Source organism: Ostrinia furnacalis, unplaced genomic scaffold (assembly GCF_004193835.3).
Source record: "Ostrinia furnacalis isolate ACB-3 unplaced genomic scaffold, ASM419383v2 OfSCF1396, whole genome shotgun sequence".
NCBI lineage: Eukaryota > Metazoa > Arthropoda > Insecta > Lepidoptera > Crambidae > Ostrinia > Ostrinia furnacalis.
Window position 1 is genome coordinate 97,732 of NW_021131635.1, and position 144,179 is coordinate 241,910.

The window sequence follows — 144,179 nt, forward strand, 5'->3', positions numbered from 1 at the left end:
TCGTGCTCCTGCAGTGGAGACTAAATGACCTGATGATGATGGTGAAGGTGATGAAACTTTTAAGGAATCTATTACTAAGACTCTTCAATTTTGGTCCTATCAACTGTATACTTGCAAAAATATACATTGGCTCTACATTGTTATTGGAATTTAAAATATTACATGAGAAAAATGTGGGAAATACCTACCTACATAAAATATCTAATATTCAATAAAAAATACTACAACAAAGCAAAAGTACTAAACAAGAGCAATCCTAGGTGACGAACTAGGAAATACCAACATGTTGAAGAATTAATAACATTATTATGCAATTGTATTGTTTTCAAAATATCACACCGTTCAACTATAAACTTTTCAATAATGGAGGGAAAAGGGTATTCCGCCATTTTGAAAGCATTCATTTGTACCAAAGAGGCGAGACTGAGCAGTTCTCTTTTCAAAATGAATTGGAATTTTACATCTTTATTTATTTTCTTTTCTGTGAGTGTCTGTGCGGCCAGTTACCATGAGCAGTATAGAGGTTGGTCAAATAGTTTTTATTATAATTTTATTAATCCTTTAATTGACGGGTTCACCCAATGTCTAGTAGCTCAGATTGTTAAGAGCAGTTGCCTGGCAAGCGAAAGGTCGTGGGTTCGATTCCCATCTTAGGCAATTCGATTTTTTAAAGTAATTTTACAAAATCATTTTGTTGAATATATTTGTATTTTAATTTTTTTAGTGCCCAAAACATGCACGGACAAGTGGGAGTCGTACGTATTTAATGACATAGAATATGTGGTTCAGAATTTGCCTGTAAATTGGGAAAACGCCAAAATCCTCTGTCGGTAAGTTTTAAGTTTTAACTACAAAATTCTATAAGATTTTTTTAAACAAAGGCGACAATAACCGGCTCCAATGTCTAGTGGTAAGACCACCTGCTTCATACGCAGAGGTCCCGGGTTCGATTCCCAGTGTGGGCAGATTTTTCTGTTGGGTTTGGTTGGTGGTAGGGCTTGTTCTAAGTCCGCCTGACTACCACCATCTTACCGTCTGTCGCCATAACAACAATGTTAACAGCATTGTTATGTTCCGGCAGTTAGAGCTAAGATAGCCAGTTCCTCCGTGGTTGAGGATTCCGGGTGAAGCTCGCTTCCACCTTCGGCCTGATCATCACTTACCATCAGGTGAGATACAGGCCAAGAGCTTCCTCGTTGTGGATAAAAAAATACCCCAACGGTGAAGGTGTCGGACTGGCGGACTCGAAATCCAAGGAACGCTGGTTCGAATCCCGCTGCCGCTGGACTATAGAACCCAGTCGAGCTAACTGCGCATCTCGCTGAATGCGACTCTCCCTCGCACTCACCCGCACACCTCCCCGCGCTCGCCCGTCCGTACCAGAGCGGCGATGTGACGTCACGGCTGCCTGGTGCGCAGTTTACTTGATTGGGTTGTAGTCACTAATGTCAGACAACAAACTTTTTTCAGAGGTCACCACAATGGGTCCCTTGCAGTATTAGACACAAAGGAAAAAGCTGAATTCTTGGCTGAAGCTCTCTCTGAGTCCCAGCTTTGTAAGTATGATAGACTGATGCCCGTTTTCACCATCAATCCCTAATTTTTAAGTGACCCCTATGAACATAAAATGCCTGTTATGTGTTACCATTGGGGTCACTTAAAAATTAGGGATTGATGGTGAAAATAAGCATGAAGAGAGCACTACCATGCAATGTAAAAATAAAACCTAACCTTACATTGGTAACTATAGTTTAAACAACAATGTATAAACAACTGAGTTTATTCCGACATCTTCTCAACACTTAAAATAGAGAGACACGTCGGGTCTCAATCACAACGCGACATTTAAAATGAGTTACATTATGTACTACTCCCGGCTTGACGTTTCGGCTGCTATTCTGCAAGCATGGTCACAAGCAGACAGGCTCTCTGCTGTCTCTCTATTTTAGTTGAAATGGAACGGAAATGATTAAAGTCTTATATTCTCAACACTTACCATAATATTGGTCTCGCTCCGGGACAATGTGGTCCTGTGCTGAGAAGAAGCAGCGCAAGACATTAAAAAAAATCATTAAAACTCATTTATTTCTGTAAATAGGCTTAAAAAAGCACTTTTACACGTCCCAGTATTAACCCTACCACTGCTTCAGGACAATAAATGGGCCAGTGCTGAGAAGAAGCAGCGCAAGAAACTCAGTCACTATTGTCAGCCTCTTTTTCAAAGGTTTACATGCTTTAAAATGTACAAAGTTATAAATATTTATGCGAGCTAGGCAGTACCGTATCCCAAACATTTTTATCTTTTAAATAATCATCGACTTTATAGTAGCCCTTTTTAATTAAGGTACTTTTAATATGTGCTTTGAATTTATGAATGGGTAGTTCTTCTACAACAGTTTGTGGTAATTTATTAAAGAATTTAATATTCATGGTTTTCTCATGGTCAGCTATAGAGTCAGTATGGGTGGGCGCCCGGAGGGGCTCCGCTGACGACCCGGCGGGCTACCGCTGGGGACAAGGCCTGGAGTTGAGAAGGACAGCTGCTGATGTCTACTCGGAGGCTGGCTTGGATGATCACTACCCTGTGGTATGTCGGAACTTATTTATTAATTAATTTATATCGATATAGACACATGAACCAGACGTAATGTAAACAGGCTTCTCCATGAATCGAAGATCTTGTGAAGGTTGTTGAAAGCACATGGATGCGGGTGTAGTTGATGATAGCCACTAGCGAGTGACAGGACCTTACTCTACAGTAGCGCCAACTATGTATCATAATGTGGGTTTCGTAAAAAGGCGACTAAGGGTTACTGGCCAGATGGGGAATTAAGGCTATCGTTTTGTCATCGCATATGGGTTTCGTTTGATGAGTGACAAGAATTTGCTCTTAACTGGCGCCAACTAATGAAGGCAAACAATATTCCCTCATTAGAGAATCATGCTCCTGCAGAGGGGGCTGAAATCAAAAATCAAAATCAAATTTTTTTTCTTTATTTGTTTAGACTAATTAAATTAGTACTTGCAAATCGTCAAATGCTCTTAAGGAGCCTATACATGTCTCATTCTTTTTTTGCCCTACCAGTGCTTCGAGACAAACATTTGGCAGGTGCTGAGAAGAAGCGCCGCAACAAACTCAGTCACCACTGTCTGCCGGTTTAAAAATATAAATATATATACCTAATATAAATGACTATAAGATACTATGCTTCATCACTGGTTGAGTTGTTATAGACGGTTAAGCTCTAGATATCTAGAGTTGCAGCTGTGGGAGTAGTCCCTGTAACTCAGAAGTGTTTGCTTCTCCACCAGTGGCTGAACCGCACCAGGGTCCCGGTACCATAGAGTGGTGCGGACTGCGTGGCCCGTCTTCGTGGACTTGCCCTGCCAGATACTGAGGCTTCGCACTCCTTATGTGCCTCTCACTGGTTCACATTCGTTCGTTTCAGCCAAGGCGTCTGCTAGACAAAGCCTATTCCAAAGATTTCCACAACAGCCGGTCCTGCGCTGACCGCGTCCAGGTTCTTCCCGCAATCTTCGCAGATCTATGCCAAGCAATGTTCTTGAATGAGGGCTATCGTTTTAGCGCTCACCAGTTGGCGCCACTGTAGAGTAAGGTCCTGTCACTTGCTAGTCGCGAAGACAGTGGCGCCAACTTGTGAGCGCTAAAGTGGTAGGAAGACTATCGCATTTGCACTCATCAAGATGGCGCCACTGTAGAGTAAGGTCCTGTCAATCGCCAGGGGTGCCAACTGTTAAGTATAAAAACGATAGCCCTCATTGACCGAGACAGACTGTCACGTCTCGTCTCAATGTTCTCGACCGAGACAGAGACTTAGTCAAGAAACTGTCGCATCTCTTGTCTTGGTGTGAACTATCGTCTTCAAGCTTTCCACTCCTTGCTCTGGCCAACGTGGGGAATAGACCAAATCGTCCATTTGCCTCTGGTCAATAAGAGCATGGTCCTGTAGTGGGAACTAGATGACCTGATGATAATGATGATTTAGAAGCCTCCGTTCCTCCACCAGTGGCTGAACCGCACCAGGGTCCCGGTACCAGAGGGTGGCGCGGACTGCGTGGCGCTGGAACGTGCGCGCCACGACCGGCCCGTCTTCGTGGACTTGCCCTGCCAGATACTGAGGCCCTTCGCTTGCGAGAGAGGTACGTGAGGATGCATGGAGTTTCCTCCCACTTATGGAGGTCTTTTTATTGGGTATGCCTCGTCCTCAGGGCCGGATTAACCATCTCGGGGCCCCTAGGCACAGCTCGTTTTGGGCCCCCTTTTTTTTGTCGCGGAGGAAGTGCTTTGCGCACCGTCACCACTGCCGGGGGACAGGGTGGTGTGTGGGACTCCCGGCGCCCTAAAAAGGACGGGGTATACCCACTAAAACCTCCGCGGCGTTCCGTCGTAGCCCGAGTGGGGGTGTCGCGAGTATCCGGCCGTAGCCTTAGACTTCCGCGACACCACGCTACAGCGACAGCTCGCCTACACGGCGGACCCTACACGCCCCACTTGTGGGGGTCCGACGGGAATGCCCGAAACGCCAAGCCGTTCCCGTCAGACGAAGGTGACAAGGGTGCCCCCGCACCCCCGGCCTGCTGGCCGCCACCTGGGGGCAGAGTAGAACGGTCGTACAACCGCCTCCTCCGGCCCCTTCTCCGTCTGCGGAGCGATGGGGCGAGAAGATCGTTCTCCCGCTCGCGCTACGCTGCCTCCTTCTGAAGGATGATCTCTTCGCAAAAGGAGGCGACCACCTTCCAGCATCCTTCACTTCCCAGCATGGCGTTGACCAGGCTCGGAAGCGAAAGATCCCGGCCCACGACCGCAGTGAGGACACGGCGCTGCTCCTCCCAGCCTGTGCAGACCGCGAGGGTGTGCACCGTGTCATCCGCCGCTCCACATTTGTGGCACACGGGCATTTCTTCCCGCCCGATTCTTTGCAGGTACGAACCGAAGCAGCCATGCCCGGTCAGCACCTGCGCCAGACGGAACGTGAGGACCCCGTGCGGTCGTTCCAACCATTGGTCCAGAACAGGACCAATGGCGGCCAAAATGCGCGCGAGTCATGTCTTCGTGACGGCGCCGCATCGCTCCGGGGCCGGGCGTGCATCCAGTGATAGATGACAGACAAGACCCCAGCTTCTAGCTCCCAAGGTGGAGTACCAGTGAGGACGCACGCCGCAGCGTGCCCTACCGTGCGGTAGGTCCTTGCGACCCTCTGCGCTATGGCCCGCTGGGGACTGCGCAGAAAGGCAGCATTCTACCTCTTGTTGAGTGCGTCCGCCCAGACTGGGGCGCCATACAGCGCCATGCTCCTCAGAACGCCGGCATAAAATCGACGACATCTCGTTTGTGGCCCTCCCAAATTCGGGAGGAGCCAACTCAGTGCGCTGGCTGCCTTGAGGAGGCGTGGCGCTAGCCCGTTGAAGTGCGGGCTAAAATGCCACCTCCCGTCAAGCGTGAGGCCCAGATATTTCATTTGAGAAAGAAAGAAAGAAAAAATATTTATTTGGTACTAAATGATACACATTGACATTAAAAAGTAAAATAATACAATTGTTGTACCAAATTGGTCTCTGCTCAGTATGAGGCCATAACGTACTCGGGAGCACGTTACGGCCACTGGTATTCTGCAGAAACCATGAGAGAGGGGCACTTGGCCCACAGCGAATGTTACAACTCACAACATATTAAAATAAAGAAAGGAGAATAAGTAGGTGGGTACATTATTTGTGCTATTTTGCGCTATGGAGCATCTTATAATGAATATAATGTATAGTAATAATAATAAATATGAGAGAAAAGATATAATTATGTGTTTATAATCATTTAAATATTTATACTATATACGTTTAGGTAGGTACTTTAGATATCCTTTTGTATAGATAAAAGATGTAACTTTAACTTTACCTTGAAGGCTCTGACTGTGTTACTATTACGAATTGGTGGAGGAATGTTGTTCCAACATTTTGTTGCTAAGTACCTGAAGCTGCCACGAAAAGCAGCAGTCTTGTAAGGAGGACATATCAATCGATCTGTAATACGTGATTGGCGTTGCGTGAATTTCAATTTGTTAAACAAGTAGGGAGGACTTTCATAATTTATTACTCCAAAAAGAAGACTCGCGAAATGCATTACTCGTCGTGACTCCATGTTAAGAAGGTCACTTCTATTTAAATATGGCGTCACGTGTGCTCTGCGAGGGATCGAGAAACAATATCTAGCACAGGAGTTCTGGACGCGTTGAACAAGCTTCTTAGTCCGTCCTAGCAGGCAACCACCGATAACTGTATCCGCGTAATTTAATTTTGATAATATCAGAGTTTCACATAGGCGTACTCTCAATCCTTCACTCAAAAACTGTCTGACCTGATATAATACCTTCAAGCGATAATAACATTGTTTTACCGTATTAAGCACATGTGATTCAAAATGTAAATTACCGTCTATTTGCACACCTAGGTTTCGGGCTTCACTCACTTGTTCAATTTTGCTATTTTGTAGTTTAATTTCAGGGTTGTAAGATTCGATCATTTTAGTTTGTAATTTCGTACCTACAATAATAAATTTAGTTTTAGCCGGGTTCAAAACAAGGCCGTTTGAATCTGACCATCTTGCTATTCGTTCCAAGTCCTTATTAATGCGGTTTATGGATGAAACTGTTTCAGCGGGCTTAAATGTTAGGTAGATTTGCATATCATCAGCAAACAGGTGATGTTTACAGTCTATAACACAACTTGGCAAGTCGGCAGTATAAAGAATAAAAAGTATCGGTCCCAGGATAGAACCTTGCGGTACACCTTGGTGAACCATAGAATTAGCCGAGAGTGTTTTTGTACCATTAGGTAAACAGACCTCTACCCTCTGCGAGCGACCCAATATTTTATTATTATTACTATACATTATATTCATTATAAGATGCTCCATCCATATCAGAATTAATTGCATTCACTAGAACAAAGAATTCTTTACATTATGTTTTAATTGCTTCGACATTGTTACTGAGATCGTAGCCACAAAAAGGCATTGTTGTCAACAATGGGAATGTAAATAGGAGAGGTAGGTATGGCTGTTTGATTTGTAGCCCCGAGCGCTGTGCGAGCAACTTTTTAATTTGACGGCGAAAATTCTGGTGTTACTTGAATCAGGCGCTGTGTTTGACGCGTCCTTAATTTGTGTGTTCTGAGAAAACACGATTGTCAGTGACGTTCAGAATATATGGGAGTAATGCTTCTCTCGAAATCTGCTCGTGATGCCTGAAGGACCCAATAAAGGAAATAATTTGGAAAAAGTTGGGCAATTGGAGCAATAAGGAAAAGGAGGCGCACAATGGCCGGGTCGGCTAATTTGTATTCGCCGGCGCGTGGTGGCGGTAATGAGTCGGCGGGGACGTATCGGCGAGCGTGAGGCGCGCGCGCGGGCAGTGCGTGGCGGCGCTGCCGGAGCTCCAGCAGACAAGGGTCGGCCAGGGCCGCTGGATATGTTGATGTACGATATAAAGTTGATTTTCGAAATAAGGACTATTTTGCAGAAACAACTTTGTCATCATTATAACTAGACAAAAATTACTAGGACGCAGTTTCCGATTCGTTTAGGTCTTAGACAACGTAGGTAAACAAATTGTGTAACTACTCGAATTTGCCGATGTTGCCTTTTATGAAATTTGAAACAATGAAATCGGAAGACGCTGAATGCTCTTAAGTCAAATAATTAAGGCTCACAGGAGATAAATGTCAGCAGGGCTAATGGCTGGCGCCGGAATCGAATCGGCACAATCGTCGCGATTTATGGAGCAGCGATTACTCCCGCCGTAACTCAGGATCGACTCCACGCTGGCTCTGAAACGACTGACACTGAGCCTTTTACTCATAAGCCGTTTTAAACAGCATTTCGTGACAATTTGTTAACTATGATCATATTTATGTTTTTCATTTAATATTATGTACTAAACCACCTAAACGTTGATGAGTATTTCAATTGAGCCGTGCTTCGCCCTGTAAGTAATACAATACCTACATTTACAATGGACTGTGCATAAATGGAATTAGCTAGCGAAGAGGTAATTAAATCACTGAAGTCACTGAAGCTACGACGAATTGACCTAATTTGCGATAAATTCAGTTTGTGCGGGTGGGACACGGACACGGGACGCACTGACGCGTAATTAATGTTTTACTAATTCCCACTTCTATTGTTAAAACTTAATTATTTCGCAGCTTGCTCCTGAACAGGGCATGTCAAAGTAATCTAAAGTTTATGTCCAAATTTCAAGCAACGAGAAAATTAAAGATTTATTAAGAAAAGGAAGATCGAAACAATTCAAAGGGCCGTATTTATTATTCAGAATTAAATTATAGCTACAATTTGATGGCGCGGTGAATCGCTAAATCTCACTCGGGTCGGATTCTAAAAGTTGCTCTAATCTTTTCGCCTTCCGGCCTCCTCAATTTTAGTTAAATAAACTCTCGAAACAATATTACTCGTAGTAACCTGTTTGGTTATTCGATCATTGAACATAAGTAGCATTCAACATAGTGAATAATAGTTATTTATATTAATAGTTATCAATTACTTACCAAAATACAGCTACCTGCTACTACCTGCCACAGTTGCCAAAGCCGCACATCTGACGCGTTCGTTGGTTAAGTACACAGTTTTGTTTGCACAGTTCACTGATTTCCTACTATAGTTGATTGTTAAATTCTCACTACTACGAGATTTGGAAACAGACAAACACTTTAAAAAAAGGTAAGAACGTATTTACCTTCCCGACGTTGCAACTCAGTTGCACGAGACGAGTCATGGTCGCGGGCTGACTAAAGAGATGCGGCGTCGTCCGCTCGGACGCGATTAATTTTCTTCACCCACCCGCTTTTGCAAAATATTTTTCGTCCGTGGTACAGTCAGTCCGACAACTACACACAGTGACCGAGTTTCTTTGAGACGGCCTATTTTTATTTACACTTAGTCATCATCGGATTCCACACTGACGATCGGTTGATTTTTTAAATTTCAATCACTTTACGTATCAACCTAGAATTTAGCAAAATTATGCAATATTAAAGTTATAAAATAATAGTAATTTCTGACAATTATTTATGACAGTTCTTTTTATATATTTTTTTTCTTTTTCTCCGTTTCGTTCAGGATCTGACATTTGCGAAACGATCAAAAAAAAAATTTTTTTTTTTTCGATTTTGTTATTTTTTGGGGCTACCTCCACCACATCGAATTACAAATGATCGAAAATCTAAATATCGAACACGTTTCATCGAACGATCAAAATATCGAACGATTAAAATTATTGTTACTTAACTATTTAATTACATAATAAGGTATAAAACCTGTGTAATTAAAATAAAATAAAATAAATAAATAAAAATATCGAAAGTCAATATAGAAGTTTTAATTAAATGTCATATGATTAATGTAAATATAATTATTCATATAGGTATATACCCAATATACTGAACTGTCCTATCTGTGACGTTTGACAACGGGGCGCCACCGTCAATGTCGAATCGATGATTCCGATTTTTGCCATGTTGGAAACTATAAAGTTGAACGATGGTGGCGCCCCTCTGTCAATGAGTTTGGTGGGACAGTTCAGAGGGTCTAGACAAAGTGCAAATTATAATCGCAAACCAGTCGAAAAGTGGTCGAAATGCCCCATTTTTGTATGGAGTTTTGACGGATTCGATTTTCGATTAGATCAAAAAGTGCGTTTTGTCTAGGGGGGCTGTTTGGGTCATTTAAACATATTTTCTTATTTCCCACTTAAGGGTAGGTACCATAGTCAACAAGGAACCCTTACCTCCATATTCATAATATACTATGCAACATAAGATCAACTTTCGATATTTTAATCATTCGATATTTTGATCGTTCGATGAAACGTGTTCGATATTTTGATTTTCGATCATTTGTTATTCGATATGGTGGAGGTAACCCAATTTTTTGGGTTTGTATCGATTTGCCGATTGATCGATTTATAAACGACTAGCTTTTTCCCGCGGCTTCACCCGCGTGAAATTTAGTTTGTCACAGATCGTCATAAATTATATACCTTTACGTTATTCTGGTTAGTACTTCTTAGTTTCATCAAAATCCGTTCAGTAGTTTTTGCGTGAAAGAGAAACAAACATGTTCACATCCAGAGATCCATACAAACTTTCGCATTTATAATATCAGTAGGAAGTAGGATAATCGGTTATCACTTGCCTCTTTTTATTAATTGTTAACATTGAAACATAACCAGAAATTGAAAGAAAACTGCTAAAGATAACACCTCACCTTCCCGCCAATAATATTATTTATTGTTTTATAGCCCTATGTAGTGAGGAGATTTTACTAAAAATGATAACCCCATTTATAAAACGTTCATCTAGAGCCAAATTCCTTGACTACTGAAAATGTCATTTAAGTGCAATCAAAATATGTCGAGCAATCGAAGCGTTGACAATTTTGATTTTGATTTATGTTTATAAGTAGGTAGGGTAGGGTAAAAGTGATACAGTAGATACCTACTGTATCACTTTTGTAAAAAAAAATCAAGTTATCCTAATATATTGTGTACTAGCTTTCCGCCCGCGGCTTCGCCCGCGTGGAATTTTGTCTGTCACAGAAAAACTTTATCGCGCGCGTCCCTGTTTCAAAAACCGGGATAAAAACTATCCTATGTTCTTTCCCGGGACTCAAACTATCTCTATGCCAAATTTCATCAAAATCGGTTGCGAGGTTTAAGCGGGAAAGCGTAACAGACAGACAGACAGACAGACAGACAGACAGACACACAGACAGACACACAGACAGACAGACAGACAGACAGACAGAGTTACTTTCGCATTTATAATATTAGTTGGGATTGAGGATTTTCTATCTTGTTGAATTTATTAATTTAAGTACTTACCTCCTAGAAATTTTATCCCAACTAATATTATAAATGCGAAAGTAACTCTGTCTGTCTGTCTGTCTGTCTGTCTGTCTTTATTTATTATTTAATTTATTTATTAACGTGTAGGTGTAATGAAAGTAAACGCAAACTTGTCTTCATTGTAGTTTTACGAGGGTCGTAATTTAAATCCCAAGTCATTATTTTCACCACAAGCCCGTCGAAGTTTGTGAGTGACAAAATGATTCTCATGTTATATTATTTAATTCAACTTAGCCTGCCACTTTGGTAAATGTTGATAGCTTTAAAGCTACTTACCTACCCGAGCAGGTTCTCGGTAAAACAAAACAGTAGACCAGATTCCTGGGAAACACTGCAATGGGCCCGGGCGCACTGCGGTCCGTGGTGTCGCGTGTGGAGCGATGTGGTGGCGGCATCCAGCATCTACTCAGGTACTAAGAGTTTTTCAGAGACGTTGTGCCATTTGTTACATGATAAACTAAATTTAAAAAATGCCACTGCCCTGGAGGCAGAGTAGGTAATAGAAGGATTACAACTGTCTACAGCATTTTTGCGCACGGGTTATGTATAGCTTATTTTTATTGCTTTAATACCTAGAAATAAGAATAACAACAAAAAATTGTTCTGAATTTGCTTTTATGTGTAAAAAATAGAAAAATTCATATCAATGAATGTATGAAAAATGAACATAGAGATGATTTAATTTGTTGCATAATATTTTTTTCTTTCTTTCTTTCATTCTCTCTAATTATTAAAACATCCATTTAAGATTTATTCTCACAAGAAAATTTAAAATAGAGTCCAAATATTTATTAAAAATGAAAAGTTCTAATTTCCTGTCATGTTCCATAGAAGATTTTTCTCATAAAAATCTAACCCTATCCTGCTTTCAGTTTACTGGCCTTGGTAACGTCGTCTCTCAAATCCCACTATATTTTGATGAAAGCGTGCCCTTGCGAACTTGCGAATAAGCCCCCATAAATATCTATAAATATATCCCAATGAGAATGTGACGTGTATCTTTAGAGACATTCTACTATGAAGATGGAAAATTCAAATCGCTATAACTCTTTAAAAAGCAAATATTTTCGATTTGTAATCGCACATTTTTATATAAATTTGCTTATATAATCAGAATAATATAATAAGTAAAATCCATGCGCAAAAAAAATATTTTTTTTGTTGACCGGTGTTATCAATTTAATCTAAATATGACTTTCTAACCCCCTTAGGCCCAGTTTTTTGATTCGTAGTTAAAATAAACAATAGTCAAAATTGACAGATGTCAAATGACAAGTGGTTAAATATCGGAAAAAATGTTTTTCGAACAATGGTTAGCTTGACTTTTAGTACATTTTTTAACTATTTGTTTACATTTTGTTAATATTTAACCATTAGTAGCAAAATTTAACAATTCGTTATTTTAACTATGAATCAAAAAACTGGGCCTTAGTCAAATAAAGCAGCCAGACTAATATTTTAATAAAACAGTATCATTACAATATGAGCGTAGTTAGAATAGGCCACTTCCAGTCCCGCGCGGTTAACTCTGTGTTTTTGTGTGCCGATGTTTTGTCGAACGGCGTGCTGGCTGGCGAATGGCGATACTTTTTACGGAGTACCCCACCCTTCCTGATCCGTAGTACGTAGTACACCTAGTTCACCTGAGTAGACTACAGGCACTTGTTAAGTTGAAAATTTATTATATGACCCTTACCATATTATACACTGCTGTACCACATGAGAATTAATATTTTTTCAAGTTATCGGCTTAGTTATATTCTGTTGTTGTTATTTTAGTTTAATTATCATGTGTCTATCCACAACTGTGAATAATTGTAATTCTTGTGAGAAATAAAGATCTTAAACAATAAATGTTATTATAATATTAATGCACACTAATATTTGTATTGTGTGGGGATCGAACCCGTTTATAGTTTGTATCTATTTACCTATTAGTATGACAGAAATTTGACGGTTATTTTCTTATTACCAATCTAGTCATCACGAACAATTGTTTTAGTGCACTCATTGCAAGTGTAAATAAAATCATATTATCTTCTAGGTCATTTAGTCTCCACTGCGAGAGGAAGACCCTCTCCAATTTACCATAGACAAATTGAGGATTTGGCCAATAGGTACTCCTCCCCACGCTGGCCAAACGGGTTGGGGAGGCAAATAAAATCACACTATGAAAACGCAGTAGTTTAATAAATAGGACTAGTTCAGTCAGACGGGGACAACACGTGCTTACGAGCTAGGACGAGTATGTACATGCGCTCACAGCGCCTGCTGCCGCGGCTGCGCGCCCGCCGCGAAGTATCTGCAACACGCCGCGCGTTACTGCCGGCCGTCTGCGCTGGCCGCTTGTGTGCTAACCACTGGGCTTGCAGGAGACATTGGCAAACCTCGCAAAAGTGTCACGTATAATATTAATGAAGTTTCACCCTATGTAGCGCTAAGACAAATAATGATATTGTCAGAATAATGCTTTTCGTGGTTAGTACACAAACGATATTTAGGCTACTCCTAAAGCGGGTACATCCGCGTCAGCGGGCATGCGGAGCGGAGGATGCGCAGATATTCATAAATGCTCAGCTTTATAAAGTTTCAATGCATCGAGAATGAATCAGGATATTGAACTGGCGCTGTCCAATCTGTTAAACCAACAATGCTCCAAATCGCTGCCATTGTCTTTCGGGATCAGGGACGCGAGCATGCAAGCTGGGACCCATTATCCACCATTCAGGTTTGTTATTACGTTAGGTTTGTTATAAAACTGGCAGAGTCGCCTTGAAGAATATTTTAGAATCAACGTGGATACAACGTGAATTATTTATTTTTTTATCCACAACGGGGAAGCTCTTGGTTTGTAGATTTGAAATTGTAGATTGTGTCTAAGACTCCCCTGGTCCAAAAAAACTAACTTTAAAATAAACTACTTTATGTACGAGTGTATAGTTTCGATCAAAATTATTTTATGAGAAACTATTCTTGCAACCCGTAAAACAGTAATAAAAGCTAGTTTTAAAAAACCTAGAAGTAACAGTGGTGGATAAAAGGTCGGAGGTCTTCCAGGCCGGCAGCCGCCCGCTACGAAGCTCGAAGCCATGCTGGTGGGGAGCGTCGGGATCTAGTTCCGGGACTCTAGTATATTACCGAAACTAGTGTTCCTTCTGTATTTATCCTCTTAGAAACGGTGGCTTTATCAAAAACAGAAAAATCTTGTTTACATTTCCATCAAGTTTTGAAATTCTATCTTATTAAAATACAACACCTGAAACATAATTATTTGAAACAAATTGTAGACCGATTAAGAAAATGAGTTCATGACTCATTTCCTTAGGAAAATCTGAAAGTTCACTTACAACTTACAAAATTATAAATTTAGTTGCACCTAATAGGTATTAAATTACTGAAAATATATTTTTTGTATTCATCATACTACAAACAAAACATGTATTCGTGAAAAAACTAAAATAAAACCAACTTAACACAGATTTTATGATGGCATTAAAACAATTCTAAAATAGGGTAGAAGAACCGGTTTTGGCTATCTTTGCACCTTTTTTGGCCACTCTTTATTTTCATAATATTAAATTTCTTTTACTGCTATTCCACACGTTAGGTACATTAGGATCTACAAAAATAATATTGGACAGACCCTATCGGGCATACTAAAAGTTACAGGGAAGAAGGACACACATTTTAATTAGTAATGTAAATCATTAAGAAATAATAATAATTTGAATTATCTTAATATTAGTTTTCAGTTTTATCGAGAATTTTTGATACTCACAATCAACCTTAAGCCTAAGCGCAGAGCACCGACTTTTAGTTGGCCGATAGTTGTATCGATTTCCAATTTGTATGAAGAATCGGCCGATACCAAATCGATGTAGTGTGCGCACATCCATACGTGTTCACATACTGATCAACAGCCCGACTCAACTATCGGCCGACGAAAAATCGGTGGTCTGCGCCTAGGTTATGTGGCCAAAAATAGAACAGCGGCCACAAACAGGGTCTCTACCCTAATACTCTCACTAGCTGGTGACATCTTTATTTATTTATTTGATCACCAACAAGGTTACATTGATTCGTACATATTCGTATATCTTTCGGGTGATTTTGGTGGTGTGGTGTACTGTACCTGACAGTGGGCCCGGACGCGTGTCGCGCGTGGTCCCGGCGCCGGCGCCCGCGCGCCGCCCGCGCGCCCCGCTCGCCCCGCGCGCCCCGCGCCTCGCCCCGCGCCTCCCCCCGCGCGCCCCCGCGGCTGCCCGCGCCCGCGCTGTACGACGTGTCGTCCGCGCTCGACTCCATCGCCGGGAGCGTGTCTGTAGCAACCACTCTTTGATAATGGTCTTGAACAAACCAACATTCTTAAAACAATATTAAATTAAGAGGCCTAAGATGCGCGCCGTGATAACTTTTATCGACGTCAAAATGTATGGGCAAAATCGATAAAATGGCGTGATAACCGCTTATCGCGGCGCGCATCTTAGGCCTACTGGTTACATTTTTAGCTATCTATATTGTTGGATTCAAGAATGAAAAACTAAGTAAATTGAACATTTAAAAAAAATCATAAAACTGTGAGCGATTGGAATGTAAAATAAAAAGTTCAATTAAAAATTAGAAATAATTTAGGGGAGTTTAAAATTGACCAAAATTAGATAATTAATATTATTGCACCAAAAAAAAATTTTTATTCCGGTTACTGCTTCACTATGAGTATCAAATTGAAATGTTGAGGTGCGCAAGTACGGCGGTGTTACCCGAGAGGTGCGCGGCGGGCAGGCGGTAGAGCTCGGCGGCGCACGCGGCGCACGGCGAGCCGCTCGACTCTGAGTCGCTGTCGCGCGCGCGCCCGTACTCTGCGTGATACGGAAATAATATTACTTATTTTATTATTATTACTGCAAAATATAAATGTCAATTTTTTTAGGTTTTACAGATTTCATCATTCTACCAGAAGAATTTAACTTATATTACATAGATAATATTTTAGTTATTACTATACATGTACGTACTTTCGGCAACAGTGTTAACTGCCCATTGCCAGTCATATCATCTCGTTCTATCGCAAATAAACACCATTTGATTAGAGCGAAAGCACAAACGGAAATGGATAGTTAACAGTGTGGCCGTGTGTACATACTTAGTTATTCTTGACCATTGTGCTCATTTTTTTATTAGTTTAAAGATACCTCTGCTAGTAATCATTTATTTAGCATTGTCTAGACAAAATACCCGAGTCATAAAGTAAAATAAAACACAAAGACATCTTTATGAATAAAATTATGTAGTTATTGTCCATTGTGTTTTACGCCGGGCCGTTTGTTTGCGAGCATATTTATTTTATTACGACGGCCACCCGTCTTCGAGCCACAGTTTGACGAGAACAGCACCTTAGGAATTACTATTATTTTCTTCCTCTTTAACCAAACCCTTCTTCCTTCTTCGTATTTTCAATTGGTTTTCACGCAAAAACTAGGCTAAGTACCTAATCATACTCGTAATACTTTGTCTTCTTTTCATTAATGATATCATAAATTTGATTTTTATTTTTACGGAAATTGCATCAGGCTATTAGGTAGTTAATAAAACCCGTAAAATAGTATGTAGGCGTGGAAACATTTCAGTCATTTGAACAGCGAGTTGTGCTGGCTCTTCTCTCCCAGCTAGCAGCGCTCCTCGCGCCTCCGCGCCACAATTAACGGAGCTCGTAAACCGAAGAGCTCAAAACAACCCGCCCTTTATCATACCGTCATGCCGGAGCCGGCTTCAATTACACGCTCAAAAATGATGCTTGTTAAAACGGTAACCTTCTGACAAACTTTTTTAAGTTTTCAAATTAGGTTTTCTTGTTTTTCAAAAGTTTATTAAATAACTGACTCGAATAAGGTTAATTTCAGGACTGTTTAATTAAATCATCGATCAGTATTTATAAAGTGCTGGTAAAAAACCATTTACCCTCTTACTAATAAAAATAACATGCTCGTTGAACAGTTGAATTAGGTATGGAAATGTCACTTTAAAACAGTGTTCAACAAGTGTGTAGCTTTTTATTAGTAAGGGGGTTAATAACCAATAATCTCTTATTAGGTCAGCCGCGGGCGCGTTTGAATTCTTATGCACAGCCAGTCGTCAGAACGTGTATGCATACCTACATGGATATTAACCAACGGCGAGATTTACAGAGTGAACTAAGCCTGGGCTATTAAAAGTTTTACACTAAGAAGAATATTTTAACTAAGCAATGGCAACAATTTGGTACAAGATAAAAGCAAGGTCACCTTGAAAGAGGTCAACGTCCCTCTTTCTAGAAGAAACTAAAAAATTTCTAGCAGTCCTTTTTTGAGAAAACAAAGTTTAAATAAAACAGAATTTAAAAGGCTTGACGATGGTCTGAAAAAAGTTTTATAAATAGTTTATATCGCGGCTCAATCAAATTAAAAAAGCGAAATTGTTCATGAATATGAAATTAAGTCTTGCAACAAGGTATAGGTTTGGTCAGGTGCTCTAAAAATTATCTGAGTAGCATCGGCCATTATTACTCAGCACTACATAATAATATACATAAAATACTTCTAAGCAACCGGTGTCTTCGAAATCATCTTATTCTTATTGCTTAGAGTCGATGCTTGGTTGATGGAGATCAGTGTGGATAGTTCGTTTCACGGTGTCGTGCAAGTCCCGTAGTGGGCCGTAAACTGTGCAAAACAAATGTTTATTGAGCCGGACTGTTTGATATGGGTCAGTTAAGATAAAGCGATGGACAGGATTAAATTACCTACGAGTGCCTCTACAAAATGGCCAGAACATGAAAATTTAAATTTTAATGTAGTATTCATTCTGAAAATATTGACTTGACTGGGGCTCGATTAGGTTATAAAATCAAACATTTTTAGCACAAGCTAAAGTGCCAAAATACTAGTCAAAATTGAATAAAATTATATTTTTTATTTGATTAAAAAAAAAGTATTTTTAAGCAAATGAGCAAGCAAGGTGGACCGACGAATCATAAAGGTGGCAGGGAAGCGCTGGATGCAGGCCGCTACACGGAAAACATTGGGGGAGGCCTATGTTCACCAGTAGACGTCGTATGGTTTGAAATGATGATGATGATGGTGATTATAAAATAACTTTGTGTCTTACATATTATGCGTATTTTCACAAGCTTAGCATTAATTTAAATAATTCAGTAGCGTGTTTTGTAATGCCGTCTCAGCAGGTGAAAATTTCAATATGCAGGGATGTTTTAATACAGCGTGTAGCTACGAGGTATTGTTTGGAGACGCCCGTAGCACTCTCGTAGTCCCGCGGGCTACGGCGCGTGCTACATTTTTCTTGCTTTGCTACGAACATTTGGGGAATTTATGCCTCGCTACGAAGTGTATTAAATGAGATTGTATGTACATACCGGGTTTGTGTTAGTAGGAGTTATTTAATGTTGCAATGTTTGTTACACGGCTTCAGATTGTTTTTGATTTTATATGAACATTGAAAAAAAATTAAAAGTCGAACTTTTACACTTTAACTTCTCAATTATACATTACTTTCATCAAGTAGAGTTGTATGTTAAAACAATTAATCTGTTTGTAATGTCTAGATCAACTAAGTGTTACATTGTATACTTAAAATACAAACTGCAATTGAATCACTAGACAGCGAAGCAGTACTCGAGCAGACATTCAAGCTATAAGCGTCCAGCGGCTTACAGGCGGCTTAGCGTAAGGCGGTGGAGGACGAGTCTCCGATTTATAGAGCAGTCATCATTTGTTACGGCGTCCGAGCGGGCCGAAGTCGCGACGTAATTGAACGGAGGACCTGCCCCCCTCCCCCCGGAGCGGCCTCTCACAATGGAGACTGCACACAGCGGAAATTGCAAACTCGCTCAATGGAACCAGAGATAATGCCTCTAGAATGAACTATTATTATTTTATGGCGTTTTTAATATCCTGAACTCTATTCGCTCGCAGTTATGACGGGCGTTAATGCACTTTGAGGAGGTTATAACATAGTTATAATTTTATGTCGAGTAAATACTGAAATTACTGTCTAAGTACTCGTTATTTTAGTAGTGTCTCCCGCTGAAAATAAGCAGCTAGAGGTTATAATCCTCAAGGAAATTTAGAAAACATTAATAGACGATGTTTAAATGGGTAAAAGAAAATATTTATTTAATCTTTCGGAAATTAAATTCGAAATAAAATCTGCAACTTGTACTGTTAATACATTATTCAGTTTTTTCTAAACGTAGAGTTGTTAAAAATATTGATGACACTTAATGCCCAGTCCAGAATTAGATTTGTACTCGTACAATAAAGTTCTCATCTAATAGCATCCGCTTCCGACGGCGCCTCGACGCGGCCTCAATCAAACTCGCGGATTATGAATTCAAGGCTGAAGCGGAAATTGCAATCTCAGCGCCTGGAGCGGGCGTCGGCGCTCTTTGTTACGCGATATGGACCGACGATGTTTGCAGATAGAATTACTCGACTTCACATTAATACGATTACCTCCAGTTGTTTATTAACACAGTATTTGTTCAGGCGCGAATATCTGTTTGCTAAAGACCTTCTGAGTCAATCTTTGTGCCTTTGATCTATAATGAGTCTCTTTATTTATTTTTGGGACCTTAGCAACCTCCGGTTAAAGTAATGTCCGATTTATTTGTTTTATAACTTAAATAAAATAAAATAAATATGATAGCATTGTAATAAAATCTGCTGCCTTGAAAAATGGAAATTTTAAAAGTTTTCAGGCCATGTTATGTAGATTGCCATTACCCGAATTTAAACAAGTTAATGTATTTGAATTGGTTTGGCATCTACCTTTCTGGTAAGTTTGAGACTAAAAATTCAATAACAGAAATAGATATTTGATGGGAAAACTCAATGGAAAACTGTCCAGTCCTTTGCACTGAATTAATACACTCGGCATCAAATAAATCGCACCTCCCGCGACAAGCACTTATCAAACGTATGCATCCCCACTTCCCACCAACATTGGTACCATTTGAAAGCCTAGTTCTAAACTTCATTTTATTAAAGGAAAGGTTTTTACCCCAAAAATGTGTCTTTACAAGGATCCAGAGTCACTTCTTAAAAAAATATGTAGGTAGTTACGCTATAGCCATTTTTTATGACTATAAAACTGTTAAGTTGGGATTAATCGCTATCCATCTGTTAAAGAGGACACGTGAGATCTTTATTTGGTTTTATAACCATAAAAATTGGTCTAATTGATCCCAGAGGTGAGCCCAAAGTGAGGTCTATTTTCAAGTCACATTTATGGTAGGGTAAACCAGAGAGTGATTGCCCACTGGTAGTGATTGCCCGCTTTAAGAATAATATTGTCAGGTGCTGACTTTGAATCACTCTAGTTAGATTTGAATTTACTAAGTAGATGGCTCCGAGATCAATGTACAGTAGATTTAAAATTTACAATAGGAAACACTAAAAAAAAACAGTTATGGCGGATTTTGTCAAGACGGTTGAAAATGTTACTCAAACAGGTAAAGACTTTAACAATTTTACTAAGGAATTACTTGCTTAGAGGTTAAATTTTTTTTGCAAGTTATTTAATAATCAACTAATGGTGTATAGTCATGATGAAATTATAAGTGTTTTCTCCATTATCAATGAAAATAACTGATAAAATTTGATTTCTAACGGTCATTTTAACGGTGGGTAATCACTGCACGTAAATCTGTATATTTTTAGTTATTGCCCACCATCATTTCAGTTATTGCCATATGTTAATGTATAGTTATTGCCCAGGGCAATTATTATTAGAGTGTTGCCACCATGCAGTAGCAGTGTTTAAGTTGCTCATTGCTAGACTTGTTTTGCAATTTACAGGCATAAATATTGAAATGGCTTTTAATGTTTCATTTTCTGTATGCCAAAGACTCCAAAAGTTCAATATAGCATGGAAAATTTGCAAAAAGCGATCGAAGATGTATCCAACAATTTATCTACAAGATAAATTGCTGAAAAATATGGTTTGACTTGAAAAAATTGATAAAAATTCAATCGCAAATACAATAAATGAAAATCCTACGTTAAATCTACTAGTGAAAATGTTAAATTGTAAGGAAATAGATACAACTTTAGGGAAGAATAACCAACTGCTAATTGAACATTCTGAGCAACCACTTGAACTGATATCAAAGAAGATAAAAAAATAAATACATATAAAATTTACATACAAAATTCAAATTTTTGCGTTTTGAAGTAAATTATTCTGTCTCTACCGATTCTGACTCATCAACATCAGCTCAAGAAATATTTGATAATAATAATATGTTAATAAGGCCAAACGCAATTTATTTTGAAATTTTGAAGACTGTACTACTAGAATTTTAGTTTAATGTTTTGTTTTGTTTATTTAAAGCCTATTTTGTCATTTTAAAATTGATTATTTTGTTTTAAGATACTGGGCAATTACTGTGCTTCGATGTGGGCAATTAGTGTAAGTATTGGGCAATGACTGTACTTTTTGGAGGATTTTAAATTTATTTCAATATTTTCTAAGTTACGTAAGTTTTAACTAAAAACTGTTAATATTCTGTTTAATAGTTTATTGAGTTATAAGAAAAAAGTCATAAATGGTCGATAATTAAAATACTTTCTTTAATTTTTCATCTCAATGTGTTTGAAATCTTTAAGTGGGCAATAGCTATACGGTTTACCCTATATGTTAATCATTTATTTAGAAATGAAATGTATTTTTCTTTAAGGATATTTATTGGGCTTTCAAATAACACCAATATTGTTGGGGTACCATAATTGTGTCAGAAGAAAATCTTTAAAGTTCGCGTCGCGGAAGGTGCGGTTTATTTGATGTTGAGTGTATTTTGAAATATCAAAATGTAGAAATGTTTGAATACTTATTCAATTTAAAAGGAGCTATAGCAGTGAGGGTGTTTTGTGTAGAGACACAATCATTTCGCTTCCGCCTTGTGATTGCAGAATTCCATTTGTAGCGCTTTCCTGGACGTTTCGGAACGCTTGCGAGACTTCACATGAGAGACTTTAGTGAGAGGCAGGGGTTGACCCCTTGACTTGCTTGTTGTGTTAAGTCAAAACAGTATCGACTTAAATTTTAATTTGACAATAACATTAATTCGTAGTAAATAATAGTTTGAATCTAACAATTGTAGAAACTAGTAGGTACTACTATGTTATTGAAGGTTAATTTTTTTTCCTATCTACAACGAGGAAGCTCTTTTATCATCATTATAAAATGACATTATCATCCTTTTATCTGAAACTGGATTAACTTTGTAGTAACAGTTTTACCAGCAGCAGAGCTGATGGCCGCTAAGGCAGAAAAGTTCTCGAGTGGCGACCACTGGCTGAAAGACGTAGTGTCTTTTGGAAATCGTTGTGGGATTTCCATCGGGGAGGCCTTTGTCCAGCAGTTGGACGTCGTTCGGCTGAAACGAACGAAGCTGGCTTTAAGAGATACTAGGTAACACGTAACTCACCAGAAGCGTGCGCGAGCAGGTTGGGTCGCGGCGGCGGCGCGGCCAGGTCCAGCGACTCGGCGCGGCCGAAGGTGCGCAGGTGCAGCGCGCAGCCGCCCTCCGCGCCCCCCGCGCCCCCGCCACCCCCCGCGCCCGCGCCGCCTGCCATGCTGAACGTCGCGTACGGGCTGATCTCGTGCAGCTCGCCTTTGCAAGGGACGGTGCAGTTAAACAATGCACAGAGATATACAGGGTGGAATTTTGTAATGACACCTGGAGCGAAAGTACTCTTATACTGAAGATAGAAAATTTTACTCAAAAAAAACATTCCTTTATTTTTGAAAACAAAGAGAACTGCATTCAAATATTTTTGAAATTTTTTCGAAAATTCACTACCATACCATACAATTTTCTGTAAATAATTAAAATAATTTGAGATTTCGTGGTTTTCCTTTCATTTAATTTATCAAGTTTGTTGGAGAGATTTCATCCATAAACTTGACCCTAACGATCGACACAATAAAAATACAGGGTGTAATTTTTAACTTATTTTAGTTGGTTCGATTACCGGGTGTGGCATGGAAATTTTTGGAAATCTTTGAATGTAGTTCTATTTCTTTCCAAAAAAAATAATGTTTTCTTTGAGTAAAATTTTCTATCTACAGTATTAAGAGTACTTTCCCTCCAGGTGGCATTACAAAATTCCATCCTGTATAATACGAAGACACATAAAATATTAGCTAGCAAAGCATTCGACAGTCTAAAAATTTTGGATGACAGATAGCAGGCAAGCAAGTTTGAAATTCAAAACCTCTGCATGTCCACATAATGCTACTCACTATCGGGCGGCGTGAGTGTCTTTCCGTTCCGTTTCCCGGGTTCCGTAGTGTAGAGCTGAGGATGCGGCGCGCGCGCCTCGTGAAGCGAACATTCGCGCCGAACGCATAATTCGCGGCGCCGCGCCAGCATAAGACCTACTGCCAACCAACCGCATGGTTATGAAGATTTTATGATTATAACAGTAAAGTGCAAATTCTGACAATTTATTCAGCATTGTCATCAACCAGCGCCCAGCCCACACATTTACTAACCCTGTCCTTAATGATTTACCTGCCAGTGATGCTAATAACGCTGCTAGCCCTCCACCGAGCAGTAAGGGAGCAAGACTCAATCGCCACTCGGGGACCACTTCTGCAGCGCCATCGGCCAGTTGACTTCTGGCTTCCACTGGCAGCTCCGTTGGCTCTCCCATCCGTTCTACATAATGAAAATGTAGTATTTGAACAATCTAGGATTCGACAGTAAGTGCACGCTTCATTCTACGAAAAGGCAGCTCACCTCCATTAACAGTGTGCGTGGCAGCCCGGTAAAGCGCCGGAGTGTCGCCGGCGGGTGAACGCGCTACCACGCGTATTTCATACCACGTGCCCGGCTTCAAATTGCTAGCCTGATAAAGAAATATTACTTCCACTACCACAAAAAGTATTATTCAGCGAATCTACAAGCATAACTTTCTATGAAAGTATTAATGCTTAAATATTATTCACTTGCCCCCTTACTAATAAAAAGTTACACAGTTGTTGATCACTGTTTTAAAATGACATTTCCATACTAAACGTCACTTTAAAACACTGATCAACGAGCGTGTAAGTTTTATTAGTAAGGGGGTTGGTCAATAGCTTCTGATGTATGAAGTCAAATCAAACGGCTATCCCACGCAGGATCGACTGTGTAGTTTATTCCCGTTGTCCCCACCAGGCTTGTATCACCACTTTATTTCCGTTGTCTCCACCGGCCGGAGGAGTGGCGACAACTTGATAAATTTTAATTAGATTCTCGTTATTTCCACTGGCGAGGACAAACTAGATGGGAATAACTGTAATAATCTAGCTGTGTGAGTTGAAATAATGCAACTTACCAGTGCGGATTCCCCGTCAGCGACGAGGTCCTGCCAGGGCCCGGGCGCGGGCGCGAAGGGCGCGGTGGCCCGCACGGCCACGGCCCAGGCCGCCACGGGGCAGCGCCCGCCCCACGCCAGCAGGTTCAGCCGCAGCGCCGTGCTGTTGGCCCACACGAACTCCTTGCCCGGCGGCGCCTTCGCCTCTACGCACAATGCCAACTCTCTTGGTGGGCGACATCAGGCTCGTAAGGAGACAATGATGTCATTGTTTACCCTACTACGTAATAAGCACTTGTGGAATCATTTAATTTTGCAATAAGAAGATTTTAATTTGTAATTTTTGTTTGTTCTGAAAATTCTATAGAATTTGACGGCCCGACACTTCTCCGCTCTGTTCCGTTCCGCTCCGCCTTGGTGGAAACCGGATCTGACTCTCGTTTCTACGATAGATATCGCTGTATCAAAATCCATATCATCATCATCATCTCAGCCACAGGACGTCCACTGCTGAACATAGGCCTCCCCCAATGCTTTCTATCATGTTGCTCGGTTGGTAGCGGCCTGCGTCGAGCGCCTTCCTGCTACCTTTATGTCTTTACCAAAAACCATAATAGGTATCTGGGATGATAATATACAAAAACTCATGAAGTTAGCTTTATTATTTAGTATGTAATCTGTAAGTCTAGATATTAGCTATACCACGAAATTTTGTATACCCTCCTGGGGCCTGGCGTCATATATTTATTACATAAAACAAAAAAATATAAATCAACGCTATCTGTTGAAATTTACCAGAACTTTTACGTTAGTTAGTTAGATGGTGCATCTGACCATCATTCTTAGCTGTGATTGGCTAGTGAAGTGACATTTATATTTTTTTATCTTTAATTGAACTAGCGACGGCGCCGCGACCGGGAACAAGTGGTTAGTAATAATGAAATTTTTACTAAAATATAAACGATTTCTATAAGCCTTTGTTATTATTCGTTTTGGGATTTGAACTGTTTTATTATCTGAGTATCACTGATTGTGGAAATACGTATGAAAACTACGAAAACCATGGTGAAATCTGAATGTCATACAGGTATTACATGAGGTCCCAATTACTAGTGTAAACTGACAGAGCCCAGTGTAATACCTGTATGACATTATACATTTTCTATTAAATAGCATACAATCTGATATAATTTTCTTATTTGTTTAGGTAGATATATGCGAATATAACATATTAAAACACTCAAAAATCGATTTTACTGGTAAAGTCGGCCCAGAAGTATTATCAACACCTCAAGTCACTTTGATTTTTTTTATGAAATTAAAATAATTTCATAAGGCACTTAATCAAATTGTTTTTTAATTTTTTTTATTGCTATTGACCTTATCTACATCATTTAATGTTAATACACATTGGTGTGATGCATTTTTTTATCACGAGGATTTTTTAATTTGAGTCATCCAAATGAAATGCAATAAAATTTTGAAATACTATTTAAAAAAAATAGAGATGCAATGTTATTGCCCAAAAATGACATAAAACTTGATAAAGAATCTATCTAGCTACATTTTAACGAAAAGGTACTTAAAAAATATCAATAGTTGCATCCACTGCATAGAAAAAAGTAAGTACAGGCAGAAAAAAAATTAAAAATATAGCAAAAAAATTTTTGGCATCTCAATATATTTCAAAAATCGATTCAAATTCGTTGTAGATAGTCAAGAAACTTAACTAGGAATTACTTTTGTGCAATTTATTACGGGACATCCTGTACATGAAATAAAAAAGTCGTTGACATTGGGAACCGATGTCGTAAATATATGACATTGAGAAAATTGCCGTTTTCCAGATACAATTTTTTATTTTATTTTTTATGATAATTATATCAATTATTAATACTATTTGGATAGTTTTCATATGAATTCACGATAAAAATAATTCCCGGGCCCCAGGAGGATACACATTATAAGATACACTATACAAGAATGCATGGTAAATTCAGTGAACTGCTCCTGAATCGAATGTACCTACTACTGCTATTTCTATTTATTTATATTAACCGGCAGACAGTGGTGACTGAGTTTGTTGCGGCGCTTCTTCTCAGCACTTGTCAAATGTTGGTCTCGAAGCGCTGGTAGGGTAAAAAGATTATGAGACATGTAGAGGCTCCTTAAGAGCAAAATGACGATTTGTAAGAACTATTTATTAGTCTAAAGAAATTTTGACTTTGACTTTGACTTATTCACTCGTAAAACAAGTAGCACACTCACTGTCGCCCCGGGTGCGCGCGAGCAGCGGGCGCGAGTGCGGCGACGCGCCCACGGCGTTGTGCGCGCGGAGCGTGACGCGGTACAGCGCGCCGCACGCCAGCCCGCGCAGCCACAGCGCCGTCTCGCCGCCGCCCACGCGCGCCGCGCGCGCGCCCTGCGTGCTGTCGCCGCCGCGCGTCCACCACACCGTGTAGCCTGGGGACATGGTCTAGTTGTTTTTGTCCACGCAAAGGGTGAAAACTTATACTTTTTTAAGGTTTTTCTATTTCCTTCTCTTTTTTAAAAATGCATAGGCACTACCAAGGCATTTCACTTTTAAGGGATAGCAACCTTGAGTCGGTATCTCCTCGAAGGGATGCGCAATGCTAATAGCAAGTGCGTCCGCAGAAGACTAGCATCTTGACATCCCCTTACGAGCATATCAAGATAAAATTAAATGGTGGTGTAATGGCTAGTAGGTAATTATTTTTTACTAGCTTTCCGCCCGCGGCTTCGCCCGCGTGGAATTTTGTCTGTCACAGAAAAACAATATCGCGCGCGTATTTGCTCATCGTTTAAACCTACCCTGGACTACGACAAACATTTTAAAACCAAAATCAGCTCAATCGGCCCAGCCGTTCTCGAGTTTTAATCAGACTAACGAACATCAATTCATTTTTATTTATATAGATTATTTTCACTGTGTCAATATTAGATTTTTTATTCTTTTTAAAGTAAGTACCTAACAACGCCGTCCCGAGATCAGGCGGCGGGTCCCAGGCCAGGTGCAGCGCGTGCGTGTCGGCGCGCACGAGGCGCGGCGCGGGCGCGGCGGGCGGCGCGCGCACCACCAGCGCGTACTGCGCCGCGTCGCCGCCGCCGCCGCCGCCGCCGCCACGCACCGAGCACGTGAAGTTTGCGTTTGCTTCCGCTTCTAAACGTTTCGAACAGCCATCGTCAGTGAAAATAAAGAAAGAAAGAAAAAAAACATTTATTATGGTTCCAACTTTAAAAAAAACAACCACAAAGTTAGAACCAAAAATGGCCACAAAACAAGACACTCTAATGAGGGCTATCGTTTTAGCGCTCACATCGCATTCGCACTCATCAAGATGGCGCCACTGTAGAGTAAGGTCCTGTCAATCGCCAGGGGTGCCAACTGTTAAGTATAAAAACGATAGTCCTCATTCTATACAATGTCTTATCAATGATGAAGTGATCCAGAAGCTGAAAATATCGTGTATCGTCGATAATAGGATGAGAGATGACTTTAAGGACAAAGCAACCCGAAAACGGATCGTAGCCGTATCAGCTCGAGGCGCTCAGTATTCTATTTATGAAACTCCGTACTGTAACGCACACTTATTCGCACCGTATCCTCACCTCGCCTCGCAGCACAGCTCGCAGCGAATCCCTTTCCGGGTTGATAAGTGTGCTATGAACTTTACGGAGAAAGAGCTATAGTGGCAGTAGACTATGCTTGTAATGATGTCATAATTTATTTATTTTATTGGGCTATCAAGTATCAACATGAGATACAGTATTAAACACAATTATAAAAAAATACAATTAAACCAAAGGTCTCTAGCTAACTGCTTCCACACAAACGATAACCACAGCATGCATAATATTATAATGTAAGCATAATACTATGAAGGTAGTGTCTCACTATGTATGATGAGATCGCCGGCCTCGGTGACGGAGAGCGCGGGCGGCGCGGGCGCGGGCGCCCAGCGGCGGCGCAGCGGCGGCGGGCCCACGGCGGCGCAGCGCAGGCGCACGCGTGCGCCCTGCGGCGCGTACACCACGCGCCCGAACGATGAGATTCGCACTGACACTGGTGCAATGGGTGAAGGTTTTAATGAATTGCTTTCTTTATTATTATCTACTAGCTTTCCGCCCGTGGCTTCGCCCGCATGGAATTTTGTCTGTCACAGAAAAACAATATCGCGCGCGTATTTGCTCACCGTTTAGACCTACCCTGGACTACCACAAACATTTTAAAACCAAAATCAGCTCAATCGGCCCAGCCGTTCTCGAGTTTTAATCAGACTAACGAACATCAATTCATTTTTATTTATATAGAAGATAGATAGATAGATAGATAGATGAGCAAACGGTTTATAAGAAGGTTCAGTTCAGCTCAGCTCAGGAGCATGCTATGCTCGGAGTTTCTGCAGGAGAACCAAAGTGACTGACAAAGCCCGCAGAATTGCTAAAATCAAGTAGCAGTGGACGGGTCACATAGCTTGCAGAGCTGATGGTTGATGGGGCAGAAAAGTTCTCGAGTGGCGACCACGGGCCGGAAGACGTAGTGTCGGCAATCTACCACTAGGTCTGTCGACGATCTGTTGAAAGTTGCGGGACTGGATGCGGGCGGCACAGGACCGGTCGTTCTGGACATCCTTTTGAGAGGCCTTTGTCCAGCACCAGCCAGTATGTTATCCCGAAGTGGTGGTAGGGCAAGCTATATTTGGGACGTGTATAAGTGCCCTAGAAAGGGCCTATGTACTGTTAATTGTGAAAAATCCAAAACGTTAAAATAGCGGTATCGTTATAGCCAATATGCTGCGGTCATAGTGACATTGACGTAATGTCAATGTCACACGTAAATCAAACTTGAGAATAGAGGGACGCGCGGAGACGACCCCGCGCGGTTTTGTGCTAAGTTCAGAGGTGGAATTGTGTAAAGCGATCGTAATCATTTGACAGTTCATAACGTACGATAAAATCAGTTAAACAAAGCGTTTGACAGAATAATCGTACGTTATGAACTGTCAAATGATAACGATTGCTTTACACAATTCCACTTCTGAATTGTATTTAAAAACTATGGCAATATAGTGTGAAAGTTGAGTATTCAGTGTTTTATTTATGAGAATAGATCAACCGGCCTTTAATAGTACTGAATAAACTATTTGAATTCGAATTGTCTGAAACGAACGAACGCTTTTGTCTTTGTCAGTTGTCGAAGTACTCACAGTGCTGCGTGGGCGCGGCGGTGACGGGGCGCGTGGGCGGGCCGGCGCCGGCGGCGGTGCTGGCGCGCACCCAGAACTCGTACACGGTGCGCTCGCGCAGCCCCACCACCTCGCGCCACACCTCCGCCGCCTCGTCGCCCTCGCCCGCCTCCACGCGCTGCGACCACTCGCCGCCTACCCTGTGGCGGTATGAGCTATTTTAAATAGCGTTTCATTGTATTTTTTTAGTTCTCATTGAAAATATAAGATTCATTTTGTGTATTGTACGCTAGATATACAGGGTTGTCTTTTTAAGTATGAATCAAACAAAAAGGACAAATTCTACTGCTCAAATGCAATAATTTTCGTCAAGAGAAGAAAAATAAAAATAAACTTTTCTATACACATTATCATCACTAATCAATTTAATTACTTTTAGTAATTTTATTGGTAAGAGGAGGCCATTTTTCTGAGAATAACGATATTGTTTCTGTAGGGAAGTTATTGCATTTGAGGAGTAGAATCAATCCTTTTTATTTGTTCCATACTTAAAAAGACACCCTATATTTTAAGTGCATTTTTATCACTTTTTATAGGTATCGCCGTCTGAAAAAGCAGGTGTAATTAATAAGTGTGCAGCCTCACTTGCCGAGTTCCCTGGTGTAGAGCGTGTAGTGCGTGAGGCGGCCGGCGCGCAGCGCGGGCGGCAGCCACGACACGCGCACCGCGTCCGCGCTCGCTGCCAGCGCGCGGATCGCCTCCGCGGCGCCCGGCACTGTGCCAAGTAGGGACAGTCAAACCATCTGATCGGGCGTTGACGCCAAGTGCAAGAGGTGGAAAAGCAAAATATGGCTAATGCACAGTCATACAAGTGAACCGACGACCTCATAAAGGTAGCGGAAAGGCGCTGGATGCAGGCCGCTACCAACCGGTCATTGTGGAAATCATTGGGTGAGGCCTATGTTTAGTAGTGGACGTCCTATGGCTAAAATTATGATGATGATGATTATGAATGAAGTGTAATAGTAGTCGCTGGGGTAGAAAAATTGGTCGAGTGGCGACCACGGGCCCAAAGATGTAGTATGGGCATTGGGCAGGCCCCCCATTAGGTGGGCCGACGATGTGGTGAAGGTCGCGGGAGGTGCCTGGATGCGGGTGGCGTAGGACCGGCCGTTATGGAAATCCTTGGAGAAGATCTTTGTCCAGCAATGTACGTCATTTGGCTGAAACGAACGAACGAACGGATAGTTATGGACAAGGCCTAGCTAGATTGTTGCTCTTGAAGAATTTCTTACCTATATGTTTAAACTACTGAGATCATTATGGCTCCTTCCAAAGGTTGCTGTGCCCTAACTGGGTCCATATTGATCTGCTTGAATGGACAGTTTGACACCATTCTCCAATAATTCGAAATCACAACTTTTCTAAAAAGACTGGTCTTAAAAACTTAATTAATTTTAAATTACCTATAAATTACGATTTATGGTCGCATTGTAAATGAAAAAAGTAGTTTATTTGAGTTGACAAAATAGTGACGTCACTTGCTTGTAGTGCCATACAAAATCTATGGGAGATTTTCGTTAAGACAGTTTTAAAAAGTACGTCAATTGATTGGTGGTGTCAACATGTCTATTGTAAGACCTAAATGCTAATGTGGTGAAGCAATGAGGGATTGAGTATTCCTTACCGTCCTCCCTCGTGGAGCAGTAGACGGGCGGCGAGGGCGGGCCGAGGCCGCGGTCGGCGCGCGCGCGCACGCTGACGCTGTAGTTGGTGGCGGCGCGCAGTCCCTGCAGCGTGGCCTCACCCGCCCCACCGCCCGCCCCCGCCCGGGCCACCATGCCGCCCCCGGCGCCGCTCCATGCTAAGCAGTTTTCAACTTTTTTATGTAGAACAAGGAAGGTATTTGACTGCATTCGCACCTAATGTTAAGCGAGATGCTGTCTAGAATAGTACTTAAATGCCCTGTAAGTGATTAATGTGATTATTCACTCTCGCCTTGAAAAGGCTCAGATTATAGTGTTCGGGAAAGACATCAGCAGGAAATGAATTCCAGTCCCTAGCTAATCGCATTCTAGAACATTTATCGAATCGCTTAGTGCGACAATGTAATGATGGTGTGCTAACTTGCGTCTGGTTCCCCGGTGATGGAAGTGGGCTATTGGAATTAGGTCGTGTTCCTCCGCACATTCTCCGAAGTATAGCCTGTAGTGTGTCATTTTTTTTTTGTGGATCATTAAAAAAAGCTTGAGCTTGCACTGAAGCCCATTTACATAGCAGACATTTTCAAAAAAGTTATATTTGTATAAAAGTAAGGTCACTTAAGTATTCCGGGTGGTCTGTCTGTACTCACAGGGCGACAGATGCAGCGGCGCGTAGTGCAGCTCGTAGCCGCGGAGCGAGTGCGCGTGCTGCGCGCCCGGCGGCGCCGCCCAGCGCACGCGCAGCGACCGCGCCGACACCGCCTCGCAGAACACCGACGCTGGCGGCGCTTCGGGCACTGGTTTTGTATAGTAAATCTCTTAGTTTATAGTTCTATGCGTTACTTTGCAGAAAGCCATGGCTTAGTATGAGCGAGCATGTTAGCAAAGATAGTACCAACGGCACCACACAAACCCTTAGGCCGTATAAAGGTCGCACTACAAGTCTTCTCTCAAATCGCGATTAACCAAAACAAAGATATTTAGTAACTTTTGATGCATTTCGACACTCAACAATCAACATGCATCCTCAAATGGCGTAAGAGGCCTCCTTCACGGTGAATGGGCGATGAAGTTGGTTACTAGCCTATTATAAGTTGCGGGAATTAAAAGCAAAATTACATTATTTAATTTAAGCCTTAATCTAGGCTTTATCCTAAACCTACCTCCATCAGCAGTAGTAGCATACACCAAAGGCGACGGAGGCCCAGCCCCCGCTCTGTTGTACGCGCGAAGTGACACTGCGTAACGGGCGAAGGACCGCAGTCCCCCTAATGTCATCTCCGCGCTGCTCCAGCCGGGAGACGTGGCAGACCCGCTGCGCTCGCCGTCCTCGCCCGCCTCCTCCTCGAAGCGGCTCAGCTCGCGCCACGACGCCACATAGCCCAGCAACTCGCCGTTCCAACTGTCTTGAGGTGGCGCCTATGAAGAGCACGTTACACCCGTATTCACAAACGATACTTGCTTAAGTGAAGCAGAAATCGAACGCGCAGCGTTGAATAGAGCTCTGTGATTGGTTCGTGTGTGACCCTGTGCGTCCACGAGCACTGTGAGACCACATAGCAATGTTTGTGAATACGGGCGTTAGTCGATTATGAAAAAAGAAAGTTCCAACAATTGCCTCTTGAACTTTTAATTCAAAATAACTTTTCTGAAAAAAGTTCCGGGGTAAGTCTGAGTAAATAGGAAGCATAACTTACCGACCAAGATAGATGAAGTTCTCCAATATTTGCTGGTCTGACTCTTACATTTTGTGGCGATGCCGATGGCGCTTAAAAAATAAATTATAATGAAGGAATTTCTGTTTTTTCCCGTAACTAACTTAAAAGCTATCCAAAATATTTCAGTAACTTGAAAAAATAGAATTGCCTAATTATACAAACTATAAATTACCTTCTTCTAAAGTAGTAAAAAGTAGAGGATCCGAATGAGGTGACTGTCCCACATGATTAGCAGCTATCAGTCGAAGAGAATATGCTGCAGCTGGCCTTAGGTTTTCCAATCGAGCGCTTAATGTCTTGTAGCCGTCTGGTTCAACCCTGTTATCACCAATCGATAACTCAGAATTATTTTAGTCAACGATATCAAATTATCCTATCGTTTTAAAATTTTACCTTTCATCTCCTAGCGATTCTAAACTTAAATTGGCAGTGGTATGCTTAGCCTCGACTCCTGGTAATGAGTGCAGCGCTGTACACAGTGCGCTGTAGTACACTTCAAGGCCTGGTAAGGATCGCCAAATAAGACGAACCCACCGAGTACCAACACCTCCTAAACGCACTGATTTAGGCGATTCTGGTGGTTCTGGGCAAGAAAGAAAATATTATTAACAATTATGTTCTGAACTTCGTGTCATAGGAGTTTAAGTATCGTGCACTCTTACTTACCCTCAACGTGAAGATACATAAGAATTTCACTTCTTCCATATTGATTCTGTGCGTGGCATCTATAGTCTCCAGAATCAGCTCTTTCTGCAGCTCTGAACTGTAATACCGAACGCAGACCATCTGCTGTTCTAACTTCTGATACCGTCCAGCTGAAATTAAGTGAGGTATTACGCTGATAAATGTTTAAATAAATTGTGGCTGTAACTCTAGCAGCAAACAATATTATAGCAACGAATTTCTTGCCTGTAAGAGTTCAAATCGATACTTATTCCACGATGAGTCCAACGAACAGTTAAGGGAGCATCTCCTAGAGCGTGACAAGTGAGAGATACGCTTTGCCCTCTAACACAAGACACATTGCCAGCAGCTCCGTCGAAGTGCGCTGGTTCTGTATCAAACACAGAAAAAATATTACAACTTACACCACTTGGTACAGCACTTTACCAAAACAAGTCATACCTACCATGAACAGTCAGATTGATATGTTTAACAAGCGGGGGCCCAACTCCATTGTCTGCCAGACATCGGTACAGGCCTTGGTGATCTCGTGCAGCTACATTCGCGGATAGAGTACCGTTGCGCGCACGCACAGCAGTGCTGCTAGTATCTTCGTCTCTCCAGTCCATACTCTCTACAATTTGCCATTGTTCTGATCCATCAGGAGTGAGGGAAATACTATCACCTAAAATTAAAAAAGAGGCAACTCAAAAATTTTATCGCAGCTGTTTGAAATAAATAAGACAAAAACTTACCTATTCTTCTGTACCATGTGACTGTAGGTATTGGGTACCCTTTGGCAGCGCATTCTAAATGTAATGGAGCACCCAGTAACACTGCAGTATCTAACGGTTCTGTCATCCACACTGGCGCCACTGTTGAAATAGGGTTTTATACTAAATTCTGCAGATTTTGCAGTTAGTTTATTTAGTTATGTATTTATATTACCTTTTACACTAAGAGTAGCTGTATAGTTGACGGTAGCCGCGTGATTCGAAACACGACACGTGTAATCTCCGCTATGCCGCGCCGTAAGATCGGAGAACATCAGTAAAGAAAACTCATTCAAACTCTTTTCCTCGATCTGTAAGGATTCGACAGTGAGCAATCGCATTAAACGCTTCATTTTCAGGGTTTCCTTAAACTTATTGAATTACCTGCAAGTTAGAAGGCAGGGGAGCGCCATCTTTCAGCCACGAAAAATACATAGGCTTATCTCCGGATGATACTCCGCATAAAACTTGTACCGCACTCCCCTCGGTTAGTTCAGAAGAAAAGATAAACGGTGATATTTTCGGAGGATCTAAAACATTATTTTGATACATAGAAAAAATACAACGATCCCAAAGAAATGCAAAAAATCATGGATTTGTCTTACTCCGGACTTGTATCTCGATGTCCCGCTTGGCGGCGGCGCCGCCGGGCGCGGCCACGGAGCAGGAGTAGTGGCCGGCGTCGGGCGGCGCGGCGGGCCGCAGGCGCAACTCCGCGCCGCGCGCCGACACGCGGCCCGCGCCGCCCACCGCGCGCCCCGCGCCCCGCGCCCACCACGTGATCGAACTGCAGTCGATTAAGCTCCGTGACTAATATTTCTTTATAGGTAAGCAGAAGGTATTGGCGTGAGAGTTAAATGGATTTTGACGCTTACAATATTGTCTCAACATATACCTAAATTCTTTAGAAATTTCCTTAAATGTAAACAAACACTTCTGCACACAATTACACCATAATCACTTACGTGTTCATAATATCATACACATTATTTCACAAGCCCATGAAACCAACTTTATTCTCACGATTATACAAGTTTGGAATCAATCTTTAAACAAATTATTTTAGCAAAATATGTGGACGATGAAAATTTGTGAGACTTGTCAAATTGACTTGAAGTTTAAAATTATGTGTTATCTCCATGTTGTCTCTGATACATCAGTGTTGTAATCTGTAAGTCATAGACAATAATCGGTAAATTTAATCGATTTTATTTCAATTATTCAATCATTTTTATTACTGAATGCATTTAAATAGATTTAAATAGGGTCTTAATCAACAATGTATTTTTTCTTCATTGAATGTACTACTAATTGTTTAATGCATTGCTTATTAAAGCATTATAAATTCTTTCTATAGGTACGTAAGTACTACAATAATTTCAATTCGCGATTAACGAGAGGTTTTGTCGCCTCACTAGGGCACAGATTAAAAATGTTTTAATGTCAGTTGGCCATATTTGTTTACATATAAATTATAGGGAAATTTCTAAAGAATCCGACTTTACAACTCTGACTTAACTTTTCACAACAGTTTATATTTGAAGATGTAGGCCTCAGTATTCTGCGGATCCATTCGTAGCACTATGATGTTCTACCTCTATTTTTCGTTAGCATTACTTAATGAAAAAGCTACTCGTTAAATATTGGTTGTAACGCGTGACAGATAAAAATCGAATGCTTCAGCCAAGACAAATCAAGTTACACCAGCACTGCACATCTCTCAAGCTTTACTCTTACAGGTATGCTGTTTACGGTCAAGATAAAGCGTGCCACTAGTGAGTACGTGCGTTAGAGGAATCATCCTAGCGAATGCACCTCTATGGACCTGATCGGATATCCGGCGTAGGGGCAGAACACGGTCGCGTTGGCGCCCGCCACCACGCGCACCGGGCCCAGCGCGCGGATCGACGGCGGCCCTGTCACACGAAGCAAATATTCTAATGTCCGTAAAAAACCTTGTGCCCTACGGTTAATATGACCTTGTTTTGGAATTAGAAATGGACATCATTTGGGGCATCCATGAACCGTTCTGGTCAGTATGGTCAATCATAAATAAAAAAGTCAAAAACCAACCAATGAAGGTCAAGTTTCTCCCAGAGGTGGAAGAGATTGAAGTTAAGAACTTTTAGTCGGCTGATAATTGGGCCCGATTCTAAATTGTATGAAGAATCGGCCGATGTTGCACACTTTTATACATAATTCCATACTGATTAACAGCGACCCATCTATCGGCCGACAAAAAGTGGTCTGAGCCTAGGCCAAAGACGTGTCTACACGTGGTGAGACTGACCGTAGATGTTGAGCCGTGCGGAGTGCTCGGCGTGGCCCAGCGCGTTGGCGGCGCGGCACGAGTAGCGGCCGCCGTCCGCCGCCGCCGCCGCGCTGATGTTCAGCACCGACACCACGTCGCCCGTCACCGACGTCTCCTCGCTTATGAAGTACCTTTAACATTCCACGACATTAACGCAAGAGCCATTCAGATCAGGATATATCAGAACCCGATCTTACTAAAAAATACCACCACTTTGCAAGAACATAATTGGGTGGTACAGAGAAGAAGTCAGTCACCGTTATCTATTGCCTGTTTAATTAGGTTAATAATTGGTTAAGTTCATCTCAAACATCAATCCGCTAATCATTATGGGCGAACAGTATCTTAGTTAATCAGCTCAACGTAGGTCCCACCCATGTCATAATCATAACATTCGATAGGCCGGCGCTGGAATCGACATAAAATATGATAATAAAGGGTTAAACACCCTCTACTCGCGCCGCATCCGGGTTAATTGCAGCTATGTGCAACGACTTCAGCTATTAAACTGGCTATTGCATTAAATATTATGAAACATTAGAGAAACTTGTCGTATATTTACTTACAACCCGGTCGAGTAACTGCGCACCTGACTGCCGTGATGTCACATCGACGCTCTGTGCCTCTAGCATGAAAAACTTTCGTCTTCGAATCGTTTGCGTATTCGACAAAATTAGATACTCAACCTTCGAATTATACGATAACGTGACAATTTTAATTCTCAAAATAAGTTTCGTGCACGTTCACAAGGGCGCTGTTGTAGTTTTTATAGATAGATGTAGATTCGAATACGCAAACGATTCGAACTCGAAAGTTTTTCGTGCTAGCCGTAGTGGTACGGCCATGGCCAAGGCGAAAGCGGGGAGGTGCACGGGTGAGTCCGAGGGAGAGTCGCATTTCAGCGAGGTACGTAATTAACTTGACCGGTTTGTATATGGTACCTGTGCTGCGTGCGGTACTGGTCCAGCGGCTGGGCGTCGAGCAGCCAGGTGAAGCGCGGCGGCGGCGCGCCCGACGCGGCGCAACGCAGCGACACCGCGCCGCCCGCGCGCAACGCCTGCTCGATGAACGTGTAGTGTAGCTCCGGCGCCGAGTCTACGGAACACACGTCACAGCTACACCGACGACTCAACACTGGCGTTTCGGTGGATTAAGCGCGACTTATCAAACCAACGATGCAAGTTACTTTCGTTGTGTCGCTGTAGAGCTGTAATGTCACATGGCTCCATTGTCTCGATGTCTGAAAATTAATTAAATGTGACATTCTACGATAAATTAGCAATGACTTTTACACTTCGTCTCTTTCATTTGGTCTTACCTCTACGTAAAAATCAAGAAGCATCACAAAAGTAAGGTTTGGCAGTAAATTGAACGTTGTTGTATTTTAAATTGGTCCAAGTTACCTTCATCAAATAAATAAATTCAAATTTTTATACGAGCTCGGTTTATTACCGATTCATTGTGATCGAGAATAGTCTACAATAAGTCCATTCAATAAAAATATATCATCTGAAAAATATCTTAATATAGCATAAGATGTTAGTCGGCACATGTTTCTAGTAAGCAATAACTAAATATTTTTTCTAAAGTGTTAGGGTAAAGTTCTACAAAGAAACGTTTTCAGCGAATACGTGGGATGTTTGCTCGGGAGTACAGTAGAAAGGACAAAACGATAGCTACGATAATAATGGACCAACATAAGTAATATTCCAACGTTCGTGGAATGACTCTTTTGTTGAAACGCGTCGATAACGTTCCGTTCAGTTTCCCAGAGTGATAAGCTCTCCGTTGATTCAATGCGTTGTCTGTCGGAACACAACAGTCGATGTCCTGAGGTAATTGAACAAGCCTCTCTCAAGCCTGTATCGAGAGGAGCTACGAATATTATCTGCCCATCCTTAGATAGACGACCGTCCATTTTAACCTAAATACGTATTGATCTGTATCTTATAATCTAGTAATATCAGCAAGTAAGTATGTGTGGCGTAAATCTGCTATCGAAACGTATAAATAAAATGTATGTTGCGAAAAAACAGGCGACGTTCATGAAATAATAATTTCCTTGCCTCCGATGCCGTCATGTTGTTTTTTACCGAAACAAAAGTAAGCTCGCCCTGTTTATTTAGGACTCCTATCACATCCAGTGAATAAACAAGCATTTGAGGCAGTCCTTGACGTTTGAAAGGGCGGTGTAAACTAGCGATCATTTGTCTCGGTGACCCTCATAACGACGTTACCTCTAAAACAAACGCGGTAAAAGCCCGCGGATATACGACTCGCTGACAGTTAATAATGCCAGGTGGCGGAGTTACAAACCGGAGGATTTCCGTGCGTGAGCGGGAATCTGTGTGATGCGCCATTGTTTTAGATGAGGCGGCTTTGCAAAATACACATTACGCATTATGAAGCGCAGGGGGTGCCATATATTACCTATGTTGCGGAGTGAACTCAGTTCACCGTTTGCTAGAGTTGGTATTCTGTTTGGCGATGTGAAAAGGAATTTGTACAATAGGTAGATATTTTTAAAATATTTAAAATTTGTATGGACAATTGTTACTTTTTCACACACAAACTACGGAATTTGGTGAAATTTTACAGTATTATTGTTTATACATCACAACGCTATAATTTATAGTGGTCACAGACAAACTGAATTTCACGTGGGCGAAGTTGCGGGCAAAAGCAAGTACAAAATACATCCTTTGAAAATACTAGATATACGATTATGTAGTAGGTATCTGTTTTTCTTATACCAGCAGAGTAAATAAGAGTGCTGAGTTAAGTGGTAAAATAAAACATACTTTCATTAGGTAATGTTTTTTTGTGCGCATTTGTGGTATTTATTAACTGTAAAGTATATAATGTTTTAATATAATGTTTTAATATAATGTTTTAATATAATGTTTTAATGTAATTATGTAAAGTTATAAAATTTAAAAAAACAATGTGGGAAATCGTGTATTTTCCAAGAAAAAATATAGTAAGTAGGTACGTAATTTTGGCTGGAAAATCTCACCTGTTTTGTCTAACCCTTTCTTCGCATATTAATATTATACTCGCTCGTGCTAGGCATATAAGTAGGTACCTATTGATCTATGTATCTACAATTTGACTGCCTTAAAGCTTTATTGTGTCTCGCTTATTAGCAAACGATATGATTTCCCAATTATATCGGCAAATACGAGTGAATTGGACTCGCACAATACGCGTAATTGATTTCAATGCCGATAAAGCTGAGAATTCATAGGGGTTGCCGAACATGCGGTATGATTTACGGGCATTGTGTTAAATTCATTATTAATATCATTCTAACAGAAAATCGGAGCAAATGTCGACAAAATTGTATGTTTCTTGGCCGTTGAATACCTACATTATTGCGCTTAGATGGAATATAAATGAAGTAAGTAGCTAGCAGGAACTTAATAAGTTAAGAACCTTCTGCTCAAATTTTGGTAAAACATTAACGTAATAGACACAAACAAGTCGATATCACGTGAAATGTTATTGCTTATTAGAAACTATCAAATTGATGTGTAAACGAAAACTACACTGAGACTTGTTCTTAAAAAGAATAAGATTCTATGAAAACCCCGCCGCGCTATTGCTGTTAAATTCCGGGCTCTCAAACTCTCTCGGTTTCCGTTAGTCAAGTTGCCTGTATGCTCTGAAACGCTCCGAAATACATCCGAAGAAATCTACGTAGTCTTTTCATTTTCTCACGACATTCTCAAACACAAACTTGAAACGTAAAACTGTCAGAGCTCATTTTCATTGTTCTTCGAAGTAGAAGGTAAGGTTATCCTCTGGATTTTGGCTGGGGTATCGGTTACCTTCGTGGCGTATCTCTGCGGAGCGGCGATCAATCGCCGGCCGCAGCCACCCGTCACTGTCGCGGTCGCGGGATCAGCCTAACGACCCCATTACTAAGAGTATGTCCCGGACCAGTTAGGTTTCAGACCGCGTCTTGACCCGTAGGCATCGATTTGACTATTGTCACATAAAAGATTTATGAAGATCTTTATCGGATGAATAGGTAAGTATTTGTGTGCATGGACTTAACAAGCTAGCTGATACTTTACATCTTATTCTGATACAAATAAAATGATGAGAAAAGGGATGGTTTTCCTTGCCATTTCATTAGTTACTTATGATAATCATATTACAGTATTAAGTAAAATAATTTGTGCATATCAATAAAATGATTAGAATTTGGTGATTGAAATCCTATACATTTACGGTATAGCGAGCAGATTTTCATTAGCAGTGCCCTGACTCAGGGATTGATCCCATTCTGCTTCAACGTAGTTGTTGCCATCAAAGCCTATCCAGTCAAAGGCTTTCGATTGGCCGTTACACACCGGCCGCCGACCTAGATAGTAATCTTCGCACAGTTCATACAGATGCAGTGATTCTGCTCTCTGTTATGCTCGAAATTATGCAGAAGTTTTATGTACCTAACTTTAAATATTATGAAATACTAGCTGTGCCCGCGACTTCGTCCGCGTGGAATAATGACTTTGGGTAGGCACTTTTAATAATTTAGTCTAATTATTTTACAAAGGCCTATGTTCAGCAGTGGACGTCCTATGGATGAAATGATGATGATGATGATGATGATTTTACAAATAGCTTTTGCCCGCGACTTCGTCCGTGTAGAAGTCGAAAAAGTTCTCATAGGATTTTTAAATGGTTTTTTTTAACGTTATTAACTAAATGTTTGAATACTATTTGATCGTTTAAACACAGTGAATGATTCAATTACATATTTTTTTAAATATTATAAACAGTTCTGTAAATGTAATTAAATATTACTAAATTATGACTAATGAAACGTTTCACGGCTTCGCTCTCATGAATGTTAACGACCGTCAAAAGCACGTCGATAGATGGCGGTCACTAATTTAGACTTTGATTTGCTCGTTTAAACACAGTGAATTATTCAATTACATAAAATATCTTTATTGATTAAATTTTAAATATTATGAACAGTTCTGTAAGTGTAATATTTAGTTCCTAATTAGGACTAATGATACGTTTCACGGCTTCGCTCTCATGAATGTTTACGACCGTCAAAAGCACGTCGATAGATGGCGTTTTTAAAGATATTTCTCACCTCTTAACTATTTATTGAAATTTAGTTTGTCACATATCGTCATAAATTGTAGCCTATATGTTAGCCTGGGTTATAAATAATAATACTGTAAAGTTTCAACAAAATCCGTTTATTAGTTTTTGCGTGAAAGAGGAACAAACATCCAGACATCCAGACAAAAAGGTCACAGTGAGCCAACCATAAAATATAGACATATGCTGTTGNGGGCGGCGCGCGGCGCTGTAGTGTCTGCGTGCCGTCTTCCTCCTCCGCCTCCCAACCTTCCTCTAACACCCATCTGCGAACCACACCTAAAGTTTACTTCAGAGATACGCTTCCAAAATATTGGAGTAGCTCGTTTACACTAATCCAGCAATGAATTCACAGCATTTCCAATGTGAAATGGCCAGGCGGGGAAAAAACGTCATTTCTTACACTACATTTTTGCTATACCTTGAACTGCTAGCGGATTTGCAGTTTTCGCATTCGCTTCGATAGTCGTCGGCATCTTCGGTGCCGGGCGCATTCGTTCCTTCGTAGCTGCACACGCATGATGGCTGAAATGAAAATAACAATAATTATTTTTGGACCTATAGAGGGACGTGACTGACCTTATCGTCAGTAAGCATTTTTGGTTGCAGGGGAAGAGCGGTGAGGGAGGTGACTGATCTTGTTAGTTAGAATGAAGCGAATGAAGACTTTGTTCGAGTTAAAGTGGAGCTGTTTTTGGGCGGCGGGACAGTGTGAGAGGTGACTGACCTTGTCGACGGTGTAGTTGCAGAGGAAGAGCAGTGATGGGGTGACTTACTGGCATGGTGGTGGGAGATGCGAGAATGCAGCGGTTTGTGTACGGCGCGGGTGATATGTGAATGGTGACTAACCTTGACCTCAGTTAAGCTTTGTTCGCACTAGTCGAGTGGCGAGTAATAGGCTAGTTTCCTAAAAAATTTTTTTTAGCCCGTCATGTTTCGTTCGTTCGTTTCAGCCAAATGACGTCATGTTTAATATCAAAAATCTCTTCTTATGAACTTTGGCGCGCTTTATCTCTTTAAATGTCCAACCAAACAGCAAAAATTTAGTCGAGTAGGTGAATCCATTTTGTTCCATTTTGATAGGTGAGAAGCTCCCACGGTTTTTGGGCGGCGGGACAGTGTGAGATGTGACTGACCCTGGCATGGGCTAGCATTTGGTCGCAGGGGTGGAGCGTGAGGGAGGTGAGGTGACTGGCCAAATCCTCAGTTAGAAGGGAGCGGTTTGTTGTAAAGTCTGTTAGCTGAGAGTTGATAAAAAAAATTAAATATCAGAGGTTCTAAACTCATTATAAATTGCGGCCCGCTAATTATTTTTGTCGATATAGTTAATGAAAAAGTTGGTAGATTATCATTATTATCTCTTTTAAATTTACGGGAATTATTCCGGTTAGGGCATACGTGGGGATACGGATCAAACACGTCCATGTGTTGGATAAAAAGTATATCATTATTATCAAGTGGCTTATAGTGTATCCCAATGTTGGGCAAAGCCCTACCCACTGTCATACCATTCATTTCGGTCTTATGTAAAATAAATCTATTCCGTTTCACACATTGCGGCCCGCCGGCCGGGGCGCTTGACGACAGCTGCGTGGCTCGTACCATGGTACTCAGTGCGCGTTGTGACAAACGATGCCCGCCATACAGAATGCGATAATTAAGCGACAGTCGCTATTGCAAGACATTTCATAATATTTATCAACTCTCGGCGAACAGACTTTAGAGGTGACTGACCTTATCGACGGTGAGCGGCAGCGTGGCGTGCGGCGGCGGCGCGGGCGCGGCGGGCGCGGTGGCGCGGACTTTTTTGTAGAACTTTTAAAGGGGAAAATCCTATCATACATAATTTATGCGAAACTTTAACCGTTTACGCAGCGTCAGCTCTCAAAAGGAAAAAAAACACTGATTTGAAACATTCTTCATTGGTGCTCCGCTCCTAGTGGTCTTAGCGTGATGATATATAGCCTAAAGCCTTCAGGGATTAACGGACTATCCAACACAAAAAGAATTTTTCAAATTGGTCCAGTAGTTCCTGAGATTAGCGCGTTCAACCAAATAAACAAACTGTGATTAATAAATTGCGCCACTACAAACCGTACCAACAGATGGCGCTGTTACGATCTTACTATGGCAAACTCCATCGCGCATACAATCCTGCATCGCGGTGACGAAGTTTTTTACCCTGCCCAGTATATATAGACAAACCAAGACAGGCAAATTAGATGCACCATAGCTCCTTATGGTGGTTGAGCGTCATATTCCATAACTTCAGCTTTATAATATTAGTATAGATAATAACTTTAAATTTCATATCAATAATGTTGCGATGTTACTGTGTCAGCTTACGTGCAGTGCCCCGGGAACACAGCAAGCCTACCGCTCCAGCGCTATGCGCGGCACAAAGCCGCCATCAATCGCGCTGATGAGCGGCTTAACTTGCGAATCGCTCATTGCGTCGTTATTAATTCCCTCCGTTGACCTGAGGTCCCGATAAATCTGCGTAATGTATGGGCGAATAAACCCCCGTAAGCACTCCCGAGGCGGCCACTGTGACAGTATGTGTATATCAATTTACAGTTCTAGGGTATATAACGAAATATCCGCTTGTTTCCAACCAGTCACATCGAAACGAGTAACACTGTTACTTGTAGGGACATTTAAACAATTGCTTACCTATCTTCTTATCGTGCTGGCGGATTTTACTAACTTCATTATTAGGCAATTCCTATCACGTACCTACTTAATACATTCGCAAACCACTTAAAGTCGCGTAATTTTACTGACTCACTGATTCTCGTCTCCGCGCGAAGTTCATCCACCGCTTTTGTCAGTTCAAAGTTCGTGATTGATGATCGAATTATAAGTTAACTCCATGGGATAGTCATTTGCGTATAATCGCACGAACATAAACTTGTAAATTAACGTTACTAACCAGTTTACCTAGATAATGAGTACACATTGTTATCAGTAACATACTCTATAATAATTATTATAATTTTACTAGTATGCGATGCCCACTTTTGCCTAATATTGTTAAAGATTGATTTCATTCATCAAAATGAACATCATATTTCTAAAAAATAAAGGTTTTAATCCTACTATAAATCTTGAATTACAATAATAACGTATATTAATGATACCTCCTACTTTAAATCTGTATTTAGACCAAAAAGTTTCAAACAAACACTATACACACATTATGAAAAGCACTTATTATAAATGGTATTTAGATAGCATAAATCTTCTCTCTCAGAGTTATTTGGTAGACAAATAATAATTTGTAGAGCTAAGAATATTACAAAGTCAAATCGCAGCGCACACATGCGGCCCGGCTCTGAGTTGTTCCGCTCGCTTTTCAATTCCAGTTTTAGCTCAGATATACCAAAGTAAAAGTAAATTGTAAAAAAGAAGCGTGTTTTTGCTTATATTTTGCTTACGAATCGAACACGATAAATGCTTTGGTTTACTAAGTGAAAAACTTAACTACATAGTGAAAATATCTGACCCCTTAGACAACTGACGATCAAATTGATTACAATCCTCAATAATACAATATTAGCATTATTCACAATTACCCATTATTATAATAATATTCTTTTTTACATGAAAAGGAAAAGTATGACACTACAGAAACACATTTTATTAAAAGCAGTAGCTTATCAACAAGTTGAAGACTTCTTACAATATCATCTTCTTTAAAATATCTCTTGTCCCATTAATGACAATATGACCTTAAGCGAATTGTTAACATTACTATTTCGTCTATCTAAAATATAGCGAAGTTCCATCACCGCCTTTGTGTTTAAATGAGCATAGCAATTTAAACGTTCCATGAAAGTAATAGTTCAGAGTCAATACTGTTAAAGTGGTTTAATAATTAATTAACTTAAAGGAAACTTAGAAAATATGTTCTTTAATTAAAGTATTGCGCGAAATGATTTTGTACATCTTATGGAGACTTTTTAATGAGACAGTCCCTTAATAGCTTGTTTGCAAAATAAGGTGTTTACAAATATTTTTCGGTATGAAATGAAAAATGTCATGTTAGGTACTATAATAAAGTTGTCATCCAAACTATTCAGGTATCTAAATCTGAAATAGAGCCCTAACAACGTGTCCAAGTACGTCGTTCAATAGATGTGCATCCGCGCTCGGATCGGATACCCTTTGTGCTCGGGCGGAGTGCACTTGTATCTCTTTGAGAGGCCGATCTCTGCATTCCTCGAAACTGACCAATATACTCCTTGTCAGTGGTAATACCATTACCCCTCTCTTGTGTTATGGTTCATCGAATAAGTCTGATGATATAGTCATAAATATTGCTCAGCCTAAAATAGAGCATGTGAATGTTGGCGACATTGATACTATTCATTTAATTTTACATTGACATTTTCTTAATTATTTGACATTTATATTATTGAATCCTGTAATTTTTGCACGTCTGCGAGCAGACTAAACACATGATCCTATTTTAATATTTTCACCCTGTATTACTGTGTTTTTAGCAAATAAACGTTTTGAATTTGAATTTGTTAAATTGTATTGATCTTTCGCTAGCCAGTTTACGTATAAAAACACAGAGAAAAAGTTGGTTGGAAAACTCTATCACTACGTCGTTTTTAATCTTGCGTAATTTTTCTCCGAAAGATTTCTCATCTGTTACGATCCCGTGCCAACAAAAGCGTTGCAGTGTAAAAAGTAAACAATATATCTTCAGTCCCAACCGACATTTGTCAGCGACGCTCGGCTCGGTATCCGACAATAGGATGGCCCGACGAATGCCTCTGCTGATTGATTCCGACCGAGCCGCGACGACACTACATTGAGATTGATTGTCCCGCCTCCCCATTTCCCATCTCCCTACTTCCCCGGCTCCCATGACATGACCATCTTATACCCCTTTCGTAATATCAGTTTCGCGCTATAAAAAGCCGCTTAAATGTTTCAGATGATTGATTCATTGATTTTTCGGTAGGAGTCGTCTATTGTAAATAGGCACAGAAAACTTAGTTCGGATTGAAAATTATTTTGTCTAATTTACTTACGACGTTACTATCTTTGTCTCTAATTAATATTATACCTACTGCACAAAGACTCAGGTTATAAACAGAATTACGCTGTTCATGAGCTTTCATTATTTCTTGAGTGAAATGTGTGACATACGCTTTTCAAATACAATAAGTATTCCGTGTGCGCCGTATCGTGTACTAAATCTAATAAAACCCCAGAAAACGTCATGAAATCCATTCCACGTTTTAGCACAGATAACGAAGTAAAGCTTGTTAAGTTACGTTTTACAGCAAATAATTTATTTTATGAAAGGAAAAAAATAGTAATAGCTTTCCCAGGGCCTTCCAATTAGCAGAAAGATCATTTTGCACCCTTCTAAAGTTCTCTTTTCGATAGAAAAATTATACACCTATTAATAAGTTGATAACATAAAATATATTCGAATTAAGTTAAAATTAAAAAAATATTTGAAATCCAATAAGTCTGTGACACCAGAAAATATACAAATCTTTTTCATTTCATATCACTCCGTAAGCTTTGTAGCACCAAAATAAATGCAGATGTTAGTGCGCTCATGTATTTGTGTACATAAAATTCAGCAAAATCGAATTGTAGAATGTTTGTTTTACACAATTTAAGTTCTAGGGGCTTTCTACCTGGGTTTTGGCAGGTGGAACCAGCAGCATAAGTTCATACAAGAAGTGAAACGAGTGAGTTTGGGTAATGAGCCCTTATCCTTTATTTCACTGTGGCTCTACGTTGTCGGGACACGCGCGGATGTCGTTTCGCATAATAGACTCGCTCGCTCGCGCGCGGCCGCGCAATGCTCTGGTGCTCGAAGGAGCCTTAACTTGTCAGGTGAAGAGCAATAGCGGGTGTAGATAATGGACGTGGTCATAATAAACGTGTAGTTTTGAAGAAACAAATTAATAGTAAGTAGAGAGCTGAAATAATGTTTTTAGATGATTATACCAACTTGGAGATCTAGCGCGTACTTTCGAACGTTAAATAAGTTGAAAAACATTCACAGAATCTAGGGCCTACTCTACTTACCTAGATGAAAATGTCAGATTTTTTGTAAGGTAAAAATTACGTTAGATCGAAAAAAACTAGTTGTATTTTGACTGGCCTTTAAGTAACAACTCCACGTCCCCTAGAGAATTTCCAACTCTAACAGTACTTGTATACTTACCTTAATGGAATGAACCCAATTTAGAATTTCGTCTCCAAATGGTATCCCTGACGAGTAACTTTTCGCGTAAAAATTGAATTGTAACATTTTCTTGACATCTCGTAGCAGAGTTTTTGGCTGACACTGTGTAGGTTTGTCGTCAACAGGAAGATGTACGATAAAATTTAAAAGTAGCTCCTCGCCATTTCCGCGCTGCCGAGTGTAGCTCTGAAGTAGCTCGCTGCATATCTCCTGCGGTACACTAGAGCAGTGTTTCTTAACCTGTGGTCCGCTGACCCCTGGAGGTTCACGAGCATATGTATGGGGGTCTGCAACCTTATCTTTGGACCAATAACAATCTACGAGTATATCTATACTAATATGATAAATGCGAAAGTAACTCTGACTGTATGTCTCGCTTTCACGCCTAAACCACTGAACTGATTTTGATGAAATTTGGCATCGATATAGTTTGAGTCCCGGGAAAGGACATAGGATAGTTTTTATCCCGGTTTTTAAAACAGGGACACCGCGTTAAAGTTTTTCTGCGACAGACAAAATTCCACGCGGGCGGAAAGCTCTTAAATAAATGCCACCATTGCTGTTGTTTTTATTAAGGAGTCCTTAATTGTGCTTGATTTCCTACGGGGTCCGTGGACAAAAAAGGTTAAAAAACGCTATATTAAAGGGTGTGACTGACCTCCCAGCAGCAGCTCGGCTTCGGCGTGCGCGTTGTCGCGGCCGCGGCGCGCCACGCACTGGTACAGGCCGCGGTGCGCGCGCGCCACGCCGCGCAGGGCCAGCTCGGCGCCCGCGCCCGCCGCCGCGCCGTCGTGCAGCCACGACAGGCTGGCGCCGGCGTCGCTCGCGTTGCAGCGCAGTGTCACCGTGCTGCCGCTGTCCGCGACCTGTTGGTCAATGTGGAACGGCTTATGGTCTAATACCACCAGCTCGCGCTAAGCGTTTCGATGACTCTTTTATAATGCGAACAACTAGGGACTGGAATTCGTTGCCTGCTGCTGTCTTTCCCGAAAACTATAATCCGGGCCTTTTCAAGGAAAGAGTGAATAGGCACTTACAGGGCAGATATGGGATGCAGTCTAGGATGGTCCTAGACTGCATCCCACTTAACATCAGATGCGATTGTGGTCAATAACCTGCCTTGTTTTGCATTAAAAAAAATACAGCGACAAATAAACTTCTGATATCTGAGGATCATAATATGGAGACAGCGATAAGTGACTTAGTAGCTTTTTGGAAACTTGATGTCAGTACATGAGATGATTGTAAGAGTTGATTAGCCTAATGCTTCAACCACACCAACGCGTGCAGATCGCCATCGCCGGCGCGATCATAGGCGAATGACAGGTCGCACGTAGTAGTATTCTTCTACAGACAGCCCTACGTAGCTGAGAGTTGCTAAAACATTTCATACAGAATTTTTGTATTTGTGCGCAGACCCCTTGGGATGACCAAACTAACAAAGGATATGAAATTCAGGAGTACTATTTCACGGAATAAATGAAATTAAAAATAAAATATGCATGAGCAGTTTCATGGTCTCTAGCAGGTACTTTGTCTTGTGTAATTCATAATATTTTTCAGTAATTAACATGGTTCAAATTAAATTGATGTCACATTAACTGCTGCTGTATACTTACTGAGCTTCACTTTGCGGGCTGCTTTATTTGACTGACCAAAAAACGTACCACCTACTTGCTTACATAGAGACTTAACTGACATAGAAACTACAAACTACAACCTTGTTTAGGTCCTAACGAATATTAGCCCTTTCGGACCCGCGCTTAAACTAGAAAGAAATTTGTAATTTTGGACATGAATTTTAGGTAATTTGGGGCCGTAGATTACGAATCTGCTATAATTTTCCAGATTTTCCGCCGCCATCTTGGAAAATTCATATACCAACAATTGTATCAAACTGGGCCCTTCACTTCCTACGTACAATTGTGAGGGTCAAAATTGTAAGGGTTTTGGGAATTTTATCAATGGCATGTATTCCGAAAAACGTATTTATAACCAGTAAGGAATAAACAGGTTTAATTTTTATACCAGTATTTGCCATTTAATATTGATTTGTGGGCAAAACCATCTGTTCCATGAGCTCAACAGTAAACATAGCGCTCGAAATAATTCCTATGGAGTTTTAATATCTCCTGGATCATGAACAGCATCTCCTGGAAGATGTTGACGATTGAAGAGCTTCGTCTGATATGCCGCTTGCATACTCAGAGGTATGTATCGTCATGAATGTCTGAGCCTTTATCAGAAGAAGAGGAGTAGTTCATCTGAAGTAGTCTAAACTAGCTTTTGTCGTTGTCACCGCTCTCATCCCTAGATGCATTGAGCATCTCTGCGATAGTAGCGTCGTTTAAAATCGGAAACATGGTATGGAAACCATGAAAAATTAATAATTATGAGAAACTTAAAATACGCATAAGGTATTGTAGGGCCCACGTCGATACAATTGTGTCAGTAAAGTTCGTTAAGCTGCTACGCCAAAGCCTTTGCTTACAAGTAGTCACTGTTATCACAAAAATATGCTATTTTTAACAATTTGTCCAATCATTAACTTGTATATTACTACAATTACAAAATAAAACCATAGTAGGTACTTTCTTTCGCCAAGTCGGGGAGCGCAATCAGTCATGAACTGTACAGGTTGTAACCTGCTCACCAACTGCGCTTCGGACAAAATTTGCACGGGAGGTGAAAGAACACATCCCGCACAATCGTACGATACTCAGCCCATCCACTTCCGATGTAAAACTAATGAGATATTCTCGATTTTGTAACCCGCACAATTGTATTGGAGCGGTCCGAAAGGGTTAGTAAGAAATAAAATAGTGGACTGTATAAAAATAGGTTGCTGTAATTCTCGCCAGCCTAATTACAATAAATTATGAGAGTACGTGGTATTCGTGCGACGACGGTGGTGTCCAAAGGCGAGTGTCTGAGCCGAGCGCAGCCGATGATGACGCTGTCGGCCCGAGGTGACGTTAGTCATTGTACGCCGCCCGCACGTCTCCTCCCGCGCGTTGTTGGGTTCCCAACAACCTTCTAACTGTAAACACTCACCACTAACTCCGGCGTAACAGTAACAGAGAGCGTGTCCTTGACTTCGATCCTCATCTGCGCCGTGGCGTCCCCGTACACGTTGTAGGCCTTGCAGAGCCACGCGCCGGCCGCGCGCGGCGTCGCCCGCGGGAAGCACAGCGCCGCGCCGCCCGCCCACGCCCACAGCGCCGCCGACGGCTCCACCGGCTGCAGCCGCCCGCCGCTCTCGCGGTACCAACTGACACAACCAAACAAGATTGGTCAATGAGGCAAGCAACACCATTAATACTACTTTTGTTTCGTCCGTGGTGCATATCTTTTCGTAAAGGTTATTAAAACCTTTGTTTGTCACCTGTCATCCGCTTTGCAATGGAGGGAAGTCGAATCTTAATTTCGAACTCCTCCTATGTTCTTCTGATTAAATTCGTTGCGGGTCCAATGACAGTTTAACTTTCGCCCGAGACAAACTTGACCTTCATGGGTTGGGTTTTTATGGCGGTCAAGCTGTAGATCCTGACTACACAGGAGTTGCAGTGGTGGGAATAGTCCCGTACTTTATAGAAAAATCACATTAAAGAGCAGCTTAAGGAACCACACGTGCATAAACTAAAATAGCATAAAAATTTAAAATGTCTCTTCTAAAAGAAGTTTCAAACTGAAGTTATGATAATACACACGTGTAATGCGGCGGTGGGTGCTCCGTGGTGACGCAGGGTATGCAAAAGTCGGCACCAGCTGGCACGGAGATCTCGCTCGGTGTTGCCACTAGTCTCGGCGCCGAGTTGGAAGGCCCGGCTGCAACCGAATGCGTTTTTTAACTTACGAAATATTAATTTAAGCTAAACAAGTAAACATTAACATGTCTCTAGTGCTAGTCTTTAGGGTTCAAAACAAAAATGTATTTTTTGTAATAGACAATACTGTATAGTGCTAAGTCTTGCTGTGTCTAATAAAGTATGAGCGAGTGTCAAATTCATCAAAATGATCGAATTTCCCAATAAACTAACCATCACGAGGTTCCAGTGTGCTCACGTCAGGTGCAATCCATCACTCTTCATCCTCCGCCGTTATGGAACTCGTGACAGGGAATTTGGGAGCGAAAGTGTTCCGTTTGTGTTTGTGTTGAGATAAATTATGAGAGACAACTTACATAAACACCGCTCTCAGTCACTTTAATGGGACTTAAGTGACAGGGATGATTTTACATAAAATCACTTAGATGGATCTAAAATGTATTATGTAGGTGTGTAAAATGTTTTTGAAAAATAATAAATATACCCTCGTAAATGGTCATGAATATTTTACTCGTAAATAACACAAGCTTCAAATCCCAGTAGGTACAGATAATTCTAGAAATAGAAAATGTTTTTAGGTGAATTATTAATACTATGAGGTGTGTTACCCAGAATTTATATCTTTGTCAAATTATGCTAGCTTATGTAACCAATTCCATGTAATGCGTAGCTAAAGGTCACGAGTAATAATTTCGGGTAAGTGTATGAAAAAGCGGTTTTCAGCTGAAGTCTATTGTTTCAGTACAGGGAATCGAATAAACAAAGTAAAACCACGGTAATACTATCATACAGTATTGTAACTTCATATAAACGGACGAAACGAGAGCTTTCCTTCGAAATTCAAATCTCGGTATGCGCTCGACATGCAAAAGTCGGGGGTGTCGCGAATGTGCCACAGTAATAAATGGACGATGTGTTGTTTATAAAACAGTAAGCGCTCTTTTTTTATAAAAATAATTACAAGTACCTATTTATACAGGGTGTTAGGTAAATGGGTTTATAAGCCGACACTAGCCCATGTTCATGTGTATGGTGAAGACAGTGCAGTGATTTCATCACTTTTTTTTTTATTTTCATATAAAATAAAATTTATATGAAAATTTAAATTATTAAAAATATGATGATATCAATTTTCTGACTTCACTATACCATTTATATGCACAGTCATGTTAACATGGGCTAGTGTCGGCTTATAAACCCATTTATCTAACACCCTGTATAATAATAATCAAGCATTTTGTACGCCTCAGTTGAGACGACATTTTACGGTCGTAAATTTATAAGATTTGTTACTAAATCTTAACACAAATACATTTTTTAATTAAATCTACTAATCACAAAACAGCATGCATTTTTGTCCTATTTCATTCACAAAGTATTTTGTTTGTCAAAATAAAATAAAAATTACAATCACAAAATACATTCACATAACTAGATAAAAATTCTAAGTAGGCAGATGTAATGAAAATAGGGTCTGCGGATGGGCAGCCCTATCGCATGTTGTCATACAGTGACGTACCGCGCGGCTATTGACATTTATTTCAAAAATATGGCCGAGTTGGAATACTGTATAGATAGTATTACCGTGGTAAAACAGTACTGAAAAATAAAACCTTTATCAAAAAACACTTTCATTAGAATTTGCTACCAACCGGGCGATGTGGAGATCTTTGGGCAAGGCCTATTTATTTATTTATTTATTTTATTTATATGGCATACCAACAACATATATATGTTCAGCAGTGGACGTACTGTGGCTATAATGATGAGGATTGCAATCATTTGTATTCAAAGTGAATTAATTGATAAACTAAATCAGATATTAAGCTCAAAATAAGGGTAGCTATATTAAATACAAATTCAATCATATAAATGAAATGAGGAACGTAACAAACTTAGGTTTATCACTTTATCTACAATAGCGTACTCAAGCTCAAAGTTGCTTAGCGTGCTATACCTACTCGGTGTTTGGTTACGAGATCGAAACAGAAATGAGGAGATCCGTAAATGAACTAAAGTCCCTGACATAGCCTGACAGATTAGCAAGCTTTATTGGCAATGGTCAAGGCACATAGTACGCAGAACTGACGGCCGATGGGGCAGCAAGGTTTTGGGGTGGAGGCCACGTACCGGAGAACGCATTGTGACGACATCGTAAAGGTAGCAGGAAGGCGCTGGACGGAGGCCGCTACCAACCGGGCAACATGGAAAGCATTGTGGGAGGCATTTGTTCAGCAGTGGACGTCCTATGGCTGAGACGATGATGATAATGAGTGTACTCACTGGTGACGGCCAGATGCGCGGGCCGCGAGCGCTTGGTGTGCTTGGTGAGCGCGTGGCGCGCCAGGCAGCTGTAGGCGCCCGCGTCCGCCGCCGACACGTCGCGGATCAGCAGCGTGTTGCCGGCCACTAGGTACCGACCATCTACGCAACAACCGAATAACATGAACAAAACCCGCTTTACCTTAAGCTACACCTGACAGTGAAAAACTAAATTCATTAGCCGCCGGCATAAAAAGTGCATACACGAGTAAAGTCGGTGTCTTGAGGGAGATTATAACGAGTTCTTATCCAGCCATTCATCAGAGTCCAGGAGAAATACGGCGCGAATGAGATATGGCCCTAATTAATATTGCTCCCCGAGATATAAATATGGCACGGCAGAAGCCCTTGTTAGACCACTCGGCTTTAATTAAGAGTTTACGGTTTCCCCGCTACTTGATATTTTAAATTCGCAACGTGTCGTGACCCGGCGAGTTCACTTTCATAAAACAAAAGACGGTATTAATCTTGAGAAGTTTTTGCATTACGTTCCAACTTTTACACGCAAACTTTTCTTAGTGGCTCTAAACTAGAACACTTAAGTTATGTAGATACAGAAATGTCCAACCTGCAATTCAATACTACTCGTACTCATATAATTTGAGTTTGAAGGAATCTCCCTCTATACGAACCACATTCAACTAGACAACAAACTACTTGTACCTATTATTATTATTTAATTTACTGACTTATGTAAGTACGTACTTATTTTTTAAGAGATAAAGTTGTTTGTTGTGTGATTATTCGTCTGTTTATTCGTATACAGGTTTTTGACTGTAAAACATAGTAAGACTTTCCCTGTAAGAGACTTCTGAAAAATACAAGTAAGAGTATAAGTAAGTATGTCGTGCTCGTATGTCTTCAACTGTGAGCAAAACAATTATTTGTATTCAACACCTCCATTAAATTACGTTTAAGTACCATAATGCCAAAGCGTAGCTATCATTCAGCTGAAAAAACACGAAAAACAATCTAAGCGCAAGCGGCTGATATCAGGAAGCCAATAAATTAATTAATTAAGAGCGCTATCGGAGTGAGTTACGGGAGGCGCCGGACACGCGGGCGGATGATAGATTTATTATTCCTCTCTGTTCCCTCTTCGCTCGCAGTGTTTTTCCTCCGAGTGCGGTGCGATAATCCCTTGAAACTATCCGGGTAAGAACTTCCCGCGAGTGAATACTAAATAATTAGGTTCAAGTTACTTCCTTGAGTCTGGGAGAAATGAGATTGTATTTTATTTATGATCGTATTCTTAAAATTGAATACAAGATTATACGGAAAATTTCGATAAACAAGTAACACTTATATAAAACTGCTCTGTGAAAGTTGGAATGACACATTATTTTCCTCCACTTTTACTCACGACACTGAAAAGTCACAATAAGTATGCAAAAACCTGCCATTTTGTTTGCCGATTGAACCAATTGTGATGGGATCAATGTGAATGCGACTGTTTATATGGGATTGTTTATTAGACAAAACACAGTAGGTCGCGCGTCACGACTGACGCACATCTTATTAGTATATAAGCAGTTAATAATTAATAAACTACGCTCTTGATTATCGCACACGCATCCAGCTGTTTCATTTGTCGTCTCCCTGCTCAGGAACCAAATTGGTGACCCCGACGTGATTCTCCGTGATTGCACATTTCAATCGGCCTTCCACAAGCGGTTATCACCGATTGAAATTTCAAGAGGCATATAGTCACGGAAATCGTAATTTTGGGAGAACAACAGCCGGTGAACATACAAGAGACAATGTATCAGCAACAGTGCGCACCCTCGCCAGCGGACAGAGCTGCACCTCCACCACCGAGTGAAGTATCAACCATCAGAGTTACCTCAAGCATACCCGATTTTTGGCGGGATCAACCTCGGTTGTGGTTTGCACAGTTTGACGCAATATTGGAACCACAGAAACAAGGTGACGAAACCAGATACAATCTTGTAATTGCAAAGCTGGGCAAAGAAGAAATACAAGAAGACAGCGATAACAACACCCTTCGGCCTATTTGAATTTACAAGGATGACGTTCGGACTTCGTAATGCCAGCCAAACGTTCCAAAGATTCATGGATATGGTATTAAAAGGACTGGATGTTTTCGTTTTCGTCGACGATATCTTATTACCATCATGCAGCGAGAACCAGAATAAGATCCTGTTGAGACAAGTTCTAGAGAGACTTGACAAATACGGTATCGCACTAAATGTAAACAAATGCAGTGTACGCTGACGCTACACCATCTCTTTTTTTGCACTTGAAGTGGAACTTGCTGAAACGGTCTTATAGGATCCATACCTGGCGTGGGCTGGTGCGTGTCGATGACGCGGTCGCCGCGGTACCACACGGCCGGCGCCACGAGCTCCGCGACGCCGGGTGAGCCGCACGTGAGTGCCGCGATCCCGCCCAGCGCCGCCGCCGGCGCCGACAGAACTGCGTCCCAGCCCGTATCTGACACTATTATTGAAAAACAAAATAATCACATAACTAAACTTCTTCTACAACTTAAATAAACCATTTTTTGTAAGTTGGAAGATTCGAAAATTTACATTTTTTGTAAACTTGCAAGACTCTACATGCACTTTTGAAATGTTGCATCACACAGGAAGCGTATTGATTCCTAAAGGCTGAAGCTACATTTAATATTTATGACAACTAGGTAAATATTTGATACTAGCTTTCCGCCCGCGGCTTCGCCCGCGTGGAATTTTGTCTGTCACAGAAAAACTTTATCGCGCGCGTCCCTGTTTCAAAAACCGGGATAAAAACTATCCTATGTTCTTTCCCGGGACTCAAACTATCTCTATGCCAAATTTCATCAAAATCGGTTGCGAGGTTTAAGCGGGAAAGCGTAACAGACAGACAGACAGACAGACAGACAGACAGAGTTACTTTCGCATTTATAATATTAGTTGGGATTTGCTACAAGAGCTGCCCGCTGTGCATCCTAACACTTGTAAATAATTCTCTCATTTTTGTGGTAAAATCAAAATCTAAACGTGTAGAGTCGCACTAAATCCAAGGCAATAAATTACCAGCTTTTAAAGATAAAATGTTACGAAACTCGTACCAATCATTAACTAGGGTTCGGTTCATTAACTGAGTGTAACTCTGATCGAGAGCAAGTCATCGAGCTCAAATCGGATAAGGACCCAACTAGTGAGGTAACTAGTTGCTCCGAGTTCGATTTATTGGCCGACTTGGCCGCGAGTTTGCGCTCTGAATATCCCAACAAGTAATTTGTTTCGTTCGGGAAGCAATTTTGGAGATGCGGTTACTCAAATTTAAATTGAATCCCAAAAATAGGTTTGTGGGGCAAGCGGAATATGATGCATTGTGAGTGCGATGTATGTCGCTGAAGTTTCTGTGGAACAATATGGTATTGCTCTAGGTTTGCTTTTTATTATCTTTATTTCCTGAAAAACCAAATCTTACATTTGACTCTGGTTCGCCTAAAATTAAATGGCCTGATGATTATGATGGTAGCTGATGAACTAAAGAATTTCTTGATTTGGGTGAAATTGGTGATTATTGGTTGAATCCTTGTAGGTTCGTGCTTAAAATACGAATAATATTCATTAATATTGCGGATTTTACAACACTATTATACAGTTAGTGAATCCAAACATTGTTATAATCGTGGCTTATCATATTATATACAAAGAAGTAAAAATAGCTCGCAGCAGTGAACCAGGAAGACATGAGAGGACACGGCGACTGCGATCATTTGCGGCAACACGGCCTCGGGCGATTACACGCAGGATCTCTCCCGAAGCTTCTTGGCGAGTTTTATTACATTATTAATAAAAATAAGGATAATTGGTATTACATTACATAGACTAAGAACACTTTAGCTGAACAACGAAACACAAAAAGTTGTGTGATACGATAGAACTTTACTCGTACCTTAGTCAGGTCAATTTCGGGACATTAAGGTAGAATATGGAATGGGGGAACCTTTAAAATGTAGTTCGATTATACAAAAATGGTGAAAGATGAGAATACAATAAATTATTTGCATTTCTCTTAACAAATAAAAATTTATAGTTATTTGCCTCGTCAATCAATAAAATAAACATGCTTTTTGACACTCTTATCATTATTTAGAGCTACTAAAGTAAATGAATGAACAAGTAGAAATATTGTTCCGCAATCAATTTCGGAGAGTGGCTAGAACGTGAGATTTATTAACCTCTACCTACAGGGTTATTTGTAAAACATCCGCAACCTCGCAGGACTAAGAAAGCAGAAAGCTAAGATCAATATTACAATATCATTTTGTTCTACGAGTTTTAAATAGGTAGATCGATTTACGTAAAATGATTTTGAAGTTTTTAAAAAAAACTTATTATAAATACCTGACTGTAACATGACGTTATCCAGTTTAAAAGCCTATGATACCTGGCTGTAGCATTACGTAGCCAATCTAAAAGCTATGATACCTGGCTGCAGCGTGACGTCCCGGGACAGCGCGACGCCGTGCGCGTTGGCGGCGCGGCAACGCAGCGTGCTTGCCGCGTGGAAAGCGCTTGATGGCAGCACCTCCAGCGTGCCGTTCGGGTACACCCGCCTGGGCAAATGAATTCTTTGTCAAAATAGTAACATCATCCATATTTAAAAGGTCTGGGTGGTGCTTAAAGGGCCCATTGCGAGATAGCGTTACCTGGGTAACCACTAAGCTAATGAAAATAACCGGGTTACTATAAATAAAAGTTAGCAAGATGAATATCTCGCTTGACATTACTCCAGCTCTAGCTAAAATCAAATTAATTTAAATAAATCCGTTTATGTAGATTACATTGGTAAAAGCGTAAGTTAACTGAACTAATAATATTTATTGAAATCTGTACTGATTATAATTACGTTAATAGCAACAGGTTTGATTGATAACAAAATTAAATTTCAAAATTAAAATTCTTATATTGTAGCAGTGTTCTCAAGGGAGACGCTGTTTTACCTTACATACAGCAAATGTACAGTCGATAGCACGTCAAGCTTGCTGTAAGTGTCGTCAAATTGCTTGAAGTAAACGGTTTTGGCGGTTTTGGTTAGTCAGTCACAAGTCAAGTTTTCGGCTACTAATGCAGGAGTGTAGCCGATGTGTTTGACACAAATATGTGGTCGCAAACTTGCGGTGTATTTCATGTTCTTACACTCATTTGTTTGGGCTCGCGGCGCTGCAGGCACGGTGCGGCTCCCAAGCGATGTATCACAACAATGTGCTATGAATACTGTCGGGGCAGGAGACGAGAAAATAAATATGTGTTCCTACACGACTTAAATTAAAAACATTCATGTTTTAAATAAACTAATTTTATAATAGTATAATTTTAACCGAATTACTCATTTCCCTACAGACCAATCTTTACAGAATACCTAGAAAGCTTCTATCGAGAAAGCTATTGCTGTAATCTCAAAGAGCTTTCTCGTAGCTATTTCAAAGCTCTGACAAATGCACTTAGTTCTTTGTGCAGCAATTTTTCAGGCTGAGCAGCAAAGTGTTTTTGTCACGGAGAGCGAAATGTAACGAGACTCATTATTGTGAAAAATGCCCGTTGCTAGTTTTTTTCAAATTACTTTAATTTTATAAAAAGTGTTAATTTAAGTCTATTTAAAGATAGTAATGAGATAATTTTCAAGGAAAATCTGCTGTACGGTAACGTGGCCTAATTTAAATGAACGTTGTATAATCTTATAATAATAACACGTAAATGTTAGCACATTTCTATATAAATTTGTACAGAGTCTAATATTGTTGATTAATATTTCGGAAACGTAAAACCGTGATTGACGGTAGGACATGAAGTTTAATTCAGGTTTCTTTATTACAGCATAAATTAAAATTACAAAGTATCAGCAATTACAATGGCGAGACAAAGGAAGGATGAAATTTCATTCTTCGCAATATCCAAAGGAGACTCCTAATGATAGCAGTTTGTCTCAGGAACAATTACTGCAGGCAAATTATGATCGCCCTCATTGGACTTAATTATTACTTTTTTCTTGCAAAAAATGGCCTCATTAATTTTACTCCTCTGTGCTTAAAATAACCTATTGAGGTGTTATCATTTCATTTGCCATTAGGGTGACAGCTAATGATGTGATATTTAAGTATCGTTATTATGCTCAGTTTCGCACTGGTATAATTGTAATGACCGAAAAAGATACATAATCCATATTATAGACATTACAAGTGGGACGTGAATAAAAAAATAGTTTTATGGTACTATACAGTATAGTGTTAGTTTTCATCTAATTTTGTAGTGTTATATCACCGACCTCCGGGGGAGGACACTGGGGTCGGTGGGGTACAAGAGTAGCCATAAAACGCAGAGTACATGACGCAGGTAACTGCGTACATTCATTGTAACCGCACACAATGGTAGTACTCGTACAACAGAGAGAATATTTAGTTGCGTGGCGAGTATGTAGTTTGTCCGTTTGTTGCCCGCGCAACAAGTCAGCGGGCGCCGGCCTCCAATCTAGATTTCTCGTGATCCGCTTTGTTTCGTATTTACAAAGCCTATAAATTGGAAACGCCGAACTAGGTCGCTGGTAAAACTTACTATTTCATGGGAGCATAGGAAGACTTTTTACATAACAATTTTGTTTGTGTTTTCTTTCAATAATGTAATCACAAGAACATCTTTTGCAGCGAAAAATGTGCTTAAGAAAGCTATGGTCAAAGTAATACATATCCTGTGCAGACTATAAACTTTTGTATCCATTGCTTGTCAACACAGAGCTTTGAAATTGAGTGTGGTTGAAAGTTTATCTTCTCTGTATGAAATAGGTTCTGACTTCAACGTCAGAACCTGTTCAAATCAAATTATAATGTGCGTAAGTATCTATGTACAAGTGACGTATGAAGATAAACGAACCTACCTTTAATTATTATGAGTGGCTCTCCACCCAACGCGGCGTATAATAGCGCCCCTTCTTGCCTCAAAAGCCATTGGTTCACATAAGAAAAAACACGATTTGTAAAAGGATCTGACCTGAGTCCAGGCCTATCGTCCAGCGGCGTCCCATCGTCGCCCAGCCAGGCGACGCTGGGCGGGGGCTCGCCGGCGGCCGCGCAGCGCAGGCGCACGCCGCCCGCCGCCGCGAAGCGCACCAGCGCCGGCGGCTCCTCCGTGAAGGCCGGGCCCTGCCGCCGCGCCGCCCGGCTCGCGCCGTCCGAGCCCGCTGCAACACATGCTTGCTTGGACCACACAACACCACATACTTTATGAAACAATAGTAGGGAGTATCTGTGACAGCCAGTAGTTACTTTAATGCACAGAATACCAGCGTTATACTCTAGGTCTTGACCTAGGGCATAGCACATGCTGAGTGGCTACCATTTTTGGTTCAAATTTAACTAGGTACCTACTTAGTAATTATATTGTTGTAAGTAGTCTAAGGATGTTTGGACTAAATAAAAATATTTTTCTTTCTTTTTTCTTCTTCTTTAATTTAAGATCATCCGTTTACGTTTCTCTAAAAAAAATGTGATAACTAATAAACGATGGAACACTTTTATTCTGTCCTGTTGAATAAAACAGCACGTCATGCTAACTGAACTGTAGAGTGAAATTTGCTAATACAGCGTGTTGATTTCCTCATGTTACAATATTATGAAGCTCGCTATAAATCTGAGCTATTTCAATTTTGCAAAAATCCCGACAGTAAGATGTTATCCTTCTGTAAGCCTTAAAAGAAAATTAGAAAGACTTTTATTTTGTCCTTCGCCTTTTCTCGAGCTCCTGAATTTTTTCATTTTCTCCCCGACGGTGAGTTTATCTGCGTTAACTCGATAGCTAAAGACAAAAAACAACAAAAGTTTTTCGGTTTCATTAAGGTTCATTTTGGTAAAAATCCCGAATGTGTCCCGCGGGGACTTAAAATAAGTTAACTGCGCGGATTCTTTTCACAAACAGAGACTAACTTTAAGCCACTTAAAACTCTAACAAAACAAGTTGAGTTTTAAAATCGTTTGACCTAAAAAAAGGAGTCGAGCGTCGGAGTTGGAAACTTGCGTCGACGATTCTGCGAATCGTCCTCAAATGTGTAATTCTGTTAAGTTTGTTGGCAGTTGTTTGGCAGAATTAGTTCTGTTTCACTTTTACAATAGAGTGTGGTGTGCCACAGTAGGGAGGCGAGTGGTAGAAGTGCCAGTTCTAATTATTTCTTAGTATTCGTTGAGCGCACTTAACACGTTTTGTCATGTCGTATACGAAATTTCTATTGTGTCCTTCCCGAGAAATTTGTTGAGCGTCGAGACGAGGGACGGAGAGAAAAGAAATTATTACAATATACCTGTAATCCCTCCGCGGGCATTGTGACGGAACCAATCTCCGAAATTAAAAGGAACATGGAACGTGGTTGAAGAGGCTTTTGTGCGAGGGAAAAATCGGTCAAGACAGAAGAGCTCACGCATTGAATTTTACGCACAAAAATAAGGTTTTGGGAGCTGCAGTTTGCCTATTCATTCATACCTACCTATTGCACAATTTTTAAGATACATAGGCATGTAAATTGAAAATGTCCAGAGTGTTATTTTATATTTTATTAAACTCAATAGGTACTCATTACAGTAGTATTGCTTCAGAAACGCATCTACAATAATATGTTTGGCGATTAAAATTATATTTAAGTAAGTTATATTAAGTTCATATCCATCAATTAAACTGTACCCAAAAGCGTAAGTACTGATCGAGGTGTTGTACTTACGCGCAAGCAGCAGAGTCACCACGAGGAAGATCGCGTGCATGTCGCCGCCGTCTGTCGCCATCGCCTGTCGTCTGTCGCCCGTCGTCGTCGCCTGTCGTCGTCGCCTGGCAACAATACAATGCCGTCAGGTGACACATCCAATCCACGATCCCTTAGAAACGAGATTTTTGTTGGGAGGGACACACTTCACTCAGGGGGATATGGGTTTATAAGTACCTACAGATAAAATCGTTGTATGTAGATTTATTATACACCAGTTTCAAAAGTTTGACTACTTAAGTTCGTAATTAAATAAATAAGAACAAAGCAAATCCACCGTAATTCATGACAATAAATTATGTTGCAAGAATCAAAGAGCAGAATATTAAAATTTTGTCTATAATAAACAAACACAATTTGTTATAATAGCATTAGATAATTTTAGACAAATCAAGTTAACTTTTAAATACCTATAATTGACATTATTTCAATGGTTTCTTATTGACACTTATACCAGTAGGGCAACGTCGCGACGCAGTCACGTACCTACAATTGGCCCAACAAACAAAAAATTGTCCTGACGGGGAAATGAGCGCGGGTCTTTTGTGCGTATTCAAAGTTGTTGTCAGTTCGGAACTCAATAAACCTTCGCGTCTCGAGAGCTCGAGTTCGGGCCCTCGGAGACTTGAATCTAGTTACCAATGTTGCTTTGGGAAAGAGAAACAGCTTATTTTTACGGACAGATAAACTTTTCCAGACGTAAACTAGTAACGAGGATCGCTTTGAGATTTTTTCTAGGTTCCAAATCAGATTATCCTAATAAAAATAAAAGTGGATTGTGGATTCAGTTACTTTAAAATAAATCTCAACGCCGTAAAAGTAAACGTTAAATAACTACGAGTATATACTTTGACGATGTTCCAGGACACTTGGATATTTTAGACTTTAGACTTAACCGACATTAAAAAAATAGCATGTTCTCAATTTGACTGTATGTTTTTTGAATGAAACGAAGCCAAATCAACGGATATCAGGTTTATATTTATTTATTACTAGCTGACCCGGCGAACTCTGTTCCGCCTTAAAGGCAATAAATAAGCCATCGCAATTTTTCCTTATTTGCTCACCGTTTAGACCTACCCTGGACTACGACAAACATTTTAAAACCAAAATCAGCTCAATCGGCCCAGCCGTTCTCCAGTTTTAATCAGACTAACGAACAGCAATTCATTTTTATTTATATAGATAGATAGATATTTAAGAAACTCCGTAACTCGGTATGTTACAATTTTGAAAGTTTCTTAATTGACGGCGCACGTTTGTCTAAGCGAAGCCAACTCCGCACAAAGGCACTTGTTGAAATATCGCCAAAGCGCGAGCGTGTCGCCTGCCGCTGACATGCGAGTGGAGCGTCTACTCGCGCGCGGCAGTTGACGCAAATACGTGATGTTTAGTGGATGGCGTTGGGTACCTACTCCATAGTTGGTTCAAATAATTACTTTTCTATTTAGTGAATTAAATACGGGTTTATTATTAGCTTTGATTTGTCATCGAAGTTTTTCACTAGCACAGACTTGCGCTATGTGACTCTTCCACAAACTTAATATGTATACACATGACACATTATACAAAATATTCATATGTGGCAGGTATTTTATTCGAATCAATCATTGAAAATTTAATTTTAGTAATCCTAGTTTTCCTAGTATTATAATTATATTTCACAGCATGTACTGTATATGAACATACAAAGTATAAAAATATTTGACGTATAAGTCCTTTCGTAGTACCTACATTATTAATGCTACGAAGTTGCTACACCATATCGTAGCATAACCGCCCGTAATCTCGTAGCACACGCTACTTCCCATTCGTAGCAGTCTGTGCTACGATATTCAATATCGTAGTACAGAGTTTGCTACGAATTATAGTGAGAATCATTGACTGATCACGGAGTTAACTAGCTTCATTAATATAGACAGGATAATTATGTTATTATTATCGGTTATAATTAGGCAATGAATCAGTTATTTTTCATACCATCAGGCAAAAGACAATCGGACCAAAAACCCAGTATGAACCTAATAATAAAGTTAAAAAACAGAACATAATTAGGTATTATGGAAATATTCAGTGTAGTTTGTTAATAGCATAGTCCGATAATAGCTAATTGTGCTTTAATATCACATGGTGATTACGTACAATGCATTTGAGCGTATTGAGCGCAGATACAGTACAATAATTGCCAGTTCAATATCCTACCAAATACACGGATATAACACTACTGTAGCATACATGATGTGTGCTTATAGTAGCACTATCGAGCAATTTGGTACTGTTCAAACCCAAATAATATGTCGTAATAAGTATGACAGGAGGGACATTGGCCCAGCTTTAGGACATAATACTTATTTACATAATACATAGTAATACATTTGATTGCAAATCGGTTCGAGCCTGCGGAATACAAATTGCTTCTGATAGTAAGCAAATGATAACGAGCCGCGCGATAGTCGATGTATTACCGGGAGTGGTTTGTAACTAGCTATTATTGTACCTGCAGGGTGTATCCCACCTCATTACCATACCGCTATTGATAAAATGATAGCTCAAGTAAAATTATAAATGTATAACAAATAATTCCATTGTTATTTATAGTATCCTTAAGATACCCACTTGATTTTGCCTCTATTTATGATCTCTGGAAATACTTGAACATTTTGTTTACCCAGTTGTGAACTAATTATACCTCTCTATATACAGCACACAAATAAAGTATTTTGTAAATACTGCATTACTAATAGAACAATGAAAACTTTACATTTGAGTTGGGCTTTAGGTGTACTCTATAATGTGTTCTTATTAGAATTCACAAGATATATGACTTGAAATACAAGATATACAAAAATTAACGATTTATTAACATTTTTAATGCAGTTGCAATAATTTCTTTTATGTGATGTTGTAGTAATGTATAATGAGTATTCTTTTCTTTCTTAATGTAGTTCAAAATGTACTTGCTCGTTGTGTCAAGACGCAATCATGTTCTGCGGACACTTAATCTCCTGGGTAAAGCGGTCCCGGCTAACCAACGTAATATTATCCCGGATTAGTCATCAAAGCCGTGACCAGTGGCGCCGATACAGACTACAGCCAATCAAATTGAACTTTAATTAAAGCGCGTACCGATGTGTGCCTCGAGCGTGTAATGCGAATTTGGCGGTTGAAATGAAAACAATTGAGTTCGGCTAATTACATAAATAGATATTATTAAGACATTACTGTCTATTTTATGGATACAGTGTTTTTGTATTTGTAATACTTAATATTATATTCAGATGATTTTTATGTGATAAAAAGTAATTTTATCCTCCCAATAAATAAGATATAATAAAGGTCAATTAATCTTGGGTCTAAATAAGAGAAGTGTACTGGGAGGATAGATAGACTTCGCCAATTTATTTTTATGATGTCTTAGTTAAAGTAATATGAGCATAACAGCGCTCAATTTTTCCAAATGCAAGAGCATCTTTATGAGCATCTGCTAGAGCCGGTTAAGTTCGCTGGCGGGCGGCCAAACGATATGGCTGCCTATAATTAAGTCGGGCATCTCGAGACACGGAGGCGATATTAACCCGCGGTTCGGCAGACGAGGATGAAAATTAATCGATTAAGACAAATCTCATCCTACCTGCTGTACTCATAGACAAAATTAAATAATGAAACGAAATGGTCATGATAACTTGAATGAAATAAAGTAACTGAATTGATTTTCAGCCTTAAGTAATTTGATTGCATTTGCATACTTGTTACATAAATAAAATCTAGTATTTTTCCAGACTTGATGTTAATGGAGTTATAAAATTCAAATTTGAAGTAACTTTTAATTTCATTTCCATATCTAACGGAATGTCCGTCTCGTCTCCATTGTTGAAGCACCAGCCTCCCCATTCAATCAAAGATAAAAGAAAAAACATTTCACAATAAGAATACCTTGTACAATTTTAGGGGCTGGTATTAAAATTGTTAGCCGAAATAAAACTGCGAGACACTGCTCTCGTTGCAGAACAATACTGAAGTATTTTTTAAACACTATTGTTGGACTTGGAAGCAAAAACTTAGCATGAATTTTCAACATTCAGGCTCTGAACGACATAAATGCAAAACATAGTATCGTCATAGTTTCTATAAAATTATGCCTTCCAATAACATTATTTTGTTATTGAGTAACTTATTAATTTATAATATTCCAGTAATTAATTATGACGTACACTTGGATGTCATTTGGCTGAAACGAACTAAATTATCGAAGTAGTGTTGAAAAATGCTGTCCTATTAGGCAGTTTTTATACGCCTACATAAAAGGTATTATGTTTATAACTTCCAGAGTTTCTATAACGACGTGTTTACAAATCTGTGCACAAAATTTTACACGGATAAAGTTTTAATGATCATTTGATAGGTGCGTAATTTCCAAATACCAATACAAGTTCGTTAATATACCCACGAGTAATAATGGCTTTGTCTCCTTCCCACTTCATGGTGTTATGTAACAAGTAACAAGCCAGCCTAGGCACGGCATGTAGCCACCGTCGGACAGCTCAGTTTGTTGGAGCAACAGAATGATTGATGGCGTGTTCCAGCGAGGTAATGGCTTGATTTGAGATTAATGAAATCGCAAATTGGTGCGTAATGTACTTTGCTTAATGTTAATTGAAAAGTAGAGGGCTGTAACGCTGTTGTTTTTATATTAACTAGGTATGAAGGTTTGAAAAGTTAATTCTTCGTTAGTAAGTTAAAGACTTCCGTAGTACCTAGGTACCTACTTTCAATGGGAAGCTAGCTTTTAAAGTGTGTAAGTATTTGTTTACCACATTGATTTTGAAAAAAGATTGATAACTTGACAAATCAAATGCCTAATATGAGATTCAAACGAACATCTTATTAACATGCCTTCCGCAACACGTAGAAAGTTGTTGGTTTATCATTAAAATTTGTCTAGTCTCTCCAGATTTTTTCACGACTTAGGTGACAATGGCATTAGTGTTTAGGCATTTGAAAATTAATTAGTCTAACATAGTTCACTAGGTATGTGGTTTTTATGCTTTTAATATTAAGTTCTACAAATTATCTCGAACACGATAACTAAGTGTAGGTAAACACAATGAACACAAAAACTCTGCCCAGCGACAAGCGGCGCTCACTGGAAACTCAAGCTATTAATTTTAGTTTCTTCTCCTCATACCGAAACTTCGTTGTTGTCATGGCCGCTGCTGTGTGTATTGCAGCCGGACTTGGGAACTATTTGTGTCAAGAAGTTCGGCTGTGACATTGTGATAAAATTGTTTCTTGCGGACAATAAATGTCCCTGGGTTAGTACAAAAACTCCAAAAATCGACCAATAAGTAATGTAATTTCGGGATTTTGCGTTATTTCAATTTAGTACATTTTTAACAAAGAAAAATTGTTCATTATTAAAACAGTACATATTAAACTACAAATGCTTTAATTTCTATGAAAATCAAAACCAAACCAGACCTTGTTTAGGGTGTGCTTTGAAAAAGTGTATGTAGAGTTTCAATGCGGGTGACTTTGTATATTATTTAACTGACTGCTACACCATGCGTTCTTTATCACACCTACAATATTGCCTGTACGAAACACCCATAACCGTAGCGGCGTAATCTTTCGTACTAAAGTTTATAATAGGTACTAGAACACGTGTTTTACAATTTCCTTCGGCGCGGTCGGGACGGTTCACAAAATTTGATGGCGCATTCCGCGGCCGCGAACGATGTCACAACTCGCGCGTAAACTTGACACGTTCCGGGAATTTACGCGTTTTGGAAATGTTACAAGAGATTTAATTTTACTTCAAATGGGAATACTTATGTGTTTATTAAAATTTAAGAATTTCTAATTAGCGTTGTAGGGAAATTTTTATCAGGTAACATTAACTAATTATTTTAATTAAGTATCAAACAATATAATCCTCAACAATATACTTGATGACATCTTTTAACTTGATTATCATCTACTAAACTTTAGTTTTCATCTAAATATTTCATGAAAATGTCAAAACCGTAACTCCATTAAGTGGCCTAAATAAGTAAGTTCCAAAGTTTCCCAACATTTTTCGTAATATTGTTAAACAACTTCATGGCTGGTTTGCTACAATAAAACAGGTGATTAGATATTTAAGGCGATGACTTTGAGTCTGTTGTCAAACTTTATTGAAGCTTTTATAAGTTTCGGAACCATTGTAACGGAGAAAAACTTATAAACTAAGTGGAGCTGACAAGAAACTTCCTTCAAAGCTTTGTTTCATATTATAATGTTTTTTAATTTAAATTTAATTCAATTATATTTTGTATTTTAATAGTCAGATTTAAGTTATTTAAACTTTATTTACAAAAATGTTAAAACATTTCGAATTTGTTTTAATGTGCATAAATTAACAATATTGTAATAACATTAAAAGTAAAAAACACTCACTTGAACTGGCTTATGTAAATCCCATAAAGTTGTAAACACACATATCAGTTCACAAACAAGTCACCAACACATCGCGAGTCCCGCGCGAGCGCTGCCGAGCGAACGCGTCGATCGCGACCCGCGGCCGGCCGCTGAGTGCCGCGCGCCCGAGCGGCCGAGCGGACGACGGAGCGGAGCGGAGAGCGCCCACAGTAAAACTTTCAGGACAAAAACAGCTTTTTCCTTTCATTGTGGATAGCGTCCATTATTGAAATGATATCCTATGTACGGTTTTAGTTTTCAGATAAAAGAAAACCCTGCCTGGATTTCAGGCTAGCGGATAATATCAAATTACGAATTTCAGTGCTTTTGTTATTTCCCAAAATAAACAAACCATCAACTTCAAATCGAATCGAGATGGGTTATCTTCGTTTAAAATGCAATTAAAAATATGTGATATTAAGGGTAGAGAAAGGTTTTTGGCAGAATGTACTTTAGGAGAAAAAAGGCTGAAGAAGTTCTTGGCTCTCTGCAAATATTCTGGATTAAAAAGAGCCTCCAATTTGAAATAAATACCTAAGCAATTAGTGAAGTTCCTTTATCTCGAGCTCAAAGCACTAATTACGCTTTGAAATACAGTCGTTTTGCTTTGTTTTGTTTCAGCCAATCATTGAACTGCGCAATTAGAAAAAGGCTACATAGACTTAATTATTGCAGCGCTATATTCTAGTTAATTTACAAAATAAAATATAATCGTGAAGGTGAATCCTGGGATTGATTGGCCTTAAGCACTTTTTTACTTGACACTTTTGTTCTAATTATGCCTGAAACTTCTTTAAATGTGAAGCTTCCTATAAAATTTGAATAGGAACGTACTCCACTATACACAGACGTCTCGCTGCAGTGAAGTCATAAAAGTTTTCCGCTTTTCACTCGAGAGCGCTAACCGGCTTAAAAAAGTAAAACGTTATCAAAATGAAAGAGGGGGTTGAGGTAAGGGGTGGGAGTGGATAGTAAATGAGGGGGGACTGAGACGCCGTCTCTGAGGCGCGAAGATGCCTGATGAAAAGAAAATGAAACTGCAACGGGACACCGTCGAGATTGCCATTGGAGCTGGCATCAACCAGTTGATATCTACGTGGAAAGCTGAAACGGGTAGTATTGTATTCTTCTACTATATTTAGCACTATTATTTTGTTCGCCGTTTTATAAATACCTATTAAACTTTTCATCCAAAAATCCGTTCCAAGTCAAAATAAATAGAAACAAGCGATCACCGCGCGTTGGGATTACCGGACCGTGCGCCAATTGACACTGTTTGACAACTCGAAAAATCTGGCGTTAACCCTCCAACATTTAAAAATAACTGAGCTACTCATGAAACTCATTTTATGAATTTTCAGATAGGTACTTCTATCTAGTTATGTTATTTCAGGCTTATGGCCACGATGAGAGGCAATCCTTCACACTGTCTCCTTTACCTATAGCAAGCTAGCTCATCGCGAGACATGGGGGAGACGACGCGGAGTGCACGCACCGGGAAGCAATCGCGCCGTGATTAGCTCGGCCGCGGAGCTCATTGTGCTTGCAGGATCTGCATACAAATGCACAACTGACATCCTGACATTTCTTAGAATGCGAGGCGATGATAAAAATCTAGTTAGGAATGTACTATGTCTACATGTAAGATGTCTAGTTGGGTTGAGTTAATGTTATGAAATTGTTAATGTTATGAATGCTTGTATTAGCCTTAATTTTATTGTATGTGGCATAATAAAATAAAAATGTTATAACTTAACAATTTGAACACAATTTGTGAAATGTATATCCTGTAATTAAGATATCAATAAGAAATAATAAAAGAACTTAAATGGAACCTTACTCGGTGTATCATCACTTCATTTTCCGCGAAACTGACAACAGCAGTAATTAAAAATAGTGTTTGCTCGAGCAGTCAGCTATAAAAGAGTATTCGTAGGACGTATAATATTGCCGCGAGTCCTTTATGAGGCAGAGGCGGGGAATGGGGTGACACTAGCATCTTGAATGGCTGTAGCGCTTCCGAGCCGCGCTACACACCACCTGTAATTTTATTTACGCTTATTCACTTACGCCCGACTGACGCAGGGTTGCTGTATACAAATTGATTGAGTTACCAATATTTAGAGCGAGCGGAGAATTTTCGTGACGCTCTAACTAAACGAATATTTAAAAAAAGGACGGTATTTCAAATATCAAACGCAAAATTCGTGTAAACGCAGGTTTTTGTGAAATTCCACTTGAAAATATTGTCGATATGGCTATAAGTACGTAAGCTAGCCCCGCTTTTGTGCTTTATTAGCAGGTTTTAATTTAACGTAGTTTCAGTACTAAAGAAAAAATATTTAGATAGTTAAATACTTAAGAGTTCTACAAACTTCTTTAAAAAATAGGTAACTAACGATGTAATTATTCCTTGGTTGCGGTGTTTTCAAACAAAATGTGACATAAAAAATCGAAAGAAATATGATTTCTCACACTTCTTACAAAAGGCAAATTTGACTAAGCAGCACGAAACTCTTGGTTTTAGTAGTACTCTTTATCTATACTAATAATAATATAAAGAGGTAAAGTTTGTGTGTTTGTAATATTTGTTAAATTGTAAGGGGTAATCTCGGGATCTACTGGACCGATTTTAAAAATTATTTCACCAAAAGTAAGCCACATTATTTTTGAGTGTCATAGGTTAAAAAAAACCGAAAAATTCCCCGCGGGCGGAAAGCTAGTTTATAATAAACGCGTACATCAACAACCAGCAGCCCTGCCTGTGGCCGGGGCGCCGAGTGCTCCATTCAGGAGCTGAAAAGTTCCGCAGACGTGTCGCTTTAAGGGCGGTTCTTATTTCCCGCTAATGGAACGAATAGAACAGGCCTATGAATGCCTGGCCTGCGCCGGACCAAGCAATTCACTGGACACGCGGAGTGTGCTTACAGTTGTGAAAGAGAAGCAGAAATGAACGAACTGACATTTTATTTTATGAAGGTAATAAGTATCAAACATGACTATGTGAAATTTAACATTTCTTCTTTCTTTTTTTCAAAATTAACGGTGCAGATATGTAACGTTTTCACCATCAATCCCAAATTCTTAAGTGACCCTTATGGTAACACATAATATGGATTTTGTTTTTAGTATTCTAGAAATTCATACTTAAATCCTCTTTACACGATTATTAAAATAAATGTATTTGTATCTAATGATTCGCTTTATTCTCTTTACTTAAAAGACAGGCACATGGTACATTTTCTGACATTGTTCTTTACAATACTTTACGAGTACCTATGCTTAAATCGTCAGCTGTTCTAGAATGCAGTCTAGTAAAAAAGTTACAAGTAAAACAAAAAAACCGATTTCCATTTGATTTATGGTAACAAATCCACCTAAAATGAGATTTCTGAGTTCATTCCACGATGCAGTCAGAGATTAAACCCCGTACGTGTGTGATTTCAAGTTTGATTAAGTGCTTACGGTGCCTTCTACGTGTTGAATCTATATTCCAAACTAGCTTTATGAGGTTAAACTTACCTATACTTTGTTCTAGTAAGTTCAACTTAATTGACACATTTTTGGATAAGTCTTTGTTATCGCATTTTGCAGTAGCGACTAACTATTTTAAGAGTTCAAAGTACAAAAAATCCATATTACGTTTTATTAAACAAGTCATTCATCAGCTCCATCTTTTTTCTTGATATGCTCTACTTTCATTTCGTCCATTAGCAGCGGATGGTTCGAAACACCTGCCCGTTGAATAGACTGAGCTTTTGGAGCCGACGCAGGACAGTCGATGGCGAAACGAACTCGTTGCTGCCGTTTGATTTTACGGGCATAAAAGATAAAAGTGCGCTTTTGACTTCAGGAAGCTGAATTCATATTTGTCCAGATACGAGTATAATATCAGAAAATATGATGAGAAATGTTGAGAATTTGTAAATTCTATGAGTATGATACTCGTATAAAAATATGAAACTGTACTCGCGAGTCCTCACGACCGATATAGGTTGAATATTTATTATTATTTTATTCCCGTTTGTCCATTGCAAACCAAGAAAGTTTTATAAAAAACTAGCACATGCCCGTGGATTCGCCCGCGTGAAATTCAGTTTTTCATACATCGTTTTCGATAGGCTAGATGACAAAATTTCAATTATTTGTCCGTCATACAGATAATTAGAAAATATTAGATAGACTCATATTTTTTTATTTTCTTTCATAAATAAACTAGCTGACCCGGCGAACTTTGTTCCGCCTTAATGGCAATAAATAAGCAGATTTTTTTTAAAAAAGTATCCTATGTCCTTCTCCTGGCTCTAAACTACCTCCCTGACAATTTTCAGCTAAATCGGTTCAGCCGTTCTTGAGTTATAAGTGGAGTAACTAACACGACTTTCTTTTAATAATAGTGCTACATCGAGTTGAAATGGCGCGTTATGTCACGCTTGAGTAGATTTTTTACTCAAAAGTGATGTCACGCGACATTTCAACTCAATATAGGTAATACTGTAATGTATTCGATAATGAAAAAAAAATGTGTCCAAAATTTTTTTATTATCTGTCTGTAGGACTAAATAGAATTTCGATTTCATTACCCACTCATCATCCCTATTATAATAGCCCATTTGTTATTCTGATGTAGAAACATTATTGTGAAGTTATATCAAAATCAGTATTTTTAGCTTGAAAGAGTAACAAACATCCATACAAAATAACCCTCCTTCTGGCGCAGTCGGGTAATCCCATATGAGACGTTATGAATAAATTATGCGATCAGGCTGCATTCTAAAGAGCTCTACTACAGACATTTTAGGTATTCTATACCAGCCCACTTATACTATGGCCCAACAGTGGGCCTGATGATAAAAGTGGATGACCATAATATTTTCAATTAATTGAAAAACGTTTTTTACTATCGGTTTTGTGTCTCGTAAAAACTTTGCGAAGTGCGAATATCTCAATTTTATTGCGGGCCAATAAAATGCTAATGTGGTTCTAAGCTACTTTGAATAATTTATTAGCACAATCGCCAAATTAGAGGTTTCAGCGCAAATTGATTTAGCTTGAGGTACAAACTTTGTAACTTTAGTTCCATTTATGTCAAAGTAAACGATTTTGTATTATTTATTTAAGTAACATCAAGTTCGTAAAACGTTTATTATTATAAATTGCAGCAAGAAAATAATGTTTTATGTTAATTAATACATAAATGTACAACAAACGATTTGAATGATCAACGGTAGTTAGAGAATAATACCTTACTATTGCAAAATTATTATTAGTGACAGAGGTTTTTACACCTAATCATAAATATTATAATTATGTAAATACGTACTGTACACTTTCACTCTCAGCAGAATTATCACGTGAACTACCTTTACTACTATAATCGTTTAAAAACTGTTTCCAAAGCGCCAAGTAAACAAGCTGCATTAGGACATCGGCCGGTCTTTAGCGCGCCCCTAACGGCCTAGTGCACAGCTGCGCTACTACTCGAGTGTTTTTAATTAACTAAAATGTAGAGATGCGCCATTTTTGCATCTTATCCGATTCTTGGGATTGGAATCGATTGCATTTTTCATGAAACTTATGAATCGGATTTCATGGCAATGTATCTGGGTGTTAAAATAATTGATTATGTAAATGAAACTAATAAAAACACACAACTAATTACTTTCTAATAATGAAGTACCTAATGTAAAGGTAGCAGGGAAGCGCTGGACGCAGGCCGCTACCAATCGATCAACGTGGAAAGCATTGGGGGAGGCCTATGTTCAGCAGTGGACGTCCTATGGCTGAAATGATGATGATGATGAATAAAGTAATAACATGTATTATACACCAAACAAACTCATTCGATACACTGCGAATTTTTTCGAATGTAGGTACCGAGTAGCGTCTGTAAAATTTGCAAAAGAAAGCAACGTAGGTATTACATATTATCTATGCTAAGTTAACATTATAAAGCTGAAGACTTTGTTTGTTTGTTGGTTGAACGCGCTATTCTTTATACCATCATGTTACGACCAATAGGATCAAAGCTTTAGTGAAAAATATTCCTAAAAGGAGAGAAAATATTCAAACGAATTTCACGCATTATGAAGTCACGGGCACAGCTACTAGGCTACTAGCACTAAGCTACTAGCACTAGTTAGATAAAATTGTATTGGTTTTGAGTCTCTGTCAAAATTATTGAACTTATATATAATCTACAAATGAAAAAAAAAACCATAAAAGTGGGTTCGGAGAGACGTAGTGTTAATTAATTGAATGTTACCGTCGATTCCTTCTTGGGGCTATCTGTCGTTTTCAATGAGAATGTGTATTCTTATCAACTAGGATCGTATTAATAGCGCATCACTACGAAACGCAAGAGCACTCGGCAAAATGGCTTCCAAAGAGCGGGCCTTCATGCGATTATCGTCTTATCTTTATTTGGCTACGTTGAATTCTTTTTCATGCTCTTGTTTAACTGTTCATTTTGAAGATTAAAATTGGTTATCACTGAAACAGATCTATTTTAAGTCATTTTCAGATCTGGGAAACTGCAAGGGGTAATTTTAAAGAGAGTTATATTATGTTCACATTCAAATATTGTTTACTACTAAACAAGGAAGCTACTTATGTTGTATTATGGAACTATATTCATAATAATCAGGTTTTTTTTTAATCAACTACCTAAAAAATCACGCAAAAGACTATAAAATTAAATCAGAAAATTCTGTGAAGTAATTCAAATTTCCAAGCATTTAAAGCTTTTATATTTACTGACAAAAGCAATTTGCTACACAACAAATCAGTTTTCCATTTTCTCATCAAATAACCATTTCATTTTCCCGGCAACATAAAAACGATACAAACGGCGTTTATTATATTATCCTTCTTATTGCTCGACCTCAGAAAAAGCAGGGTTATTATCCCTGACAAGACGCTAAGACGAGCACAATTATACCCGTCGCGAGCGCTTATCAGCGAGGCGCGAGCGAGCTGAGCGGAATTGCGCTCGCTTCGCTCACTTTGCTCTCCACGCCATGTCGCAGATGACGTGACGCCGGCGTAATTAACGTATGTACCACCAAAATGTGCAATTATGAAACTATGATTAATAATCATGCATTTATCAATGTATGTTAATATTGATTTGTTCGTCTTTAGTTTTACTTGAAAAGTCAAAAAAATTAAAAAAATGTCTGATCAGACTTATGTAATAATATGAGGTTACAACGTAAGGTGTTTACGTAATCGAAAAGATAACAATACAAGTAGTAGCAATCTATTGTCAAATGATTGAAATTGAATTTAACTTTAACGCGTACCGTTATGCGTTAAGTTATGAACTCTAGCTTTACGAACAATGCGGTCTGTAGCTACGGAGCTACAGACCGCAAAAGCCTTAAAAGCCAATCATGCGAGTACACACTTAGCTTAATACAATTTGTAGGTTTTTTAACACATTAGATACTTATCATTGATTGAACTTTGTCTTGTGATCGTTTTGCAACCCGTACGCTACGTTCGAGTGAATGCGTTATTAGGCACGTAAGTAATTTCCGAAATGTTAATAATTCTAACCAATATTTTGTACGCGTATATGTTTGCCTCCACCAATTATCGTAGAAGGTACTCGTACATGTATCCGATAATGGTAGACTTCTAATAATAACTTAGGACGGGAATACAATAACGCGGAGGGAAAATGCGAGCTCATTTTGCCTGACAAGCTCTAAGACGGCACATAATTATCTCTCCTAATATCTTTCACTGGAGCTGTATTGCGCTGAGGGCTCGTCCTCTGTCTCAGAGGCACGTGGAAGCGAGAGGTGGGTCCTGTCTCGACGTAATTGTTTGCCTGTTTAATGCTGACATGTTAGAAAAAATTTAAGACACAAATAATAGAGCTGTGTTGACGTTGAAAGTTAAGCAAGAATACAGTTTGATCTAGAACTTTACAATAAAACAAAACAGTTAAATTAACCAGACCGACTAGAGTTTATTTAAACTCTTCATATAAAATAATTTGTATTTATTAAACCACAATTAAAATTAATTGATTTAATATTGAGCTTTCGGATAAGAATTGAACTTATTATTTTTTGATTGAATGTTACTGATGAACTTATACGTAGGCAGGCCTCCCACTAGGTGGACCGACGATCTGGTGAAGGTCGCGGGAGGCGCCTGGATGCGAGCGGCGCAGGACCGATCTTTGTGGAAATCGTTGGGGGAGGCCTTTGTCCAGCAGTGGACGTCTTTCGGCTGAAACGAACGAACGAACGAACGATGAACTTATGGATATTTACGTAAATGGTTAATAATTAATCTTAGAATCTGTTCGTGTCATTTATCCGCTGTCGTAGCTAATAAAACCTCGGGCATAGACCACTTGATATAAACGACATGCCTAATCCCACACTTGAAATACTCTATAGATAGGGTACTACAGTAATAAGTTAATAATTTGTCGTTTACCTACTATTGTTTACTTTGAAGCTTAGAGCGTGACTATATTATTTTATTAAACAATGTTTATTCTTGAATAAAAATTATACCTACTTAATACCGTCTTTTTATTGATAGAGGACATAAATAAAAGACTTAACATAAATACATAAACACCAAAACCTTCAGTAGTTATAACAAACTAGCTGTGCCCGCGACTTCGAACGTGTATTTCAAAATTGCAAAATGTTTCTATTACTGCTCCGCCCTCATCCGACCCTATTGGCTATACTCGTGCTACATTTATGAGAGGAAATATTTTATTTTTTGTTTGTATTTAATACGCTCCGAAACTACTGGTCCGCTCACTCTTATAACTGCTTCTAAATTATATGATGAACATAGGCGGTACGAAGTTCGCCGGGTCAGCTAGTTCAAAACAATTTAAAACATAATCATAGACGAAGAATAAGATCTACAGAAAAATAAGAAAAGCACTTACCGATAACTTCTGTGAGTACTACGAGCGGGCGTCTCATCCTGTTGTACCTACTTAGGTGCAGTAGGTAGATGTTTCTCAGACTGACGGCTTTATGAGAAAATTCATTTACGATTGTCACGATCACACACAAGATAATCACATTCACAAGTATGTAATCAGCCTGTGTCCATGCGTACACTACGATGTTTTACAATGATGGTTCACTAATTTTATCAAAAACAATTCACAATAATGTTGACAGGACACCATATTGATAAAATTTCCGAAGGTCTAAACTACGTCACACGGTCTACTAACCAAACGGGACGTAACCCTTTGTTGGGGCACTTTATTTAAAAATGGAATCAGTAATTTTGAACTTCGAACGCCGCGCTCCGACTCGTAGCTCGCTAATTCGAAATTTGAAATATGAGTGCGCCGGCGCGCGTCCTTACGTTGTCTGTGGATCGGCAGTCACGTGATTGATTATTTTTAATTATTTTCATAAAGCTTATAGTTTAACACAGATAACATAAACAGAATGAGTCTTACATAAGCCGAGAATTTTTCACTGCTAATTATTTAAAATTGAAAAGACAGAATTCACAATATTATCAACTAAAATTACACACTCGTTGAACAGTAGTTTTCCATACTAAACGTCACTTTAAACAATTTGTTCAACGAGAATAGCTTTTATTAATTAGTAACAACGTAGTACGCAACACATATTATTATGGGGTTTTGTACACATTTTATGCATTCTAAAGACCATGGAACCGCATAGACTACTCGCGAAATTATTTCGATGTGACAATTAAAATTTTATTATTTTGTTGAGTTTTAAAATTAATAACATTGAATGCCTTTGCGTGCATTTGCCATCAAATAGAAAAGAAGAAGAAATGTCATTTCATATAATCGACGTTCGTCGTATTTGAGTGTAATTAATTGTAAAAACTATTTTTTCGTGTGATTGTTGGAATATTTACTAGTTTATTTAGCTTGGAACATTAAATAAATATAGATACTTTGTGAAATATTAGTGAGTTGAGTGAAATCTTCATAATGTGCCCAATGGAGGATTGTGTTGTGCTGCTGTTTGGGTAAGTGTTCATATTTTTTCAAGTTCACCTACATTATAACTCAATGGTTCACCTGCACAAAAATCTCCTACTACCTACTATTTCTTACTTTTACTCAATTCAATCGTAGACAGATATTATATTTCTGATAATTTTAAGTAGATTGTAATCACAAAATGTTTAGGTTAGGTATCCCTGCGCCACCGTAAAAAGTAGGTAGGTATCTTTATTTTCAAGATATTTTCAGAAAATTAATATACAATCTTGAGCTGTAATATTATCTCTCACAAAAAAGAAAGAGATAAAGATTGTTTTGTTAATAGAACGGAGTAGTTGGTAACGCAATAATAATATTTCCCGGTGTAAAAGCGTTATAAAGAAGGGAAATATGGAGCACAATATCCCGGCAACTAAGACGGACAATTATCTCGCTCTGATATTCGCGAGCTCTCGAGCGCCTCTTGTTGTTCTCACGGGGTAGAAATATGCTTTGTTTTCGGGTAATTGATAAAATAGACGAGAAAAATACGGAATAAACTCACGTAGTTTAATCAAGTCCAATTTTAACGTTTTGCTAAACGTAAGTGCTTTACTTGATCCCAAATTCTGTAATTAAATTGAATGGTTTCAGTAATTTCACATTCGGAATCTTTAAGCTCACTTATTTGATTCATTGTTACAATCAGCCTGCCAGCCACATTAGATTACGGCGTACGACTAAGCTTGTTATAGGTACCGCTGCACAGCTAGCAACTTTTTACCTAACAGTTCTTAGAGACGGATATCTTATTCCTTCTTCAAAATTTACTTCAGATTTTAGTTAAAGCAATAAATAATAGCAATAATTCCTTTTTATGTTACATATAATGTGAGTCATTATCCAAGAGCATTTGCATGTAAATTCACATTTGTGCATTATTTCCGTAATTCCGAGTCAGGCTAACGCGCTGATTGTGGCGCAGCGACGCGTCGTGGCGCTCGCGCCGCGTCAGCGCCCGCGCTATTGTGCCGCGCGCATTGTGTCGTGTCACAGAATAAGTAATAGTACAGGTACCTACAGAAGGATTACTCCGCAAGACGATTTAAATAAATGCGAGTCTTGCTACGACGCGATACAGTGGAATTCAGCTCGCACAGCACTACGTACCTACAATTTTATTCACCTACAAGTTTTGTCTCTTTCTATCGCGTGCCTCTGAACTCTTCTTACGCTGTTAGGGTTGCTGTCTAGTGAAAAAATAATTAATCTACTTATTTGTAATGAGGTACGTATGTAGGTAAGTATGCATTCATTATGGAAAACCTTGCGAGAGGCCTTTGTCCAGCAGTGGACGTCATTTGGCTAAAACGAACGAACGCATTCTGAGCAGTAGTCATGGTAGGTTAGGTTCCTATACTATCCTAAGAATTATTGATTACCTACATGGCCAACATACCTTTCAGCATCTTTGGGAAGCGAAAAAAAAAGATAAATCCGGTAGATTTCTTTTAGAATTTAAACACCCGAACGCCGCACAATATTTCTTTCTCTTTATGTCCATTTTTAAATAATACTTCGATCATAGAATTATAATCATACTACAACGCACGTCAGCGTCCTGACGGGCGCGCGCGTGACACTCGACTGATATAATACCCGCCGGCGGGGCGCTTCGCTGTAGGTAATTATCGGATGTACCGCGCGGAGTGAGCCAGGCCTGGTCGTGTCACTCGCGAGCTGGCTGATTCATTTTACAGGTGCCTTTGTTCTTTTATTCAGTATGCACAATACAAGAACATGCGTTTTCACTGTACTATTTTTATCACTTCTTATTATGTTGCTGAAACTGATACTAGATCTATTTGTGACACTAAACAAATCATTTTTTAATTACTATTGTTCGATCAACGATGGCACTTGTGAAGGCAAATTACGAAATTCTCTGAAAAAACCCTTGTAGCCTTAACAAACGCCTTTGTTTAGCTATATATCTGTTACGGCTAAAGATAGTTGTGAACATAAACTTAAGTTTAGCCGGCTAATCTTAATTTTATGTTCACAACTATCTTTAGCCGTAACATATCCATCAAGTAGTTGGCAACAAGATAATTTTTCTTCGTATCTTTACCTTTGAGTTTATTTTCAGACATTAGGACGACAGAAATAGGTTTTTATTTGTACAAAATGATATAATAATTATCGACAGATCTTTCTTCTCTCGTTCACATACACCGTCATGTAGGCAGATCATTTAAATAGTCATTTTTATTTCATTTTAAAATTAAACATAAACTACTTTCCAGATCCAATAGAAGTTAAACGATCATCATTAATCATTGTTAATAGTATGAAGTTCTTGAGGGTTAATTGCGGCTATCAGCTATAATTCAAAGCAATCGCATAGATCGGACGGCTGGAGATACCCAGTAATGGCCCATACAGCCTCAGGGCGGGCGGCGCGTCTGTAAGAAACAAACCTATTTTTAGTTACTCGACAAAACTAGTGTATTTCATTTATTATGATATTAATCACACTGTAAAGGAGCAGTTGGCTAAACTCCAGTGTATGTTTAATCAGTGATTTGATAATATGAGGGTCTTGAGGGCTAATTGCAGTTATCAGTTATAGCTCAACACAATCGCCAGATCGGGCGGCCGGCGATACCCGGTAATGGCCCATACTGCCTCGGGCGGGCGGCACGAGTCGGTGGAAACGAAGCTATTCCGGAGCCAGTCGACAAATCTCGCACGTTTCCTTGAAATATATCGTAATTAATTGCGTTCTCGGCTTAGTACCATAATATTTATAGCTACTTGTAACGTTTCAAATTAATTCAGAAATGTTTTATTAAACTTTTATTCATTAACAAGTAAAGTTTTCTATCATTCTTAGTATTCAATGAAATATCACAACATTTACACTTTTCTTACTTCAAATATTCGTATATTTTTAAATCTTTTTCCATAGAGTTGAAGCTTGAACTACGATAGTAACATTGAAAAATAATATCTAATCTTAAAATAATTTTCATAAAGCACTACCTGATTGCTTTTCCTCTTATTTGTAGGTACTCGTAGATTAATTCTGTGAGTGGATTAATACCTTTCCAGGCGATTGCAGAATAGTTGTTCCTCGTTATAGACACAGGCGTTATGTCGGCCTCACAAAGCACTCGCAGACATCCGATATTGGATCTAATCCTTTGTCTCGTGCGGTCGGGCGCTCTCCGGCCGCAATCGGGTAATTAGACCATTGAGCCGATACTCGCCGAGTGGGTCACTCGGTTATCAGTCAATGCGCACTCCCCACGGGTAGTAATGGAGTGTGATGTGAGACTCAAGACATTTTAAGAAACGGTGTCTGAAGCAATGATACCAGGGGCTAAAAGACATTCAATATTATTATCCTGCCCTTTTCATTGATCTTACTTATTAATTTGTATGTAAATTTTCTGTGTTGGCGTTGCCACTGTTGCCAGTTGTAAGCTTTTGTTCTGTATTTAATTTACATTATGAGTGTATGCCTAACCTATTAATTAGCACAAACGCCACTACGCCAGCCTAAATGTTAATGTTTTCTTAGTAGGTTTCTAAAAACAAAGGTTTTGCCGAGCTCAGTAACATCCTGAGTACCTATTGGAAATATTTGTTAAAAGTTTGAAAGAAATGTGTGATTTTTGTTTTGCGTTGCTATTTCGCATTCTTTTCACATAATATCACAGTAACGGGTCCATAAAATAGAAAAATCGCTGATATCATAATATTCCTCCTCTACTATTTTCCTGGAAACTGACCTATGTAGAAGGCTTCTGAGTACCAATTAGGAATTCAATAAATCAGTGCAATAATAGCTGATGTTGTGATTCTACGTCGCAACACAAATCCGATTAATTTTCTACCGTCTCTCTCAACTATGTCATAATTACAAAGTGAGTGAGAGAGACAGTAAGAGCGATGTCTCTATCTCGAGAACATTTCTTGGGGTGTACCTCTACTGCCGAGTAGATGAGAAATCTTTGCGCCATACATATTCATCGGGTACACTAAAACGCTGGTGATTATTATTTGTTATAGAATATGCGTGGAATCTAACTTTACTCAACGATTTATCATTTCTAGGGACTTTATTACTTTAGGAAAATCAGGGTTTTAAGTTAATTATAACCTTAATTGTGTTAGCTTGGATTTCGTGCGATCCAATCTCGCAAAACCAGCGGGAATCGCAGTCAGTGAAGCACGATGAGATTTAGGTCAAAAGTAGCTTACACCGACAAAACCTGCCTGTAAGTATTCGTTGATGTGCCATTAATCAAGCACCGAGATCAGATAAATTAAATTATTCCGGAAGACATTGATTGTATCAGAATTAGTAATAAATAAGGGGGTTGAGTGGGGAGGGCGGGGCGGGTCCAACAATGAACACCAATAAAAGTAATTTAGTGAGGTGCGCCGCGCGGGTAGCGCCGCCAGTGACGCGGCGTGCGGGACGTCCCAAGATTTTATGTTTTACCTGTTACTGTTATAGGTACAGATAAATTAATAAACTTTAAATTGCTTGAATTAGGTTCTTTACCAACTTGTTTTCTTTTCACTAAAGCATGAAGTTTGCCAATAGCTGCAAATTAAACGTTTTACATCGTCATTTATGAGTTGAGAGAGTCATTTACCAGCTTTGTTTTTATTGATTTATTTTTTAATTGAATACAAACACACCACATTTAAATGTTAAATAGGACAACAATTAGATAGCTAATACAATAGACATCTAGGTGCTATTTTATTTATTTTATTTATTTATTTATTTATTATTCATTATTGAGCAATTACATATTTGATCCAAATAGCGTCCTAAATCCTTTTTAGGTTTGTCTAGACACTATTGTTCTCTATACAAATAAAAAACAAACGTTTTAGTATAAGCATTCACAACACTTTCAGATATACAAAATATTATTTTAGCGAGTGCGCACTACGATGACGAAAGACTCGACGTTCGATCGCGATCGCAGACCGGTTGGGTACGCATTGTCGTTGTGTGCGTAGATAGTACACAAAGCCCCGTCCAGTCGTCCGCCACACGCATCTGCGCTTGCGCCCGCCTTTATAGGATGTTCCAATTTGGTACACGCTAATCATACAATTGTATGTACATGTGATGTGCGGTAGTAGTATGTAGTTTAAATTAATTACGTTAATAATTAAGGAGATATAGCCTACGCAAAGAAAGAAAGAGAATTTTTAGCATAATAATAATTTCATGTATTACTTTGAAGATATCGTGTTAAAATTGTTTTGATATTATTTTTATTAATTTTATTTTTTATTTCTAATGGCATTTTATTGATTAGATGGGGAATGATATATTTACTTGTCCTTTTTCCATATTCGTTCGTAGTTTTCGGGATAAATAGTTTTTTATTAGTGATGCTTCTAGTACCTATTTTGTGATTTACTGGGATTTGAGTATCTTTTTCAAAATATTGCTCCATCAGTAAATTATATTGGACTTTTTTATGTATAGGTAACACACCACAATATTGAAATAGTCCTTCTGGATCTTCTCGAAATTTATTTTTTATTTTATTAGGGACTATTAATTTGAGTAGCCTATGTTGTATAGTGAAAATTTGATCAAGGTAAGTTTTATAAGTACGGCCATAACTACTCAGACCGTAGGATAAAATACTATCTACCAAAGTCTTATATATTGTCAATAGGATGTTATACGGTACTTTGCCCTTAATTATATAAAGCTTTGCCATGATTGCTCTAAGTTTTTTTGATACTTTATCAATGTGCTTAGCCCAGTTAAGTCTATCATCAATCACCAATCCAAGATATGTGTGATCAGCCACTTGCTCAAGCACCAGGCAGCTGTTGGAACACTGCACATCCGCGTGAAGACAATCATGACTATGGGCCACTACCTTCACGCTTACATTAGTCAAATAATGATTACGCCCAGAGCGGACATGAATAAGTTTGGTTTTATTAGCGTTGAGAACAAGTCCCGAGTCATGCGACCACTTGCAGATTTCAGTGAAATCCTCTTGTATGCGTTGTTGTGCAACCAAGGGATCTTTATCTGCTGCCAATAAACACGTGTCGTCCGCGAACTGGTATACCGTACAATACCTAATAACATTAACTAGGTCGTTGACGTATGTAAGATAATGCAATGGACCAAGAACTGACCCCTGGGCTGTGCCTTCGGTGACATTGACCGTCTCACTAAGCATATCCCCTATTTTGACCTGATAGCTGCGATGGCTTAGGTAGTCTGTGCACCAGTCCAATAACTTGCCTCTTACTCCACTATTTTCTAGCCTTTTTATTAGCAGGTCATGGCGCAACGTGTCAAATGCCTTCCCGTAGTCTATAAATACTAAAATTACGTGTTTTTTATCATTAAGATGCTCATTAACTTCGTCAGTAAATCGGGACAGAAGCATCGTTGTGCTTTTCTTTGGTTGAAAACCATATTGTTGAGAGGATAAAATGTAATTGTCTGAAAAGAATTTTTGAATTTTTCTGCACGTAAACTTTTCAACCACTTTGTCTATAACTGGCAAGATTGTAATTGGACGGTAGTTACCATATTCTTGTGTGTTTCCCCCTTTGTAAATTGGTCTAACTATGCCTATTTTTAATTCTCTAGGATATCTCCCGGTATTTATACTAGTATTTATAAGCCGTGTTATTGCGCCGACTATTTTATCAGACAGTCTCACTAGGTCTACTGCTCGAATGCCATCCACGCCTGGCGCTTTATGGGGATTAGTGCTTTTTATGATTTTGTGTATTTCTGGGCATGTAGATTTTGGAAAGAAAATTGATTTATCCACTAGTTTAGTGTAATTATCTTCGCTCGTTAAGTTACGTTGGCAATTAGGGATAATAGATTTGACATTGTGTTGAAACTTATCAGCAAATTTGTTAGCTATCGTTTTTAAACATTTCTCTTCACCGAATGCTTTTATTATTGATTGATCAATCAATATTCAATCTCTGTCTTAGATCCCGTCCTGTGCTTGAAATTAAATCGAGTTTTAAGATTAGTTCAATTATACGCATCTAAGCATTTCAATGCCACAAGTGGCCGGATACGTCCCGATGTTGCTCAGCAGCGGGTGTCCCTACGTGCAGCCGGCGCTGCCTAACTGAATTACCTTTTATGAGTTTTCATTTGTCACGTTTCTTTGCCGGAGCGGCTTGATAAATGTGGGGCACCCTCGATATTGTACCGCCGGCCGACGGCCGACCTGGGCCCAGTTCAACTTGGAGATCGTAAAGAAAGAATTTTTTTAAATGTACTCTTAAATGTTTAATTTTATTTCCAATGAGATGCTTTATACGGCAGGAAAAATACACATGTTTTGTACAAGTGTTTTTTATTCTGGCGCAAAAGCATGAAATGGGGATTTTGTTTATTCTTCAGTTTATAATAGAGAGATCTGATATTGTGAACTAACATCCGCTAACATTGTTTTATTAAACACGACTCCAAGAGTGCGAAGCCATGAGTAATTTAAGAATAGTAAAGCAAATAGGATGTTCTAACATCAAATGTAGAGTCAAACTAATTTGACTCTACATTTGATGTTATAAGAGTTTGTTCCGGCGGTTCTTCTCAGCACTTAATAGCCATATGTTTGTCTCGAAGCGCTGGTAGGGCCCAATAGATAAGGAGACATGTAAAGTGCCCCATAAGGGTTACCTTTTTTTTCTATTTACTATATTTTGACGTTCATAAGTGCCACTGAGACGAAGTGCTTGAATATTTTTGATTTAGATTTTTGATTTTGAATGAAAATGTAATATGTTACATACATAAAATCTCAGAATTACTTCAAACCAAAATTTCTAAGTTAATTTTATTTATGAGCTCAACCTGAATAGGCAATTTATTAATGTTTAACGTACACAAAGCGCTCTCATCCCATCGAGAGACAATAAATCCTTTAATAATCTACAAAAACGACGCGCGGGTGGGTGGCTAAGAGGAATATTACTTGTACCCGTAACTTCGAGACGGAGATTATGTCATCGTAATAATATTAGACGTTCACTGATAATGTGAGCTGTACTAGAAACATCAACGACCATAATCCATAGTTAATTACGATACAGAGCTTCTTGGAAACCAGTACTTATTATAAAGTACAAAGACTACGATTTTCGGCACACGAAAGGGAAAATTATGTTTCAGCTTCAATAAAATATTAGTGTTAAAGTGGGATTACTAATGTTTGGCCAAAAAACGTTTCCCAAATTATCACATCGCAAACAACGTTTCGCAAATTTTCATTTGGCAAATTCTCATTTGGCAAAGCAACTTATTGCAAACTTTTAATTCGCAAATGTTGTTTTTGGCATATTATTGTTTAGCAAATTATTGTTTGGCAAAGTGTGGTTTGCCAAATGTTTCATTTGGCAAAAATATTTCACGATAAACTATTTACAAAATAATTTGATTGGTGCATAGAATGGATACAAATTAGCTTGTGGTTATTATTTTGTTTAGTGGGTAGTTAATATAAAATTTGTTGTACATTAATTTCCTTCATTCTTTTTATCGAAATTTCCAAACGATTCATTAACAATAGAGGTGATTCTTTATTGATTAAGGGTCACTGTTCTAACCTAACCTAACCTACTTTTTTCTGTAATACCTACTTTTTGCAACCATACTATTTCCTGCAATGTTTTACATAAAATTCTTGTGAAAACCATGATCATGTGCCTTATACTTTGATTTGTGGGTAACGGTGGGTAAGTATGTGAAGTGTCAATTTGACCAAACAAATTATTTGGGATATAATATTTGGCAACATAAAACATTTGCTATATAAACATTTGCCAAGTAAAATTTGGCCAAATGATAATTTGACCAAATGAATTAGTTGCGAAAAGTACAGTTGCTAAAAGTTCATTTGGGAAATGAAACTTTGGCGATAAGTTGTTTGCGAAGTGAAATTTGGCGAAAAGTAATTTGGCCAAACGGAAGGATACCGATTAAGTGTACAATATAATAATTTAAGTAGTCGAAATTTCTACTCCTCTCTTTCTAGACTACTTCAATAGTAAGTACTTACAAATCGTCAAATATCTAGTTACACCTGTTGTCAAGCGAAGCTATAGATGCCAAGTAGCTGGATTGTGAAGCAAATGAAGTAGGCAAGGATTTAATTTGGTGCATTTTTGCTTGATGCATCAACATTATGCACCGGCAGACTAACGTTACAGCTGCAGTTGTTACAGTGGCTACATGTATCGCATGTAGCGCTTTAAAAACCTTAATTTTGAGGCTTGTCTTATAAAATTTAAGTAAAAAAAATCAGGCACGTCTCCCAAGACGCCGACAGTTCCTGCTTCATAAGTGGCACTTCAGACAAGTCCGTGTAATTAAACATAGCAAGTGGACAGAGAGGGACGTCTTGAAAGTACGAAATGTCGCAAACGTGCGGTCGCAGCGGACGTGCGGGGTTAGGGACCATTCACACGCAGCTGGATAGTGGTAGCGTTTATTTTATCAATAACTTTAAAATATAGAGTATCAAATTCACCCGACACCCTGCATAGTAGGGAATTTAGTGCAATGATTTGTATGGAGACCCCTCCACTTTGGTATAGAAGGCTCATTTTTGCACCAGTTGTTCTTTGGGTGCTCCTGAGTAGATTTCCGTCGGTAGACATCGGGAGCCCCCCCTGTGGTAGCAGGGGGAGGGGGGGCAAGTTTCCTTCTGCCGCGCTTCACTTTAAGGCCCATATCTTCAAAATGTCTTATATGTCCCACAAAATGGGCCTAACAACAGAAGCTCTCGAGCATGTGGAATATAATGTGGAGTCCATGAAACACTTAATACTGTAAGGATGGGTCTACTTGGGTTAGCATATCCGGCATCAGAAGACTATTAGGTGGCTTTCACTCAGACGCTTAATTCACTTAACTAATGGATAGGATTTTTTTGGATGATAGGGAAAAAAAAGGGAGAATAAAGATCCTAATGGGTCGCTGTGGACTACGCTTAGGAGTGACCCTACATAAAATAACCCAGACAGCTTTGTATCAGCATTGGCTACTGGCAGTATATCAAGGGGTTCGCGTATAGGATCAGTTGCAAGCAACCGACTCAGTCTTCCCTTTATCCGACTGGTTGGGTGTGGACCAGAGTCGATAGCAACATGGAGCCTACATGGACCGATTTGCCCGTAGCTGCCGAAGCTTGCCTGGAAATGGTGAGATGTAAGTGCAAGAAGTAGTGCAGAAGCTGGTGCTGTCTGAAAAAACAACTATAATGGTCACAGCCGTAGCCTTTGTGTTAAAAATAATCTCCCGTACTATGATAATATCAATCCTCACTTTCCTCACACTTACCTTTTCGTTATCACTGGTACAATAGTATGTAGAAATAAAAATGTTAATTAAAATAATAATAATAATGTCTGTCTGTCTGTCTGTCTGTCTGTCTGTTACGCTTTCCCGCTTAAACCTCGCAACCGATTTTGATGAAATTTGGCATAGAGATAGTTTGAGTCCCGGGAAAGAACATAGGATAGTTTTTATCCCGGTTTTTGAAACAGGGACGCGCGCGATAAAGTTTTTCTGTGACAGACAAAATTCCACGCGGGCGAAGCCGCGGGCGGAAAGCTAGTAGCATTAAATATTAACATTATAGGTATGTAATGATTAGTATAATCACTAGTAATAATGAACCCAACCGTTAGGTACGAAAAATGCTGAATAACATCGCTCATCATCTAAGACATGAAATTGCGATCGTTAAACTCGAAGTCACGCGAACTGATGCAGAGCTCCGGCGAATAAGAGACCTGATCTCGTGCTTACAGCCAATTCAAGACAGGCAGTTCATTTCAAATTAGATATTGCTATAGCTGAGATATTTGTTGCAGACGATAGAATCAACGAACCCAGTCTGAATGTAGCAGATCTACTTGAATCAATAGTTTGATGCCTGAATCTGGCTCTACAGGGTGTTAGGTAAATGGGTATATGAACCGACACTAGCCCATGTTAACATGGTCATATAAATGGTATGGTTAAGTCAGAAAATTGATATCTTCATTTTGATTATTTTAATTTTCATACAAATCGGATTTTATAAACTTTATTTTGTATGAAAAAAAATAAAAATAAAATGATTATATCTTTCTGACTTCACCAGTCACCATATCATTTATATGCCCATGTTAACATGGGATAGTGTCGACTCATATACCCATTTACCTAACACTCTGTATAATATTTACAGAGGCATATTATGTTTATCATATATTACTAAGTCTTTATTCCTGTCTGTATAAATTCCATGTCATGATTTTACCAACTTTCATCAAGACAATATCGAATCTTCTTCATCTAATAAAGTAGTCTTTGGGGCTGTTCCCATCGGACTGTGGTGACAACACATCATCATAACCATGAGTCATGAACGCCGACCTTTGCGCGGCTAAATTCGCGCAGCCAACGACCGGCGCGCGCGCACCGTACGCGCACTGTGATTGGTAATTAAGAGCGCACTTGTCTGGCCAGTTTGCTTGTTTTATGAACACCTTGCCACATTGCCTCTTCTACAATAAAGGCTGGATGTGTAATTTAAGCACCGTTAAATTGGAAAGACACGTAATTGAAAATGTTTACTCGTTAACGTGTAGGAACCGTAAATCAATCATTTTTTTTATTAGATTATCTCCAGTGGTTTAAAAGTAAACGACGTTTATTTAAAAAAATACTTTTTGGTTTTTGTGAATTTTACTCCATATTTCTATTTTTTTTGTATGAAAAGGCAAAAAGTTTGTTCTAGAAATGAATTCGCCATCCTTTAATTATCCGAAAATGACACCACACTTGCCCTAATACCCATAGTTTCGAAGATATGGGCCTTAAAGTGAAGCGCGGCAGAAGGAAACTTGCCCCCCCTCCCCCTGCTACCACAGGGGGGGCTCCCGATGTCTACCGACGGAAATCTACTCAGGAGCACCCAAAGAACAACTGGTGCAAAAATGAGCCTTCTATACCAAAGTGGAGGGGTTCTTGCACTAAATTCCCTACTAGCAAGGGCACAGCAAAACATCAGAGTTAAATAATATTTGGAATTTAATTTTATTCTGTGATTCGCACATGGTTTGCTGAATTGTCATTATTATTACCTATTATATACCTACAATTTGTAAAGCAATTAAAATTTATGTGAGTAATGATTTCTAAACTTAATGATACATTATTTTTTATTGAATAATAGTCTCTCCAGATTTTCTACCACCACATCAATGTATTTATTAGGTTTGAGTTAGATATTGTAATTGGTATCAAAAAGTGGAAATGCAATTAATGAGCAAACATTTTTAGTGCCTCAGCCAATCCAACTGTACTGAGTTCGCGAACTGTACACACTCGTGCTCCCAATTGCTCTCCTCATTGCCCGCGATTCGTAAACAAGCTGCGATCCGTCCGGCCAAGTTTACGTGGCCCTTAACAAGTCCTCGTAAGAGTTGCAACTACAAACGATATACATACAGTAATGCCTCTTACTAAATAAGATATTGGGCGCAATCAATTTTAGACTTTGAATTAAATACGAACTTAACAATGATTGTTTTCTATAATAAGCATTCAGCCTCCTAAAGGCTCGAAAAATATAATGAAAACGAGAAATGTAATCCTTCATTGAGGCAGCTTGAAACACTGGTAGTTCTGCTTGTACTCAGAATGTATGCAATTTGCAAGTGTATGTTGCTCTCACGATGCTATGTGCCGTGTCAATGACCCGCCCTGACACTACGATGACCCTGCTATGTGCACCTTTATTGTGTCACAAGTAACGGACCGCTGCGAACAGGGAAATGAGAAAAGTTGCGACCGCAAGGTGCCCGCTCACGTTTATTTATTGGAGACCTTTGAGCCTTCTTTGAATTTCGTAACGATGGCGCCACTGAGCCACTCCAGTTATAGCCAATTTTGTAGAACGGCCCCTTGTGCGCTGTAAAAATAATTTCGGTAATAAAAGTATTTATTACTTAGGTACAATGAAATTGCTAAGGGACAGACCTACGTTTGTAGATGTCATGAAATAAATAAATCACGCCGAGGAGGAAGTTTGAAAAATACGTAAAGCTATATAGGGAAGCTACCTACACAATTTGGATTGGACGTTTTGTTTTCTACTCAAAGTCAAAGTCAAAGTCAAAATTTCTTTATTTGTTTGGACTAATAAATAGTTCTTACAAATCGTCATTTTGCTCTTAAGGAGCCTCTACATGTCTCATAATCTTTTTACCCTACCAGCGCTTCGAGACCAACATTTGGCAAGTGCTGAGAAGAAGCGCCGCAACAAACTCAGTCACCACTGTCTGCCGGTTAATATAAATAAATAGAAATAGTAGTAGTAGGTACATTCGATTCAGGAGAAGTTCACTGATTTTACCATGCATTATTGTATGGTGTATCTTATAAGAATGGGTATACAAGATTGCGTGGTATATTAAACAAGGTAGTGACGTGCTAATATCTAGACTTACATATTAAGATACTAGTAGAAATGACTCGCATACATAAATTTGAATAACTTGGATTGACCAGTCCCCGAAAGCAGCGCCTGTTCACAGACATGACGAGTACTTCATAGAGAAACCCACAGTAACGGAAAAGTTTCATGCCAGTTGGGATTTTGCATTTTCAAAGATGTTTTATCTTTAGACAACCTTAAGTAATGAGCTACAGTTCCTGTAATTTTTATTGCTCCTTTCTCATTTATGTTTTTCTGATACACTCATAAGTTTCTCCTAACACCGCCCGCTAATCCCGCTAGAAGTGTCGCGCGCACGCAATTGCTAAAGCTTCTTTTTGTAGCGAATTGAGCTGCTCGTTAGCGTACAGAAATACAGACGCATGTACGATAATCCCGGATCGCTTCCGAATGAGTGCGCGGGCAACGCTCGAGCGGCGGAGTTTATTGAAACACTCCAGCACAATGCAGGCACGCAAAGAAGCTTCCTACTTCGTATGCGAGATAGGTCGCTTATTATGAACCATGAAACTGTCTAGTAATTTGGATGTTAGCTTGGAATGTAGCCTATACAACCAAATTACATACAAGATAAATATGACTATTGTCTCCGCAACTTAGATTTAATTGCATTTCGGTTTAACACAGATACCAGCAACAAGCTTTATCCAGCCTGCACCTAGGTATTTAGTTAACGAATACAACAATTGATTGGATCTCTGTTTGCACAATCCGGCAGGGCCACTGCGCTATCTCCCTGACAGTTACAAACTCAAGGAGAGGCGGCAAACACCGCTCCTAAGGCGGCGCAGTAATCGGCTTTCAGCTAAGCCATTACATAGTCTAGCGAATTACATCTACTAATTCTATTGCTTGATGTTACAATGTTGTGACGATTATTGGTTGTTTGTTTTTTCATTTAGTTACTAGCTTTCGGCCCGCGGCTTTATAATCATAATCATAATCGGATTCGGACTCTCTCTATGCCAAATTTCATCAAAATCGGTTCAGTGATTTAGGCGTGAAAGCGACACACACAGACAGACAGAGTTACTTTCGTATTTATAATATTAGTAGGGATTGCAGTACATTATTCCGCCATTTTATCATTAGAGAGAGTGAGAAATAATTAAATAAATACTTAATCATCAAAAGTGGCACAATATAACTACGAGTTTCTTCGGTACATGGATTTATGATGATCCCTTTATTAGGTAATAATTAATTAATTTCTGCCATACCAGCCATAACCTTGAATAGCTTATGTCTGTGCTACTTTAAACGTCATCATAATGCACAGACATACGTTTTTGTTGCGAAGATGTGCCCATATACACAATAATAATTATTAAATTAAGACAGTGAGCTAGATGTGACGTCGTCTATACATTAACAACTATAGGTAGTTATCGGTTATCCGAAGACGTCATATACCTATTCTAAACACACTGGCTGATCCAGCGATCGGCGCAGCTGTGGCTCCCACACGGCTTAAGTGTGATCCGCTGTCCCGGCTGTTGGTTCCGCCGCGGCCGCGCAGCTTATTTACACGCATCAATCACGCGCTTAAGATACTCCCGATTTCTTTTACTATTCACAGTAACAAGGTCAAGATAAAATCCATCAATAAATATATTTTCTTTGTATTTTCCATTGGAAATAGATTTTGCATTAACATTTAAATACCCTTTGTTTGATCAAATTGACATATTTATTTAATGTTATTGACATGAACTTTGCTTATTCTCACTATGACTTAAAGAAAATTCTTGAAGTCAAGGGTTGGGACACGCGGAAGTTCTCCGTCGGCTGGCAAAGTGGAGAGCGGTGTTCGACGCCACTTCGGAACTTTACAAAGACAAGTGCGGTTTAGTTTTCAATCACAGGCTTTCACTTTGTTTACTGGTGAGTTGGTCAACTCTTTGGATCTGTCCTGACCAGATTGGAATCTGAATCTTAAGGCGATTCACTCCATAATCATACTAGGGTGTGAAAGTGAAATTGTGAGGATGAATTCATGGTTTGTTACTCTTTCATGCAAAAACTATACAGATTTTTATGAAAATTGGTAATACATGTTTACAACCCATGGAAATATTTTTAACCCGGTTTTTTAAATCTCGCGACGCGAAAAGTCATAAACGTAACAAAGTTAATGTATTCAATGACTTGCGCAATTTTCATCTACCACTATAATTATATTTTAAAGTTCTTAAATATTAAATGATACTATTCGCTATGCATATATTATAAAATAGATCGTAAAACGAAAAAAGACCTGAAACATTAAAGCAAAGGCAAATGGTTTCCGAAATGTCATACTTAGACAAAGATCTATAGAATCGAGTTTATGCCTGAGTCGGACAGACTCGGGCCCAAACAGCCGGAAATAACGATCTTTGACCGAACCCAAACCAGGCCATAAAAGGCGCTGTTCAGGCTTTAATTAAAGTTTATAAAAGTGGTATAATTTCGCGAAAGAATAGCTTATTAAAAGTTTGAAACTCAGCGGCTTCCTATTGCGGTTTAATTAAAACTGAAGCTGTGCTTAAGGTGGCACATAAGTATCAAATGATAAAACTAATAACATTCTTAAAGTGGCATAGACTCTTGTTAAAATTGAGTAGTGAGATGGAATAACATGATTTTGATCGGTCCTTTAACTGTATTTGTGACCTTTTGAAGATCGCTGCTAATACGATTTTCATGTTTTAATCGATGATAATAATAAAGCACTTAATAAAGAAACTAACATAGTAATGCTACTTGAGTATCTCTCTTTACTGCATCATTTTGCAAAGGTACCCAGATCGTATCACCAAAACTTTAACGCGTGGGTATTTGGAACATGTACCTGTATAAGGTACCCCGACCTGTATGTTCACAACTTTTCGGGAGCAATAGACGAGTCACCATTTAATTAGCAAAAGCAGTTCAATTGTAATAGTCGTGCCATCGTCCAGTCGCAGAGACCCCTACGGGCAGGCCACTCGGGCACACGGAGAGGTATTCTTTGTTGGTCGGTCCTCGGAAATTGGCGTCCTAATCAACATTTCGACTAAGTATAAAACTGGGCACCGTGAAAAGCCAATTATCTCCAAGGTCGTGGATTGTCCCTTTAATCATTCAGGATGGTCACCGCCCGTGAAATTGATTATCGTTGTCGCCGAAGGAAAATTACAATTTTGCAGTTTATGAACGAGACAGCAAAGTGGGCGTTGATAATGAGATCACGGGAAAACAGACATGTATTTTATTAGGAAAGTTCCGTATATTTTAAGAACGATATGTACCGAATAATACAAATAAGAAAACACAATAGTCTCTACATGAACAGTAATTGGCTCACTACAATTAACAGATCACTAAAACATTTAAAATGAGTAAGTTCTAGTTTTGTTCCTCTCTAGATCAGTTATTATTATGTCATACCTACTCGTACTTTCTTACCTACCTTGGATTGTTGACGTTGAATTGAAAAGATGTCAAAAGTGAGTTACTACCGTAACTACACTGCTTATCCCAACTAATATTATAAATGCGAAAGTAACTCTGTCTGTCTGTCTGTCTGTCTGTCTGTCTGTCTGTCTGTCTGTCTGTCTGTCTGTCTGTCTGTCTGTCTGTCTGTCTGTCTGTCTGTCTGTCTGTCTGTTACGCTTTCCCGCTTAAACCTCGCAACCGATTTTGATGAAATTTGGCATAGAGATAGTTTGAGTCCCGAGAAAGAACATAGGATAGTTTTTATCCCGGTTTTTGAAACAGGGACGCGCGCGATAAAGTTTTTCTGTGACAGACAAAATTCCACGCGGGCGAAGCCGCGGGCGGAAAGCTAGTTAATTCATATTTTGATATCAACTGTGCAGTAAATTAATGCAATTATTTACGTCATTCAGCTGTGTTCACGCGAGCTTACCATATGGAAAAAATCTCTTTTCCACTTTTCCATAGTCACGAAATGACACAACGGTCCGTTGCACACCGTTAATGAAGAAGAATTTAATTAGTGTAATATGTGTGCTCCGCTTACAACAAAGCGTGTCTCCCAGGGCAAGTGTTTGCGCTGCAGCTGCGTCACGAACAAAAAGGAGCGCACACGCCGTGTACACACTGGCGACACAGCTGGGCTTGGGCGAGGGCATACCGCTGGGGACTTTATTAGTTTTATACTGAAGAGTTTGGATGAGTGGCTAGTGGCTTATGGGCATTGAGAAGGGAGTTATTTATTTACCATTGACAATTGTTTCGTATACATCTTTATTGTTATATTTCCTAAACATTGCATAAAAATATTACTTAGGATACAGAATTCATTGTACAGTAAAATGATAAGCTACGACCGACATTGACTCACTGAACCATACGCGATCCGCAATACCAAAGTCGAAGGTAGCAATAGTCTTGTGCCAGTTGCTAAGTAAGTCCTTACATAATATAATCTATACGATAAATGGTATAATGGTTTAATTTATTGACGAAGTCGTATTGTTCGACGTAGATATACTCGTACCTAAACCAAGGTTAGCAAGGATAATAGATATCACTTTAATATTAACCACTTTATTAGCAACGGGACGTCCATATTTAATTTACTTCGTACTGTGTGCCCCCGCCCTCTTTGCAAAGGCTCTTTGTCGCTTTGAACATAATACCTTCTCCGAAATTAATTATGTAGTAAGAGGCGATCCGCTGTCACGAGTGCGGCCGAACGGCCTAAACGACTTTTATGAAATAACAAAATGTAAGGAGTCGTTTACGGGATCAAAGGAACGTTGTCGACAAAAATACCAACATGCTTTAATTAGTTCGCTTTACGTGATTAGGTGAAGTCTACATCTGCAACCTTATATTTAAAGATCTCTCATGGTAAAGTTCTCTCTTTATTTTATTCATCGTTATTTCTTTATCGTTTTAGAATTTGAACTTGGGCTAAATAAATATTCGTAAAATATAAATAGTTCAATTCATTGTACGCGTATCAAATAATCGAAATTAGAATTTATTGGATAAAAATAATCTTTGCTTTAGGGATGGTGGGCGACAGGCGACACTTAATTAGTTATTAAAAAGGTATTTCAAGAATTTGAGAAGCTTCATCAAAATGAGTCAATAGACTATCATAAAATAATATCTAAATGTACATAATTTTCTGTAATTAATTGCAAATAATTCTTATCCATATCAAAAGCTTTAACAAGATTAAAATGAAGATACAGTCAATGACATCACAGAAAAAATCAAGCCAAACGTAAAAGAGACGTTTTAAATCATCTGACATGCAAAAAACTTTCGCTAAAAAGACCATTCCAGAATTTCCGTTGTGTAGAAATGCCTAAGCCACGTGATTTAAAGTAAGTGAGGGGGTGTCAGCCAGCAGTAATTAATTCCAAGCAATATTCGTACAAAGGACAGAACACAATTAACTTTTAGCTTGTAATAATATAGATACCTAGTCGCGTCGAATTTCTTTCCGAGAATTTTATTATTGTAACACTACAATGGTGCTTTACTGACTTCACTCCAGCACTTTGATATAATCTACACTCTCCAATTTTATTCTGACATTTTTATACATATTTATTTCATTCTAATACAAAATCTAAAAATATAGTCGAATTACGAGTAGTAACTACCTACTAGGTACAAATAAATCTCATACAATTTTGTTAATACACTCTTAAACATTACATACTATATGAAATAGTTCTTTTAAATTTTGTTCCAATAATGCTCCAACCTTTGGTAAAGAATGCCACACGATTCTTCGTCTTATCTTTGCCCCCAAGTAAAAAATGTCGGAACCGCAGCGGTCGCGAGTCCAGCGCGCATTCGGCGCGACTTAACATTACCCGTTCATAAATCCATCGGATAAAAGGTAATATTTTCTGCGTCCGAACGGTTCCAGTCACGGCTTCCGTGCCGATCGAGTGGGACCAGGCGCGGACTTAGGTCGTTTATGAAGTGGATCTTCTGTAAAAAAAACTTATGGTGACTGTAAAAGTTATAGGTATTTGTAGTCAGCTTTCGTTATTGTTTCAGCATTCGATATTGCAAATATTTCAATTCATTTCATTGCTTACTTTATCTTTACTGTTTAAGACCATAAGGGTGAATGTTAATTTCTATGTAGAGTTTAGCACATATTAAACATTACCATACAAATACGTCGCCATCCATCATAAGGCAGATAGTTCATTTAATACCAGGTGACCCTTAGCCTGTTTGTTCCAAATTAAAAATAACTTAGTGGGTAACGCAAAACCGAGCTGAATCATTGTCCTGCCCAAAGCTAGACTGGAAGACCCTCTTCAAGCCCCTGAATGCCTTCCCGATTACAAACTAGCAGCACATCCACGGTCTTGCACGCGCGCCCGTATCCGCTTTCACGGTCCGGTGCCGCCGGACCCCCCCGTGACCCCCTCATCTCCTGGGACCCCCACGAAAACCACTCCTATTACCAAGTGTCAAGGTGCACTAGAAAGCAAAGCGTTTTGAAATTTTGTGAACTTTTATCTCTGAACTTCGTATCTGGTAACGTTACGTAAGGCGAGTCCGTTGCAGCGGCGTAAATTGAAATTGTTTCGAGAATTCACTTAAATAGATGAAATTGAATGAGATTTTCAGTAGTTTTGCTCAACTACCTGTGTGGAAACAAGATAATTAAACTCTTCCGCTAATGGTGCATTGTGTTCATATTTCAGTACATTGATTACAGTACAGCGTTATTGAAATAACGCTGTACGGGCATTCTTTCAGTTGTAAATAACACAATATCGGTAAAGGTAGAGTCGATATTAATTTTAACCTGAACGCCGACAGCGAACTTCTTGTTTTACAACAAAACCTTGACAGGGGGATTAATTAACACATATTAATTTCTACTTCAGTTCCCCACAACAGCAACAGCGAAACGGATGCTTGACGTGTGTTGAAAAGACATCACAGCCAAGAAACTTTTTAATAATTCGGTAATTATGTAAATCATTCGATTATTGTATGTAGGTACATAAATCATTAAATATTTCCTAGTTGGGTATTTATTCAATACAGGTATGACAATCTGTTACCTATTTTAACCCATTAACGCCCAAATGAAAACTACGATAAATTTCACATAGCCAATGTTTATTTTCTTTATAAAAATACTTCAGAAATAATAATAAACAGAAAGAAAACCAAAAACAAAATCAGAAGTTAGGTTTTCAGGGGTGTACAAAGTTTAGTACAATGGGCGCTTATGAGTCATGTTGAGCAAAGCCTTCTCCATACTGGCTCAGTGTTTTCAGGCACTTGCCATAAGATGTTTTGACTCAATTGAAACACACAGTAATTTTAAGCTGTCAAATCAGCTTGTTTGCTGGTTTATTTTGATTATAACCATTATTTCATACTTCTTCTCCATCAACTAGAGCAAGATTACCTACAATTATTTATCTTTTATAGGTCAAATATGTGCGCTACTATAATATTTGCGGAATGCTAGCTGATCTAAGCGACTATATGAGTTTACTATGCAGTGCAGTCTGCATGCATTTGAAATTGTCATGTCCACCATATAAGCGAACAAGACCCATCCACCGCTTTTTTCCTTTTACCTCAGTTTGGTAAAGTTCCATAGACTATCCATCTTATCTAACCCACTAATCTTTTTATTATACTGGAGCTGGACACCCAGTGGTGCCTAACTCTACTTTTTTTTTATCAAGAGACCCCATATAACCTTTCCCAATGGTTCTAAACCATAAAAATTTGTTCCAATAGTACCCACATTACTATTATCTTTCAATCAATACTAATAAAATTATGTTTGCCTTGTCGAATCTGTCTCTAGGCTTTTTGTGAAAATCTTTTTAAGTAATCAAAGGATACCATTTGGTTCTGTTGTTACGTATGGTTCCAAAAACTATGTAACTAAGTATCTTTAGGTCGACAAACAGGTCGTAATTGGGAAAACAAAATGTTTCTTTTTGTTGTCTGTAACCCCATATATAAAGAGCCATGTTATTGGAAAAAGAAAACATTGATTACATATAAGAACTATGAAGAAATATGTAAACACTCTAATAATAATGTCATTATTTTACTATTTTACTTAACATGTCAAGCGCCCATTGTACTAAAGTTAGTACAGCATCACTTTGGGAGTTATAGCATAAAAAACTTTCCATGAAATGAATTTTTTTATGTATTTTATATTAGGATATGTTGCTAGCTAATACACTAACAACTTATTCGGTATTTTGTGTAACTCAAACCTTGTATAAAAAATTGTCAACTATCCACTAGGAGATACGAAAAAATTACTGAAACGAAATCGCAAAATACCCCCTTAAGATTTTATAATTATGTTCTGTTTCATCTCAGGATGTAATGCATAGACCTTTGTTTACCGATTGGAATTATTTCCAGAGTTAAAATACCCACTAAATCAGATTTATCGTAACTTAAAGTTGTGTACAATTTATAGTACGGCGGGCGTTAATGGGTTAATAACGATGCTCTACATCAGCACATTATGATGATATTTTATGTCTTTAAGAAAACCTGGATATGATTAATAATAAATTATAACCATACTTATCTTAAGCTTTGCAAGTCACTTGAAATATTATGATGTGATGTGTGCAGTCGACCGTAGCTAGCTAGACTAGTATGCAATTCCGAAGGCGGAGGCTGAACTTGAGTTAATACATATAAAGTTGGAGGACTCTGCGGTCTATTAGGAAACTAATAAATTAGCTCCATTAAGGATACCTTCTTCAAAGCTTATAGATCTCTGTACAATGTCATTCATTATTTCAATAGAAGTTCATTGATGAAATAAAAATCAATACAGTTTAAAGTCATAATTATTTACTCACCTTTTGTTTTACGACGAATTAACTATCGTGCGCTAACCCAATCCTTTTTTAATGGCCGCTAGGATCGAACTAGCAACCGGCCAGTGCAATACTGACCCTGTTGGATTATTTTAGCCGCTTCAAAGTAGTCATCTCTGCCAAGTGCCCCGGTTGAAGTAATCTTTTTTGATTCCCAGTTAGCTTTAGTATAAAATCATCATCTGCTACGTGAGATCATACATACCTACTCTGCAATATTAGCTCATAATGTGCAGAGAAGCGTATGAAATTCCGGAGTTAGAATCCGAGCAAGTTAATATCGAGCAAGTTGTAGAGCGGAGGACTCAGGAGCTTGCTAATCGCTGAGCGCGGTTACTTATTACAGATTAGAGCTCTTCGTTACGTCAAGTTCGGTAACACGTTTAACTATTCTAGATGAGATTTGTCCTAAGGATAAATCTAAAATCGTTGTAGAGCACCGATGTTGTGGCAACAAAATGGGCGGATAGCTTGAATCAACTGAATGAGCTTTTTAAAATCAATTTTACCTATTACATAATTATGTATTCTGTGTGTCTTGTTTAAGTGAATTGTGTATATTCTTAAACGCCTGTATAGTTTAAATACATAAATGTGAGACTTACTTTTCTATTCAACTTGGTGCGTATTATCTTTTGTTAGGGCGGAAAATATTGTATAAAATAGGTACCTACTTATACATCAGGTAATCTCTGAAAACACATTTGTAAGTATTTTGCGGACCACTGTACTCTGCAATTGGCAGTTGGCACCGTCTGTTGCATTCGCTGAGCCAGCCATATTAAACTGGCGTATATTCCTAAATAGTGTAAAGTGCAATAAAGGGGTAATGTCTCGCGCGATACATCCACCGCGGCAGTTCGTTTGCAGTAACTTGCGCTGCGCGGGATTGCAATCCCGCTGCAGACGGATGTGATGGTGCATAACGACTGTGCCCCAGAAAAATAAACATTTTAAAACGGCTTCATATCGTGTAAGGTAGATTTAGCTAGCTATGTAATAAGTATTTTGTGTTGTTATCGTGTATAGATTTTTATCAAAAATTGAAAAACTACGTGGTTCATTGAAACCTAACCATTCACTTTTTTGGATAGCAGTTTGGAGTATCTTTGAAATCAACAAAAGTACCTATTTCTAGAATTTTCACTTTCTTTTTACGAACAGTACCTACCAAAGAAATCATAACACAATGAATATCTCACAAACAATCACATGACATCAAACAGTTGGAAACACAATATCTGGAACTTATCTCACGTGTCTCGGACAACCCTCCTCCCCCCGAAAGCCTTTTGACAGATATTTTATCATCAACCGCGCCCAGCTTCCTTTGTGTTCTAAATATCGATTTTGTCAAGCCCATATATGAGAGCAATATTCGTTTATTTCACTCGGCTGCTCGTCCAGCCGAGAAAGACATCGATAGCTTGTCTAAAGGTCGAAGGATTTGTCATGGCTGATATTCTTTGCAAGAGAAAAGTGTTTCTAGGTGGGGGCGTTGACGTTGATCTCAATAATGTATTATTAACTACCGCAAAAAGATTTAGCAAATTCCGAAAAAAACATCACAAGTTCATAAAAATGTGGTTAAAGTCACCAGCTTAGTATTTATTACAAGATATCTTATCCCAAGTTCACAGTTTCATCTACATGCTTGTTTTTTTTTTCGAAAACTATGAATTTCATTTATCTATGATAACATAAGAAATAATTGATTTCCTTATGGCTCTTTTTCACTCCGTTTAATATTTTTATTGAAACAAGCTCTATGCTCTAATAATGTCCTTATCTATCTTGCTTTGTTAATTAATTAGGTAAGCAGTGTTTCTATAATTCAGGTAGGCACTTAATACTTTGATTTCGTTAGAAATAAATTATTTATTAGTTGTTTTAAGTGCTTTTTTCCTCGTTAATTAACCATTGCGAAGATCGCATCGTAGACACGACTGACTCAAACATCGATTAATATGCAAATCTTACTTCAACAGACACTCTTCTTGTGAATTCTCTGTTCTGTGTATGAGCACAATGTACTTACTTGTGTTTCAAAACTAACAATCCCACAATATTTTTAACATGCTTACAAAATACATGCTTTTAATGGTTAAAAAGTAGTTATAAAATTACGAATTTCGTTAAACAGTGATAATAAATAATACATAGTTATAATAATGTGAATAATGATGAACGTATTTTTAAATATAAAAGTATTTTTTTAAAATAGATTCTGAAGGATGTAACATTTTCTTTATTAGACTAAAATCTTAACAGGCCAAGCCGTGCGAGAATATTAATAAATCGCAAGTTTCGCTCCATTTATTACCGTAACTTTAACCAAATTGCTGAGGAGGTATGAAAATAGCATCACTCTTTGTGTAAGTGCCTTATGAGTGGTGTTTAACTTATGTACTCCGACACAGACCTTGCTTGCTCAGTCAGCAATGCAACTGTTGGGGCAAACAGCCCGCTTTGTGTCGGGCAGATCAAATAAGTGGCTCGTTGCTCGCGTTTGTAACAGAATACCTACGTAACATAATTGCATGAAATTGATCCTGGAAATTAAATGGCAGTTGTTGAGATTTGCAATTTCCTGATTTGTTTCAAAGGTTGGAATATTTAAATAGTCCTTTGTGTATTAGACTTTTAGGAAGATAGAATATTATCGTTATGTTGTTAAAGTATGTATGCGCTATAAGTCAAGTTTTCATAATTTGAGGCTAGAATTTTCTTAAAATCATTTAAAAAAAAAGTTAATGTTTACAAATCTCTGCCTACGTAGAACTATTTTCAATAGCTTTCTGCGAGACACCTAACCATGATATTGTTGTTATTTACTGAAAAGCAAGCGGGTGTGGACAGCAAATCCATCATCCGCGATAGCCGCGCTGCGAGGAATTTGCATAAAAACGGCAGCGGCCATTGCACATAAATTATTGCTGCAAATGAAACATTCATTTTGATACTTTCCAATTGCCTGTGCGCGGCGACTTTACAGCGCCGGCTGTATATGACTCACACACTATATCGAACAATATAAACTTACAAAAAACAATTTTAATGGAAAACGTGTATAATTGCTCGGCAAATTAAGAATCTACTTTAGAAGTGGCATGACAAAGTTTGATTTAGGTCGTTTTTAGGTACGTGGAAATGATAATAAAGACTAGTATTACCTATTGTTTTGATCATCGAATAGGCATCATTACTGTCAACCGTACATATACTGATTCTAGGGGAAAATTTATAAAATAGAAACAGACAAATTTTTATTACACACACAACTTTGCGTAAACAAACATTGTTTAAAAAAGTATGCCTAAAAGTTTCCCAACTCGACATTACTCGTGTTTTGTGTAATAAAAACAAAGCGACGTTGGTACAATAAGACAGATAAAATTAAATTATTTTGCCCGTGTCAAAAACGTGTGTGATAAAACATAATATACTCTACTTATTGTCCCGAAAATAATAATTTGCTGCTGAAATACAAAATTTCATAAGTAAACAAGACCGGTATTATCTCATTTCATGGAATCAGTAAAACCGTAATATATTAGGAAAAATCGGTCCAGAATATGGGTACATATACATAATATATTGTTCGAGTAATGTATGTATCGTGTTACATACATTATTGTGGATGAGTTTAGATAATTCGCTGATTTATTTTTATTCCCTTACACGTGCCCTCACTCTCTATTATAACGAAATTCTTTACATTGAGTTAGAGATTTTAAGATCAAGATAGCATGCCAAAGCACAATTTCAAGGTTTCTTGGTATACCTAACTAATGGTATACTCCTATTGGTTTGCCTCCTGTGTCATAAAAAAAATATTGATAGTAAAATAATCGCTACGTAGCAATCCCACTGGAGATTATTATTATTGATCTAGTTATTTTATAATAAACGCATAGCTTTTTATCTCAATTCGGCTAGACCTCACCCAACACCTTTGAAGGCATAATCAATGTAAACAAAATAGTTTTCAGACCATCAAACATGTGCATTACACGCGAAATCCTAATAGAAATAGGGTGTGGATTCCCGGCATAGCTGCGCGCCCGGGCGATATTGTCGCGCGGCCTGCATTCTTGTGACGTCACGAAACACGGGTAGCTTTGGGATACTTGGGTAGCTTTTGGCAAGTTTATTTGTCTAGTGATAACATTACTGGTAAATACATGATTGTAATGTTACAATAATCTCACGATTTCGAACTTCCAAGAGTTATTTTAGAAAATAGACATTTTAGAATAAGGTTCAATAAAATAAAATTTTTCATAAAAGCGGTCCAGCTCACGTGGTTCTCTGATGTCACATTTATGGGATTATGCCCGCAGGTGATCAACTCTGCCTGGCAGACACATTTAATGTAGGTTAATACCTCCCCGTTATAAAAGAGACAATGTTTCATATTAATTATATTTAAATAAAAAACTGCTAACCCTCAGGATACTGTAAAAAAATCATTATTTTTACTTAAAGTTATTCCGTTATTTTCAAACAACCTTTATTTATAACGTGCTACTGTAAGAATAAAAAGATGAAAAACCATAAATAGTGTAGACAAAAGCGAGTATATGAATAGCAAGTACCTACAATAAATAACAATTTGAAATACATTTTACCATATGGGTAGGTGAGTCCACAAACATTCCATTTGCGACGGGCATGTTGCACCCTTTGTTAGTTTCTCCTGTCGTCTCAAATGCGGTAAACACGCCGCTTTTAAAGTTAGAGGAATAAGGATCAAAATTGAAGTTTCATGTTGTGTGTACTGTACCTCCAGCACGCAGGTAGGTATACAATACAGGTCTTACAAAGAAGGGACACACTCACGGGAAGCGAAATTACAGCACTCTGTTAAATATGAGCGTCACATTAAAGCGACAATTTTAAACACTTTGTTCAAGGTAAACAAAGCGCGTCTATGATACCACACGAGATTCGTAGATATAAACATTTACTAAAATTAACATAGTTATTCAGAAATGTTTATTTTTTATTAAGAACACTAAACTAGTGTTTTTTGTCAATAATAATGTGACATAGGTAACTTATAATTGGATCTCCCAAAGTGTACTCAGCCGTTAGTGAAATACCAATCACTCTGTCAAATCAAAGGGTACCTTTTTTTCTTTACTTGCTTCAGATACTAAATTTTCACATTCATCCAAAATGTCAGACCTTCATTAAAGCCGAGTCATTTTGTCAGCAACCGGAGTTTATGGCGTCATTTCGTTTGTAATTTGCTTTTATTGCTCTTGTTGGCTACACCTGCGCCAGCAATTAAATGGTCAAGATGTTATTCTCAATAACGATCTTAGTTTTGTAATTAGTAACGTAGTAAATAACGTATGGCATAGACATAGGGACACATATGTATAAATACATAGTTGTCATGCCTATAGGCATAATATATTAGTAATTATTGTTAGTTTTCGACGAAAATCCATTAATTATTACTTGTTTGCTATACCTAAGCTACCTCACTCACTCATGAGTTCTCGATCTTGCTTGACATTATTTTGATAAATATTGCAGCCGTCTAATAGATACTGAAAAGTTAGAAATACAGATACGAAATTGGTTGTACGGCTGAACAAATAAAAAAGCTTTAACACCAGACACGTCAGTCACTCTAACTAATCAATCGTAAAAAATAGAAAGCGCAAAATGAAATGGTGTCGACGCGGTACCAGCAAATACAATAATATTTCTGTCCATCAGCTGTCAAATCACGCTATCTGTCGAGCGCGGGCGGCGGCCGGCGGGTGCGACCGCTGTGTCGCTTGTGTCAAGTAAGCAATAAAAAGCAAGCACTTTACCGTAGAAGGTGCCCTCAGCTCGACTGTGAAACCGTTCACCAATAAATAAATTGATTGATCCATAAACTATCCACCAATAGGATCTTTAACTCATTAACTTTTTGCCCAAAGATCACTTTACCCATGAGAGATTTGAAGATTTTAATTGTATGACTTTTCTGTTTCTATGAGCGATATTCACTCCTAAGAATAATGATTATTAATTTGTCATGTAGTGTGTGTCAAAATTATTTTTACATTATTGAAAAGTATAATTTACTTTATCAATAATACATTGAAGAACATCCAACCTATTCCCACTACAATTTGTTACTTTGCTAATGAAAAAACAAACGAAACCATACGTTTGTGTTTAAATGAAGTTCAACAAAGTAACTGGAAGCGGGCAGCCATTGACACGGGCCGGCCGAGCGCAGCGGGTGCGATAAGGCGAGCGAACGCAATTACTGCGATCGCGATACTTTGTGAAAAACGCCTTTGTGCGCGCAATCATATGATGTTTGTTCCGAAACGTGGCATACCTTTGTGAATATGACGTTCCAGTTTGCGAGTTATTTAGAAAGAATATTGTATTTTAAATGAACATTATTACCTGCGCTTATACAACAGGTTGTTCGAAAATATTTTACTATCAATTGACTTTTCAGTGACTGAACAAAATTATACTAACAAAATTATTCTAACAAGTAAAAGTTGGTGACCACCGTTGATTTATTTTGCGTGACACCTATGTATCCGAGACCAATGCAAGGCCAAGAATTGGCAGAATACATGCTTAATAGACTATCAGGGACTTTGTCAGCAAGGGGGGCTGTGGTAGTACAAATATTGAACCTACTACCGTCTTCGAGTTGACCATACATATCATATATCAAATCAAATCAAATCAAATCAAAATTATCTTTATTTGTTTAGACTAATTAAATTAGTTCTTGCAAATCGTCAAATGCTCTTAAAGAGCCTATACATGTCGTTGACGTTGATAGAAGGTGGCCTTTAAGACGCCCATCTAGCACGAGACCGCGTGGCAGTTTTGAATATATTTCTTTAGTGCCGTGCTAATTTCTAGGTTAATTGTTGCGTTTTGATACATATATTTTATGCCAGGTATATCTTTCCTTGACCAGTCCCCGAAGGCAGCGCCTGTTCACAGACATGACGTGCGAACCAGCCATCGCTTCACTCGACCATATTATAGGGAATGTAACGACCCGCCTCACACGCCACTACCCCAGAGACATTTTAGTGAGCATGACAAGTCTAAGATATCCTTCTGGCTAAGTGCCAGATATAAAACTATTTAGGAGACAAGGCAAGAAAACTCTAGAGAGAAAAGCAAGGCACCATAACAAACCCGTGTGGTAGTTTTAAATAAATTGTATATATTTATATTTAGTGCCGTGCCACTGTCTAAGTTGATTGTTAATTGTTGTTAATATACATACTACCATCGTCTTAAAGGTTCTTTTTAGGCTGGTGACAGACAGGCTTTAAATTACTTTTTAACTAAAAGCTTAGTCTGGAATAACAAATTACTTTGTGAAGCCTTACTGGTTTTAAGACGTTCATTTACTTACGATTGAATTTCAGAAGCAATAAAGCCTCTTTAAAAGGTCATGATTTTCCTTAAATGTTTTAGTACCTACTTATTTAAAAAATCTGAAGGGGTTATAAAGAAAAACAATAAAACATAAAAGCGCGATACGCTAATAAAATATGTTATAAAATACCTACTCCTTTGAAGTAATAATTAAGTTAGACAGTCACAATGCAACTTAATTATTGATTATTTTTAAAATTTTCTGTCATGTGTGGACAAGATGTTACGCAAATTATATGCAGGATACAATACATGGTATTGGTCATATTCCGCACTTTTATAAAATTTTTCGAACGTAGTAGCAGCTGTTCCCAAGAAAATTTACAGTTCTAATACTGCTCTGTATTGCAACGTCGCATATTGGAGCAATCGACTAGCAAATGCCCTATCTTGCGAAATGATTTCCGTTTATTTTACTTTATTCGTGTTCCTCGCACATCTCAGCTTAGCGAAACAAGTGAAAGAGATGGATAGAGTCGATATATATCGACTCTATCCATCTCTTTTTGTTTGTGACTTGTTGACCTCCTAGTAGAACTCGTAGCATTGTATTTCAGCTCTCGCTTTACATTTTTATTTGAGTAGTATTGCGTTGCCACTAATGAGTAGCTCAACACTTATACAAACGAACGTTTTTCTACTATAATATGCTACATCAAAAGTACCTTTAGCTACTGATTTTCTTATTAAGACGTAAATTTTCTGTATTCTTTCGAAGAGTAAATTGGGTAATTTAATTTCGTAAGCTCCACATACTTCATTTTCACGGAGCGGTAGTTGCATAAATAGAAATGAATGCTTATGTAAATGTAATAAGAGTGACATAAAAATATGCAGGGTAGCAACACCAAAATCTTTTGTTCCGACAAAATTGCCCCGTGCGGTTGTTGGCGCGCTATCGTTCCCCGGGGCCCGCTCGAACAGTGCCTGATCGCTGCTAGTAACTGATACAAGGAATAGGTTCCCTCAATAGGTGCGACGGGAATTACCTTGGAACTCGATACGCGTGTACAAAAACACTATAGAAAATCAATTGTCTTGAGCTATCGAGGCTTGCGCCTTCAATTCTTTTGTTGGAGTGAGGTTGATTTATTGGTTTTATTTAGGTACAATAATGAAATCAACAGAAAATAATGCCGATTTTTCGTCTTCAGATATGAAGTAACTAGCTTATTTTTTACATTGTGAATTGGAATAATTACTTCATTAGACTTTTATTAACTTCATACTCGTATGAATATATGTTTATGATTTGTATTAAAGACTGACTTTATAGTTCAAATAAACAAAACGATTCATTCACGGTAGGATTGGCTTATTCCTAGAATACGTTTGTATGCAAACTAGCTCTGCCTGTCCGTGCGGATCACGTGACGCGGACGAGCGCTCCCGGGGCGCGCACGATATCTGATATTTCCCTCCGCGCCCGATCCGATCGCTAACGTGATAGTGCGCTGTTGGGACTGATGTTTGTACAGGGCCATTCAGGTGAGAGTTGCGTGATTTGGTCGAGAGCAATGTTATTTTTATTAGAATGTCACTACAGGCAAAATATGGACACAATAGAGCAACTTCAGACTTTTGAAATACGGGTCATGTCTATACCTAACTATCAAGCTCGAAACATCATAGTTAAAAAAGAACTAGAGACCGACGTAAATACGCTATTGACTGTAGTATGTACTCGTATAATACAATTTTCGATGGCAATTCATGGGAAGTTAGGAAAATCTAAACTAAAAAATCTATCATGAATTTAATGACTTTTAACTTGAGTGAGACTTATTGCTTTTTTTTTACTGCAAACCTTAAATACTTTGAGACAAGTAGTATTGCATTAGGTGCCTGTAGTAACAATTGAACGTACTTATAAATTCGAACTACAGATTAATGTAATTCCGTTTGTCAATCCCTAATTACGTACATGCACCGATGTCGGTGTTTACCGGCACTAAGCAGGTCAGGGGAGCGTCGCCCGCCGCAGCCGGCAACTGTCCAAGCTTGATTGATTATGATGTCGCTGCTCTCCAGGTTGATTAACACGTCAAAGCGGTCGCTTCAAGTACTAGACCTAGTTTCAATATCGATAATGGATAGGTACGTAGTTTATAATGACTTGATTAGCCATCTTTCTTTTTAAATATGTAGGTGTTTGATCTTAAACGGAAACTAAAATGTTTTTACTAGTTGTTTGTTCCAGTAGGGAGCTCAACTCTTGGGCTGAGTTGCACCATCTTACTTTAACTTTGACAAACGTCAAAAATCTTTCAAACTCCATACAAATAGCACCGGTTATTGTTATTGTCATGGTTAAAATATGGTGGTGCAACTTAGCCTTAACCTTCAAATGATCTACTAGACTACGGAAGCGTTTAGAAAACTTTCGTATTTATCCCTCTGTAACATTTTTTCAAATGCACGTAGTCTTCTCCTTAAAGTCCTTCTACGAGTATCTTCTTTCAGTTCAATTTAAAAGTCTAAACTTTACCTTTGCTTTTAACGATGTGAACACTCCGACACCTGGCTTGAGTACTAATCCATGATCGATATCTTCAAACTTCAAACCACTAACTCGGGTTCTAAAGATCCCTTTATCCTTTCCAAACTGAAGTCGACTGCTGAAGCGAGCTTTGTTTGAACTGTACTGTACAGTATGGAGACCGATGCCAGCGGGCAGAGTTAGTTTAGAGGCAACTGGTTTCTGTATTAGCTGATAGAAATTAAACCCAAGCTAAACCCAGTCGGCGTGAGGCTGACGTGACGTGACGTTTCTATACAGTGTGAGTCACGTTAAAGTGTACATATGAAAATAGATGAAACTAGACCTATTTTTATCGACAAAAAAGAGGTCAAAAATTTTTTGAGATTTTTTTTTAATTTTTTATAGAATTTTTTTTCTTCCAATTACTTATTGTAAAGAAAACGTAATAACTTTTAAACTAAGCGGTATATCCTGATAAAATAAAAACAGTAATAATGCTAAATAACAGGCAATACACAAAAAATGCCATCAAATAATAAAAAATGACACTTTTTGAAAAAAATTTGCTTTTAAATTCGTGTTTTTTTGGTTATTTGATAAATTTCTCCAAAAAATGCCCCTATAACAGGTGGTTTTTATTACTTTGTAATATTTTCTATTGTATTACCTTTGTAAAACCAAAAATCTCATGTCTCTATCTCTATCAAAACATTTGCTATCATCGTTTGAACAAAGGTCTGCCACAACATTATTCTCCGCTACAGGTAGAGACAATTTTAATTTTAACTTGCAACGGGGCGTCTAAGCTAGCTCAGTCTGACACCCCGCTGATTAGTACTAAGTCCCAGTTCGCCTTCTGCGATGAGGGATGTGTACCTATCCAGGATGCCTACAGGGATATTCGACCAAGGAAACGCACAATCAATAACACAATGGCACTTATAATTCAGGTTCCACAATAGTTTACTTATTCTAGTTTCACTGACTCTAAATTACTATTATTTAAATAATGAACGAGTTATTCTACAATTGCAAATCTACTATGACAAGAGGGATAGCGACGCGCCCGGTTCGCGTCCCGAGACTAGTTTACGTATCCGCGAGAGGGGCGGCGCCCTGTGCGAGGTTTAGCGAGTGTTAGTTTGGATACTTATAAACTAGGGGGGTAGGACGGTTCGCTCCCAAATCGGTAACCGAGGTCAACGAAGTGGGGATTCGTGCACCGAAGGTAAAAAGGCTTGGGACCTACGTGGCGAGTGGGGAGGAATCCAGGAAGGGTGGCAGCGGGATTGCTACCGCAGGTCGGGATTGAGTAAAGCATGCACTCGGTAAGGATTGGAATGTGTATACAGGCAACGATGGTTCGCTCGTGTCACGGAAACCGCGCGAGCCGAAAGTCCTATCGAGCCAGGTTAGTGGGAACAGTGAGGGTAGCTATTCGCTAGGGACTCTTGCGCAATTAACCGTAGACGCGCGCGCGATCGTCTGGTTGTTGCGATGGCTCCCGAGCGAATGCTAGGCGCCCGCGGTCGCCGCCGTCTCTTATATTAACTCGGTCCGTGCGGCGTGCGGCCGCGCAGCCGTAGGGTTGTCAAAATCTCCGCGCTCGGTGCTAGGGCTGTCGATGCGTCGCAGGGCGCGTCACAAACTAAAATGATTATTTTACTTCGAAATCTTTTGTTTTTAATTGAAATCTAACTTGTCTCTATCAAAATTACAAATGTAGAGCCATTTTCAGTTTCGTTGTTAACGAAGCGTTGAATGGCGCGCCCGGAGAGGCTTAGTTCAAACGATCATTGCAAACGTTATGATAGGGATAGACCCATGCGATTTCTGGTTTTACGAAGGTAATACGATAGAGAATAATACAAAGTAATAAAAACCACCGGTTATAGGGACATTTTTTGGAGAAATTCATCAAATAACCAAAAAAATACGAATTTAATAGCAGATTTTTTTCAAAAATTGTCATTTTTTATTATTTGTTGGTATTTTTTGTGTATTTTATGTATTTTTTTAGTATCGCCTGTTATTTAGAATTGTTACCGTTTTTATTTTATCAGGATATACCGCTTAGTTTTAATGTTATGACGTTTTCTTTACAATAACAATTGGAAGAAAAAAACTTCTATAAAAAATTAAAAAAAATCTCAAAAATTTTTTGACCTCTTTTTTGTCGATAAAAATAGGTCTAGTTTCATCTATTTTCATATGTGCACTTTAACGTGACTCACACTGTATACATATTATTACATATGAATAGTAATGTGTGTGTAGTAGCGCGCTTCAGGCAAGAAGATGATGGATTTCAAATTGTGTAGAGAGGTAACGCCGTGAGTTTTAGTCACATTGGCATTATGCCAACGAATTAATACCTGCTTTTCGCATACTTTTTTTAATTCTATAAGGTTTCTGACCAAATTCAATACTTTCATTCAGAACTACGCTTTTTGACCCTGACCCTTGGTCTTGGCCTGATGGAACTTTTTGTTTCAAATCTAAAATGAGAAAAATAAATAACTAAGTATTTGCCTTGTCAATCATAATTAGTTTTCTCATATGTGTTCACTCTCACGTGTACCTAACATTGTAGCTAATGTATAAGACCAAAGCTATGTGTTACCTGTGGTGTTCGTACACATTCCCGGGCCGCATTCCCGCAGGAACGCGCGTGGCGCCGCAGCGGCCAATAATGGGACTAAATATAGCTAATATAATATTGAAAGGTCATTCGGGTTGCTTACTATCAATTAGCTGAAATTAGGTTACATCTTCAGGGGTAACCACAAGATAATGCCCAAGAGGAATAAAATACCTAATTTAAGTGGTACATACGATATCTCAACTCAATTTATATTGGATACATTTTAAATAAAAGTACCAGCATGTGTTTTACGACGTTTCCAAAAATTTAAACACATCATAAGCTAAACTTAAGCCAAATGAGTAGCCAACATAATCGACTTAAGTCAAACAATAGATACGAGCCACCGACACAGTCATAACTTCACGCTTTTACCCAAAACAAACAGAACTACGGACAATTTTGGTACGAAATTGAAATATATAAGTCAAGTAGCGAGTTTCGCGACAAAACAATGATAACGCTTGGAAATCTGCTAGAAAGAATATAAAGGAAACTATTTCAAAGCTCGAATTCTCTTCGGAAGCTCCAAACTTTTATTTGGTTCGTACAAAAACACTCGAAAAAACTTTTGAAGGGAACCGTTTCATTTTGTGAACTTTTAGAACCGTATAATACACTAAATAAGCTTTAGTTGTTATTGCTAAATAAATAATTGCATCATTTTCACATTGACTTTGAGATTTTTTTGATAACTTATTTTTAAGAAAACACATGTGCTTAAGAACACACGAATTAAGTTCTAATTTTCAAGTTTATTAAAGTTTTACCACAGAATAATAATAAGTACTACGTACAGAAGTAGGTTATAGGTAAGTACAGAATAGGTAGAAGGTATTTAAAATAATGTATGCTCAACGTCATTAACAATATGGTGTTATTTAGCCTGTCTCAAGAGTCAAGCACCATTTTGTTGACAAACGTCAGTGATCGGCACTGCGCCGAAGCTATAGGGCTGATTTCGGTAAAATGATGTGACGTGAGGTGCCAAACTGCGGAAAATGGCGGAGGAAATACATGATTTAGCATGAATTATCATGAATAATATTAACTACTTATTTACCTCTCAGTGTCTTGAGGCAACTTAAAAAAGTACATTCTGTGTTTTTATTATTATTTAGGCAGTTAAATACTGCACAGTATTTAGTACACCATTTTCTTTATTTTCTTCCATCATACACAACAATACGCGTGCGTGAGTCAATGTTCGCTCGTATGTGAGGCCTTGTCGAATAGTATCCTGTAGGTGGGCCATCGTGCGTGTTTTGTTTTCGATGTAAACTCGCGGAGATGAACAGGCCTGGTTTTACTAGCAAATCGATAACAGTTTATCGAGTATGTATAGGTACTTGCTTAATTCACCCTGACATGAGCACAAAGAGACCGTTATGGTGCTGGTATTGAAACAACCTGAACGCGTGTGTACGAGGGCGACCGCAGACGGCTATTCAGGGCGCGGCGCTAACAGTAAACCTCTGGCCGCCCGCCAGCGCGCGTATTGACGCGTGCGGTCGGGCCCTTCCAAGCGATTGACTTCGGTCACCGCTAAAGGTTAAGTTATGATCGTTGGAATACCTGTACAATGATAATATTACGAGTATAGGTACTTTTCCAATGTTTTTATGAAATCCAGATAAAATACCTACCTACGAAAGAGATTAGTCATTGTTACTTGACTCATTCAAGCGATAGACTTGATTGTTTCTTAAAAGTTACATTGCGAATTATTCATATTTACCTGCATGTTTTACTCCTTTGTTTGAGTCTTGTTGACCATACTCAGTAGAAACTGTAGAAAATAAATCTGGCTACTCGCCAGCGCGTGCTGTGTGATTGCTTCAACTTCTCTACGAATATTGACTAAGTCGACCGTTAAAGGTGAAGTTATGACTTTCCGGACTAACCTGTGTAATGTTTTGATACTTTTGCTAAATCCAGACCAAGTCGTGTAAAGAAAACCGGCAAAAGATGAAGTATGTCTTGGCTGCTTGCCAGAAAATAGAGCAGACTCTTTAACTCTAGATTTCTAAAAGGTGAAAATGTGACCATTGACAATGACAATACTGCATTAGGTTTATTTATCTGCTTTTTATCTGTCTGTAGGTAGTCCAAAAATTCTCAGAAGCTTCATTATAAAATAAAACACATAAAAAGCAGTCCAATTGAATTTGACCAGAAGGTTGAGTGCAGCCGTCAACGGGGGCTGCGCCATAAAGTGTGGCGAATTACGGCGCGCGCGTTGAATTAAACGTACGGTTACGGCGCCGGGGCACGGCAGACTCCATGGGAGAGGGAACGAAAGATTCATAAAAACACGGATGCATGCCAGCTTGGGGCACTTGGCTGGTATACTCAAACTAATATGGACGCACACGTGGGAGTGCTCGCTCAATACAGGCGAATAGAAAAGGGAAATATATCTGGTACCTACCGATACGATCCGGTAATTTTATTACGATTTGAGTCTGTAATTGGTCTAAAAATAGAAACCAAACACAGGCCTAGTTTACGACTCTATACTGAGCCCAGGAAAACGTAGAGTAATTAATGTAGAAGAGAATCCAAAAGCTACGGTTGACCGCTAAGACTGCTTAGACCAGAAAGCAAACATGCAGGTTCGCGATAGAGTGCAGCGATATACGAGTATGTGGTTTCTGTTTGTGGGTACAGAATTGATCGCGGTGCGCTCACCGCTGTGTTGCGCCCAAGAGAGGCAGGTTAAAGCATCCATTATACTATCGGAAAGCTTACCTAAATCTAAATTCTAAAATAAATATATTTGAATGTTATTTCTAATTACATAATTATGTTTTCGGTTCCGTATAATAATATCTGAAAACATAAACATTGAGTAATCCCTAAAAACTCTGCATAACCCAAAGCTGTTTAAAATTAAGCACGCTCAATAATTTTGTGCATTCTCAAAAACAAACATGATTCCATCAAGTTTTCCCACGATTTTGCAACGCGGCGCGACCGAGAACATTCGTCCAACCGCGAATGCAGCGCGCATTATAAAGATTAAAGTGCCGCAGAGCTCATCTCAATTACTATGTAATATTTAAACACGATACCCACGGGGTTTTTGCTTAAATCAAATGGCGCAGACCATGACCATAGACACTGTCTGATACTCGTAATCTAAAGTTCCATGATGCGTGAATAAAAATTTCGTACTCATTCACCAAAAATGCATACTTTAATATATTTTCAAGTTAATCTTATAATAATTTACTAACAGCGGTGATCACCAGACCCCGTCCGGCATAGGCGCCTGGCGTCCGGCACCGTCCGGCGTCCATCCCAGCCTCCGTGCCCGCCGGCCGCTCACAAGTGTAGCCAATTTAGCCTCGGATTTTTCAACAAGCAAACTTCGCTTTTTGTATTTTAATTTTGCAACAGTTTCAAACTAGCTTTAGCAAGGTAACTATCTCATTAGGATATTATTTATGAAACTTGAAAATGTTGCAGATTTTAACAAAAATTGTTGCGCTCATTTTTAGGTCAACTTAATTAAGAACGTTTTACGGACTCTCCTTTAGAAACAGATGATTATCTCTTAGCAGTTACTTCACCATTTACTTAGTTATATTTTATATCGTGTTATTTTAATAAAAACATCAATTTGAGATATTACTTTTAAACTCTCTCGTTGTTGCAAATTGTTTGTTTATAAAGACAACAAAAGTAGAATTTCAAGTAAAATACAATAATGAACAAATAACATTTTTTGAAAACGTTTAACGTCTGTTAACACAATACTCTACTAGGAAGTTATTTAGTGTATCAGTATTTGTGGGTATGCAAAGTTGGTATTACGCTGATCCTCCGAGCACTCCGCGTAATTTCCGTTTTTATGCAACTACGAGTAAAGCCGCCTCGGGCTAAAACGTGTGTGAAAAACGCGCTTTCTACGCGTCCGCGCCGCCATTAGCTAATTGCTCGGAAAAATGACACCTTTGCCACAAGTCGGGTAAAACAACCATTCGTACATTGTACGAAATAATAATACGTCATTCAATATAATACATTTAGGTAATTTTAATTACTTAAAATCTTTTATATTTTAATCTTTATATAACATTTTTATGTGGTTAGATCCAAATGATGAAAAAAAGCAAATGTTTTTTTAATTACAATATACCTACATGCTTATAACTGGCTGATTTACCCTAGCTTGAACTGTAAACTAGCGTAAACTATCCTCACAAACTACCTTTTGCCCCTGAATAATGCGACTAGCGCATCATAATTAATTTAATAATTAACTAAACGAACGCAATAGTCTAATTTAGTTAACTACGTCCAAGTCGTAGTTTAGAATTGCCCGAGTACTTGGACACTGCGGTGGTGCTATCTGCGTTTAATGGAAACTGTAATTAAATAAATTAACTTTATTCCAGCTGTTTAAGTGTTCCCTAACTCGCCACTAATGAAACAGACAACAGAGCTCATATAAAGTTTGTTGGAATACGTTTTGGCTAAAAGGTTATTTTATAAAATATGGATAGTGATAAAACTTGACTCTGAAAAGATCTCAAAAATAAAAACCTCCAGCAGTGTACAGTAGTTTTTACCTGAATGATGAAAGTTTAGCTGTAGTAAAAGTAAAAAATTGGCTGCCTCCTCCTTTATTTTACTCAAATTATTTTACTTCAGTACGTTTTTCCCTTTTCAATCCTCTTTTGTTTTACTCAAATTATTTTACTTCAGCTAAAACTAAATTTTCTGCGTTTATCGCTTGTTAACGCGGCCGATCGTTTGTCTCATCGTAAATTAAAGGGGTCGAAAGATCTTGTCATTCTTTCCTCGGTTGAGAAGACTTATCTCTAAGCGCATAAGATGTGGTCAGACTAGCGCGGCGGAGGATTAAAGTAATAATTTATGAAGCAGATAACGAAGTTGATCAAAGTTTGGCCGGCGCTCGGCGGAGGCCGATGAGGTCGCAGGGTATATTCACGCTAGGGTGCGCGCGAGCTCTCTGTCGTAGAATATGAGGCCACGTGGTGGATCTTTAAGGGTGTGCCTGTGCATGTATACTTGTAACGTTTATGTATTTTGTACATTCATCTATCCAAGCGCATTAATTGCATATTGTGCACACTCTTCAAATTATTAGTTTTTTGTTTACAACGCTGAAACAAACGACAAAGTACAGATTATCCTATAAGCACTGAAAATCTATTTACTATAATTTCTACAGACTTTTAAAGAATAATAAAACATATTATTACCTACTTATGGTTTTCAGGGACATTAAAATAGGTTTTCGTAAATCTGTTTGTCAGCAACGAGATTTATGTTTTCCCAAATATAATGTTGGAAAAATCTGAAAACTCTTGCGTGCGCTATGATCCCAAACATTCGTTCCAAGAAGGATTGGGTTGAAACTAAAGGGATCAAAGACGCCAGCGCGTTACGATGTTCCCGTAATGTCTCGGAGTGTACGTTCCTCATTCCTCTCGCGTGTATCTTTTCGTTTTTACAACTCGAGAGCCACTCGATTGCATTATCCCAACATCATGACCGTTTAAGGCGCAGTTTCTTCTTTTTCACATTACGTTGGTTTGGATTTTATATTGTTACTATTATGAAATTTAAAGGACTCTGAGACAGATTTTAAACAAATAAATTACTTCATACAAACAATTATAGCGCTTTAAAAAGGGTCTTTGCTTATTAAAAATCTGATTTGTGATTATGAACCTTCGCTCTTTTTGCTACGAAAAATGAGTACCCTCTTCTTCTAATTAAATCCTGGATATTTTCACGCTTGAATCTATTCTGTGCTCGGTATCTTCCCCTTAACACGTTAACTTTTTAGGTGATTGGTAGTAAACCGTAACTGTTGGACCTTTTCATTCGAATAGTAGCGAAGTTCACTAAATACTCGAGCGAAGTTTCCAAATTGATTTTGGAAGCTCTTTGAATCCTAACAATTTCTTAAAATATCTCAATCACAGAGGCAATCACTGATGCTGTCTTCTTTAATATTGTTGTCTAATACTGTAAATTAACCAGTTGAGACGGACAGTCATTTCTACTATTAGGTACCCACGCCAAATTCAGGTGAAATTCAACCCGAATTCAACAATAATTGGCTTATTTGTGGGGCCAAGCAAATCACTATTAAGGAACTACGACAGTCGTAGTTACGTAGCAGCTACGAATGCTACGGTAGTCGTAGTCGTAGCACTAGATGTTTCTGTCGTAGCGTCCGCAAGCGTGTCCGTAGTCGGTGTCGTAACGTAGCTCGTAGTACTCTACTACGGATTAAAAATATATTATTTGTTTTGTGTTCAAATAATATCATATTAATTAATAAGCTTATTTTTATTTTCCCGATTTTGCAACAATATAAATATTTTTTCAATATTGCTTTGAATTTATAACATAGTTGTGTAATTTATTACGTTAATTCTGTACCCCCAGTGAAAAGGGATCTAACTCGACTTAGATCAAAATTGACTTTATAACATAATGTGAATCTCTGAAAAATTAGCTATTTTTGTATCTAATCGGTATGTTTCTACGACGTATAGAAAAGAAAATAATTTTGTGCCAAATGATACAAGTAAGGCTTTGTGAACCAATTTTGAGTTTTCTTTCGTGTATATTGATACATGTCTACTTTTAACAAAGTGTACCGGAGGCTTCTTTCAATTTTTTATTGTGTCAAGAGGTACGACTCGTGTTACTACTTTTTACACGATTGAAGTTGTTCAGATTGAATTTGTGATTAACAATATAAGATGACTCATATTAATATACACAAAAAAAACTATGTATTGTTGGTTGGTGAAAAAGAATGTAACTTAATTTATATCACAAAAAGTAAAAGACAAATGATTATTTATTTTGTGTATAATGATTCAATTAGACTAATACCATTAACCACAAAAGTTTCGTACATGTGTAAAATGTTATCTGTAGAGACCTAGATAGGCTGCTGCTACCTGGGGGGATCTGGAGAAGTTGGAATAGGAAGTTTGATCTTCCTATTCCAACCTCGTAGCGCACAATGGTCTAATCAAAAGGTTAATTGCAATATTCGATTGCCCTGCAAAACTAACTACGTAAGTCCTTATGAATGGATACCATGTATAAAGTAAATAATTATGTAAATGGCATGTGTTGCTGGACTTTATCTGCTTAGCTCGCAAGTATTGTCTCTATTGATTTAAGAAGACGGGATCTTGGGCAGTTCGATTTTTTCAAGTTATTTATGATTTAAGAAGAGGCTGACAAGGGTGGCTAAATATCTTGCGCTGCTTCTTCTCAGCACTGACCTATTTATGTCCCAAAATAAAAGTAGGGTTCAAGTGATACTAGGACGTGTTAAAGGGCTTTTTAAAAGCCTCTTTGTTGAAAACAAATGCATTTTATGACTTTACTTTTATATTATCCTTCTGTAGCCAAAAAGCAATCAATATAGCTTGACATCATCATCTCTGGTCCAGAGTTTGATTCCCAATAAGGTAATTGTAGAAAACAAACTTTTCTCTGTCTCCTGTCTAATTAGTTGATGTGAAACCATTGTTGTTTCTGGTCTTTATTACCCAATTGCTTCAACTAATACTTACTTTAAAATAGGAGATAATGTATGTGATTTAGGCCGATATCATTCATGGTATATGGTGTAATAATTAATAAAATAGTAGTTTCAGATCAGAATAAACATTTAAGGAGTAAATAATTAGAATCCACTCTAAAATTCTAGCCTTATTCCTTTACAATCGCCACTTATATCACTTTACACATAATTATTAGGATACTTAGATCGCTATTATGTTAGTTAGATCAGTTTACACATTTTTTTTCTCATCACAAAATTGGTGTATATTGATATAAGTAGAAATTTTTGGACGATTTACCCTAAATAACCTGAAATAATGATTCCTCATAGTGTAATTACTAATGTTTGTTTTACAACTTTTTCTAAAATTAAAGAAACAAAAAAATATCAACAGAAATGGCGTAAAATGTATCACTTTACACTTGTTAGCGGGTGGTCAATTCAGTGTGGTGTAAAATGATTTATGTCCCATTATATCACTTTACACGAATGTAAAGTTGCCATGCATGGCGATATAACTGGGTTTTTATTTAATTACGAAAAAACTACATGCTATATTTCCCAAACTGGCACACTGCCTAATTATATCTAACATTACCTTTCACCTAAAAAATATTTCACCAAGTTATCTCTAATAGCGACGAAGCAGGATTTTTTTTAACTTCAAATGCGATTTCCCAAAAATCACCATTTTCGACTTAACTCCGTTTTCACTGGGGGTACAGAATTTAGGCATGTTGGAATGTTGCCTTGTTGCCATCTTTTAAATGTTAAGACAGGAAGATTAATTAGACCTAATTTAGGCGCTAAATGAGTTAAAGTACACCTTAAATTCCCCCTAACGTGATCAAAGGCACTTCACAGACATTGATAAATCTCTCATTAAAGGGATAATGGAGGTGTTTGTATAAATACCTATTTTGCTGAAATTAATTTTAAGTCTTCTAATAGAATTCCAGGAAGTTTATGAGCTTTATTCGTTTCATGTGTTTTATCAATATGACGTGCTGTGAGCTCGCACGGTTTGATTGACATTTATTATTATTATTATGGAGCAATAAATAAGATGGGACGCTCATTTCTGTAGCAATTTGAGGTACAATACACATATCCATACATTTACATTGTCATTTTACATTTTATTTTGGGATTGTATGCAATAAATATCTAGTACGTTTTATTTACGATAATTAGATGACAATTGCTTAGTCTAATCAATTGCTCACCAAACGTCGGCAATACTTTTAAATAAAGATTTTAGATATTGATATAGTTAGCTTCACTAAATATAAAAAAAATAGCTTTGTATCTTTATAGTTTGACAGTTGTAAGTGTGCGCATGGATACGTATGAGTAAGGCCTCTCATGTCAGCTGTGTGTCAAGTACCCGTTATTGAAGAAAATGAGCCGCAGCAATAGGGTATACTAAGGTTTATTTGCCTATAATGCAACTAACTTTCATCGCAAATTCTCGTCACGTTTCAAATTTATCACACAAGTTGCAATCACATCTAATTTTTGACTGGATTTATCACGTTTCCTAGGCCAATTTTCATCAATCTCATCGAATGCATTCACGATTGCATCAAATATCCAATTATCGATATAATATCGGCATAATCCTCTCGCGTACAAGTGGGCGGACAAACAGTTAATCACGGATTCCAATTAACACAAATCCGCGCAATGATTGCCCGAGTGACCGACTCCCAATCAGCTCTAATCGAACTGTGGTGGATCCGGCAATGTAAAGGCAGGTGCAGTTCACACTTTACGATTTATGCCATGCAGTAAAGAAATGCTCCATAAGGCCTTAATATAATTAATTTATGATTCAATTTGTATTTTAACATTTTAATAAGAAGCAGACCCCATAAAAGACAGATACACTAGTTAAAAGCTTCTTCAAACTTATTTGATTCTCAGTTGAATCTTCACTCCATCATTTATCATCATCATCATCATCATCATGTCAGCCATAGGACGTCCACTGCTGAACATAGGCCTCCCCTAATGCTTTCCACGTTGATCGATTGGTAGCGGCCTGCATCCAGCGCTTCCCTGCTACCTTTACGATGTCGTCGGTCCACCTTGTAGGTGGACGTCCCACGCATCATCATTTATCATGGTTGTAATTTTACTTTTGCATTTAAGTCCGGTAATTCCGGTAGATAATCGTGTCGAAGCATATAAAAGCAAATTTCACACGCCATCAACTTGTGTTCAGTGCAGTGGGTCGCTCGGAGCCATCTCTACACAGGCGTTACACGATGTAACTTTATCGGTCTTTATGTCCCCTTAAGTAAGTTCTAGACTTACGTTTTCCTTACCTTTGATGCAACGAAAATAATGAAAATCTTCTTTTTATTTCGTATTTAAATAAAACTTCTATGGAAGGCAGGAAACTTAATACACTACAATGCATTATACTCGTAGTACCTATCTGAAAATAGACATACATTTTAAATTATAGCTATTTTGACTGAAACACGTCTAAAGCTTTGGAAATAACGTATAAAGCACAAAGCCTGCTTAAGTTTCATTTTAATTACTAACGCAGCGAGTAATTGAGCTCACAAAGTATAACTATTTAATACAGATACTCACTCCGCAATTTAAGTTACAAATTGAAATATTCTAATAATAGCTTCATGTAGAGTGTTTATTAGCCCATGCTGTTTTTCAAAGTGTATTTAAAATAACGATATAAAACGGCTGGCACTTGTTGTGTTACCAAAGTTTGTGTCCTAAAGTGCAGTCATTGTATCATCCTAAGCCCTGGAGTTACTTCTGGAGCGTAACGCTGCACGCATCAGGCGCGCTGCCAAGCGGCCCGCTCGCCACATGCTCACTAAAGCTCCCGCTACACAAAGCGCTACATAACTTTAGAGTCGTTATTAGCTAGCTAAGATGTTTGTGAGTGGGTTCTTTTGTATACATATGTATTTATGAATATTCCTCTTTACATTGTACGTACGAGTATCAAAAGAGATCTTAAAAAGAGTTAATATCATTTCACGTTTTTATGATCTAATCTTTATGGGCACCGGTTGTATTTTAGAGGAGGACGCTAAAAAATTCAGACATTAAATTTAATTTGTCAGTTGTACTAAAAAAAATAAACTTGCATTTAACGTTAAATGTAAAGGCATCAGAGTTATAGTATGTTAGTTTTGTAAAGTTGAACTAGTAACTAACTTTTCTTTGCGTGTAGTGTAATCACAGTCTAAAACAAATATCACTTTTAATGTTACTGCCCGTGCAGCGTGTTTGCACCGTTCCGACGTTAGTTTGTGCAGTCGGGTACAACGGCCGGGCATTTTGTGTAGTGAGCGCGTATAACGGACTAAAAGCTAGAAATAATAACGTTGCGATACACACTGTGATATTGTTTCAGCCTGTAGCTCCTACGTAACGTAGCGGTTACACACACAGAGTAGGTATTACCACAGGATTCTGTTATTGATTTACAGGTAGGACGCGTAAGTACGTGAAGTCGTTGTTAAATAGGTAGGGTAACCTTTTTACTTTTATGTCATTTAATTTTCAATTTTACTGAAATAACCTTCATAGATGCAGTATTGCGGAAATCATTGTGGGAGGCCAATGCTCAGCAGTGGACGTCCTAGCTGAAATGATGATGATGAATGATGAACCGTCATAGGATAATTTTAGTAATAATCTTGACGACCTTTGATATTAATTTATTTGTTTTTATTTATTTATTTATTCATGAATAGAACGGTAGTACTAATTACACTATTCAAACAAGACGTAACAAAATTCAGAATAACATTTTAGTACTTATAAACATTTAACTTAATTTAGGAAAAGTACATAAAATCAGATGCAAAGATAAAAATAAAACTTTTTGCCTAGATTCACCCTAGCTTATTTTTAGCAAAGAATAAATAACATTGCCTAGTTCCTAGAGGCCGAAATTACTCAGTCCCAAGCCTACTCGTATAGCTTCTTAAATTAGAACCCAGGTGGCGCGCGAGTGCGTTCGGGTGGAGAAATTAATATCCTGCCGGGGCCACATCGTTTCCGGGTCACTGCAGACCCTCCCGGAGTGACCGAAGGTGGGTAATTAAACGGTTTCATTGCCCCTCCTCTCCTGGTTGGTTGAAGAATAGAGTAAATGAGGAAGATAAATGCGATTGTAAACTTTAGACAATCGCTGTAGATTAGTTTCGCTGGAGCGTAGCGGACGTAAAGAAGGCAATTAAATGGGTTTACGAGTGTTGCTTGAGCTAACAGTTTATTTGGTATAAATAGTTCCCTAGTTATAAAGATCCTATTAAAAGATATCTGAAATACGTTTAGGCAATTTACGTACTAAAACATACTCAATATTAATTGCTAACTAAAGGACCCGTACAATACAATTTAGCCTTAGCTGTTCAAACGATTTGCCTTTGAGTGTGGCTTTGGGCGATATAGAACCGATTCTAATTGGGTGCCCCTAACCTATGTAGTAAGAGATTAATTTGGCTTAGTAAAATTTATGTAATCGTGTTTTTACAAAATCGTATCACTTTTAGAATACAGACTTACGCCCGTATTTAATTCACAAACGATGCTTGCTTACGTGAAGCAGAAAATCGAACGCACAGCGTTGAATAAAGTTCTGTGATTGGTTCGTTTGTGACCCTGAGCGTCCACGCACACTGTGAGACCTCATAGTAATGTTTGTGAATACGGGCGTTTCAATACAGAGCTAGATTTACACAATAAACAAAACCGTTTACCTCAAAGCATAGATTTAGAATGGAGTTCCACCGGGCTCAAGCAGAGCACCGCGTGTTAACTCCCAAGACTGCCTCTATCGGGACAAGATACAGCCGCGCAGTTCAGATATTAAACGTCTCAAACACCAGCGATCGATGTGGAATTTGGCGTGAGTGCAATCTGTAGTGCGATGGGACGCGGCTCAGTGCACACCGAGCTACTTAGGTGACATTCCGTTGCATGATATTGCAACATGTCTCTTGGGTTTAAGTTATTGTATTTTAATACCTCTTTCTCATATTAATGTAATGTAATAGATCTCTATTAAGCACTCAACTATCCTAAATTAGCTTGTAATGTGGGGACCGGGAGTTGACAATGAAAGAGTGTATACTGTGCGATGCGAGTATATTGTGTGCGTCAGTTTACGCAGCAACGTCAAATATATAGGTTTGGCGCGTACACATACTACACCTCCCCCCTTTTTAAAAGAAAAAAAATTGGTTTACAATATTTTTTCAAATATTAAATTTAGTAACAACAGTTCAAAACAAAATATCAAAATACCTACATTAAAATCCGAGAAAAAAAACTCTAATTTCAAATGATCATAATTTTCATTACATACCATAATTTTGTAAAAAGTAATTGAACATGAAAAAGTCTAAAAGCTTACAGACCACAAAATATATATTTTTTTTAACATTCATGTTTTTAGAGAAAAAGAAATACATAAATGAGTTGACTAATTTAGAAAATTCCACATAAACTGATATTTGAATAGGATAATTTTTTGACTATCAAACATAACAATCTACACAGACAGAAAAACAGATTTTTAAAGATGTTACAGTATAAATTAAATATTTAGATGTTGTAAAATAATTTCATTACTTCCAAATTGTTACGAAACAGGCAATATTTAAATTTTAAAGAAAATAATTGTTAGATATACAAAACTATAAATTCCAATTCAAATAGTAATTACAAGGTTTCTGTTTCAATAGTAAATTTAGATACATACCATGAAAATATCGCCACAAAAATTATACATCGCAAAGTTTTCTTACTTACGATCTACAGAATTTAAAATATATTAATCACTTAAAGTGTTACATATTACAGTAGTTGGGTCAAATTAATTATTAACTTTTTCCTAATTTATAAAAAACACATTACACATAATATTGCAATTTCAGTTGTGCCAGTTTTTACCTTGATATGATAATGATAGATTCTACAGATTAAAATTTACTACTTTAATTCAGTCTTTCTAAACTCAATATCGTCAATATCGTATTTTACAATTGACAAAACAGTATAGTGGGAACCTAAAGAAATATTTTGATGTTGAACTCAATAACATTATCATTTAATCAATTACATAAACATTATTCTCAAATTTTATCAATACTACAAATAATGTTAAAACATATTATTATTATATCGGTTCCATGACTTCAATTTTTTTTAAACAATAGAAACTAAAATATTCATAAATTTACCATTTACTTTCCATATTTAACAATGATAAATNAAACATTATTCTCAAAGTTTATCAATACTACAAATAATGTTAAAACATATTATTATTATTTCAGTTCCATGACTTCAAAATTTTATCCAAACAAAATTGAAACTAAAATATTCATAAATATACCATTTACTTTCCATATTTAACAATGATAAATATTTCTCAATAATATAACCTTGCCTGTGAGGTTTTGCATACACAACACAATCTTAACTTTTTTTTTTAAACACATCTTAATAAACATAAATCTTTCTTACATTCTCCTATATTTATTACCTCTTGGGCATAATAATATTATCTCTCTTACTTGGCATATTCACTTATTTAGGTAGGTACTATTTTTATTTATTTATTTATATACCTCTTATTGGGTATATGGACACATATTATTTATTTAGGCTGGCCAGCTCTATTTTTTATTCATAACACTTTTTTTTCTGTAGTATTAGGAACCCACTATAAAACAAAACTTGATAACTATCAAACAAAATCATTCTACGTATTTAGCTTGTTCCAAATATGTTAACGTTTAAGATTTCATTAAACAACTAATTCTAAAGAACTGATAAAATGATGTCAGGCAAACAAGTTATTATGTTACAATATCTGTTGTTCATTGCTTTCCCACTAAGGTATAGCTTCATATTACTTTCTGATGAACGTCGCTAACCAAAAATGCTGATGCGGTTACACGTGCAGTCTTGTAAGTAGGTAATGCAATTATTGCGCAATATACGACTATCTGAAGTTGTGAACTATGTGAATATACAATTAATTATAAAAATCTAAATTCCTCTAAAACATACATTGCAATATTTAAAATGCGTTACAAGATAAAAGTCTCAAAAAATATTTTTAATATTATAATGTGAAAGTTACTATTAAAGTTTCTGAATATAAGTCAAAATAAGTATTCAAGTTATGGGATACTTTTTATTACCTATTACAAATAAGTTTTCTTTAATAAAAGTTTAGGTTTTATTCGAAATATACTGTTTTTTTTTTAAATACTTTAACAATAATACAGGCTCGTAATCATAAATGATGTTAATAATTTAAATGTCTTATTATGTATTTAAAAGAAAGTGATACAGTAAATGAAAACTATGTAATATACTGTAGCTACTACTACTACTATCTAATCCTGATGATAATTATGTATGAAACAAAATCAAATAATATGTAGTAGGTATCTCAAAAATTTGAAATTAACAAATAAAAATATAAAGTGTTAAAGAATTTACAGGCATTGGTCTAGCTTTAATTGCCATGATTTAAGTACTCTTTATTTATTAGTAAAAACCAAATATTGTCAAAGTCGAAATTATAAATCTATTATTGTAGATAAAACGTTACAGAGGTGTTAAAAGTTAAATTGAAAAAAAAATCGGATCGAGTTAAAATGTTGAACAATGATAATCATAANTTGGTTGGTGAAAAAGAATGTAACTTAATTTATATCACAAAAAGTAAAAGACAAATGATTATTTATTTTGTGTATAATGATTCAATTAGACTAATACCATTAAACACAAAAGTTTCGTACATGTGTAAAATGTTATCAGTTACTTAAATCAAAAACATTTGAAAATTGCAACTAATAATTTGGGTTATTNAATTCACTGATTTTAATTGATTTCATTTTTCCCTTTTAGTCCATTTATTTATACACCAATTTATTTTATTATTTTATTGCACAGCACTGCCCTAAGGCAGCACTGGCAGGGTCGCCATGTAATGTGGGGACCGGGAGTTGACAATGAAAGAGTGTATACTGTGCGATGCGAGTATATTGTGTGCGTCAGTTTACGCAGCAACGTCAAATATATAGGTTTGGCGCGTACACATACTACAAGCTTTTACCCACTTTCTCGGCTATATTCAAGACTTAGTTTTGTCTAACACATAAAAGTACTAAATAATTCTAAAGCTTATCTAATTACGAGTATTTTTATGTATGCTTCTCACGACTATTCGCTTGGTGTGTATCAGTCCTTTAGCGTATTGCATTGGTTTCGGTAGAGCAATTCTATTACGAAAATATAGTTGGCTAGCAAATAATGTAGTATGTGTATGAAACAAATTTTTTGTACCGTAGAACAGCGAGTGCATAGAGTTGAAACAGCTTTTTTATCTTCGCGATACATTTATAGGTATAATATCTTTTCGAAAAAAAAATTATTTGCATGATTTATAAATATGTTGTTCGAAAAACATTGTTGCCTAAAACAGTTAAATACAGTTAATTATAGTTCAATTCTGCAATACTATGTTTAGTCACTAGAGCACAATGCCTGTGCTTTGACTACACTGCCTATGTTGATGAGCGTGTAACCGCAAATCAACGCGTTTGAGCCAGTTAATCATATGTACTAGCCGGCAGTCGTAGGTTTACATCTAATTCTAACAAATAACTACATACAGAATGTATCATTATTGAAAAAATTTATCAAGTTTCCAATATCTGTATATTATAAGGTAAGCTTTAATTTTAAAGCAAAATTGTATTCAACATGGATTTTTGACCCAAGCAAAGCAAAAAGAAGCTGTTGAAGATTATATTATTAATTATTAACCTGTTATAGATATTAGACTATCAGTCAGTATAACTGTTACAACATAATCATTAATAAGGTTAGCATATTTACCTATTTGACAAGCCATGTTACTTTAAAACTTAGATATCTACAGGGTGTTAGGTAAATGGGTATGGTAAACGGCTCATATACCCATTTACCTAACATCCTGGATCTAGGTGCCTGTTATGTTTTTACAAACCTATATTAATTTTCGTAACCAAATAGCATCGTAGCAATGACAAAAGCCCAAATTGCCGGTCACGAGCAAACACGGCTTTGTGACGTCACGCGTCACGTTGACTACAAACGCATTGATTGCCGTGACCGCGCCAGCAGTGTGGTAGTGCGCAATGTTCAAACAGCCGAATGGACCTTTGATCGTAGGCTGCAATCACGGAGCATATTAGTAGCATATTATTAGTTCAGTAAATTAAAATGTCGCTATAGTCAATGCAATGGATATACCTATTTAATTACCTATTAAATATTTATGTTTGGCTTTGAAAAATGATAACCGTGTTATTTTTGTTTGACATTATTGTAAAATTTCATCAAACAACATTTTGAAATGAAGGTGAAACAAACATCCACCTATATTCTTAAATAGGATATGTGTCTAAATTGGATAATGGACATTGAATTAAGTTCAAAGCTTTTCGACTTAACTGCAAAATGAAAATCGAATTTGAGTCTCTTGGAATAGTAAAGTTCGCAAGAGTCGGTCTAATTCAGCCTAGTTCCCACGCGCTCGTGGCGCCTATTCAATCGGTCAGAAAGGCTTTGTTGGTCACACTCGCCGCATTAAGGCCGGCGCACACTGCCGTATCACGCGCGACAGACCCGCTCAAAGCAATCACCCGGTTTTAGGCAGATTGGCCGCCCGCCCCGCAGCGCAAAGCTAATATTTTAGTAGTTTGCTACTGGACGACTAACGAGATTTTTGTAACGAAATGTTCAAGAATAATAAGTTACTGGTATTTAAACATTTCACGTTTCAGGAATCGTTGTCTTATTATCTATCATCATCTGAAAGCGTTACAAACGGTCAATGACTCTGATCTGTCAGAATTTTCATTCAAAAGTGTGCAGAGTTTGTACAAAAACGGTTGTGGTTAACAAAATTCATTCATTCATTCATTCAATACTTTATTCTTCTTATTTTTTCACAAGAGTTAACTTTCAACTTCTTAAGTATTTATGATGAGTCGTCGACTTGAGTTTTAATTAATTCTATGGAACCAGAGGACAAGCGTAAGAAATGCTAAGTTAGGATTCATTAGTACTAATTAAACAAGATTCATGTTGTCTGAAATAACATCAGAAAAAGCATACGTCTGAAGATATTAAACAAAGCGGTCTTCAAAAACTTCATTAATTTCTATCTTGTCGTTATTAATGTCTATAGTAATACCTACTTGCGCTGTATAATTAAAATAAATTATGGAACACTTTGCGTCGTTAAACAGGATTAGAGTCGTTGAAGAACTAATAAAGTACGACGAAAATCTTGTATTATTCAATAAAAATAATTACTTATCACAATGTCATTTTGAACAAAGCGATTTAGTCACAAGCGATCCGTGACGAAGTAGTGCGTCCCGGGACAATATCCGCGCGTGTCCGTGTGCACGGATATTAATATCCGGCTGGCCCGCATCAATCCGGGCCAGCGCTGGATCCGATTAAACATTCTAGAACGACTCGACTAAAGTGGATTTACTCGATATATCAAAGCTTTGATGCTTGATTTGGGCTATTATCACAGGAATACTAATTTCATTTTAAGATTTAACTACTTTCCTTGTATTGCTTGTTTTGTCCATAAGAACGCTATAAAGCAGTTTTGTTATTTTTATTTTTCTCCAAACAAACACTGTCACAGAACAGTTCAAATATTTTAACAAGGTCACTCGCTTTTGTTGGGTGCGATCAAATATCAAACGGTATTTTGTACACAGAGCGCAATAGCGATACCCAAAATAGATGTACCTATCTTGCTTTGTACTGATAATTTTCTTTAAATAGCTTTAATAATATAAACCTTTTTTTTTAATATTGCTTGTTTGTTATAATTATGAAGAATTTAATAATCTGCTAGTTTTACCTAAATAACTCCCAGAGTCCCAGGGTTCAGGACGGTCCTCCGAGGGCACACCTATGTCCTCCTAATGGTTTTAAAGGACTGTTCAACTAAGCGAGCGACCCTCTCAAACTAGTTGTAACTTTTGCTCCGAATGTCGTTATCGCAAATGTAGCCATTACAATTCTTCAATGGACCGGCCCAAACTTTGCAATAATAAATTGTCCAGATTGGCACCGTAACGATAGTGGTTTATGGTTGGCTTTGATTAAGATGGCGGCTGTGAACTTTTGGGATTAACTATTATGTAGGTATTTGGTAGATTTCTACCACAATAACAGGGCGCCATGTCCAGGTAGTATAACTAAGAATTACTACCACATGAATGATGTCTATAGTATTATTTTCCGTTATCTTAAAAATAAAGGGTTGGGGGATTTTGGCAAAACGTAATTCAACTCATTCAAAGTTGGACTTAAAGGATCATAAAAATCTTCATTAATACTTGTCGCATAACTACGGTTATTCTGTATATTGTTATCAGCGGCACGTACCGATTCTATCAGGAATATAATAACACCTTTATACTTCTGGACGCGCTCCAGCGCTGCACCGAGGCATAACTTACCAGGCATTAGCTGGCAATGTTTATAGTGCCCAGTGACTCGCTGTGCCGCGGAGAATGCCTTTAAAACTATTAAGGATCAAAAACGATTGAGAAGGGATAAATGTACCTGATACAAAATTGGTAAATATATGTACGAACAATAGGTACACTTTAACATCAGAATACATGAGCGTCACTTCTGTTGAATTTAATAAGACTGCTATTTACACTAGGTAATTTCATGTTCATCTATTGAACCTAAAGCTTTCTTGTAGTACATTGGACGGCGTATACCAGCGACATCGTAACATAGTTGTTTAATTTTTTAGCGTTAAGAGTCGCATTTCAAACTAAAGAGCAGTCGCAAGCGGAAGGTCGTGGGTTTAATTCCTGCCTTAGGCAGTTCGATTTTTCAAGTTATATATAATTTTCAGACATCGTAGCATCTATTACAACTAACCGAAGCGCTGTACCAACTCGTACCTACTACGGCATTGTGTCTTTTATTAATTTATACGCCAATAGTGTGGAAGCGTTAGTGTTCTTTTGAATTTAACTTCTCAATTTACTTGGCTTAATTAGATATTTGATGAGGTATTAAGTTACTAATTTAATGTAGGTATAGTAAATGCAATGACACATTTCACAGAACCCGTGAATGTAGAGCACTAAGTGGGATTCTCTTTTTCGGAGAAATTATTGATTTTGTATTTCATGGAAAGCCTCATCAACTAAATTAAATTAGGATAACTTGATTATATTAGATAAAAGGTACCATTAAATATGAGTATTTTCAAGTACATTTTTTATTTAAATCCTCTAAGAATTGACAGGTACTAAAAAAAGCGCTTTTGTAAACGCAATAACATTTTTATTGCTCATTTAGGTAAGTATGTACCTACCTTACCTACACTGAAAAAATGTTTCGTTACTGCTTACACAAATGAGTGACTAGCGAACTGAGGTTAGTTTGTTTAATTTACACAAAATTTCGTTCCTTCTAACCATAGTACCTAGTTAGTAGTAACCTCCAGTTCGCTAGTCACTCATTTGTGTAAGTAGTATCTACCTAATCTTCATTTTTAAATTGTATTTATTGACTGATGTCGTTGAAAGTTAACTTTAAATTCGCGTAAGTCGTTTAAATTCGTGTAAATCCAACACGCAGGAGTGTGGGTGTAGTGAGTGGAAAAATAAATGGATGCGAGGTGTGCCAAAAGTAATTCCGATGCTTTATTCGGCTTATCTTAATGGAAGAGGACAATGTTTATGTGGGTTTACATTTTGAAAGATTACGGTCGCTGCTATTTTCCTAATTATGACATAGGGCTGATTTAAACTGTTGTTTCATGAACAACAAAAAGGTGCTTCATGAATAAATGTAAAAGTATCTTCAGTTTTTTAATACCCCATATTTTAATACTTGATAATTCTAAAAATCACAATGTTCATTTCTAGAAAAATGTCTCTTGATTTATTGAATGAAGTAAGTTTGTTGTAAAAAAGTCGGAATATTTGGGATTTATGTTTTATACCCATTTATATCAAAAGGGGATTTCCATAACACCTTTAGCCTGCTATCACATCTGATATTTCCTTTCACAGGAATCCGTTCTGTAAACAAATTTCGTCATACCTATTTCAACATTATCCATCTCTCTCATTTACTTTAGTTACTATTTAGTTAAAAGGACTAGAGGCGCAGTGTGCGCAATGTCCAAGTATATTAGGATTTAGGATATTATTTATTTAGGTAAATGATAGTGATCCTGCGGAAAAGATGCACCGTTAAACCTCTGCATCGGATTAGACCTGACACAGGTGTGAGCATGCAGTGTAAAATATTCAAAGTACCTGCATACTCCCGCCAAACCCGCAGCCGCGTGAGCGCTTACTCGAGTTGGCAGATCTCCACCGGCCCAATATCACTTCATCAAACTACCGACATTCGGCGGGCTGCGTAGTTCAGTGCTTGCGATATCGATATTTTAACAACCGTCGATAAATATTCAGTTTCTCATCATTGCGTTTTATTGACAATATCTGTTAACAAATTAATAAAAAATATGTTATCAAACAAATACGTGGAATGCATAAGATACAACGTCCATCGTACCGGCACGGTAATACTATCATATAGTATTACCGTGGTACCGGTACCGGTCCATATTTTTTTTTCTAAATAAAAATAAGTGAGTATTGAAAACCCCAATAATAGGAAAAGTACTATCTCTGTCGTCCCTGTGCCGATATCCTCTCACGTTAAACCAATTCTGGCGAATGGACTCGCGCTCTACATCTAGCTAGTGCCGCGCGAAGTGCCGGCCTGATGTGACATGTCCACTTCGGATGGCCAGTGGTCGTACTTCATCAAGACAAATCGACTGGACTGAGATTGAGTGCTAATTAACTTTAGCTGATTATAAGACGGTGACACGGTTTTCGGCCTTCACACTTGATTAAATCAGTCCATGTAGATCGTTAATAACTTTCTATTGAATGTAACACAAGATTAATGAAATACTTCATGTACCTAATCATATTTTTATTTATTCTATTCTTATCCAATCAACATTTGTATCTCATCAAAATATTTGCTTTGTCTTACCAGGTAGGGCTGTGTTTGTCTCCACAAATTAATGTTTACTCTGCCTCATTTTGTATTGTTTGTGTAAATAGTAGCTAAATAAGTTGCCTACGTGGAATCATACATTACAGTAAATACCTATCGTGTCTCTAGCGAGTAAATAAAGCAAATAGTGTTTGATGCGAGCTTTACGCTTACACTTAGAATATTTTTTGTTTATTCTGTTCGTTTAGGCTGAGAAAGTTTTCAGGAAAAGAAGAAATTACAGTAATATCAATTTTTGATCAAACGAGAAATTATCACCATGCTTATGTGATAATGAGTAATTATTCCAGAATATTGGTCAAAATCTAAATTGGGCTGCAATATCAGTCACCCGCTAATTACAGTGGTCAATGACCGTTAATGCGGCTCATTGATGGAGTATCAATACACGTCACAACGCATCGGGACACGTTCGATTTGAAGTCATAAGTGTCTGACGTATAACCGAGTTTCTATTAGGTATCAGACGACTATTTGATACATTCAATTTCAAACTTGACTTGATATCAGTAGCTGATTAGTACAAGGCTCTAAAAACAAAGGAAAAACGAAGTAAAATGTGGATTCGTAACAAAAAAGTCTGTCAATACAATGAAAAGAAAAAAATTGGTACCTACGTTTTTTATAATGGTACAAAATTTTGATTGAAATAATTTCTTATAGTTAATTAAAATCGTATGTTACTTTTGAGTGCTTCTAGGCTTCAAGGTGCTGATTATTTAATTGTTTAGATTAGACGAATAAATGATAAAATAAATAGAAATAGAAACCGTGATAGTCACAAAATAAATGAAGCAGTGTGACAGTTTCAGAGCTCCGTGCAAACAGAGCCGCGGTCAGTAACGAGTCACGACCGCAACACAGGCCAATGAAAACGGTCGCTATCATGCTTTAGTAATATATAAATTGGATACATTGCTTTCATTTCAGTATTATAACAGCTAACTAGTATGTTAAGTCTTTTTTTTACTTTATTTTTCACAACATAATAGGGATGTTTCCTGGGTAAAAAGCAAGAGTTTTAATTAGTCCCTCAGTTAGCTTATCAAAAACTACTGGACACGTATTTTTCACTTTTTAAAACTAATGAAAATAAAAGAGATAAATCGTGCCAAAGTACTAAAGAAAAGGCCCGTGACGTCAGTGAGTGCGTAAAAGTGCAGCACTTTGTGACGTCGCGCGGAACTTCAACTTCACTATAACTTTATAATTATTTGTTTGATTGACAATTAAAAATATACGTGTTCAATATTTTTATATAATAAAATTGACGGACTAAGAAAAATTTTTTAGGAAACTAGCCTATTTGCTCTACATTTTTGTTACAACCTACTTCGCTACAGAAACTTTCGATAGAAGGCTTTTTTTTCAATCTTTTTCATATCATTTTAAAGTTTTCAATACCATGCCAGACATGCTTGCGATTGCGATAGAGACAGCTCTCTAGCTGATGTACCTAGTATTCATTGGAGTGACGTATCAATAAGAGTAGGATGGCTGATCTCCTTGCGCTGCTAAGGTACACAGCAGCCTCGCACGGGCTTAGCAAAGAGGACAAAACACTCCGCATGCCGGCCACGTATCAGGGACTAATTACTCGCGTGATTGCGGGGCGAGGCCGCGGGCGCGGGGGAGGGATAAGTAGAATTGACCCCTTGTCAGCGTCGCCGAGGAAATAATAATACAATTATTTCGATTTGGGACACCACTCCTGTATAAATGAAAATAGGCATTTTATTTTATGGCTCTTATTGGTCTCGCATTATTATTTACACGAAAATTGCAAAGGCAAAAACAGTTTCAGTTGGTGACAACGAAATGAGTTTTATTTTGATTAATGAAATAAATACTGCCAATCATTTTGAAAATAAAAGAAAGAATTTCAATCCATCTTAATAATACAAAAGAAGCGTATAATACCCCTTGAAACGTTTTTCATCAAATCACTTACTTCTGATTTTTACACGGCGGCACCGTCTAGCTTATCACAAGTATTACTACTTTTCGAATTAACTCTATCCCACGGCAATAAGGTTCACTTTAGTGGGCCGCAAGTTATGGATTTAAAGGTTTACTTGGCTTGCTTTGTCGCCGAGAGCTTCCTGATGGATGCGGCTGATTTATTATTCAATCTCGCTCATAAGTTCCGCGCTCATTAATAAGCTCTGTCTGACGCAGGCTCTGACGTCATCGCTGTCGTATATCGCCGCTTCAGTGAAATATTGAGCTAGATTAGTTACTGCGTATGTTTATGATCGTGGTAATGCTGTACATTTTATTTTACGTTTTTTAATTAACCTTTAACTACTGACGTGGGGGCCTCTCAGGCCTTGCAAAAGTCAAATTGTTGAATTTCTCCTCCCCCACGTGCACGACACATGCGAATCTTTTAGTACCTTCAAGTTTCATTGCGCTGAGGCTGTCAACAACGGTTCACGTGATTGCACGCGCAATTTCAGTAGGTAAATTAATTTTAAAGTTTCTTGTGGGCCTCTCAGGCCCCCACCTCAGTATTGGCGTAACTTTTTTTGTCTATAGTTTTCATTTAGTTGTCGTCTTTTCTTGAAATAATTTGAAAAAATCCATAATATGGAGCCCACAGTACGTAGTCCGAGAGAAAGCGGTATCTCAAAAGTAAAAATAACCAGCATTTAACGAAAAATAGAAGAACAGTAGTTTTGGCACGTATGCTAGGAAATGATAAGCCTGTACCTGTCTATCCAAGATTTAAACCATGAAACCAAGTGCCATACATAAATAAATAAATAAATCTTTGGACAATTTCACACAGCGCCAGCTAGCCCCAAAGTAAGCAACAATAATGCTTGTGTTATGGGTGCTAGCTTAACGGATATACTACTTATATATTTTTTTTTAAATACATAAATATTATACATAGTCACACCCAGACCCGTCACAGAAATTAAAATTCATCATTTCAATTTCTGCCCGGCCGGGAATCGAACCCGGGACCTCTCGGAGTCTCGGCATAGTAGTCCGTTCTGAACCACTACACCAAACGGCCGACGAATACATGTATTATATGTATTATATGTATCGATACATGTATTTTGAAGACTCAAATGAAATCTACATTTTAAAAATACGTATGGCTTCCTTCACTGAGCAAAGCAAGTTTATTCAGACTGTGTTTAATTCGCACTATTTGATGTGTGTAATTTTTTCCCCACTTTTTCATATTAGGATTACTGATATATCATTAGCTAAAAAGACTATTGAAAATTAAGATTCTAAGTTGATTTGTTGAATTTATGAATATTTACCTAAAAATATTATATATTTTTAAATATAAGCACACATATGTACGGGCCTCTCAGGCCCCCACGTCAGTGGTTACGTGAAATTAAATCCACCTCAGTAGCTAAAGGTTAAAGTAACTAAGAATATTTTAGTATAGTTTAGATTCGAAATTCTGAGTGAAATTAGTGATGAATTGAGGTGAGATGAATTAAATTACAAGTACCTACCTATGGTCTCTCCAATTTGAAACAATGTTTATTTCTTTGAGAAGACTTTGCTTCTATGATATTTCAAATTAGTAATGGTATCTTTACAAAATTACAATATTTCGAGTAGGTATTGATGCTATTATACTCATAGCTATTCCTCTTTTAAAATATTGACTAACATATAGTTTAAAGCTGGAATAAATGATTATAAGTTCCAAGCGCGAACGCGTCACATCATTACTGATTCCGTGTGCCGTACGCGCGTGCGGCGGTCACTGCGACCCAACACCGCCACTGACTGATTACTGCTCTGTCGCTGCGATTAATCCAGATTTTGCTGTAATTACCAGCTGGACTGAAGTGGTCATGACACAGGGCAGAAATATTGCTTGAAGACGCGGAAGTCTTCGAAATGGCTAAATATCATGAAATTTCAATTGCATTATAGAACATCAAATAATAGTGACAGGTTTAGCAAGTCAGCAAGTTTTTAAAATTGAAAATTGTAGTATTATTTGATTATTCTTTTGAATTTATTTTGTTCGCCAGCCGACGAAGCACATGATGTCGTGGCCTGCGTGCCCAAACAACTGCTCGCAGGAAGATTTAATGAAGGCTACTGACAACGTTGGGCCGAAGCTGTGTATAGGTTTATTGTCGATACGACAAGAAGAAGATTCCTTTGAAAAAAAAATGCTTCTTACTTAAAAAGTAAATGGAAACAAATTCGAAAATCAGTTTGATAAACTACACCCGTGCTATCAGGCTTCACAGTCTGTCGCACACGGAATCTCTATTTCTATTCCTAGAAAGACATTGATTATGGGTTATTTTGTGAATCCAAGATATTTTTCCTATTGAAATAATAGCAGGAAACCTAGTTAATACACCGGTCTATATCAACCTTTTCAGCGCCACGTCAAATACAAAAGCCATCACTCTAAGGCCACGCTTCATAAATTATGATATCAATATAATTGTATTCATTATTATTAAGTTTACATTCAAGTAGCCTATCACTGACATCATTTTTAAGGCGGATTAATCCGTCGTTGGCGGTCAGCCTGTTGTACGCATTTATCCGTCATTGGCGTTGAAAAGGTTAAGTATGGCTGGCCCATCTCGTGGGAGATTCGTAACACGGAATCACACTGCTTTATCTTAGAACAAAGTAAAAAGAACAGCGTGAAACACGGTTAACATACCTTAATCACATGCGTTAACTTACTTCAAGCATTCATGAGTTTCATTTATTAATGTAATACGAAACGCAGTACTACCTCAGAAGCTTATACTGCTTATTTATACGGATAAATAAGCAGTATAAGCGTACCTACGGAGGTAGGTGGTAATTTTGGTTGGTTGATATGTGAAATGTTGTGATCCTTTTCTTGGATTTAATTTTCTTAAAAGTAGAATTTTATAATTCTTTAATAATGAAATTCGACATAAATCAACATTATTTTTGTCGTTGTCTCCATATTATAGAATAGAGAGTTTACTCGCAATATTTTTATTTATTCTCCACCAACACAGAAAAACACTACTTATGGTGGGCGGTAAACAGGTGGCCACTATACGTTAAACAAAGGAAATTTTCCTCAACATAAACAGGTTTTATCGAAGCACGGGTATCAACGCAAAAAGTCTTACATTACGCGGGGTAGTAATTATCCCGCTTGTACCGAGCACAAAAGAAAGCCATTAGATACAAAGTAAACATTACCTAGACGCGATTCCCAGTGAATTACCTCTAACTAAAACAATACCGGTGTCCCACTTCTAGGGCGGCGCTGCTCCACGCCGTAGCCCAAGCTAGACAGCCTCTGCATTCTCGTTTAGGCCTACCATGAAAAATTTACACGTAATATTATGCATTTCTTTAGTATGAGTATGCTATAAACAAGCTCGCGTGGGACCGTAGAGATAGTACGCACTGTACCCTATAGCTCTTTAACAGGCTATTAATACTTCACCTTCGTTTTAACCAAGAAGTGCCTTATTCTCGCTCCTTGAGAGATTTCTCAAAAAATTCTAGAAATTGCCATACAATCCCATGCTTGCTTTGTATTTAGTAGACTCATTTCAGGAACCGGAGAGAATCTTGTTGTTGAAATATCTTTCATAAAAGAGTGAGATGGTTGTCCTGGTCAAATTGTCCAAGTTACCATCAAAGTTACTGTGTACATACGTAAAATTATTGATGTTTTTTTTTGAAATGTAACAATTGTACTTGAATTACAAATAAATGATTTGATTTGATTTGAAATGATAATACCGTTCTCGTTGGCCACCCCCCCTCCGCCTGCCGAGACGCCGGACCATTCCTCGCAGTATCGCGTATCGTATGTCATTATTTCGCGCGTTTGCTCTGTTTCTGATGATGTTTGTCAAGTGGAGGGAGCCGGCAAATGAGCGAAGTGCGCGAAGTGAGGGTGTTAATGAACCCGCGCCGCGAATTGTTGCGAGTTTCAGGTGGGATTGATTGGAGTTTAACTTTTGGTCGGTTCGATGAATGATTGGCGTTCTTATGAAACTTGGAAATGTTTTATAATTGAAGTAGTTTTGTACAAAAATGCAATGAAGTACTGGTACAAAGTTTGCTTGTACAATGTCTTAATCCTCACTATAAAGACACAGTTACTTTACGATTAAGTGTTCCTATTGGGTTTTTGATTAATTTTCGACTTAGATTTTTTATTAAGTCGAATATTAACGAATGCTTTAAAGTGTAAATAAGTAAATTCCAAATAAAAAGATACTTTATGTTAAGTTAATAACTATCTCTTATTAAATTGTGTAACCCACTTCTAAACTCCATCAATTTAAATAGGTACTGATTTTGCGAAAAAGAAAAAGAATAGGTAAGTTCCATTCACAAGACCTATTTACGAAAAAAGCTTTACATTTTAGAGCGTCGCTCGCAAAAAACAAACATAAAAACACACATTACACTCACATTTCAAGACAAATGCTATTCCAAGCAAACAGCATTCCACATCAAGCCTGCCACGGTTCGTGGACGTATTCGGTTACATGCGAAACTAAATACACACTAGTAAGGAGGAGTACGTGCACCCACTACACAAATAAACAGCATTAGGCGATATTTAGAAGAGAAATACGGAGGAAAACATAATAGGAAAGAGTAAGCGAGGCAATTCGGCACGTAGAGGCTTTTACACAGATCGTTTTATGAACGCATAAAAGTATTGGGGGTAGGTACTTCAATAATTTTTCATTTTGTAAAATTCGAGGTTGCTTTTCAGTACTTTACGAAAGTGTAAGTTATTTTTATAGTCTTTTTATCATTATTACATTTTCTTTTAACATTCTTTTGAATGTCTTTATAATCATAACCAGCTTATTGATCGCAATCTTATCTGCTGCTAAGTGTCGAGTGTAGATTCAGTATTCACTATTTTGCCTTTAGGAAGCTGAAGTCAAAAGTTAGTATTCAAGCATGACAGACAAAGAGCTGCTCATAACAGAATATTATAATTATTGAAATGTTTTGTGCGGAGGCTAAGAACTAGGAATAGAAACTATGTAGCACCTCCATGCGTACATTTCCTGCGCACATTGCGTTTAGAACGCCTACAGGTAAACCACTAGATTGCAGTCAACAAGCTCTTAGCTCTCTAGCTCATTCCGTCCGAGTTGAAGCCAAAAAAGACGATTTAGGTAGAGCCATCCCAAAGGTGCACAGAATTTCTTGAACGGATAGTTATCAGATCTTGTGCATTATACATACAGGTTATATTATTAGGGTATAGGCTCATTTGTACGCAACTAGTGAAAGGATCAAAAATTACTCAACATTAAAAAAAATATCTGAAAAGGTACTTACTTTAAATTTTTTTATCTTGGTCATCCATTAGTCTATCTATTTTAATTTGGCTGGCACGCTCTTTTTGGGACACTCTGTATGTATAGAAGTAGAATTTTACACAACTGTACTTCTTTCTACTTTCTTTCGAAAGCTTGGGCTGGATGGTCGGGCGGTGTAAACCCCCCTTATCGCTGGATCAGTAGCGGCGGATGAATTAATGCGCGCAATTACGCCGCGTTATATTTGCGCACATTCGCCGCAAAAGATTGGGAGCGGAATACACTCAGCGCTCGGCTTGTTGGGGACCGTTCACAAAATATTGTCGTGATAGAGACAGCTTTGTGCTGCTAGCAAAAAGACATTCAAGGTACCTACTAACAATCGTAAATCAAACGGTTTATCGGTTTATGCAAGCGGTTTATCGGGGACTTCTTCTTGATGATTTTATGTCTTGAGAAAAATCTGTTCCACATGTTTACATTATTAGATACCTACTATAATATTTGCACATATTATTATGATCCCATATCTACGATTGTATGATTTTTTTTAATTTCATAAAATAATACACATTTGTACCTATGTACTTCAAAATCTGTTATTTCGTTAAATTAATCAAAGTGCAATCGTAACTTTAGCCACGGTCAAGATTAACTTTAATGTACCAAATTGGTAGGTATCTAAGCCGATTATTTATCTATGTATTTATCTTGAAAGCATTTGAACATATTCTTTTAAGCAGGTACGCAATATTATTGTATGTTTACTATGAGAGATAAATAAAAATCAAATCAATTTTAGAGTAGAGTGTACAAGTCACCCAAGAGCAA

At 38.1% G+C, this 144,179-nt stretch overlaps 2 protein-coding genes and 1 long non-coding RNA gene across 3 annotated transcripts; all 3 read right to left on the reverse strand.

The window, feature by feature from the left end:
- Window positions 1–13,172: 13,172 nt before the first annotated feature.
- LOC114352515 (Down syndrome cell adhesion molecule-like protein Dscam2) lies at window positions 13,173–36,157 on the reverse strand. Its single transcript, XM_028304140.1, has 22 exons — window positions 36,144–36,157; window positions 34,962–35,143; window positions 34,741–34,886; window positions 34,532–34,667; window positions 34,339–34,458; window positions 33,587–33,735; window positions 32,366–32,621; window positions 31,853–31,999; window positions 31,187–31,363; window positions 30,145–30,274; window positions 29,521–29,699; window positions 28,209–28,376; window positions 27,282–27,473; window positions 26,561–26,755; window positions 24,314–24,498; window positions 23,734–23,842; window positions 23,506–23,652; window positions 23,235–23,369; window positions 22,417–22,602; window positions 15,695–15,793; window positions 15,067–15,253; window positions 13,173–13,236 (listed from the first exon to the last, which is right to left on the reverse strand). The coding sequence occupies exons 1-22, from the start codon at window positions 36,155–36,157 to the stop codon at window positions 13,194–13,196; spliced, it is 3,282 nt and encodes a 1,093-aa protein (XP_028159941.1). The 3' UTR covers window positions 13,173–13,193.
- On the reverse strand, window positions 36,154–62,942 carry LOC114352516 (Down syndrome cell adhesion molecule-like protein Dscam2). The gene is made up of 11 exons (XM_028304141.1): window positions 62,882–62,942; window positions 61,165–61,354; window positions 58,609–58,736; window positions 56,465–56,623; window positions 54,125–54,265; window positions 51,725–51,842; window positions 51,069–51,285; window positions 48,673–48,880; window positions 37,609–37,762; window positions 36,647–36,798; window positions 36,154–36,272 (listed from the first exon to the last, which is right to left on the reverse strand). Exons 1-11 carry the CDS (start codon window positions 62,940–62,942, stop codon window positions 36,154–36,156), a joined length of 1,647 nt encoding a protein of 548 aa, XP_028159942.1.
- On the reverse strand, window positions 41,985–43,571 carry LOC114352523 (uncharacterized). Its single transcript, XR_003655867.1, has 3 exons — window positions 43,526–43,571; window positions 42,213–42,316; window positions 41,985–42,057 (listed from the first exon to the last, which is right to left on the reverse strand). It is a non-coding gene; the product is annotated as an uncharacterized LOC114352523 (long non-coding RNA).
- Window positions 62,943–144,179: the final 81,237 nt, after the last annotated feature.

What these genes read in the sequence shown, in the direction of transcription:
- LOC114352516 (XM_028304141.1), bottom strand. Translation starts at nt 62,942, where the DNA reads ATGGCGACAGACGGCGGCGACATGCACGCGATCTTCCTCGTGGTGACT. An exon ending in GACGATAGGCCTGGACTCAG is followed by an intron (nt 58,737 to 61,164) that starts GTCAGATCCTTT and finishes TCATTTGCCCAG; the next exon opens with GCGGGTGTACCCGAACGGCA. An exon ending in CTGTTACGCCGGAGTTAGTG is followed by an intron (nt 48,881 to 51,068) that starts GTGAGTGTTTAC and finishes ATTGACCAACAG; the next exon opens with GTCGCGGACAGCGGCAGCAC.
- LOC114352515 (XM_028304140.1), bottom strand. An exon ending in CCCTGCCTTCTAACTTGCAG is followed by an intron (nt 34,668 to 34,740) that starts GTAATTCAATAA and finishes GAATCCTTACAG; the next exon opens with ATCGAGGAAAAGAGTTTGAA. An exon ending in CCTGCTCGCGCACGCTTCTG is followed by an intron (nt 15,794 to 22,416) that starts GTGAGTTACGTG and finishes CGTATCACGCAG; the next exon opens with AGTACGGGCGCGCGCGCGAC.